Source organism: Malania oleifera, chromosome 11, assembly GCF_029873635.1.
Source record: "Malania oleifera isolate guangnan ecotype guangnan chromosome 11, ASM2987363v1, whole genome shotgun sequence".
NCBI lineage: Eukaryota > Viridiplantae > Streptophyta > Magnoliopsida > Santalales > Ximeniaceae > Malania > Malania oleifera.
In genome coordinates, this window is record NC_080427.1 from 41,198,645 (window position 1) to 41,327,066 (window position 128,422).

General features: G+C 35.9%; 5 protein-coding genes across 6 annotated transcripts; 4 read left to right on the forward strand and 1 right to left on the reverse strand.

The window, feature by feature from the left end:
- The first annotated feature begins 58,476 nt into the window (after nucleotides 1–58,476).
- LOC131168090 (homeobox-leucine zipper protein HOX11) lies at nucleotides 58,477–61,030 on the forward strand. Its single transcript, XM_058127291.1, has 4 exons — nucleotides 58,477–59,053; nucleotides 59,520–59,866; nucleotides 60,158–60,237; nucleotides 60,342–61,030. The coding sequence occupies exons 1-4, from the start codon at nucleotides 58,774–58,776 to the stop codon at nucleotides 60,664–60,666; spliced, it is 1,032 nt and encodes a 343-aa protein (XP_057983274.1). The 5' UTR covers nucleotides 58,477–58,773; the 3' UTR covers nucleotides 60,667–61,030.
- Nucleotides 61,031–71,717: 10,687 nt separating this feature from the next.
- On the forward strand, nucleotides 71,718–89,469 carry LOC131167486 (uncharacterized). Its single transcript, XM_058126289.1, has 3 exons — nucleotides 71,718–71,942; nucleotides 85,794–85,999; nucleotides 89,218–89,469. Exons 1-3 carry the CDS (start codon nucleotides 71,718–71,720, stop codon nucleotides 89,279–89,281), a joined length of 495 nt encoding a protein of 164 aa, XP_057982272.1. The 3' UTR covers nucleotides 89,282–89,469.
- On the forward strand, nucleotides 85,883–89,910 carry LOC131168642 (pentatricopeptide repeat-containing protein At4g39530). 2 transcript variants are annotated; one of them, XM_058128239.1, is made up of 3 exons: nucleotides 85,996–88,747; nucleotides 89,103–89,281; nucleotides 89,623–89,910. In XM_058128239.1, the coding sequence occupies exon 1, from the start codon at nucleotides 86,074–86,076 to the stop codon at nucleotides 88,615–88,617; it is 2,544 nt and encodes an 847-aa protein (XP_057984222.1). In that variant the 5' UTR covers nucleotides 85,996–86,073; the 3' UTR covers nucleotides 88,618–88,747; nucleotides 89,103–89,281; nucleotides 89,623–89,910. The 2 variants fall into 2 exon arrangements, with proteins under 2 accessions (XP_057984221.1, XP_057984222.1); XM_058128238.1 differs by lacking the exon at nucleotides 89,623–89,910 and having other exon boundaries at nucleotides 85,883–88,747; nucleotides 89,103–89,469.
- A 5,828-nt stretch (nucleotides 89,911–95,738) lies between these two features.
- Nucleotides 95,739–109,917, forward strand: LOC131168643 (pentatricopeptide repeat-containing protein At5g66520-like). Its single transcript, XM_058128240.1, has 3 exons — nucleotides 95,739–97,592; nucleotides 100,459–100,642; nucleotides 106,478–109,917. Exon 1 carries the CDS (start codon nucleotides 95,812–95,814, stop codon nucleotides 97,564–97,566), a length of 1,755 nt encoding a protein of 584 aa, XP_057984223.1. The 5' UTR covers nucleotides 95,739–95,811; the 3' UTR covers nucleotides 97,567–97,592; nucleotides 100,459–100,642; nucleotides 106,478–109,917.
- Nucleotides 109,918–112,819: 2,902 nt separating this feature from the next.
- On the reverse strand, nucleotides 112,820–117,061 carry LOC131168049 (protein trichome birefringence-like). The gene is made up of 5 exons (XM_058127221.1): nucleotides 115,870–117,061; nucleotides 115,224–115,416; nucleotides 114,876–115,069; nucleotides 114,604–114,762; nucleotides 112,820–113,647 (listed from the first exon to the last, which is right to left on the reverse strand). The coding sequence occupies exons 1-5, from the start codon at nucleotides 116,874–116,876 to the stop codon at nucleotides 113,302–113,304; spliced, it is 1,899 nt and encodes a 632-aa protein (XP_057983204.1). The 5' UTR covers nucleotides 116,877–117,061; the 3' UTR covers nucleotides 112,820–113,301.
- Nucleotides 117,062–128,422: the final 11,361 nt, after the last annotated feature.

Below are 128,422 nucleotides of genomic sequence, written 5' to 3' on the forward strand. Positions count from 1 at the left end.
ACACTTCTTAAAAACCACATCGACCATCCAATCTCACACCACTCCGTATAGCGGTGTTAACACAAATATCATGATCACGAAGACCATAGACACATAGCAATGGTACCATGCAAGTGCTAACCTAAACCAAGCCAACCAGGTTCTGATACCATATAACATCTATTGAAATTGTGATATATGGATATTTCATATCATTAATTTTCACATCAATCATATTATTTTGCATATATACGTATATCATGAAAATCATCGGCCCGTACGCCGGTATTACACATTTTATTATAGCTCGGCTCGTACGTCGACAAATTATAACACAACCTGTACGCTAGAAAATCACATCATAGCACAGCCCGTACGCTGGAAAATCACATCATAGCACGGCCTGTACGCCAACAAACATATATAAAAATCTCGGCCCGTACGCCGATTTTTCCATTATAAAAATCTGTATCATGATCCCATTCCAGAAAACATTATTTCATAACATTTTATACTCATGCCACACTGAACAGATTTTCCGCATATTTAACATACCATCATTTTAATCGTATTTTCCCAAATATAAATCATATATAAATATATTCATTTCCTTGAAATCAAATTTATAATAATATACATACATTTTTCATAAAATACTAGTTTAGTTTATCCCCTTACCTAACTACTGAGAAAGGCCCCAAAATATTCTAGTCTAACACCCGAAGGATTTCCTGGCCAATATCCTAAAAATGAAAACTCCCAGTATTAAACTTCAGTATTTCCACGTGTATATCATTTCCTATAACTATTGTAAGACTAAATTCGGCTTAAAAAGCCTTACCTCAACTCAGGGATGATTTCTAACTTGCTTTCACCAACAATCCGCTCCGGCAGATTTGGAGAGAACTCTCCCAGGAGCGTCGTGGTGGCTTCGAATTGTCGATTCGGCATAAATTTAGCTCGAAATCGATGAGAGAGAGAGAGAGAGAGAGGAGAGAGTTAGCTTCATTGTGAAGTTAAAAATCCGGATTTTGATATTCATTCATTCGTTGACGAATCCTTTAATAATTTCATCGACGAAATTCAGTCCTCGTCAACGAAATTCAGTCGGTTCAAAACCTCTCTCGGTATTTCCTCGTCGATAAATCCCCTGTATTCGTCGATGAATTCTCTTATACCCTCGTCAACGAAGTCGACTTCCTCCTTCTGATTTATTATTTAAATCCCATTTTATTCGGGTTGTCACATTCTCTCCTCCTTATAAAATTTTGTCCTCGGAATTTACCGTTTGTATAATTCATCATCCCTTATTGGGCAAAATGGTCTACTTATTTTATTACTTACCCTCACTTATGGCGGAGGAATACTGTGGTTACATTCCAAGTCCTGGGAGATTACATATAAACAAAAGAAAAATTCTCCCAAAACTAAAATGCTACTCTAATTAAATCATTACATGTACTTGTAAAAGAAATATTACTTAACTACTTAAGTTCCTTGAAATAGTTGTGGGTACTTCTGCTTCATTTGCTCCTCGGATTCCCAAGAAGCCTCTTTAATTGCATGATTCCTCCACAAAACTTTTACCTGAGGAATCTTCTTATTACGTAGCTCCTATACTTTCCTATCCAGAATCTGTACTGGTACATCCTCGTACACCAATGAATCACTAAGCTTCAATTCATCATAACTGATGATATGAGAAGGATCTGGGACGTATTTCTTCAACATAGCAATATGGCATACGTCATGGATCCTGGATAACATAGGTGGCAAAGCTAGCCTATAGGCTACCGGCCCCACTTTATCTAGAATCTCAAATGGACCGATAAACCTAGGACTAAGTTTACCCTTCTTTCCAAATCGCATAACCCCTTTCAGTGGAGCTATCTTTAAAAATACGTGATTGCCAACATCAAATTCCAGAATCCTGCGGTGATTATCAGCATAACTTTTCTGTCGGCTTTGAGCTGCACTGATTCTGTCTCTGATAAACTGAACCTTATCATGCGTTTGCTATACCAGTTCTGGCCCCACTACTCGCCACTCACCCACTTCATCCCAAAATAAAGGAGAACGACATCTCCTACCGTATAGAGCCTCAAATTGTGTCATGCCAATGCTGGTCTGATAACTGTTATTATATGCAAATTCTACCAATGACGTGAACTGAGTTCAACTACCCCCAAAATCTAATACGCACGCACGGAGCATATCTTTTAATGTCTGTATCGTCCTTTCAGTCTGCCCATCTGACTGCGAATAGAATGTCATGCTAAATGATAACTGAGACCCTAGGGCTTCCTACAAGCTCCTCCAAAAACGTGATGTAAAACGTGGGTCTCGATCTGATACAATCGATACTGGCATCCCATGAGAACGAACTATCTCCTGAATGTAGATCTTTGCTAGACGGTTGAGGGAGTAGCTGATCTTGATAGGTATAAAGTGGGCGGTCTTAGTCAAATGGTCAACAATCACCCAGATGGCATTCTGGCCATGTAATGTCATCGGTAGTCCTGACACGAAGTCCATAGATATATAATCCCACTTCCACTCTGGGATAAATAACGGCTGCAACTGCCCTGCTGGCCTCTGGTGCTCAACCTTTACCTACTAGCACGTCAAACACTGGGCTACATACTCGGCAATCTCTCTCTTCATACCACTCCACCAGTACGATTCTCGCAGATCTCTATACATATTTGTACTACCAGGATGAACTATATACTAAGATCTATAAGCCTCTCTCTAAAATAGTCTTCCTGATCTCTATATCGGCAGGAACACATAATCTGGAATGGAACCGCAAAGCTCCGTCATCTGCAATACTGAATTCCTTCCCTTGACCATTCTGCACTTTATCCATCACCTTTGCTAATTCTTGGTCTTCCTTTTGAGGGGTTTTAATTCTTTCTTGTAGAGTTGGCTGTACTACTAGGCTGAAAATACACACTAGAAGATCACTCTCTACCAACTCTATGCCGAGTCTCTCTAGATTCATCATGATCGGATACTGGATCTCCATAGCCGCCAACACTGGTTCCCTGGATTTCTTGCTCAAAGCATCAACTACCACGTTTGCTTTCCCCGAGTGATAATTGATGGTACAATCAAAATCCTTTATCAGCTCCAACCACCTTCTCTGCCTCATATTCAGTTCCTTCTACGTGAAGAAATACTTTAACCTTTTGTGGTCGGAGAAAATCTCACACTGCTCGCCGTACAAGTAATGCCTCCAAATTTTCAATGCATGTACCACTGCAGCCAATTCAAGATCATGTGTAGGGTAGTTTTTTTCATATTCTTTCAACTGCCTGGATGCATACGCCACTACCCTGCTATGCTGCATCAATACACAGTCAAGTCCCCTAAAGGACGCATCACTGTAAATGACATACCCCTCACCCCTTGATGGGATAACCAATACTAGTGCTGTGACTAATCTTTGCTTCAATTCTTGAAAACTCTACTCACAGCTATCATCCCACTCAAATCTGACATTCTTCCTCGTCGTCGTGTCAAAGGTCTTGACAAGGCTAAGAATCCCTCAACGAAACGGCGATAATAGCCAGCTAGCCCCAAGAAACTCCTGATCTCCTGGACATTTCTCGCTCAAGCCCAATTCACTACCGCCTCAATCTTACTAGAATCCAAAGAAATACCATCTCCAGATACAACATGCCCCAAGAACACGACCTTCTCAAGCCAGAATTCAAATTTACTGAACTTGGCGTACAACTTTTTTTCCCAAAGTGTCTGCAAAACTTACCTCAAGTGCGTCTCATGTTCCTCATAGCTCCTCGAATAGACCAGTACATCATCAATAAACACAACAACAAACTGGTATAGGTATTGGTGAAAGACTCTATTCATCAAGTCCATATATACAGCAGGAGCATTGGTCAAACCAAACGGCATAACAAGAAACTCGTAATGCCCTTACCTGGTCCTAAAAGCCGTCATCGAGACGTATTTTGCTTTCACTTTTACCTAATGGTAGTCGGATTTAAGGTCAATCTTTGAATACACCCGTGTACCCTGGAGCTAGTCAAACAAATCGTCAATACGGGGTAGAGGATACTTGTTCTTGATTGTCACTTTATTAATCTCCCTATAGTCTATACACATCCTCATGGTCCCGTCTTTCTTCTTCACAAATAAAACTGGAGCTCCCCACGGAGATACATTGGGTCGTATGAAGCCTTTATCAAGTAGATCTTGCAACTGATTTTTCAATTCTGCCAACTCTACGGGCGCCATCCAGTATGGTACTTTAGAAATCGGCACTATACTTGGAAGTAGATCAATAAGGAAATCTACCTCACGATCGGGTGGCAAGCTTGGTAACTCATATGGGAAAACATCTGTAAACTCCTTTACTACAGACGTGCTAGCAAGTTTCAATTCATTTTCTGACGTCTCCTTTACAACAGCCACAAACCCCTGACAACCACTCAGCAATAGTCTTCTACCTTGAATAGCTGAAACTAACTAAGGCAGGGATTGCACTCGCGACCCTATAAACTTTAATTCTGTTTCCCCCAGAGATCTAAATATCACTTCTCATGCTCGGCAATCTATGCTGGCAAAATTGGACACTAGACAATTCATGCCAAATATAACATCAAACCCGTGCATGTCTAGCACTATCAGATCAGTAGAAAAAGTCTTTCCTTGAATATCAACTGGACAACCTCGGAGCACCCTACTACCTCACTGCTGAGCCAGTCGGTGTAGATACCAACAATTCAACATCCAATGATTGTGTTTTAGCCCCACATAATTTAACACATCCCGAAGACACAAACGGTGTGTAGCTCCTAAATCAAACAATGCTATAACTTTAAAAGAAAACAAAATAACCATACCTGTCACCACGTCACCTGCCGTCTCAGCCTCACTTGGCGTCAAAGTAAACACCCTGGCTGGAGCCGTATTCTTCTGCTGGCCCCCACATGGCGCTTGATAGCCTCCCCAGTATGGTCTGGGAGCTGGAACTACATCTGGTGGGGTAGGGCAGTCTCGCACCATGTGCCCCGATCTACCGCAGCGATAACACACCACACCACTAGCTCGACACTCTCCCTAGTGCCTCCTACCATAAATCTGACAAATTGGAGGACCCTGCCCTGTCTGCACCTCGCGTTCTCTCGCCTCCTGTCTCCACCCTCTGCCATAGTTTCCTCTCCTCCATTGACCCGGTCTATGACCCTATTGGTAGCCGGTAGATGTAGATCTCTTCCTCTGTCCCTGCTCCTCTGCATCAAGGCGCTCACCAATCTCAGCCAAGGCCGTCCTGTCAACTAACTCAGCAAAGTTCTGGATCCGCAGCACCACCACCTGCTTGAATATACTCTGCCTCAAGTCTCTCTCAAACCGCCTTGCCTTCTTCACCTCATCAGGAACAATATACGGGGAAAAACGAGAGAGCTCGATGAAACGCGCCGCATACTACTATACAGATAACTGTCCCTACTTCAGACCCAGGAACTCTTCTACCTTAACCTCCCTGATAGTAGCTAGAAAATATCTATTGAAGAAAAATTCTTTAAACCGGTCCCATGTCATGGCTATAGGAGTCACCCTCTACTGCTCCAACAGTCTCACTATAGTCCACCACCTCTCGGCCTCTCTTGTCAGTTTATAGGTGGCGAAAAGGACCCTCTATTCCTCAGTACACTGCAACACGGCCAAGACCTTCTCAGTCTCTTGCATCCAGTTCTTGGCGACTGCAGGATCAACTCCACCCGAGAATGTCGGAGGATTCATCTTTGTAAACTTCTCGATAGTGCACCCATGACCTGCAGATGGACCACTCTGCTCCCTCGAGCTCCTAGCGATCTTAGCCATAACCTGCTGAGTCACGCTACGTAATACCACGTTAAAGTCGGTCCCAGCTGCACCTGATGGTCCTGCTCCATCGCTGCCACTCGCATGGGCACTATTTTCTCCTAGATCCATCCTGAAAAATAGCAGTTGCAACTCAGTAATCCTATCCTCATAATTTACCCACCTATCCTTACCACTTATCTCAACATTTTTAACTCATTTCTAATCCCTAGTCCTACATTCTAGGAACACAACCCGACAATAGCTTACTATGGTTTTCCAGAAATCGTCACAGCAGGAAAAACACAAAAACTACCATGGAAGTCTTGCCTCAAAACTGTAGAAGAAAACCTCAATTTTTTTTGCTAAACTCTGGTATCGTTTCCGTTGCATTCTAAAGTCTACAGAACCTAACAACCTTGGCTCTGATACCAAACTGTGACGATCTGTTTAATTTCCACATTTTTTTTTCTAAATAAAATCAATATCGCAAATTCCAGCTTAGTAGATCATAATTCACCTGTACCCATGGATACCAGGGATAAATCAGAATACGACATGGAAGCCTAAGCAGCAGGAAACATATAATTACAATGTTGTAAATATGGAACATCCATCACATTACTACAAATACCAGAGTCACTATATCCACTGTATTTCAGTATATATACATCTCAAAAACAAAATCTAGGGACATTTCCCACAAAATCCAACTGTCCCTACTAAAACTTACCCTTTAAAAGGGCAAACAACAGCTCTAGATCAGTGGGGCTTTTCCCGCTCTCCTATCTGGGGCTTTTGAAAAGTTTATAAAATTTTGGGGTGAGATACCTCTCAGTAAAGGAAATAAACTAATACCAATGTGTGGCAACATGAGTATTCCGTGTTCTACATATACCATACATAACATATTCGGTAACCGTTTTGTCAAATCTGAGAAAACATATATATCATCAAAACATGGCAGAACATACTGCATTTTCATAAATATATTTCATCTCATATAATAATAATAACATAAAAACATTCCTAGTAGGTTAGCTGGTTGTTGTCATGTATTACCCTCACATGACTGGGTTGTGTGGCCCGAAGGCGGGACCTGATAATGATTGGCCAACCACTACCAAGTCAAAAGTACAGTCTGTAAGTCTGATGGGTCTGCCTGACCTGGTCTGTACTCTAGGGGCGATCACACACTTCTTAAAAACCACATCGACCATCCAATCTCACACCACTCCGTACAGCGACGTTAACACAAATATCATGATCATGAAGACCATGGACACATAGCAACAGTACCGTACAAGTGTTAACCTAGACCAAGCCAACCAAGTTCTGATACCATATTACATATATTGAAATTGTGATACATGGATATTTCATATCATCAATTTTCACATCAATCATATCGTTTTGCATATATACGTATATCATGAAAATCACTGGCCCGTACGCCGGTATTACACATTTTATCATAGCTCGGCCTGTACGCCGAAAAATCATAGCACAACCCGTACGCTGGCAAATCACATCATAGCACGGCCCGTACGCCGACAAACATATCATAACACAACCTGTATGCTGGAAAATCACATCATAACACAACCCGTATGCTGGCAAATCACATCATAGCACAATCCATACACTAGCAAATCACATCATAGCACAGTTCGTACGCTGGCAAATCACATCATAGCACGACTCATATGCCGACAAACATATATAAAAATCTCAGCCCGTACGCCGGTTTTCCCATTATAAAAATCCGTATCATAATCCCATTCCAAAAAATAGTATTTCATAACATTTTATACTCATGCCACACTTAACAGATTTTCTGCATATTTAATATACCATCATTTTAACCGTATTTTGCCAAATATAAATCATATATAAATATATTCATTTCCCTGAAATCAAATTCTATAATAATATACATACATTTTTCATAAAATACTTGTAGTGACCCGAAGAATAATATTATTATTTTAATAATAAAGATGGAGGAAAATGGAAACAAGAACAGAAGGAGGCAGTAGACTTCGTCGACGACATCGCATTTTGGAGATAATAATAATAATAATAATTTTAAGGAATTTCCAGGACTCGTCGACGAATACAGGGGTTGGTTGACGAGTGTATAAGGAAATTCGTTGACGAATATAGGATTTCATCGACGAGGGTCTTTAAGACCTCGTCGACGAAGGCAAGATTTCACCGACGAGAAACTACCGAGCAAAGGATGGGCTGCTCTGAATTTCGTTGACAAATACAGGGTTTCGTCGACAAATTTAATGAAGGACTCGTCGACAAATCTGCCCCTATAAATAGTAGAAAACCGGGATTTTTATCATTTTCAGCGTCCCTCTCTCTCTCTCTCTCTCTCTGTCTCTCTCTCACTTCTCTCTTCATTTCTGGGCCTATTCCTTGCTGGATCTAAGATCTGAAGCTACCACGACGCTCCTGGTGAAGTTCTCTATAAGTCTACTGGAGCGGATCGTTGGTGAAACGAAGTTGGATTTCATCCCAAATTCAGGGTAAGACCTTTTAGCCCATTTTTGGTCTTCTGACAGTTATAGGAAATGATGTAGGCAAAGAAATACTGATATTCTGTTCTGGAAAATATTGTTTTCAGGGTGTTATGTAGGAGGCCCTGCGGGTGTTAAACTAGTAAATCATAGGGGCTTTTTAGTAGTCAGGTAAATGAAATATGTTATGTTAGGTAATTTTAAAATATTATACAATTTATTAAGTTTCGAAAATTATGTATTAAAGTATGGTGTGGCTTGAGAATATGAATCTAGTACGGAGATATGTTTTTACGAATTTCAGTACCATGATTTTATAAATTTTAGTACCATGATTATACGAATTTCAGTACCATGATTATACGAATTTCAGTATTATGATTATGCAGTTTCTGTGTTATGATTATACAGTTCTCAGTATTATGATATATGAATTACAGTACAGTTTATGTAATATCATGGTTATTACGATTATTTCAGAATCATGGTAATTTAGATAGTTGTATATAAAAATATATTATATAGTATCAGACCCTGTTGGACTATACAGTTACAGAGCACGGTATCGTTGCTATAGATATTATGTTATGTTATGAGTGCAACCACCTATTTAGATTATACGTGGTAGTAGGTCGATCACCTAGGCCCTTGACGTGGACAGACTCCCCATCAGATATGGGTTGAGGTGGGCAGATCAGACCGATGGAGTATAGTGATTTATTCCTGGTTGGCCAGTCAGGGTAAATCCCACCTACAGGCTGCACAACCCTGTCATGAGGGGTGAAATCATTACACACAGTTATCCATAGGGAAAGTTTTCAGTAACTATTACATATGTACAGATTTACAGAAACAGGGAACATATTTATGTACACTAGAAGTATTTTAAATAGTAATCTACAATACTGTTATGTTAAGCAACATGGAAAGGGTGATGTATTTTATTACTTGTACTGTACTTACGTATCCAGTTATACATGATTATATGAAACAGATTTTCATGATATAGTAGCTTATTTGCCGCACACTAGTAATAGCATATTTCGTCTTACTGAGCGTTGACCCGTCCCAGTGTTGAATCATTTTTCAGGTGATCCAGGTAGGCGAGCAGACCAAGCTCGCAGATAGAGGGGCTTCAGTAGTGTCCTGTCAGTGAAGTGAGTATTGTGGAGGATTTTTGTATATCCCAGTATAGTTGAGGGTATTTTGGGAACAGATATATGTGTATATTTTGGGGAAACATGTTAGTACTTTAGTATTGGTATTGTATATAAATATTTACATATGGTTATGTTTATTTGAATTCTGCTTCTCGTTGTTTAGGTTAATGATAGGGTTTACCCCCCTAGTATGGTATCAGAGTATGTAGAATATCATGGTATAAAAATAAAAATAAAAACTAGTTAATTAAGTAGGTCGTTACAATACTAGCTTAGTTTATCCCCTTACCTGGCTACTGAGAAAGCCCCCAAAATATTCTAGTCTAACACCCGAAGGATTTCTAGGCCAATACCCTGAAAATGAAAACTCCCAGTATTAAACTTCAGTATTTTCACGTGTATATCATTTCCTATAACTATCGCAAGACCAAATTTGGCTTAAAAAGCCTTACCTCAACTCAAGGATGATTTCCAACTTACTTTTACCAACGATCCGCTCCTGCAGATTTGGAGAGAACTTTCTCAAGAGGGTCGTGGTGGCTTCAGATTGTCAATTCAGCGTAAATTTAGCTTGAAATCGACAAAAGAGAGAGAGAGAGAGAACCGAAGGGGAGAGAGAAAGGAGAGAGTCAGCTTCATTGTGAAGTTAAAAATCCAGATTTTGATATTTATAGAGCAAGGAATTCGTCGACGAGCCAAGTCATTCGTCAACGAATCCTTTAATAATTTCGTCGACAAAATTCAGTCCTCATCGACGAAATTCAGTCGGCTCAAAACCTCTCTCTGTATTTCCTCGTCGACGAATCCCCTATATTCGTCAACGAATTCTCTTATACCCTCATCGATGAATCCCCTGTATTCGTCGACAAAGTCGACTTCCTCCTTCTGTTACTATCTCCATTTCCCTTCCTCTTTATTATTTGAATCCTAATTTATTCGGGTTGTCACAGAGAGAGTGTAGGGAGGGAGAGAGAGAGAGAGAGAGAGAGAGAGAAAGAGAGTTTAGGGAAACTTAGTTCCAAAGCAACCCAAAATCTCATTTATAGCACCTTTGACCCGAGTGGATTCGTCGACGAGTTGATGTCCTCGTCGACGAGCCAAATATTTCATTTTTTCTGAACATCTCGGCATTCACTCGTCGATAAGTTTTTGAATTTCGTCGACAAGAAGCCTTCAACCTTCGTCGACGAATTATGGCCTCGTCCACGAAGTATGTGAAATTCTATTTTTACCCCTCTGTACATAATAAGTCCATACATCACGGTTCGGGTTCTTACAACTATTCACTAGTATCCAATCTCCATGATCTACCTATAGTACATCAGTAGAATAAGCCCCTCGACCTGCCAATGTCCTATCCCATATAAATGACAATATGACGAACTCCTCGACCTGCCAACGTCATATCATGATTTATATCTAGGCAATACAACAATCTCCTCATGCCAACGTTATATTGAGATGCATACGAATAACCACACCAGTTAGTTCACACAGACGCATCAATGCATTACCACATAGGTATCCAACAGATCAATACATTCCCACACAGTAATCCAACAGATCAATACATTTCCACACATTAATCAAACAGAACAATTCATTCATCATGTCATAATCATTCTAAACATCTCCACATGCAAACTCAAATACCAATGTAATTCATATTCAATTTATTAGGAAAAATTGTTCCCATGTTACACGAATTTAATATCATATGCAATTATCTCAAATATAAACCTTAAACAAAATCATCATTTTTTAGTACTCAAACTGTTCTTAAAAAAAATAATATAGGTAAATAATAAATTTCATATGCTCGTTAATAACAAGTTCACCTTAATAAAATACTGATATAATTTTATTCCCCCTTACCTAATTTCCTGAATTACGCTTGTAAGGTTCCCAAAATTATACTCGCAGCGCTCGCCTAAACCCTGATTCAATCAAATCAACCCCAATAAAATATTATTTTAACCTTTCCTAATTTACAATAATTAAATAATAATTAATTTCTAAATAACCCATTTATCCTTGTTTTGGGGCTATGTCTACAACGACCCCACGAGAAATCTGCTTCGCTAGACTTATAGAGAATCATCCCTAGATTCTCGTGGTGGTGCCCGATCGTCAATTTGGCTTAAAATTTAAGAAAAATTGAGGTAAGAGTGAGAATTTGTCTTACCCTAGGAGATATGCCCACGTTACTCTTACGAAAAATCCACTTAGGTAGAAATTCGGTGGTGTAGAATGAAATCTAGTGGTATTTTCGGATTTTCAATTGGGCGTGAATCCCCAGCTAGACCTGGAAAAATGGATAAAAATCCGTTAATTCGACCCGCATCCGACCCGTTTTTACCGACTTATGATCAACCGCTTGCTAAATGAGTCGAATATGGTTTTCAATTTTCATATCCGCCTCCTTAGAGGGTCGAGTCGGTTTTATCCAGCAAATATCCGCCAAACCGCTTAAAAATCCATTACTAATTAACCTAACCCAAGAAGTGCCCATAGCCCACTGCCCAACCATGAAAAGCCCAGTGCCCCAACATTGTCCACACGGCCCATTAGGCATTATTTATGCCAGGTCTTCACAGTGGAGTCCCACTCCAAGGCCAGCCCTATTCGATTCAAGCCCTAGCCCTAATGCCCACGGATCCCCCGACCTCCCTCTTCTCTCACTACCACGGCATCACCAGATTCCCAGCCAAGCCTCCCCCCTTTTGCTACAGCTCCAACACTAGCGCCACACTGTTGTGCTCTAGGAGCACCAGTCTCTCCTTCACGCCCCTAACGCCCAGTAGCAGCGGTAGCAGCTCCGGCGTCCCTGCTCTGCCTTGCCCATGTCCGGTTAACCAAAAGTCACACAGTGCCCACCATTCTCCATCTAGTCGTCCATCCTCGTCGTCATCACGGCCAGCAGCAGCAACGACAACACCCACTGCCTCACGACCATCGTCACCTCCTGCGGCTCCGACCCCCATTCACGCCATCACCACCGTCTCGTAGTAGCAGAGCACCTCACTTGTAACATCGACATCCAACACTCAGACACCCGCCATTCGAAAGCTCTCCTCTCTTTGGCGTTATTTCGAGATCCCTGCTCCGGCCGCTTTCCCCATATTCCAATTGTCGTCACCTTCTTCATAAAGGTAAATTTTTTATGTGATTATTAGGATGTATTTTAATTGTTATTATATATTTAGATTTATTATGATTTATTATTATTCTATATTGTTTCTATTATCATTCTGGGTTATTATTCTATATAATATATGCAGTGTCTTGGTTTACTAGTTTCATTATTTTATATTGTTATGTAATATTATAGTCTATGTGTTTTCTTTATTTATTTATTATGTATATATTTTATCATTGGTTATATGGTTGTTATTATCATATGATATTATCTTTGTAGGTTTATTGTATGCTTATTAGCATATTTGTGTGTAGTTCATGGATGTGGCAATATCATTATTATGTTTATTGCGTCATATTTATTAAGAATGTTCTTTTCTTGGTATTATGTGCATAGATTTTTGGGGGTTCTTTTTTGCATATGGTATATTTAAGGGTTTTTATTCATGTTTAAATTTATTGTACATATTAAATAATATTATTATTGTTGGGTTTTATTATTGTAACATTTGTTTTAACATTTAATATCCATGCTAAAAAAGTTAATACACAAACTAATCGCAAGTTATCGTATATAACTTAATATATTATGACACAAAATAAATTATTAATAAAATTATATTTGAGAATGGCAGATTATCCGCCGATCCGCCATGAATTATCCGACCCAAAACCACTTAACCCGCCACTTAAACGAGTCGAATATGGATTATGATTTTTTCACCCGATAATCCGCCTTATCCGTCACGGATTATCCGACCCAATCTGCTTTGCCAGGTCTATCCCCAACGAAATTGTAGAGAGAGGAATGGAGAGTGTGAGGAGTACTGGCGTGAGTTTTTTTTTTCCCCTTCCTTCCTTTTTGCGTAAGAAGTTTTTTTTTTTCTTTTCCACTTCTTGTTTGCTCCAGGAAGCTTAAGAACTAAGTTTTCTTTTTTTTTTTCCCCCTTTTCCTTTACTTTATAACTTATTATATAATAACTTTATCTATATATATATATATATATATATATATATATATATAACTTAATATATATCCTCATTTCAATTTTTTTCCCACACTATTCCTTTTATTTGTTTATTCCTTTAATTAATTTTCTTAATAATAATTAATTAATAATTAACATTTATTTATTTATTTATTCTATTATTTTTTTTCTAGGTTACTACATGCACTTATTAAAGAACAAAAAATATCCCTAAGTTTTAATTTCGGCCACCAACATTTTAATCGGGGAGATTTCACGGTTTGACCGTCGTAGGCACCACTCATGGGATAAGATAAGGGGAATAGATTATGTCAGCCTTTTTCTAGATTTTCAACCGATTAAACTTGAGTATACGATACGTATATGCCGTATATAATTTTTCTGAACCATTCGGGCATAAGAAATGGTAGTTTTTGAATATTATATGTATTTGGGAAAAACCAAGCAAGTAGGTTGGGCGTCTCCACTTTTCAAAAATTGCATGTTTTAAATTAAATAAAATTTCAGAGATAATCGGACCAGATTTTTAGGAAAACATATTTTTCCTAGCCATATTATTTAATTATGATTTAATGTAAAACGTGTGACATGAAATAAATTAATAATGGGTTTTTAAATGGATCTGTTGAACTGTTACGGTATTATACTGCAAGTATGTGTTGCTATGCTGATTTATGGATATATATAGAGATTACTGTGAAATTATGAAACGACAGGTTTGGTATGGATATGTGAATATGACAATTTAATTCCCTTAATTATGAAATGACAGGTTTTATATGAATATGTGAACGTGACAGTTTAATTTTGTTTTATGGTAAGTTAAACTTTGCATCAAATTGGGAAATATGAAGTGACTAACTATAAATTTGTGTAGAAGGCCTGTGTGGCATATAAATCAGAGTAGAAGGCCTATGTGGCATATAAATCGGGTAGAAGGCTTGTGTGACATATAAATCGGGGTAGAAGGCCTGTGTGGCATATGTACCGATGCCGATGGGGAGGTATGTTCAGTACAAAAAATTTGTGTGTATATAGAAGTGCTATAGAAGCAGTGTGAATTAAATTATATGTGATATATTGTAAAACCTACGTTAGTAGACTTATTATGAAATTTTTTATATTATTAGAGATATGTCGTAAAACCTACATTAGTAGATTTATCTGAATTGTATCATATTATTTATACTGATAACATATTTATTTAGGGACAATATAATATAAATGATTGTACAATAAAACTTATCTGTCCCACACTGATAATAATATATTTCATCTTACTGAGAGGTGTCTCATCCCATCGAAATATCAACTTTTCAGGGCCTTCAGGGAGTTGAACCTAGGAGCTCCAGGGCGGGACTTAGACAATCTCGTTGAATGTGAGTGTGGGTAGAATACTGTTTTGTTTATGTTAGATGTTTTTGGACATTTTGGGATGGACACATGTTTATTTTGGGACTTATTGATGCCAAGGTTGGGTTAGCTCATTGGTAGTTATGGTTGTAGAAAAATACTTTACTTCCGTTGTTTATTAAATAAATTATGGACAGCGATATTTTGGACCCTACTGGGTCTTTGATAATTTTACAAATGAGTTTTAAGGGCATGTGGTTGTGAATGATGTGGATATGATATGAGATTTTATGTATTTTATGTATGTGTTTTTGGGGCGCTACATATTTAGTCAATGGTCAATTATGATGGTGGATCCGCTGACCATTACGACCCATTTGAAATTTGGAAAATATTGAAAAAAAAAAAAGAAAGGAAAATAAGAAGAATCGACCTTTTCTTGTTTGGTTATCAAAGAAAGTTAGAAAGAAAATTATATATATATATACCAAATCAATGAACAAAATTTTAATTTTACACATTCTTAATATTTGGGTTTTCTTAAATTTTAATCTTATTAGAATAATTTTTATTTTAAATGGTATTTCATATAGAGGGAAAATATAGTAGAAAATGAATTTCCTTCTTCTTTTTATTTCTTTTATTTTTTTCAAACAAAATCATTGATCCAAACAGACCATAAGTATCCCAAAAAAATATCATCAGTATTAAATATTTATTATACAATGAAATGATATTTTTGCCTATCTCTTTTGTTTTATCACTTGCAAAGTAAAAGTTAAGGGATAAATTGTCATTTAATATATTTAAAAATTAAATATAAAGTATTGGTAATATTTTTAGAGTGTCTATAGCTCTTCATATATAAGTATAATTAGAGTTGCAAATGAGCCGAATTGAACCAAACTTGACTATATTCAAACTTATTTATTAAATTTTTAACTGAAGTTGAGGTCAATATGAGTTCAAACTAAATGAGCTCAAATTGAACTTAAACATAATTGGTCAAACTTGTTCATTTATGCATAAGAATGATCAAAGAACTTGTATAGGAAAAATTATATAGGGGACCTTTCCCTTCACCCGTTCATATATCTGTTTCATAAATTATACACATATTGAAAATGGGTCCCCCTCTTTACATGTCTGATAGTAATAAAGATAAAATCAATTTTCCACATATCTAACACATAAAATGAAATATATATATATATATATATAGGTTCATGGACACGTGAAAACGGAAATTCCCTACATAATTTCCTCTTATATAGAGCTAAGCTGCTAACTTGGTGGATGATATGGGCCCTTTTAATGTTGCCTTACGATCTTTTCCTTAACTAGGCTAGCCTTTCATTCTCGGCATTGGATTTATCATTAATTTTAAATTATCTTATCCAAACCAAATAAGCCTATATGTATACAAATAGCTTATGTTGTTAAGTTAAATAAGCTCACTATGGTGTATCAAATATAATGCCAATCCATGAAATAAGTGCATTAACAAGTTTAATCCAATCTCGTAAAACAAGAGCAATCAAGTCCTTAATCAAATTTACTCACAAGTCAAAGCAAACTCTATTCATATTCAAGTTTGACTCGTTCACTAAATGAACATCAAAATTTAATTTATGAATAATTTATTATAAAATGAAAGAATTTGATCCAACTCTTATAGAATAAAAATGTATGACAATCAAATTATAAAGAAAATTGTGTAGTTTTCTAATTAACCAACGATTGATGGTTTCAATATACCCTTCGACGGTTGGTTCGACGATTTCAGACAGAAAGTTTTCGAAGAAAAAATTGTCGACGATTCTATCGATTGCTGAATTGCCGAGAATCCTTAAAGTTGAAAAATGATTGATATTAATATGTAATAACATGAGATTTTTCATTTATAGTACTTGAAAATTTGTTTGTATTTGATAGTATAGGATTTTCTTGTTTTGATATTTAAATATTTTTAATTTGTAACAAATATATCTTATATAAGTAATATATATATATATATATATATATATATATGACATCTTTATATCAATGAAAATGAAAGGATTATATATTTTCTATACAAGTAATGAGCAACTTAAAGGAAAAAAGTTAAGTCTTCTAAGAACACAATCGAAATCCTCTCATTCACTAAAAATATTTTAACCGAGTATGAGTCCGATGTAATTATTAATCGACTATCTTTTATTAGGTGAGATTCACTCTCTATAGTATTTTCATTAGCTAAGGACAACATTCAGTCCCACAACATACTCACATGCACGCAGATAAAGGAGGGTATGTGTGTGTGTCTTATATATAAAGCAAGCAGAGGCAGGCGTAGCCTGGTGTCTGAGAGAGAGAGAGAGAGAGAGAGAGGGAGCATGTCATCTCATCATTACGAGATTTGACTTCATCCATCCATCCCTCTTAGACATTTATATATATATATATATATATATATATGTAATACTGCATTGTGCTAGTGCCTAGCTATGTCTGAAGTTGGCCGCACCCTACCTCCTTATATATATATATATACAGAGACACCAACTCCAAAGAAGTTGGCCGCACCCTACTCCCTTATATATATATATATATATATATATATATATATACACAGACACCAACTCCAACACGCACAGACACATAGCAGTAAGCAGTGGGGGGAGGTGGGCAGCGGCAGCGACGCCCAGTGGTGACTGGAGATTTGGAATCCGGCCGATTTACACGGTGCCCGACGGGAATCCTATATATATATATATATATATATGTATGTATCTACGTGAAGTCAGCTCAGCAGTACTTTCACTTCTGTCGATGTGAGGGAGTCAGGCGCCTCTGATGGGAATACTCAATCACTCCCTCATCATCTAAACATACACTGCTCTCTACCTAGCTATATTATATTTATATATATATATATATATATGTGTGTGTGTGTGTGTGTGTGTATATACACGTATGTATATATATATATATATATTGTAAAATATTAGTATGTATTTTGAATATGATGGGCTGCTGTATTAGTATTATTGTTAAAAACTACATAAATGAGAAAATAGAAATAAAAATTAAAAGTTAGAAATATAAATTAAAAATTTGAAACAAAAAATATATTTGGTTAATATTTATAAAATTTAAAAAATTAAAATTTAATAAGTTGCAAAATAATATAAATTTAAAAAATATTGTAGTAAAGATAACAAATTTTATAATTATTTTACTTACTTATTATACTTCCAAAATTTACTTTATAATGAAAATTTAATCGGATGTGACAATTAAAATATAGTAAAAATATAATGTAATTAGATTTATTATTATTTTTAAAAAATTATGTATATTTTTTATTTTAATTATACTTAAATTTGCATGATATTTTAATTAAGATGAATGATTTAATCGAAAAGAAATATTTCTGGATATTAAAATTTCTACTAACAGGTTATTAAAACAACTAAAAATTATGAAGTATATTTTTCAATTTTTCACAAATATTAAAAATCAATGAATAAAATAGAAAACTGACAATATAAACAAACGTATTTTTATAATCTATTTTTTCACTATACAAAAACATAAATAAAAATAGAAAATAAAAATGATACCAGATGGACGATTAGGTTTTCACAAATTATAATTCAAGTTTTTCGAGTTTGCCGTAACACTTTTTTAGATCCTATGCATCAAACTTGACTGGTGATTTACATGGAGTTTAAAAAATACCATTATCGAATTTGAAAAATATGTTTGTAAAACTATTAAGTTACCTTATTAACTTTTAGAAAAACAAAAAATAGGAGAGAGAGAGAGAGAGAGAGAGAGAGAGAGAGAGAGAGAGAGAGAGAGAGAGGTAGAAAAGGTCGTGATAGAATTCTCTATGAGTTAGTGGGAACCGTAGATGGTAATGAAGATGTGTCCCTGGAGTCGGGTTGACCGAACGTCTAACTAATGCACGGAAGCCGTGTCTGTATCCGAACTTTATCCTGATCAGCGAGACTTGAGGATGGAGGACGCTAATTCATAAATTTGATATCGCATCAAGGAGTCCGAAGGATTCATTGGTGGTTGGAGTTCCTGTGTAATCAAAAAAAGATTATTAGAGTAATTAATTAATGTAGGCATGAACAATTAGATAAATAAATAATTTTCTTATAATATTAATAAAAAATATTATTGACATTTTAAAAAATATTGTGCATTATTTTATGTTATGAAATGACGAATTCATGGCTTGTTTTTTTATCTTTTAACTTAAAAGGATTTATTTAAATTTACAGCTTACCATCAAATGCATTCACCAAAAACAATAAATGAGGATAACAATAAAGAAATAAATATCAATAAATAAAGACATGCAGTCAGACGTGAAGAGAGAGAGAGCCAGAGGAGAGAGAGAGAGGGGAATTGGAAAAGGACGAATCATGGAAGAAAGCACCACACAATCAACTGACAATAATGAAGGAAATGGGATCATCATGATGAGAGAGAGAAACTGAGGAGAGAGAGAGATGAGAGAGAGACGAGAGAAAGAGATGAGAAAGAAAGACAGAGAGAGAAACGAAGAGAAAGGAAGAGTGAGGAGAGAGAGAGAGAGAGAGAGAGAGAGAGAGGAGGGAGGGAGAAGAAGAAGATACTTTGCTTTTGATTGGGGGGTGGTACAAATGATTGCTGCAATGGACGTTGTCCCCTTCACTCTGGTGCAATCAGCTGTACTCATTATTCCATCGCACGAGCCCCTCACGTGACTCCTCCCATCTTCTGAATTTGTCTCCGCCGTGTCACGTCCCCATCCCCCACCGGCCCCGCCGTGTTTCTGCTACTGTGGTTGTTTCCAACTTTATTTTTGTTAATTCCATTTTCCGCCCCAGCTCTCTCACTTATTTCCAATTTGCACCTATACCCATTAATTAATCAAGTAATTAATTAATTGATTAAGAGCCCTGTGTGGCAGACCACCTTTTCATAAGTTTAATATATGGGCGTCATCATTTAATTCCCTTCTCCAATTAATTAATTAATTAATTAGAGTGCATGTTGTCCAAACAAAGACTTTGGTAATTGGGGCTTGGGACTTAATCTGGAACATTATCCACCAATGCCATGCCATGATGATTTTTTTTTTTTTCAAATGATGACAAAAACTAGGGGTATAAATGAGTTAAGTTTACTTACAAGCCACTCCAACTTTACTCTTTTTTTTTTTTTTAAAGAAGGGCGACACCTCCATTTATTTATTAATAAACCCTCATTTTTGGCGGAGGAATACCGTGGTTGTAAGATAATCAATAGGAGAAATAAAAAACAAAATATTAAAGGCCTCCCAAAAATAACACCAATATTCAGCCAAAAAACAGGATTACAAGTCCAAACAAAACAAAACAAAACAAAGACCTACAAAACAAATCACACGCAACAAAACTAACAAAAGATAAACTACATAAAGTATAAAACTAAAACTAATAGGAAATTAGCTAAACATACCTCATATAAGTCGTACCCATTTTTTCCAGTTTATACAACTCATTGATAACTCTAGGGAGTTGACTACTATTTGTAAACAAACTATTCCTTCTCATAACACCTTGTCGAGTCAAGGCATCTGCCACTTTATTCCATTCTCTATACTAGTGCTTTATCGAAAAATCTACTCCCTCATCCTATAACCGAATAGAGTTTCAAGCTTAATCGACCTTTTTAATTTTATTATTTTGTATATTATATAAGTAATATAATATATATTATGTATATAAGTAATTTATAATCGAGTCGGTTCAAGTTTTAAAAATTTGTAGTCTAGTTGAGTTCGAGTTTAACAATTTTAATATTAATTAAGTTTGAATCAAGTTTCAAACTCAATATTTTTGAGTCGAATTGGGTCAAGTTTGATTATTTTATTGTATCAACTTGGCTCGAATACACCTCTGGGACATGCTCGTTATATTTCTCAATGAATTAGTTGATGAATGCTCCAAAGGTCTTTATCACTAGCTTGAGGTCACCTTTTGTATGTTTCATTTCAATATTTTAGTAGTTTATTTATTAGGAAATTTTGTTAATAGCGAAAGTCTTCCACTAAACTCGTGAAAATTTTCATGTTGGCAAGGGCAATGATAGATGTATCTCTAAAACAGAGCCTCATGTCTTATATTTGGGAAAGATCGAACACACTGTCATTTCTTTAATGTGACCAAATAAGTAATTATTAAGACCACAAGTCATAAGAAATGGTTGAACTCCATTTCTTACACTTATAATTAGTCTAGATCTCTAGAATAACCAACCATAATTGTCGACTACTTTGTCATTATATAGAAGCATATAACCTTTCTAGAAAAGGTGAAATCTAAAATTCATCTTTCTTTCATTTTTTAACCACTGCGACTTAGGCATTAGATGGTTTTTCTAAAGCATCATCTTTTATCACTAGCATTTTCCCTTTCACAAGATAATCCCTTTTGTGGCACTTAACTTGAATTGAAAATAATAATAAAAGGCTGACCACTTTGGATAGATTAGTAGCAGGAGATAAGTCAATGATCCAAACGACAAATTAGGTAATATCAATAGAGAAATCAAAAATTATTGTTACATTTGGAAGCATGAATTTCAAATTTGGAATTTGGATTCGACTGAATTTGAATAAATTTCAATATAATTTAATATCATATCCAATACAAATTCAAATCTAAGGTGTCTCCAAATATAGAGTAAATGTGTTTTGAATGTTAAACCAATCAACAGATTTATTAGAAAGTTACTTTTGATCTGGGTATTAATAGTGCTAATAAATCTAAAGCAAATTTAATCTAAAAAATGACCTGATCTTATGCAATTTATAACTAGTTGAGAATGAGGAATACATTGTTATACAAAGGAAAAATCTCAAATTTAGACTTTATTTCAAAAGCAGTTCATTTAGACATTAGGTTTGATAGCTTGATGACTGCTTGATGATTGAAAGTGTTAATTTTTCCTTCATTGGTGAAGCTTACCCTTTATCAACAACAACAACAATACTAACAATAATTAATAATAAACTTCTTCAAATGAAGTCCGAATTAATATATTAACAACTGTTTTTATTTTGCTAATCATCACTGGTTAAGTTTTTATGAAATATAAATTTTAGTTCACTACATATAAACAATACTAAGCTTAAAATTTAAATCATCCTTCGCCATCTAATATTTTGCTTGTTCACTCATTTATTTTTTTAACCATCCCTTTATCCCTTAAAATTTGTGTTGGGATTATCCCACATCGGTTGTGGAAGGGCCTGATAGTCAGTTATCAAGTGTGAGGGAAAGTCTCATCCCATGAGGTAACTTTTGGGGTTGAGAAAACCACCCAACGCTGATATCAGAGTCATGGTTCAACATTCTTCCCGAGATGGTGGGTATATGGTGCTTCCGGTTTGGAGCTCAATGTATGAGGAAGAGATTGTTGAAGTTATCCTACATCGGTTGTGGAAGAAGCTGGTGATCAGTTATTAAGTGTGAGGGAAAGTCTCACCTCATGAGGTAGCTTTTGAGGTTGAAAAGGTCCTATACCACCGAACACTTTTGACTATATCACACTGTCTACTTCACAAGAATAGATACAAAACAAATCATCGAGATTAGAAAAAGTCAAGTCATCAGTTCAAAACATCACAGGCCACGTAGCAGGAGTGAGTGAAGCATGCAGGACTCACTTGGCTTCTTCAATCTTTTTCTATCATGCAAGACTATATGATCAAATGCATGCTTGTCTAATATAGCATTATTCACAAGATTACACTCTCTAAACAAGAATGGTAAATAAAAGTATAGAACAACTACTTTTAAAAATTTGAAAATTGATCCGTTGATTGAACACTATATAACTTTCATAAAGTAAGTAAAATAACCAATGTAAAAGTGACTTTGACTCATATTCTCAATCTTTTTATATCTTCCTGAAATCAAGTTGCACATCAAGATCTTCATCATAAAAAAAAAAAAGTTAAGGCCAGATTATAAATTGTAATTATGGGCTTTGACATATGGGGATTCTACAAGCGTAATCATTGCATATGTGCATTGCATTTTTCTTAGAACCTTTTTGTTTTTCCTTCTTATGTGATTAGAGAAAACTACAATAGCTAGTTGAAATTTGACATTCACATCATGAGCCATAGTGCATGCATGGAAGAAGATGTCTCTCACTGAATAATATATTGGAGACATGGGTCCAATAGGTTACTTAGTATGTCCCAAGCATAGTGGCTAACTGGCTATACTCAACAATAAAAATTCAAACTCAAAAGGAAAACAACTAAGTGATTTCGTGAACAATTGATTAATTGTAGTATTTTTGTTTTTCTTGGAACGGGTTATAACATTCTTAATATGCGTTTTATAGTATGTCTATGAGCAAGCTAGAGTTTAATTTCCTGTTCACACGAAATCATTCTTGGTTCATATATACATATATATATATATATATATAGAGAGAGAGAGAGAGAGAGAGAGAGAGAGAGAGAGAGAGAGAGATGGCCTCACCTAACTAACTGTTGGAAAATATAAAGTATTCAATCAATGGGTAATCACCCACATTAAAATATTGCCTCTGCGTGTGTAACTTGTATGATTGAATGATTCGATTCATTTTTCATCGACGCAATTTTTTCAACCTACTTTATTTATTAACTTATTTATTTTATGCAAGATCAATTACGATATTGTGATAGGTATTATAATCTCATATTACATTACATTATATTGTTTTATATTGTATTATGAAACTATAATTGTATTATTATATTTATAAAAAAATATAATAATATCTAGGATACACTATTATGATGGTTATAAAATTAACTTATAGCTGATAATATTTACTAAATTCAACTTTTTTTATAGTAAATAATAGGTGTATCGTATGGTTGCTAACTCATCTTGTAAATTAAAGTTACTCTAAATAACATATGATGAGCTTAGGTCGAAGGATGCACGCACATTAAGTAAAAGTTCAAATTATATTAAATTAGGAAGAGGATTAAAAGCTTAATCCTCAAAAATATTATGCTCGATCATGAAAGCTCAACATATATTTAAACTTTTGTTTTTTGTCTGACGCACTCACGCATGTGTGTCTAGCTCGATTGTAATATATAAATAATCATGATATCAATTTCTATTTTCATTATATTGACAATAGAAATTTAATATGATTTATTTTTGGGAGTAAACAAGAAGTTAAGTTGAATACAAACACGTGACGATCATTTTAAATTGCTCACTCTCATTTTTTGCGAGCAAATTACGTGCATACGGTTGTAAAGTTATGTGCAATGGAAAAAGATAATTATCAAAATTTGTAAAAAAATAAAAAATATATATAGTTAAATCATTAAAAATAAAAATTAATGTTATCATTACATTTGTTAGTGTTCAATCAATTCCCTAACCTTGGCTTTACATCATACATTTAATTATATTTTAATGAAAGAAAATATTATTTTAGAGATAATATATTATTTTCATTTATTATTTATGAACCCATTCAATTGTCATTTAGTTATTATATAAATTATTAATTTAATATCATTAACGATTATAAAAATTAATTTACAAATGTCAAAGTATAATTTGTTTAATTTAAATAATATATATTAATTTCTATATAAAATATTATATATATATCTATATATATATATATATATATAAACTATAACTTCAATTTTATGATTATTATATTTTGAATAATATAAACCAAAATTGAAAAAGTTACCTCAAGAAGGCCCACCAATTCTACATTTTTACTAGGGTAAAAATTTATTTAACCCAATTGACTACAAATGCTACTACACATAATAGAGATGCCCATCAAGGGTTGATGAGTAGCCAACCCCTAAACCTATAATTAATTTTTTACCATCCCTTAATCCTTCATAAAGAGCTAGTGATGGTGGGGAGCATTATCATTCCTAGCACCCCATCAATTAACCAATTGAAGGATAGGGTTATTTAAGCATCTAATACACATTAAGTCTCATAATGTAAATTGATTGCAACTACCATTTTTAATGTATGTAATGTCTTTACTCCTTTAGAACTTTGATTAATTAATGAGAGTAATAATTAAAATATGTTAATCTCATGCCCTAGCAATTATAATAATCATGGTGATAACTAGGATCTACAACTTTATATTAAATTGTTAGGTTAATGGGTATATGAAAAAGGTTTAGTTCAATCTCCCCACATGTTTGTCTTTCCTCATTTAGCATATGAAGTTTTGATTAATAAAGAGTCAGTCTTAAGATTTGGACTCTAAAATTTAAAATTGTAAAAACTTTAGTACCCTAAAAATTAAAAAATTCATAATTTAAAATGTAATAATAATTTAATACTGTTTTTTTTTCACATGTGATTGGTCATATGTTAGTATATTAGAATGATGTGATTATCTTAATGCTAGAAGTGCTAAATAAAAAGATAAACTTTAAAGATAAAGGTAATATTAAATTCATTATAGAGCCCCTGAGTTTTAGTTCTTGTAGCTAATTTGGCAGTCAAGTGCTTAAAGTTATTATTACATCTAGAATTAAACTATGACAATTAATATATAAGAAATGTTGCCTTCCATGTAGAAATCATTGATATTGTATCTTGTAAAACTTTTATGTCAATATGCACTAACAATACTTTGTGAGCTCATAAATTTAAAGCCAACTAGAGGTTTACGAGATTCAAACCTATGATAATCTTGACCAGGCCAAAATACTGCAAAGTACTGTTGTTTTTTGTCCCACATTGGTAGAATAGTTTCACATTGGTATAAAAAGTTGTTTTGAATTTTTTGTATTGTTTGTCCCACATTGGAGAGAAGTGTTTTTTGGACTTGAAGTTGAAGCTATATAAAGAGCTCAACTCTTCATTTGTAAAACACACTTCAAAGTTGTACTTTGTTAAGAAGTAGTAGATTGATCGTCAGCGCCTAAGGATGTAGGTAATTCTATACCGAACCTCGTTAATTTCTTGTCTTGTTCTTTTTACTATTTTATGATTAGTTTCTGCATTACTTTAGTTTCTTATATATTCAATAGCAATAGTTGTAGAATTGGTGTTTGACATAAGTGGGGTGCCCCGCACAACAATTGGTATCAGAGTTAGGTTGAATAGTGTTGATACGGAGGTGTTCCTTTGTTAGGATCCTTGATTCCATATTTGATGCATACGAAAGACCTTGTCTAAGCGAGTGTTCAGAAACCATTGCGGCTCATTTGCTCCTTGGAGATCGGCCTAGTCAAAGTGGAATTTCATAAGATAAAATAGAGTAGACACAATTTGTAAGAACCCGAACCATGATATATGGGTTTAAATAACTAAGAGAGGGGCAAATTGGGAATTTCGTAGGATTCGTGGACGAAGCCAGAGTTCATCGACGAAGTCCTTGTATCTCTCATCAACGAAGTTCAGAGGTTTGTTGACGAGGAGAAGCCGAGGAGTCTCGGGAAACCGGTGTTCTCAGGCTCGTCGACGAGGACACCATTTCGTCAACGAGGACGCCCGAGTCAAAGGGCTATAAATATCAATTCTCATTACTTCTCAACTAAGAAAACTACATCCTATCTCTTTCTCTCTTTCTCTCTCTCTAGAACTCTCCCTACTTTTTATCTCTCTAGATTTCTTCGTTGTTCGTCATGAGAATCGTAGATCTGAAGTTACCACGAGTATCGTGGAAGGATTCTTTACAAGTTCTACAGATCGGAATCCCATTTCGGAGATTTTTGGGTTTTGGCGTAAAATCGAGGTAAAACTCGATTTTTAATTCTGATCCGATAGTTTTGTAGGGAACAGTCTTGTGAGTATATTCTGTACTGTTGATTGTAGGTTTTGGAACTCGGTTTTCTATTCAGGGGCCTTAGAGTTCAGGTTTTACTATTTGGGAAAAGGTAAGGAGAATTGTGTTTATATCGGTTATTTTTGAAATCGGACTCGTAGAACTGTGGTTCATGGTCGTGTGTGTGTTTTGGCTACTCATTTCGGGGGATCTAAAGGGGAAAACAATGGGTTTTTCATTATTACAGTTTTGGGAAAAAGGGGGGTGACGGGCTGCATCCCTAGTTTTGTTGAAAACCGAACGTATATGTTGATTTACACTGTGTTATAGGGATGGACGTGCCTTGACTTGTTTAAACTGTATGTGTTTGGAAAAATGTGATTTTAGATTACCAAATGGGTGTGGTTTGTTTGGTTATATGAGCATGCATGTGTGTGTGATATGTTGAAATGCTAGTAGGAAAGCGATTCCGAATTGTTTTAGGTACTGAGAGTGTCTGACTCTATATCCGAGGGCGTATGAAATTCCTGGCCATAGATTGGAAGAGGTCCAGCTCCATATCTGAGGGCGTGAGCCTATTCTAACAGATCAGGCCGAAGGGTGTGGATCCACCAGTTAGCGCCGGTACGATGCCATGGGAGTCGGTGACTAGCCATGTGTCAGTGGCGTCGTGTTATGCGGGTTGGCTACGGATCAACGTCGTATGTCACGAGCGGGCTTCGGGCCAATGGGTGTGACGACACCGGGATTGCTGATCATGTGTATGTGTGCATGTATGCACTGTGTAGAATTAGTACTGGAACTGCATTTAACTGCGTGTATGTTGCATCATGATAATACTGAAATGCCACACTTTGATATAACCTGTGTTCTTCCTTACTGAGAGGTGTCTCACCCCTACTGTACGTACATTTTTACAGGTTCTTCGAGTAACCGGAATAAACATCCTGGTGTAGGGAGCGTAGTGGCCGGTGTACTGTGGTTAGTGCTTGGGTAAGTGCTAGAACTGTGTTTTGATGGGTTGCCATTTTGGGATGTGTTGGGCACCCAGTCGTACATTGTATGATAGAGCCTGTTATGCTTTTGTATAGACTCTGGTATGGTACTGAATATATATATATAACGACCTTTTTCGCTGCGTATATTTTGTTATGATTGGATGTGTATAAGGTGCCTAGGAACCCCACGGGGTCGGACCCTCATCCCTCGTCCTGTATCTTTGGATGTTTTGTATGATACAGGGACTGGTTGGTTTATATTTTCACCCCTAGGTCCCATTTTTGGGTTCAGGGCGTGACAGCTTGGTATCAAAGCTAACCAGGTTGTTAGGTCTTGTAGGCTTGGTTAGGCTTAGCTGTGAGTATGTACCAGAGTATAGGATGTTGGATATGGGTAAAGTTGGTTGACGGTTATTCGGTTGCTAGACCGGGAATTGTCGATGGTATTTCGTGTTTTTCTTGGGATGACGATTCCAGCAAAAGCGGGGCAGATCATCGATGACTTTCATGTTAGTGCGATAGGACAGACCTGGACCTGGCAGGGAGTAGTTAACACAATTAGTGTAGATCATTGTGTTAACTGTATGTGTTGTAGGGATACTGATAGATTCCTATTGTGTTGCAGAATGGAACCCAAGGATAATAACCTGGGAAGTGGTTCCGAGGAGACTACGAGTGATAAGTCTCCTTCTCTGCCTCGAGGTTTGACGAGGCAGGTGTTACGGGAGATCGGGCAGAGTGTAAGGAGACGCGAACGCTCTCCTATTGCTGCAGGGTGTACTATTGAGAGGTTCACACGCATGCATCCTCCGATGTTCTCTAGAGGACCTGACCCAATGATAGTAGAGGGCTGGGTGGAGAAGACTGAGAGGATTTTGGAGGTCTTGCACTACACGGATAGGCAGCGAGTCATTTATGCCACCTTCCAACTATCTAGGGAGGCGGGTCGATGGTGGACTGCAGTGAATCTGCTAAAGAAGCAGAGAGCCGCTCCAGAGGAGATGTCATGGAGCCGTTTCAAGGAGGTGTTCTTCGACAGATACTTCCCGGCTTCTGTTTGTGATGCGAAGGTGGATGAGTTTTCTGCTTTGACTCAGGGGAGTATGACGGTGCAGGGGTATGCGGCTCTATACATAGAGCTGTCCCGATTTGCGCCGTGTTTGATCTCGAGCGAGTATGAGAAGACTTGAAGGTTCGAGAAGGGTTTAAGGAAGGATATCCGCAGACTAGTGGGTATGCTTAAGATCCGCGAGTTCTCGGTGTTGGTGGATAAAGCCACGGTGATTGAGACCGGTTTCCGAGAGGACGAAGTGGATCAGGAATCGAGAAAGAGGACAGTACCTTCTAGTTCTCAGACAGGATCTCGTCAGGGATCGTGGAAGAAGAGGAGCAAGGGCACAGGTTGCTATCAGAATACTGAACGTCAGGATTGTCTAGGGAGCCAGACTAGTGGTCGTTGTACCAGATGCCACAGATGGCACGAAGGTGAGTGCCGGTCATTTGTGGGTAACTGCTATAACTGTGGCCAGTCAGGTCACAAGTTTCATGATTGTCGTGCACCGAAGCGAGATGTGCTTGCATTTAGTGTGAACTGAGGGAGTAACCAGATACCTCAGGAAATCGTTCAGACGAATACAGCTCCGGCCAGAGTATATTGCCTTACTCCAGCGGACGCTGAGCATACAGGGAACGTAGTGACATGTATCTTATTATTGCTTTCAAATAAGGCTTCTATTTTGTTTGATTTAGGTGCAACCCATTCTTTCATATCTGTGAATTTTTTTGGACGGTGTGGGGTTAAGACCCAAGTCATGGACGAGGTGTTATCGGTGGCTACGCCATCTGGGAGTGTATCTTTCTGTGGGAAGATGTTGGTAGATTGTCCAGTAGTAATTCAGGGGAAGCTGCTATTGGTGAATCTTGTTGTATACGACATGTTGGGGTTCGACATCATACTAGGGATGGATTGGCTATTCTCCAGTTTTGCATTGATTGTTTGTCGTAAGAAGGTAATAGTGTTTAAACCTCCTGGGGAGTAGGAGTACGAGTTTGTAGGATCATGTGTGCGTTCGACGCCACAGATTCTATTAGCATTATAGGTAAGGAGGTTACTTTTGGATGGGTGTCAAGAGTACCTAGCTTGTGTGGAGGAACCGCCGCTGGATAAGCTGAGACTCAAGGATATTCGGGTAGTTAGCGAGTTCTCGGATGTGTTTCCAGATGATTTACCCTAGTAAGGCACCGATCTCTAAAACTTCGTACCGAATGGCTCCAGCAGAACTTCGAGAGTTGAAGGAGCAATTACAGGAATTATTGGACAGAGGATTCATTCGACCTAGTGTTTCGCCCTAGTTAGCTCCAGTATTATTTGTGAAGAAGAAGGACGGATCGATGCAGATGTGCATTGATTACCGTGAGATTAACAAGAATCGCTATCCTTTACCTCGTATAGATGATCTCTTTGACCAGTTACAAGGGATGTGGGTCTTTTCGAAGATCGGCTTGCGGTCAGGATATCATCAGGTGAGAGTCAAATCTGAGGATGTAGCGAAGACTGCTTTCTGAACCAGATACGATCACTACGAGTTTTTGGTCATGCCTTTTGGGTTGACGAATGCTTTGGCGGTGTTCATGGATTTGATGAATAGGGTTTTCCATGAGTACCTGTATTGATTTATGGTGGTGTTCATTGATGATATTTTGGTATACTCGAGGAGTTCGGAAGAGCATGTGGAACATCTGAGATTAGTATTACAAATTCTGTGGGAAAAGAAATTGTATGCTAAACTGAAGAAGTGTGAATTCTGGTTAAGTCAGATTGCATTCTTAGGCTATGTGGTGACTGGTGATGGTATATTAGTTGATCCTAGTAAAATTGAAGCTCTGGTTGACTGGGTGAGGCCGAAGAATGTGCAAGAGGTTCGGAGTTTTCTAGGACTGGCGGGTTATTATCGTCGATTTGTGGAGGGGTTCTCTAAACTGTCTGGGCCTCTGACTCGTTTGACTAAGAAGGGGGTGCAGTTTGAGTAGACCAGTGATTGCGAGCAGTGTTTTTAGAAGTTGAAGCACCGGCTGGTTACTGCTTCGGTTCTAACCATTCCTTCGGGGGACGGTGGGTTTGTAATTTATAGCGACGCGTCTCTAAAAGGTTTGATATGTGTGCATATGCAGTAGGGTAAGGTAGTAGCGTATGCTTCTCAGCAACTGAAAGAGTATGAGAAGAATTACCTTACGCGTGATCTGGAGTTGGCTGCTGTTGTATATGCACTGAAGATCTGGCGACACTATTTGTATGGTGTGCAGTGCGAGATCTATATGGATCACAAAAGTCTCAGGTATTTATTCACACAGAAGGAGTTGAATATGAGGCAGATACAGTGGCTTTAGTTGATTAAGGACTACGATTGCACGATTAGTTATCACCCGGGGAAGGCTAATGTGGTAGCTGATGGGTTGAGTCGAAAGTCGGGACCTGCGGCTGTATCTACGGTTATAACTCAATGTCACATTAGACAGGATCTGGAAAGCCTTGGCGTGGAGTTGGTGTTTAGTGATCATCAAGATTTCATGGCTAGCTTGGTGATCCAGCCGACTTTGTTTGAACATTTAAAGGTCGCGTAGGTTAGTGATGCAAAGTTGGCAGAGGTTATGGAAAAGGTACAGTAGGGACTGACTATAGAGTTTAAGATCTCTGAATGAGGTGAACTGAGGTTTGGGAACAGGTTATGTGTTCCGAACAATGATGAGATCAAAAAGACGATTCTAGAGGAAGCGCATCGCTCGTTATTTACGGTACATCCTAGTAGTACGAAGATGTATCGGGACTTGCGCGAGACCTTCTGGTGGTCTGGTATGAAGAGGCAAATTACCTGGTTTGTAGAGCAGTGTTTGACGTGTTAGCAGGTGAAAGTTGAACATCAGAGGCTGGCAGGGTCGTTGCAGCCTTTACCTATTCCGGTGTGGAAATAGGAGCATATTTCTATGAATTTTTTTATCAGATTGCCACCAGCACTTCACAAGCAGAATGTTATTTGGGTAATCATGGATAGATTGACGAAATCTACTCATTTCATACTGATGAAGGTTAGCTATCCTTTGAGTAGGCTAGCAAATATGTATGTGCATGAGATTGTGAGAATACACGGAGTATCGGTGTCCATTGTATCAGATCGAGATCTGAGGTTTACTTCTTGATTCTGGACGAGCATGCAGGAGGTACTGGGGACGAAGCTTACTTTCAGTATAACGTCCCACCCCCAGACGGATGGACAGTCGGAGAGGACGATACAGATCTTGGAAGATACGTTGCAAGCCTATGTGTTAGACTTTGGTGGTAGCTGGATACAATTTATGCCACTAGTGGAGTTCGCTTATAACAACAGCTTCTAGGCTAGTATCGGGATGACACCATTCGAGGCTTTGTATGGTCGGATGTGTAGATCTCCTTTATGTTGGGATAAGGTTGGTGAACGTCAGGTGTTAGGACCTGAGCTTGTGTAGCAAGCGTCTGAGAAGGTGGGTTTGATCCAAGAGAGGATTAAATAACTCAGCTATGATGAGTTGGAAATTGGGGATATTTTAGCATATGAGGAGATACCTGTTCAAGTTCTGAACCGTAAATTTTAGAAGTTTCGTACTAAATAAATACTGTTAGTGAAGGTATTGTGGCAGAACCGCGAGGTTGAGGAAGCTTCTTGGGAACTGGAAAGGGAAATACGCCGGAAGTATCCCCAATTATTTTAAGCACTTGTATGTTATCCTACTTTGGGTTGGGATAGGTGGTTAGTCGTCGGGAGTGTGTATATTGTGAACTCCTGAGAAGGGTGTATATGTAACCACGGTATTCCTCCGCCATAAGTGAGGGTATGTAGGTATATATGTATGAGTATGATGGGGCTGCGCTATAGTAGTCGCTAGTTTCTTATCAGTATTGCGTGTATGTATTCAGTTGTGAATGAGAGATTGCAAATTTCGAGAACAAAATTTTTGTAAGAAGGGGAGGTTGTAAGAACCCGAACCGTGATATATGAGTTTAAATAACTAAGAGAGGGGCAAATTGGGAATTTAGCAAGATTCGTCAACGAAGTCAGAGTTCGTCGACAAAGTCCATGTATCTCTCATCGATGAAGTTCAGAGGCTCGTCGACGAGGAGAAGCCGAGGAGTCTCGAGAAATCGGTGTTTTTAGGCTCGTTGACGAGGTGTCTATATGTCCTCATCGATGAGAACACCATTTCGTCGACTAGGATGCCTGAGTCAAAGGGCTATAAATATCAATTCTCATTACTTCTCAACTAAGAAAATTAAATCATATCTCTCTCTCTCTCTCTCTAGAACTCTCCCTACTCTCTATCTCTCTATATTTCTTCATCATTCGTCGCGAGAATCGTAGATCTGAAGTTACCATGAGGATCGTGGAAGGATTCTCTACAAGTTCTACGGATCGGAATCCCGTTTCGAAGATTTTTGGGTTTTGGCATAAAATCGAGGCAAGGCTCGGTTTTTAATTTTGATCCGGTAGTTTTGTAAGGAACAGTCTTGTGAGTATATTCTGTACTGTTGATTGTAGGTTTTGAAACTCGATTTGTTGTTCAAGGGCCTTAGAGTTCAGGTTTTGCTATTTTGGAAAAGGTAAAGGGAATTGTGTTTATATCAATTTTTTTTGAAATCGAACTCAGTAAAATTGTGGTTCACGGTCCTCTGTGTGTTTTGGCTACTCATTTGGGGTGATCTAAAGGGGAAAACCATGGGTTTTTCATGATTACAGTTTCGGGAAAAAGGGGGGCGACGGGCTACATCCCTGGTTTTGTTGAAAACCGAACGTATATGTTGATTTATACTGTGTTATAAGGATGGTTGTGCCTTGACTTGTTTAAACTATATGTGTTTGGAAAACTATGATTTTAGATTACCAAATGGGTGTGATTTGTTTGGTTATATGAGCATGCATGTGTGTGTGATATGTTGAAATGCTAGTAGGAACACAATTCCGAATTGTTCCAGGTACTGAGAGTGTCCGACTCTATATCCGAGGGCGTATGAAATCGCTGGCCATAGATTGGCAGAGGTCCGGCTCTATATCCGAGGGCGTGAGCCTATTCCGGCAAATGAGGCTGAAGGGTGTGGATCCACCAGTTAGCGCCAGTATAATGCCATGGGATTCCGAGACTAGCCATGTGTCAGTGGCGCCATGTTACACGGGTTGGCTACTGGCCAACATCGTATGTCGCGGGCTGGCTTTGGGCCAATGGGTGTGATGACACTGGGATCGCTGATCATGTGTATGTGTGCGTGTATGCACTGTGTAGAATTAGTACTGGAACTGCATTTAACTATGTGTATGTTGCATCATGATAACACTCAAATGCCACACACCGATATAACTTGTGTTCTTCCTTACTGAGAGGTGTCTCACTCCTACTCTACGTACATTTTTACAGGTCTTTCGAGTAACTAGAACTAGCGTCCTGGTGTAAGGAGTGTAGTAGCTAGTGTACTGCGGTTAGCGCTTGGGTAAGTGTTAGGACTGTGTTTTGATGGGTTGCCATTTTTGGATGTGTTGGGCACCTAGTTGTACATTGTATGATAGAGCCTGTTCTGCTCTTGTATAGACTCTGGTATGGTACTGCATATATTTTGTTATGATTGGATGTGTATAGGGTGCTTGGGAACCCTACGGGGTCGGACCCTCATTCCTATTCCTGTATCTTTGGATGTTTTAAATGATACAGGGACTGGTTGGTTTATATTTTCACCCCTAGGTCCCATTTTCGGGTTCGGGGCGTGACACAGTTGGTACGTACTATTCATCTTAGGCCTTTTTGTTTTGTTGGTTGCTATTGAATATATAGAAGATGGCAGAAACTAGTGCTGCAGTAGAAGAAACTCTGTCCACATGAACTCCAGCCCCTTCGGCTTCGACATCATCATCGAAGAAGATAGCTAATGCTCGGTTTGAGGTGGAGAAATTTGATGGTACCTGTAACGACCTGAGTAATAATGGTATTTAAATAATAAAGAGAGAGGGGAATGGAATCAGTAACAGAAGGAGGTAGCCGACTTCGTTGAAAAACGCGACACTGCATTTTTGAGAAAATGATAATTTTGAGGAATTTACCAGAGCCTTGTCGACGAATACAAGGGATTTGTCAACGAGGGTACAACAAGACCTCATCGACGAGCGCTAGCTTCGTCGACGAGAAAATACCGAGAGAAGAATTTGGGCTACTCTGAATTTCGTCGATGAAGGGTATGGTTCGTCGACGGAATTACTTAAGGACTCATCAACGAGATGACGTGACTCGTCGACGAGATGACGTGACTCGTCGAAGAGATGACATGGCTCGTCGACGAAGCCCGTAGTATAAATAGCCCTAAATCATTTTAATCACAGAAAATCAGCCGCAAACCCTCTCCTCTCTCTCTCCTACGGTCTCTCCCTCCTCTCTCTTTGATTCTGGCCCCGTCAGTCGCCGGATCGATGAACTGAGGCCACCACGACGTTCCTGGCGTAGTTCTCTTCAAGTTTGCCGGAGTGGATTGTTGGTGAAACGAAGTTGGATTTCATCCCAAGTCCAGGGTAAGGTCTTTCATTCAGAATTGGCTTTCTAGCAGTTGTAGAAAATGTTATAGATGTAGAACTAATAATGTTTTGTTTTAGGATTTATGGTTTTCAATGTGTTGAGTGGAGAACCCTGCGGGTGTTGGACCCATTATAGTAGGGGATTTTTAGTAGGAAACAGGTAAGGGAAATATGTTATACTAAGTTATTCGAGTATGATTTCAGTATAAAATTATATATATTCTACCAGAGTATTATTCACAGCAAAGATTTATGCAATTTATCAAGTATGATTAATATGTTTTAAAATTATCATGTGGATTGAGAATATAAATATAGTATAAAAACATGCTTTACAGTATTTCTCATAGATGTGTTTTACAGAATATACAAACAGTGAATGTATTTTACAGCAATTACAGAAATACCATGATTATACAGTTTTACAGTACCATGATATGTAAATTTACAGTTAATTACAGAAACACAGTTGATATAGATATAGTTTTCCATAGCGTCATGGTTTATACAGTTATTACAGAATCATGATAAAATAGATAGTTGTATATAGAAATGTATTATATAGTATCAGACCCTGTTAGAACATACAGTTTACAGAGTACGGTATCGTAGCTACATACAGTTTATAGAGTACAACCACCTATTTAGATAATACATGGTATAAAGGTTGATCACATAAAGCCTACGAGTGGATAGGCTCCCCATCAGATATGGGTTGAGGAGGGCTGATCAGACTATGGAGTATAGTGATTTATTCCTGGTTGGCCAGCCAAGGTAAATCCTGCTTACGGGTCGCACAACCCTGTCATGAGGGGTTAAATCATGACACATAATTATCCACAGGGAAGTTTACAGTTATTATTATGTTTATACAGTTTTACAACAACAGAAAATATATACATATATCAACAGTATTTTGAATAGAAACCTAAAGTACAGAAATATTAAGCAACAGGTCAAAGATGAAGATTATATTGCTAGTATTGTGCTTTACAGATTTAGTGATACATGACTATATAGTAATAGATTTTCACAGTATTGTAACTCATTTGTCACACACTAACAATAGCATATTTCGTCCTACTGAGCTTTGGCTATCCCAGTGTTGAATTATTTTTCAAGTGAGCCAGTTGGGCGAGCGGACCAGGCTCACAGATAGAGGGGTCACAATACTGTCCTGTTAGAGAGAGTGAGTATATTTTTGGGAGTATCTTTGTATAGCCCTCACCAGCTGAGAATATTTGGGGAACAGTCATATATGCATATTTTGGGAAACCTGTTAGCACTCTGGTATTGTATATAATTATATATGGATATGTTTATTTGATTTCCTCTTCTCGCTGCTTAGGTTGATGATTAAGTTCAATCCAGTGGGGTATCAGAGCATGCTAAATGTTATAGTATATATATAAATAAAAAAAACCCATTTAAATAGCAGGTCGTTACAGTACCAATAATTTTGGTATGTGGCAATGTGAGGTGATGGACATCTTGTATCAACAAGAACTAAATATTGCTTTGGATGATAAACCAGTAGATATGGGTGACAGAGATTAGGAAAAAATCAATCGTCAAGCATGTGGTACGATTCGTCTGTATCTCGCTAAAAATCAGAAATATTGTGTATAAGGGAGACATTTGCAAAAAAAAATTGTGGAAAACATAGAAAGATACATTTATGACCAAAAGTCTGGAAAATCGACTCTATTTGAAAAATAAATTGTTTCGCTTTCAGTATCAACCAGGTATTTCGATTAATAACCTCATAAATGCTTTCAGTAAAATTTTGGCCGATTTTTTAAATTTAGAGGAAAAGGTGAAAATGAGGATAAAGTCATATTGTTACTGAATTATCTTCCTGATGAGTATGAACATTTAACCATCACTTTATTGTATGGGAAAGATAAAGTTGCTTATGATGTTGTTTGTACTGCATTGATTAGTACTGAATGTAGAAAGAATGATCAGATGGTCCATAAGGAAACAGCAGAAGTACTAACAATAAGGGGACGTTCTAAAGTCGTATGCCTGGAAGGAGGAGTAAATCTCATGGGAGGAGTAAATATCATGGGAGACTTGCTAAAGATGAATGCGCCTTTTGTCGTGAGAGAGGGCATTGGAAGAAAGATTGCCCTAAATTACAGCAGAAGAATAAGGGCAAAGCACATTCTAATGCCGATATAGCCAATGATGATGGAAGTGAGTCAGATTTTTCTCTTGTTGGAATACCTTCGTCACATTATTTTGGTGAGTGGATTTTGGATTCTAGTTGTTCCTATCACATGTGTCCTAATAAGGAATGATTTTTTAATTTTGAAGAATTAAATGGTGGGGTTGTTTTTATAGGAAATGATAATACTTTTAAAACAACTAGAATAGGATTAATACAGTTGAAATGTCAAGATGGAACTATTAAGACCTTGAGTGATGTTAGGTATGTTCCAAGCTTGAAGAAGAATCTGATTTCATTGGGTGCCTTAGAATCTAAAGGGTTCACTATCACTTTGAAAGATGGAACCTTGAAGATTAAATCAGGTACGCTGGTGGTGATGAAAGGAATAAAGAAAAATAACTTGTAAGGTAGTACAATTATTGGCTCAGCAGCTGTTGTTTCTGAGAGAAATGTAGGTTCAGATACAACCAGGTTATGGCATATGCGATTAGCACATGTAAGAGAAAAATCTTTGCAACAATTAGCTAAGCGAGATTTGTTAAAGGGTGCAAAGGTGTGCAAACTTGAATTTTGTGAGCATTACATTTTGGGAAAACAAACTAGAGTGAAATTTGGCACTTCAATCCACCAAACTAAAGGTATTTTAGACTACATCCATAAAAATGTATGGGGGCCCACAAAAAGGGCTTCGTTAGGTGGTATGCATTATTTTTTCACTTTTGTTGATGATTTTTCCAGAAGAGTTTGGGTGTATTCTATGAAACATAAAAATGAAGTGTGTGATATTTTCCTTAAGTGGAAAAAATTACTTAAAACTCAAACTGGCAGAAATATTAAACGGCTCGGATCAGATAATGGTGGTGAATACACGAGTGACCCATTTATGAAGGTATGTCAGGATGAAGGTATTGCTCAACACTTCATAGTTCGAGATACACCACAGCAAAATGGGGTGGCAGAGTGCATAAATCAGACTTTACTGGAGAAAGTTCAATGTATGTTGTCTAATGTTGGGGCTGAGGTTGTTAGATATGTATGTCATCTCATCAATCGTCTACCATCATCTGCAATAGGGGGAAAAACACCCTATGAGGTATAGTCTGGAAAGCCTGCTAGTAATTATGATTCTTTACATGTATTTGGTACTATGGCTTATTATCATATTAAAGAATCTAAGTTGGATCTAAGAGCCAAGAAAGCAATATTCTTGGGGATGAGTGCAGGAATCAAAGGATACCATCTTTGGTGTCTAGAGATGAAAAAAATGATTTTAAGTAGGCATGTGACTTTTGATGAACTTGCAATGATGAAGAAAACAATACGCAAAGAGTCATGAGTTAAAAAGAATACCAGTGGTACTCAATAACAGGTGGAGGTTGAGACAATTTTGGGAAACCTAGTGAGAAATGAGACTACACAAGGTAACTCTCCAGTTACGGTGGGGAATAGTGTACAAGAAGAGAAGATTTCAATTCGATAATCTTCACAGCAACAAGAATCAATTGTTTTTCAAAGGCCAAGACGAGAAATTTGAAAACCTGCCCGGTATACTGATATGGTGGCCTATGCACTTCCAGTTGTGGATGATAATGTTCCTTACACTTTCAAAGAAGTAATGAGGAACTCTGAATCAAACAAGTGGAAAAGAGTGATGGATGAAGAAATGCAGTCTCTTCATCAAAATCAGACTTGGGAGCTAGCCCAGCTATCCAAGGGTAAGAAAGCAATTGGTGACAAATGGGTTTATGTAAAGAAAGAAAGATTTCCAGATACAAATATTGTTCGCTTCAAAGTTAGATTAGTAGCTAAGGGCTACGCACAGAAAGAAGGCATTGATTATAATGAGGTATTTTGTAACGATCTCAAAATTCTTATCATTTTTTTTTTATATTATGTATACAGTAAACATTCCTACGCAGCGGAAACCTATATCATGAAACCATTTATACATAAACTGTACAATACCAGATTCTAAAATATACAGACCATACAAAAATGCCACTCAAGTATCATCTATCCCAAAAACATACACAATTTTGCCAAAAACTCACCTTATAACCAGGGTGACCAAACTCTCTCTCTATCCGCGAGCCTGATCTGCTCGCCTATCTGGCTCACCTGAAAAATGTTAGAATAAAGGGGTGAGTCGACGCTCAGTAAGTGGAAATATGCTATTACTAGTGTGTGGCAACTAAGTTAAGGATACTTTTAAAATAATAACTGAACTGCAATGTAATAAATCATCTGTAAAACATATCTTTCTTTCACAATTTAAAACATATTGTATCATCTTTTTTTCTACTTTTCATACTGGTAATATCATACTATACTGTAAAATTATAATTATATATTTATAACTGTGCTTTTATCCCTGGGACTCTGTACGTCATGATTTAACCCCTCATGACAGGGTTGTGAGGCCCGTAGGCGGGACTCTATCTGGTCGGCCCTCCAGATAGGTCATCATACTCTACACTACCTCAGCCCAGCCAAACTGCATCCTCTCCTAAGCTCGGGACTGGCTACTACCTCGTCAAACCGGCCCCCTCAACCCAATGTACTAAGGAGCTGCATACTCTCCGAGCACGGCTGACGGTACTCACATACTATCTGAGATATGTGGTTACACTCTATCTGTATCTAGCAACGGTATCATGCTCTATAATCTGTATCTATCTGTGTAACTTTCCTCAGGGATATGATACTATATACATATATACATATATATACTCTTTTACTATTTTCATCGTGTTCCCAAAATTACCATAACTCTATCTTTTTGTACTGTAAACACTGTATCTGTAGCATCTTGATGCTACCTCTGTATATCTATCTGTGTATTCTGTATATATACTCTGTCTGTGTTCTGTATGGTATGGTAATACGAAAAACATGGCATGTTATGACACTGTATATATGTATATACCGTTCTGTAATAAACTGTAATATAAAATACTAATTTGAGCATCTGTATACATGTATTTGGATATATGTATATAACCGTTTCATGAACTATTCATATAAAACTGTATATGCATGTACATTTCTCCGCGAATATAAATCTATCTCTGTATAATCTCATATGCTGGAAAACCATATCAAATGTATATTCTATTTATATCTTTGTATTTAGTATAATATGATGTTTCATAACAACTGTATAAATTCATTCTTCACATGAAAAGTCTACTTAAGCCACACAAACATTTATACTCATTTCCTATAAAAACTGTATAATAGAATGACATAAAAATATGCTTATGAAATCTCTATTAACTCTATTAAAACTCTTAGCATAACATATTTCCCTTGCCTCAACTTTGAAAAGCCCCTATAAAAATCTAGCTTTATACCCGCAGGATTCCTAGATCAACCTCTTGAAAACACAATATCCTAAAACAAAATATTATTATTTTTCTGCCTACGTCATTTCTTATAACTACCATAAGGCAAAAAACTCAATAAAATACCTTACCCAGAATTTGGGATGAAATCCAACTTCATTTTCTTGACAATCCGCTCCGGCAAACTTGTAGGGAATTCCTTTAGGAGCGTCGTGGTAGCTTCGGATCGTCGATCCGGCGACTGGTGGGGCCGAAAACGAAGAGAGAAGGGAGAGAAAGTCATAGGGAGAGAGAGAGAGAAGAGAGAGAGATTTTGTAAAAATGAAATTTTTCCCCGGATTCCGTATATATAAATAGGGGATTTCGTCGACGAGACCCTGTGTTCGTCGACGAGTCCTTCACAAATTTCGTCGACGAGACCCTGTATTCGTCGACGAAATTCAGGCTACCTCAGAACCCCTCTCGGTATTTTCTCGTCGACGAAGCCCTATGTTTGTCGACAAAATTCTGAAGGCCTTCGTCAACGAGACCTTGTGTTCGTCAACGAAGTTTGGCAATTTTTTTGAGATTATTTTTATTTAATATTATCTCCAAAATGCAATGTCATCGACGAAGTCTACGGCCTCCTTCTGTTTCTGTATCTATTTTCCTCTCTTTTTAATATTTGAATATGGATATTTTCTGAGTTGTTACATATTTTTTCCAGTTGTTAAACATTCTTCCATTCAAATTTTGTTGGCTTTGGTACCACAATTTGATCTTGAACTAGTTCAGCTCGATGTAAAAATTGCATTTTTACATGGTGATTTGGAAGAGGAAATCTATATGACTCAGTTAGATGAATTTCAGGTTGTTGGAAAAGAAAATTAGGTATGTAAACTGGGTAAATCGTTGTATGGTTTAAAAACAGTCTCCAAGACAGTGGTACAAATGATTTCATCAGTTTATGATGGGTCAGAAGTACATCAGAAATAAACATGATCATTGTGTTTATTTTTGCAGACTACAAAATGGATCTTTTATATATTTACTCTTGTATGTTGATGATATGTTGATCGCTTCAAAGAATAGGGAAGAAATCAACAAGTTAAAAAGTTAGTTAAATCAAGAGTTTGAGATGAAAGATCTTGGTGAAGAAAAGAAAATACTTGGCAAGGAGATTCGCAGAGACAAAATGAGAGGAAGAGTTAGTTTGTCTTAGAAACAATATTTTAAGAAGGTAGTACAGAGTTTTGGCATGTCTGAGCAGTCAAAACCAGTAAGCACTCCTCTTGCTCCTCATTTCAAACTTAGTATTGCTTTATCTCCTAAATCAAATGAAGAATATAAGTATATGTCACAGGTTCCTTATACAAGTACTGTTGGTAGTCTGATGTATGAAATGGTATATGCATGATCTGGGTAAAGGACATTGGCAAGCTGTGAAATGGATTTTGAGATATATTATGAAAATGATTGATGTTGGTATAGTATTTGAGAAAAATAATACTATTGATCAACATGTTGTTGGACATGTGGATTCTGATTTTGCAGGTGATTTGGATAAACGTCGATTAACTACTGGATATGTTTTTACATTTGCTAATGGTCCAGTGAGTTGGAGGTCTACCTTACAGTCTACCATTGCCTTGTCTACAACAAAAGCAGAATACATGGCAGCTTTAGAGGTTGTTAAGGAAGCTAATTGGTTGCAGGGTTTACTTGAAAATTTGGGAGTTGTTCAAAAGCACATTGTTGTGTTCTATGATAGTCAGAGTGCTATTCATTTGGCAAAGAACCAAGTCTATATGCACGAACGAAGCACATTGACTTTCGGTTTCATTTTATGCGGGATATTATTGATGGAGGTAAGATACTTCTTTAGACGATTGCTACAACTGAAAATCCCACAGATATGTTGACCAAGATTGTGACAACAATCAAGTTCAAACAATATTTGGACTTGATCAATATCCTGCAAGTCTGAATATTTTTGGAGGACACCACCTCTTCTATGAATTTCCTTTTGGTATTAGAATGGAAATATCATCACATGTAGAAGTTAATTAAGTTTTTTATTTTATTTTTTTATTTTTTATTTTTTTTAAAATTTTCTTTTATGGATGAACGCAAAGTATAAGCACCTAGTTAGGTCTACAAAGTAAGTTTGTTCCTTCATCATCATAACAAAACAGACTATATAGTGTGCCATAAATTGGAAAGTATTTGAAGGGGAGAGGTTTGATGATAGTCAAGGACCTCATGAATATAGAAATTCTAACGGTAAAGTTGAAGACTTGCTCTAAGCATTATCATAGAGCAAACATGCATCTTCAAGATGACAACTACAAACCTTCTCATGGATCCTAGTAAATGCAAGGTGAAGGAATTTAGAATGTGAAAATATCAAATGAACCTAGGGATGTCTATGGTATATAGACATTGGTTTTAACTATAGAGCACCCCTAGCTCCAAACTAGTAAGAGTTTTCATATATCAACTATAGTCTCAGGTCAACTCACTAAGCTTAAGAGAGGCTTGGGATAAGTGGAAAAGGTCTTTGACTCTCTTTAAGGACCTCTTTGATAGAAATGATGTTTCCTTTTGGCTATTCAAATATGGAAGGAACCCCAAACAAACGCTTCTAAATCTCTTTATAACGATCTAAAGAGACCATGACCAAAAGAGTGGAAGAAAAGAAAAGGAGAGTAAAAAAGAGCATGGGGAGCCACATACCTATGTATAGGATAGAGGAGGAAGAAGTGAAGCCCTTTTTAAACAAAATGAATGAAGCAAGTGTAGACCAAAAAAGGGGCTAGTAAGGAACCTATAAAAAACTCGATAGAGGGGAAAAAACCCCTATTGGGAAAGAATCACACTAAAAAAAATGTAACAAGAGATGTAGAGGTCATCGCATCACAAAAATAATGGAATGAGACACTAACCAAAATATGAGGAAGGTAGATCTTGAGATTTTGTGGTACAAAAGGTATAATGAAAAAAGTAATTGGTGCAAAAGTGGTTTGTTGAATGATTTTTCTTACCATTATATCCTTTTTATCCGCAACCTAGATAAATGGCCAAGAAATAAATAGATTATCGCACTTAAGCTACGAGCCAACGACTGTCATGTGTTAGCCATTCTTTCATCCCTGCTATTAGAGGTAGCAAAATACTTCAAAGGGTCTACGAGCCAACGACTGTCATGTGTTAGCCATTCTTTCATCCCTGCTATTAGAGGTAGCAAAATACTTCAAAGGGTCTAACAAATGCATGTAAAAAAATTTTAATTATTTAGATTTCCCACTTACTATTTAAGGCATGCTTTAAGTTTAAGAAAAGGACTCCAAGAAAGGGAGAACATTAATTCAAAATAGTCTCCAACCCAAAGATTTGAAGATGTTAAATGACTCTTTTTTTTTTGAAAAAAAAAAAAAAGGAAGAAGAGTGGCACCTCCATTTATTTATTGATAAACCCTCACTTTTGGCGGAAGAATACCGTGGTTACAAGACAATCAATGGGAGAAACAAAAGACAAAACATTAAAGGCCTCTCAAAAAACAACACCAACATCCAGCCAAAAAACAGGGTTACAAGTCAAAGCAAAACAAAACAAAATAAGGACTTACAAAACAAATCTCACGCAAAAAAACAACCAAAAGATAAACAACATAAAGCATAAACCAAAACCAACAGGAAATCAGCTAAACATGCCTCATATAAGTCATACCTATCTTCTCCAATTTATACAACTCATTGATAATTCTAGGGAGTTGACTACTATTTGTAAACAAATTATTCTTTCCCATAGCACCTTGTCAAGCCAAGGCATCTGCCACTTTGTTCCCTTCTCTATACCAATGCTTTATTGAAAAATATATTCTCTCCAATAAACCAACAAGCTACTCCCAAAAATCCGACAAATACCACAAGGAACACCTACTAGATCTTATCCAATTTACTACAATATTCTAATCACATTCAATATCAATACTAGTATGACCCAAATGTTTGCAAATCTTTATTCCCTCCAACACAGCTCTCAATTATGCTTCATTATTTGAACAAGAACCAAAATATTTTGAAAAACCAAAAACAAAAGAATCTATATGGTCTCTAAGGATGCCACCACCACCCACCGGCCCTGGGTTCCTTAAGCTGCTCCCATCCAAATTTAGTTTCAACCTCCCTTGTCTCGGTTTTAGCCATCTCACACATTGCACAATTTTAATTCTTTTATTCACAATTTGCACTTCCAGATTCTACAATATCCGAAAATCAGCATCCTTTAACTGAGTCATATCTATCATGTTCCTACTCAAAACTCTCACCCAATACTTAATGGACAGCCACACATATGTACTACTCTCCAATTTTCCCTCCATTCTAACTACACATCTCCTTCTCCATAGCCTCCAAACTACTAAACAAGGAATCAAACCCATCAATGAACCCAATTGAGAAAATTTGGAAGCCCTATTAAACCACATTTGGACTCTTTTTTGCCAACTTTGTTGCCTAAGGAAAGGAACACCTACCTCCACCGAAACTGTTGACCCCATGGGTCTTACCCTATTTTGATTATGACAAATACTCAGGTATTTAATGGTTGCCAAGTTTGTGTGTAGGTTCTCATTGACAAGTTTATATAATGGCATGCGACAACCTGAAGAGAAGTGAAGACCTCGACACATTTATTACTTGTTGTAATGTTATTGGGTCTGTAATAGTAACTAGGTATATCGGTCTATAATAAGCTCTGCATGTCATGCATGTAGGTATTTGTAAGCTCTCAAAAACACCGTAGTTTGACCACAGGTACCGAATGACTTTAGGGTTCGGTCGACTGACGCCAAGTTTTTGGACGTACTTGAAAAGACCCTAGGTTCCTACACATTGTGCACAAAATCTCCATAATCACTTACATTATCAGGGGAAAGATTTGAAATAAAACTGGACAAAATAGGGTAAGTATATGAGAGGTTGGGCGATCAAACCTCAGGAGTTTAAAACTCCTCGGGCGCCCAAACTGTTGGGAAGTCGGCAGTTTGACCAGGCTTTAGGTGATCGAACATAAAATGACCTTATCGCCTTCGGGCGACCGAACCTCTGTCAGGGTGCTTTTCACTAACTCGGGCTGCCAAAATTTTCAGTTCAAAAAGGGCTCGGGCGATCGAACTTGTTAGTACGGTTAACCGAACTTTGTTTTGGGCACCCGAACCACGCGGCAAATGTTTCTGACTTTTGTTCAGGAAACCGAACTTAGACCGGGGTGACCGAACTATTTGAAAATGCTTTTTTAACTGAGTCTATTCGGGCACCCAAACCTCAGATCGAGCACCTGAACTTCTCGGGTTAAATTAATTTTTACAGGGGTTAAAATTAAGTAAACTAGGTTAATTTTTCCAATTGGTTTTAAAATAGATTTAATAATACCCATTAAGTCCCCAATGGTTATAATTTTTCCTTTCTCTATATATAGGGGCTCATTTGCAAAATTAAGGAGAGATTAGCCAAAAATAATTAGCAAAAATCATCTCTATCTCAAAATCCCATTTTGCTCAAAATACTCTCAAATATTTATTCCTTTGATATATCTTGATATTGTGAGAGTTTATTGAGTGGTCTTGTGTTTATTAGATAGTGCTAATACTCCCATTTGATTGATTTATTGTTATACTTTTCTTGGGGAGTTTTAGCTTAGGTTTGTCCCACAAATTTTGATATTATAAATCTTGTGCTGGGATAAATTAAGTAAGCTTAGGATATTTGCATTATTATTGCAAGTGTCCAATAGCTTGTATTTTTGTTGTACAAATATTTCTCAAACAAGCAAGACATTTTCAAACTAGTATTGTGCATATTCCATTGAGGAAAACTCTTTTGAACTAGTTTGATTATCTGATTCATATCTTTGGAATACTGATTTGCTATTGATTTTTGCTTTGCTTAAATTCCAAGGTATTGCTTGTTTAGAAAACTCTTGAGCATATTAACGATCATATCTTGTTGAGTATAACTTACACAAAAATACACATCACTGAGCTTACATCTACCTACATTGTTGATGTGTATGTGATTGATTAAGTACACGCATGTACTGGGGTGCATATCTGCTTTACATGAAAGCACAATCACTGTACCATCTGATTGAGTGAATATTGTTGTATTTCCAGGCATGGCATGAGGAGGTTTGACCTAGCCCAGAAGGATCAGGTTGGGGTCAGCCCTGTGAATTTGACCTAAGACTTTCTCCACCCGGTAGGGAGAGTTTGTAAAGGTTGAGGTCAACCCTATGCTAATTGACCTAGTTGTATTAGGTGCCTCTCCACCCGTTAAGTGAGCCATTAGTGGAATCCTCAGGCTTGCGAGCTAGAGGCGGGAACGTAGACACAATTGGCCGAACCCCGATAACATATCGTGTGTCTATTTATATTTTCGCACTTTATATTTACCGCACGTGTATGTTATTGTGTGAATGATGCGCATGATTTAAACTCTGCATATTATACTTATCTGTGCATTTAGGTAGATAGACCTAGGTTGTGAATGTATTGTTGATAAAACCAGCTAACCTAGGAGAAAAAGTTTTATTACCCAATTCACCCCCCTCTTGGGAATACACCAAAGCTAACAGAAACCTTCCTCCAAACCTCAGTAGTAAGGTCTCCCTTATTTAACATATGCTTCATATCTTCTAGCTGCCTCATCTCACAACAATTACACGCCGAAGCAAGAGAAACCCCCACCCTTCTCACCTTTTCATCAACGCTTAAGTACTCAAAAGCGGTCTTCCACATGCAGATAGCAGTTTTTTTTGGTAACCATTTATTCCAAACCCACTTTGCCCAATCAAACTTTGGAGCTCTAACTCTGATAACATCTCATGCGAACTTTGTATATAGCAACTATCCTTTTCCGGGAGCCATAACAGTATGTCCGAAGAGTTTCTAAGATTTCCCATCTTTTCCATCACTTCTTCCGCTTTATTATACCCCAAAATCCTCTGCAAATTCTCTACATCCCACGCATTATTGATAACCAATTCTTTTAACCTGATATGTGAATGTGCACCATCTGGACAATCGGCAAACAAAGGTCTCGAATTTAGAAACTTATCATACCACAATTTTACATCTCCTTCTCTAACCTTCCACTTAGATTTACTTAACAATTCAGGCATACCCTACAAAACTTTCCTCCAAAAGGAAGAATCCGATCCATGAGGTTTGCAAAGAGCAATATGTCCTCCTTTCACATATTTAGTTTTAAAAAATCTAGCACATAAAGAATTTTGTGTTAACAAATGCCAACCAAAGTTCATGAACAAAGACCGCTGCACTTCCGAAATGTCCCTTACTCCTATACCCCCTTCCTCCATAGGAACACACAATTTCTTCAAGGCCCTCCATTTCATTTTTTCTTTTCCATCCTTAAATCCCCAGAAAAAAGAAGCAAACATACCTTGTATCTTTTTTATCACTAGTTTTGGGACATTTAGAACAGCTAACGGATGCGATGACATACTCAAAAGCACATGTCTCAACAAAACTAACCGACTTCTTTGAGACAACAGTCTACTTTTCCAACCCTCAACTCTCTTACTGATTTTTTGAATTAAAGGGTCAAAATGACAGCCCTTCAACTTACCATCCACTATTGGCACACCCAAATACATAAAAGGAAATTTACCTTCAATAAAACCAGTCTCTTGAAGAATTTCTCCCTTCCTCTGAACACCCAACTTCTTTAAGAAAAAAATAGTTGATTTATCTTTATTCACCCTTTGGCCAATCCAGTTTTCATACTCCGTAATCACCTCCATTATCTGTCTAACAAATTTTTTACCAGCATTAGCAAATATAACAACATCATCTATATACATTAAATGCGATATAATAGGTGCACCACAAAAATGTGCAAACAGTAAAATTCGCTTCTCAGACAACTTTTTTTGAATTAATTTATAAAGAACTTCCATGATGATGAAAATATACGGCGACAACGGATCCCCTTGCCTCAAGCCCCTTTTTTGACTTGAAGAAACCTCTATAAGTGTCATACATCATGATAGAAAACCATGGAGTAGAAATACAATTCTGAATCAACTTACAAAATCAATCTGGAAAACCAAGAGCATGGAAAATCTGATCTACCACCTGCCACTCCACTCGATCATATGCTTTGCTCATATCAAGCTTTAGCATTATATTACCTCCTCTCACTCGCCTATGTAATAATTTTATCATCTCTTGAGTAAGCGTTATATTTTCAAAAATACTCCTCCCTTTCACAAAAGCACCTTGTTCTAAAGATATTAAATCTCCCATCACCAATGAAAGCTTACCAACAAGGATTTTGGAGAAAATTTTATAGATTACGTTACAAAGGCTTATCGGCCAAAATTTATCAAAAGACTGAGGACTTTGACTTTAGGAATAAGCACTATGTAAGAGGAACAAAAATACCAAGGCAACATATCATCTCTGAAGAATTCTCTTACTGCATCAATCACATCATTTTTAATAATCTTCCAATAGGTAATATAGAAAGAAAACCCAAACTCATCCGGTCCCGGGCTACTATTCACAAAAATAGAAGAAATAACTTCATAAACCTCCTCCTCGGTCGGTTCTTCCCTCAACTGACCTATAGACTCCTTAGAAACCACCGAATGGATAATACCGTCCAAATTTGACCTTTGCACTGAACTATTTTTCCTCAAGAATTGCTCAAAATAATTCACAGCCTCATCATGGACCATCTGCACATTTTCCAACATCGAACCATCAGGAAACACTATTGAATTTATACAAGAGTTACGCCTTTTTTGCGTAATCACAACATGAAAAAACTTTGAATTTGATCACCAACAATCAACCATTTCATCTTTGCTTGCTATGCCAACCTAGCCTCTTCCCTTCTATACCATACCTCCAATTCAGCCTTAGAAACCAGGAACTCTTTTTCAACTAATTTCGAGTATTCTGTTTGTAGTAAATTCTCATATTTTTCTACCCTTACCTCCAACTCTTGAATAAACCACCAACATGACCGAAAGTCTGTTTATTCCACACCCTAAGTTTTTGTTTTAGCCTTTTCAATTTACCCGCCAATTTACACAATCCTGAATCCGCCACAATGTGTTCTCTCCAAGATGATTCAACCATTTCCAAAAAATCCCCATGCCATGTCCACATGTTTTGAAACCTAAAAGGCGCTGGCCCATACCTCTCCATACTCGCACACAACTGTAAAATGATAGGAGAATGATCTGAAGTATTTCTTTTCAACAAAGATGTTTTAGCTTCACCATATTTTATAGAAAAAACATTATTAATCAGCACTCTGTCCAGTTTCGCCAAACTTCTCATCAAACCTTGTTGGCCGTTACACCATGAAAATTGATTTCCTTCAAATTTGAGGTCCAATAATCCATAACTATTAATACAACCATTGAATTCAGCCATAAACGAACCAAAGCGAGGTCTACCTCCCACCATTTCCTCATCTGACCGAATTACATTAAAATCCCCCATAACAACCCAAGCCACATCAAAACTCGACAGCCCCTGAAGTTGTTCCCATAAATCTCTTCTCTCAATATGATAACATTTAGCATCTACAAAAGTAAGAAGCAAAGAGTCTCTATCCTCTATTAACAAAACTGTCACACATTGATTTGAGGCACCCACCCAATCCACTTAAACATCATCTTTCCAGAACAGCCAATTCTTCCCACTTTCCTCTACAATAGAGCAAAAGTTAGTAAATTGCAAATACACCGCCCACCTTCTTATCTTTTCTATATCTTGAAAAGGTTCCAAAACTGCCAGAATCAAAACTTTCTGATCTTTCACAATTTGTTTCAATCTTCTCTTCGACGTGCCCAGCCCTTTTATATTCCAAAACATAATTTTGTCAATCATAAGTTCAACTTTTGAGGCACTGCCTTAGCCCTCGTAGACTTTCTCACTTGACCATCATCTTTATTTCTTCCTTCCGATTCACCCACTATCACATTACCTGGATCAGAGTAATATTCCTTTTAAGTATCAATGCAAACCTCCATATCTCCCTTAGATAACACATCATAATTATCCCTACCCACTACACCCTCCACATCCCCCTCTCTCTCATCCACCTCCTCCACCAAAATCACCTCCCCGTCCTTGTCCTTTTCAACTTTTTCCCTCCCCCCTTCATAAATAACCCCGATTTCCTGGGCAGACCTAGAACAACCTCCCAATTCTACCTACACCCCTACCACCCCTGACTTTTGGTCTTGACAATGATCGACTTTCTCTCCACTATTCTTCTCTACCAAATTAACTTCATCCACTTTTTGAGTACCCACATTATTAACCTCATTCACAATTTCTTTATTTTTCTCAATCACATTCGATGAACCACTCACGTTTCCATCTTTCTTCTCCTCCACGCTTTTACCCTGAATCTTCAAAACAGGACCTTTGTAATGACCTCAATTTTCTTAACATAAAATGTAACATAATAAATGGAAAATTCAACCTAAACCCGTGGGTAACGAGGACACCTGTCAATCACAGCAGAAACCTAAGTAGCAGTAAACATAAAATCTCAAACATTCAACCATAAGACATAATACCAGAAGTATAATACCAGAGTTATCTACATTCCTAAAATACTGTATCTATTTACGTTCTTCCAAAATATTTCAAAATACATCTAGGATCCCATAATCAAAACAATTCTGATCCTAGTACATTGCTTACCCTCTTAACGGGGTAACTTAGTAAACTCAACGGCGGTCACGACCCGCCGGTCACTCAGGGTCTCCTGAAAAATATATTAAGTTCAAGGGTGAGACACTTCTCAGTAAGGGAAAATAAACTAAATACAATTGTGTGGCAACATGAACATTTAAGGCAATTGTATAAATACATACATTTCATATTTTCGTAAACGTTCATCATATCATAATGAATAATCACATGCTTTCATATTTTCTAATAAGTCATATCGTACATAAAACATCTGTTATAACTGATAATACTGAAAACATACCTAAGATGAATAGTTAGCTAATGTCATGTATTACCCCCTATGATAGGTTGTGCAGTCTGAAGGCGAGACCCGACAATGGCTGGCCGACCATTGCCGAGTCAAATATGTCTGTAAGTACGATGGGCCCGCCACACCCTAGTCCGGACTTCCAGGTGGACTTCTACAACTCTACACTGAAAGCCACACCGACTATCCATCCCCCACCCCCCTTGTGGGGTGGTTAGCACAAGTCTAAACATAGATATCTGATCTATATAGTTACGGTATCGAGCTCCTGAACTGAACTAAACTAACATCCAGATTCTGATAACATATAATACATAATTGTATAGCATCTTTCATAATTGCATAAATATGGCCTTGCGCCAAATATTTCATATATCACGGCCTTGCGCCGAAAATTTCATAAATTATGGCCTTGCGTCGAACATTTCATAAATTACGGCCTTGCGCCGAACATATCATAAATTACGGCCTTGCGCCGAACATATCATACATATCATTCTGAAAATAAATCATTTATCATGCATTTCAACATTGTAATGTACTGTACTCTTTCATGATTTTTCGAAACATATTCCATTCGTATATTTGTAATATCATGATATTCTTCCATATAAAATAATATTCATGCCACACATTTGCTGTATAAAAATCATACATTGAATTCTAAAATCACAGTTGCTGGCATCTCATACATATATATACATTTCAACATAGTAATAGTATTTTCTCAAACGTACATTTCCTTCGCATTATACAGATATAATGTATGTTTTTCCTGAAAATAACTTTTCTCATAAATAACAATAATTTGCAAGAAAGTAACTACTTTAGTTTATTCCCTTACCTGGCTACTAAGAAAGTCCCCTAAAATATCTTGGTCTAACTCCCGTAGGATTTCCTGATCAATACCCTGAAATTGAAAACTTTCAGTATTAAATTTCAGTATTTCCACGTGTATATCATTTCCTATAACTACCGCAAGATCAAATTTGGCTTATAAAGTCTTACCTCAACTCAGGGGTGATTTCCAACTTGCTCTCACCAATGATCCGCTCCAGCAGATTTGGAGAGAACTTCCCTAGGAGCGTCGTGGTGACTTCGAAATGTTGAACCGACGTAAATCTAGCCCAAAATCGATGAGAGAGAGAGAGAGAGGGGACCGAAGAGGAGAGAGAGAGAGAGAGAGAGGAGAGAGTTTGCTTAATTATGAAGTAAAATTCAAATTTTTCCATATTTATAGAACTAGATTCGTCGATGAGCCACGTCATTCGTCGACGAATCCTTCATTAATTTTGTCGACGAAATTCAGTCCTCGTCGATGAAATTCAGTCTTCATCGACAAATTCTCTTAAACCCTCGTCAACAAATACCCTGTCTTCATCGACAAAGTCGACCTCCTCCTTTTGTTACTATTTCCATTTCCCTTTCTCTTTATTATTTAAATACTATTATTATTCGAGTCGTCACAACCTTCCTCTTCAACTATCATATTCTCTTTTCTACCCACTTCTTTCCAAACCATCTCATCTCCCTCCTTCCTCATACCTACCTTCCTTTTATCCTTAGGCTTAGCTCCAAACCGGCATACTACTTCAATGTGACCTTGCCTACAACATTTATTACAATAGAAACCCCTATTCTCATATATTACCCTTTGCCAATTCTGTTTTTGTCCTACAACCAACGAAAAACCCTCCATAGAATCCTTCTGCAAGTCCACTTCAACACATAATCTCGCACCAATGGCTCTTGTTCTATATAATGTGGCATTATCCGTCCCTAAGAATCTACCAAATCTAGTGGCCAAACTCTGTAAACAGTCCATTCTATATATATGTAAAGGCAGACCTAGTAAGAAAATCACTAAGGTGCGATCGATGGCTCCTTGTTCACATCAAAATTCACAGATCAACTAAAAAGCCGAAATTGGCACCCTGCCACCCATCTTCCTTCTCGTGCCCATGCATGAATGTAATCCTTTTCATTTACCAAATGCAACAAAATATGATAGTTGTCCATAAAACTTACAATTGGGACTTCAGAGAGACCTCAGGATTGGATAATATGTCTCTGAAAGACATCGATAGACGACCTTGTAGAAAGAAATTTAAGTACCAACGCAAACTTCAGATCCTCAGCAACATTTTCCATCTCCATATTCGAAAAAACAAAACCTAATTCCCCATTAATTAGTTTCGGTTTCCTCAACCGGATTTTGAATTTTGAAGATGGGATTGACCTCTTCAAGGCTTCCGCAAACAATTTGTCCCCAGCGAAATCTTCCCCCTTTTCGATCTTATCATCCCCCGAACCACTCCTCACAACCCGTAAACTAGCATTGACACCTCCCTTCAACCCTTCGGTAACAACTACCATAGACGGTGCGGTCATGTCTATCAGCTACCTTTTTTCCATATTGAACACCAAAAAACAAAATAAAAATAATCAATAAATAACCAAACGTGCGGTAGACCTACGTCTTCCGTCACCATATGTCGTCGACGCAAGTTCGCCGTCACCACTTCGTCTTTGTCGCCGTCTCAGATTCCCGTAGCCCAACTCGCTACCAAGATCGGAGACGAAGCCGCTGCTGCTCTCCGACAAGAGTCGCTGCCACTGCAACACTTGAGTTCCGACCTCATGTGCGGCAGAGAGATGCTGAGGCAGATGAGTTATTTAAAGGGGCAAAGATGGTGGCGCTGGCGAAAACAGATGCAACTAATATTTTCCCAACCAACAGATTGTGACGGCGACAAGGGGTGCAAGAGAAGCTGGAGAAGGACACCCACACGCTGTCTGGGGCGACGGAACATCAGGGCGCACCTCGCCGAAGTCCTCAAAGTCGTCATCGTCGTCCCTCGTCGCGACGGTGGTTAGGTTTCACAGACAAACTTTCAAGCATGAAATAAACGTGTGTTTTCAAAGTCACCAGTAGATCACGACGGTGACTAGGGTCGCGTGCAACGGAGAACAAGGCGCACCACGCCGAACTCCTCAATGCCATCGTCGTCGTCATCCCTCATCGCAACGGCGGTTAGGATTAGTGTACTCTCTCATTTATATTGGTAATAGATGTTAAATGACTTGAACTGCACAACATTGTAGAACCCAAAAACCTTTTTACTCTCATAGTCTAAGCTTAGAAGCATCATGCGAAGGAGTGGATAGTAGTTCTGTGCTTTGGGGTATTTCGCCAAAACAATAATGGTGGCTCACAAGGTCTAATCGGGAAATGAAGCTTATCACCTAGTGAAGGAAGCAATATTAAAGTGGTGGTTAAGCCATTTCATCTTTATTTAAGAACAACTTAACTCCTAAATTCAACCATTATTTAAAAAAGTTTTTTCTCCCTCAAACATCTACTAATTTAAGTAAAAAAAAAATTAATTTTTAATAAAAAAAATCCCACTTTCATTCGGTCATCTCTTTCTTGTGTTTATATGAACATTAATTTAGGAGTAAAAGAACGATCTTCTATTAAAATTTCAAAAATTCCACAAACATCTTCAAAAAATTTGTATCTTTTTGTCAAATCTTAATAAAATTTTACATTTTTTTTATCAAATCACAAAAAAAAAAAAAGTAAATATTTTCACTCTGATTTTAAACCGCTCAATATATCATTAAAATTATGACAAAAGACATTGACCTTCCATGATATTTGACAAAAAGATAATCACCTCCTTTAAGGTTTCAAAAATTTTGAAAACTTCTATTGAGATTTATAAAAAAGACATAAACCTCTCATTACATTTTACAAAAAAATATAAATGATAAGTCTTTTAAAGAGAGATCTGTATCTTTTTTGGTAAACCTTATGAGAGGTCAGCGATATTTTTAAAACTTTAAGAATAATTTTTACCTCTTTATCAAATCTCAAATCTCAAGAGAAATTAGCATTTTTATCTTAAAATTAAAATATATGTTAACAATGATAGTATGTGACACACAACTAACAATAATTGTATTCAACCTACATTAGATTGAATCAAGAGAGAGAGAGAGAGAGAGAGATACCCACAGGATGTGGTTCAGGTGGTAGTGCGGGCTGTGGGAGTGCCTCTCACGAAGTCAGGTATTCAAACCCTTCTAGACTCATTTTCGCTCCTGAACTCCTGAATTTATCTTTCCTTTAAAGTTGTAGGATCAACTTCAAGGAGTGCAGAATTAGTCAAGTAGATCGTAACACGAACATATGGATACCCGGTGTATAATCTAAAGAGAGAGAGAGAGAGAGAGAGAGAGAGAGAGAGAGAGAGAGAGATTGATTCAATAATGACGGCTCCACTTAGGTATTGATAGTCACCCCAAGACTACAAGTCCTTCCTACCCAAACAACAAAATAAGAGAGAGAGAGAGAAAGAGAGAGGAAGGGAGCTGACCTTTTCTTCTTTTCTTTTCTTTACTTTTCCCATGGAGAGGAGACTTACAGATTAACAGTTTACATTTTCATCCCATGGGCAGGGGAGGGTACCCCACACAATAATGGACACATCCTCTTCTGAAACCTATCATTAAAAGCTCTGCATGACTTCAATAATTGCAATGATCCCAAAAGCATGACATATCTCTCCCCGTCACATCCTCCGGATGTCTTCTTTTAATCACTCCCCCCTCTCATAAAGCACTCCCACGCGCATGACACCCCCCCGCATGTATCATTAATACTACTATTTCCCCTTCTAATTAATAATCAAAATTCAACAATACACTACTATAAAAAAGCCTGACGATGTGCTTTGACGAAGGGTGCATTCGAATCGGGTCATCAAATTTGTATAGAAAAATATTCAAACTCGAATTAATTAAAAAATGTTAAGTTCGAAATTCGATTCTAATGTCATTAATTTTAGAATTGTTAAACTCACCTTGACTCAATTATAAGTTCACAAAAGTTGAGTTGGACTCGACTAAGTTTTATTAAGCTTTAAATTGTACTTATATAGTGTAAGATTGCCCACTTGGTTATTAACTAAAACCAATAAGCAGTAGAAATGTTGGTCGTTTTTCTTATCTCTTTAATCATATTATTCATTTTAATAAAATATATTTTGATTTTTTTAAATAATTAGTTTTGTTTTTAACAAATACTAGTTTAGGTATTAAACATGATAACTATCGTAATTAGTTCAATCTAATACTATTAAATTCATTTAAGCATCACAAAATTTAGTTATAAAAATAAATTTATTTAAAAATAAGCCAAATACCATTAATTGGTAATTATGAAAGAAAAATACAACATAAATGGTGAGAAGTATCTTTGATTTTTCAAAATAAAAAAAAGAAGAGGAAAGGAAAGGGGCTGGGAGGGAGACCCATGCTGTGATAGGGTCTCTCATTGGATACCCAGGTTTGATTTCTGATGGTAGAGTTTTGGGGCATTGTTGAATAATGTGTGAAGAACAAAAAGAGATGGAAGAAAGAAAGAAAGAAAGACCAGTTGCCTCCTCCCCCCTTCCACCCTTTAATAATTGCAAAGCAAACTTTTATGGGAATAGTAAACTATTGGTCCCTTTGTCTGCCCATGTCAAAACACAAGGGGCTGAATGCAGCTCTGCAATTATGGTCAAATCCTCATGCACACATACCATTCATCCTTCTCTCTCTCTCTCTCTCTCTCTCTCTCTCTCTCTGTTCATGCTTCACGCCTGCTGGTTCCAGAAGAAATTAAAGTTTTCCCATCTGTCCAATCCCTGTCCACCACGTACCATCACTTCATCATCTTCCCCCTAAGTATTCATTTTTATTAATTTTATTTATACATTGTTTTTTAATCACTCCATGATGATGATGATGATGATCAAAGCCATTATACAAATATAAGTGTGTATACGTACGTTGATCTTGATTATATATCTACCCATTTGGTTGGTGAGTCAGCGGTCCAAGGCCACCCATCTGATCAGAGTCATTTCCATTGAATTACGTCAGCGATGGATATAATTAATAGAGCTTGGAAATTAACAGGGGGTGATGGGACGACGGACTCTGTTTATCATTTTGAACACAAAGCAACAAAGACAATAGTGATTTCGCGTCAATTAATGGTGGTACAAATCATGCGTCGACAGGGGGCCAGAGATCCGCATGATCTTATCCCAACCGTCGGATCAGTGTTCCATCATGATCATCATCGCCACCTTCGCCTGCCCTAGCTTAGGTCCGTCTGTAAAAGTCCAAGGTCATAATTAGTCCATTAATGTCGTATTAGAATTTGTTGTCAAGCAAATCATTTGTGTCCCCTGTTCCAAATTCATTATAACCCTGATATATATATTTAACTAAGAAGAAAAAGTATAATAATAATAATAATGATAATTATAATAATGGAATTGGAATTCTCAGTCGCGGCATTCTGTTTTGGAATCAGCTCCCATTTTTGTCAACAAATGTCAACATTATTAATTGAGAAAGAAAAAACAATTCCAATTTACAGAAGAAAAGGAAAAGTCATGTTCAAAGCCCATGATTTGTTTTTCTTTGGTAGAACATGAGAAGTCAAGTGGTTCTGCTGCTGTTGCCATGTACATGAGATAGACTATTTTATTAATCTAATCAAATCAAATTAAACTAAATCAAGTCCTCTGTGTGTGTCTCTCTCTCTCTCTCTCTCTCTCTCTCCTCTCGTGTATGAACCGTTGTATAATATATAGATTCACGTGTGTTTGTCAACATGGATATGTCGGTCAATCTTTAGTAGCACAAGGCAAAAGAAATAAAAAGGGCCCTTCTTTTGTGCTTGTTGTGTGTTCAAAAGATTGGATATAGTTTCTTTTTAAGAGGTCCTCTGCTTCTTCTTCAACCAGACCATTCTCTTCCATTTCAGTTTCTCTCTCTTAGTGTTCTTTGATCATATGGAGCTAGCTTTGAGCCTGGGAGACGCATCAAAGCCCTTCTCTTTCCTTGAGAAGCCCCAGAACATGGCGGACAAGGATTTAGGGTTTTGCATGGGTTTAGGGCCTGGGGCTAACGAAAGAAGAAGGCAAAATGAGAACTTTGAAGGGGAAAGAGATGAAGATGAGAGAAGGGTTTCATCAGATCCGCCCGTTCAGCTCGATCTTCTTCCCTTTTCTCCTGTTCCCCGTAACCCACCTCCCTCGCAGCTTTCATTTCCATGGCTGCCTGATCATAACTGTAAGTCTCCACATACTGCTACCTCATCCTTCTCTAATTTCTCCACATATTCGTTGATTTTCAAACTATCTGGAGTTTTTCCGAACGGGGTTTTGATGGGTTTGGCTCATCTTTCGCATATTGTTGAGTTTTTGGGGTTTAAAAACTCGGTTCTGATGGGTTTTAAGCGTTTTAGGGAATTTTGAGAGCTGGGTTTTGATGGGTTTTCACTTTTCGGCGTGTTTTAGGGATTTTTGTGGACTGGGTGTTGATGGGTTTGCTTAGTTATTGCATGTTGTTTTGAGTTTGGTGTTCTAAGAACTGGGTTTTAATGGGTTTTCAAGCGTTTTTGGGATTTTTAAGAACTGGGTTTTGATGGGATTTCGCTTCTCAGTGTGTTTAGGGGATTTTTACGAACTGGGTGCTGAAGAGTTTGCTTATTTAGGCGATTTTGTTCTGAATTTGGGGTTCCTAATCTCTCTTACAGTGGCACCTGAGGCGGGTTCGTCTGACGGGCCAGCGAGAGGGGTCGATGTGAACCGGCCGCCAGCTGCAGGAGATGAGGCGGACGACGGCGGGACGGCGCTGTCTTCTCCGAATAGCACGGTCTCGTCGTTCCAGATGGACTTCTCGTCGATCTACAGAAGCGGAAGCGGCAGAAGAAGCAAACGAGATTTGGAAGCCGCGGGGATTAACGAAATTGACGCGGAGAGAGCATCTTCCCGAGCCAGCGACGACGACGAGAATGGCCTCACTCGGAAGAAACTCAGACTGTCCAAAGAACAGTCAGCTTTTCTCGAAGAAAGCTTCAAAGAACACCATACCCTCAACCCGGTAAGTACAATCCATGAAAAAAAAAATCAAAAACAAAAGAAGAATCCCATTTGGTCGTTTTCCAATTCTTCCCGGAAAATAGAAAGATGGAAAATCCGAAGTCATCTCTGTTCTTCGCCACCAATAAATTAAAAGTAGTTGTTAGGTGAAGCATAGATTTTCAAATTTAAGTGAATTTAAATAAAATTCTATATAATTTTATTTTATTCAAATTTACGCAAATTCAAATCTAGTCTAAGATGATTTCTCAAAAATCTGAACCTCTCTCTCTCTCTCTCCCCCTCTGTGCAGAAGCAGAAGCTTGCTCTGGCAAAACAGCTGAATCTGCGTCCTCGCCAAGTAGAAGTGTGGTTTCAGAACAGGAGAGCAAGGTATTTTTTTTACGCATTCAATCATTTTTTCTGTTGTTTTGACACTTTCAGATTGATTTTCTTGAAGAAATTCAAAAAGGGTAATCGCCATTTTTGAACTGCAGGACGAAGTTGAAGCAGACGGAGGTGGACTGCGAGTACCTGAAGAGGTGCTGCGAGACGCTGACAGAAGAGAACAGAAGGCTACAGAAGGAGCTCCAGGAGCTGAGAGCTCTGAAGACTTCTCAGCCCTTCTACATGCAGCTTCCCGCCACCACTCTTACTATGTGCCCCTCCTGCGAGCGCGTCGCCACCACCACCGCCGCCCCCTCCACCTCCGCCGGCGCCGCCAACTCAACCCCTCTGCCCGTTTCCAAGCCCAGATTTTACCCTTTCTCCCACTCACAAAACCACGCGCAGCAGGTCCACGCCCACCCGGCTGCCTCATAAAAACAACTTCATCTTCTTCTTCTTCTTCTTCTTCTTCTTCTTCTTCTTCTGTGTATATATTTTGGGTTTGATAGCATTCCGCCATTTCCCCACCTGCAATTTTTTTATTTAAATTATGATTCTGATACTTAAATCCTTGATGGGTTTTTGGAGAAGGGCGAGATTAAGATTAAGGAGTGTTAATATTGACCAGAAACTAGGAGAGATTTTTTTTTTTTTTTTTGAATTTGTTTTTCGACAGATCGAGCAGCTTTATGTTTGCTTAGTTGCTACCCTCTTCCATAGTTGATCTGATTTTGTACTAAAACTTCATTTACAAGTTGTTTTGTCAGTGTTTAATATTAAATTTTTATATATCTTTATGGATGTTGGTTCTAAGACAATGATAATTGCCAAATCAATTTATCACAGGGTAAAATGCAACAATCACTTTATTATTTGGATCATGCATGATTCATGAACCATAAGACGATAGAATAGCTCACAAATTAATTTTAGTTTACTTTATTTTATTCTATAATACAATAGAAGCTCATGTAATTAATTTTATCATTTGTTCCGTATAGATAAATAGAACAGAATAAAATGAAATAGACTTCTATAATTTTACACATTTATCATATAAATTTTTATTTTGTTTCACTTTCAATTTATTATATTTTTTAAGTATAAATTGTGGATAGAGTGATGATAAAAATATTTTTATTTTTGTATTTTTTGTATGTGCTTGCCATTACAGAGTACTATCAACCACCCTCAGGTATAACTACTAATTTTTTTATTATTTGTGGGCTCGAAATGCTAGTAAAACATATATATCTCTCTAAAACCATAAATATTGCAACCCGCCATCGTGCATTTGTCATTACTGAAATTAAAAAGTATATGGCGAAAGATGTGAAAATATCAAAACATTGATTCCAAATACATACATAATTCCATATCATGATATTACATCCCAAAAAGAGCAAAAACTATTGTCTAATGTCTTACGAACACTGACAATTACTATTAATTATCTAATCCCAATCTCATAATTCACATATTCATACGACATACTTACCCCCATGACGGGTTGTACGGCCCGAAGATTGGATTTAGCATATGGTCGGCTGACCATAGTTGAGTCAGAAAAGGTAGTAAGTATGATTGTGCCTACCCTTCACTCGAAATTGCATCGAGAAAGGTCACCCAAAACTACTTCGGATGGGGCCTCCGGAACTATCTCGGAGTAGTATTGTACCTAGGTCTCCAATCGACTATCCCGCATCACACTTCCATCCCTATGTGATTGCACTCACTACCAACTCATAGCTACGGTATCGTGCTCATAATATAACATCTCATATCTATAGAGTTCTTAAATCATATATGACAATTTACACAATAAAAATTGTATAAAACATAAGCTATTCATGCTCCTGTAAAATATTTATCATATTCTGTCTTGGTATAAAACTGACATATCAAATCTCGGTATCTAGCCGTCATATCAAATCTCGACTTATAGTCGTCACATCACATCTCGGCTTATAGCCATCATATCACATACTATGTAATATTAGTTAAAACATTTTGTTCATATATGTCATTTAAAAACTGTTCTCATGCCACACAATTTTTATCTGATAAATCATAAATAAAATAAACTGATTGAGAAATACACAAGTTGCTGAAAACAGTGGTATGAGCATCTATAGGGTTTTATTTAACTCAAACTACATATTTTATTAAAAATAGGAGATGTTCAAACCATTTACGTTAGTTTTCCCCAAAAACATACAAAAGTCAAAACAATTATTTCCATATACCCGATTCGTTCAGAAAATCATATATACTATTTTTGTAAACATAAATTGCAATTTAATTGGTCCATATTTCAAAAATAGCTAACATAATATAATCTCATTTATTGTTCCTGAAGAAAATGTCTAAAACCTTCGAAACCACAAAAACCCTAACTACACGAATCTACCAAATATCGACGGCCTACGTGCTGGGAGGAGGGAAAGAGAGTCGAAAAGCACTTGCTGAGAGTTATCGAGGCTAGAGAGAGAGAGAGAGAGAGAGAGAGAGAGTCAAAACCCTAATTTTTAGAGAGAGAGAGAGAGAGAGCAAAAGAGAGTTATGAAGAAATAAACATAACTTAGCCCTTAAGTAAGCAGGCCCACAGGAAAACTGTCAACGGTTTTTCTAGGCTTGACAAAACCATCGACAGTTTAGCGCCTAAACAACTCTCGGTAGTTTACCTGTAGGAAAACCATCGACGGTTTTTCTGATCCTCACAAAACCGGCAACAGTTTGGTCTTGGCCAAAGCCTTTTTCCCTCTTTTCTATTCCTTTGTAATAACCCCAAAAATGGTTATATAAGATTAGTGGGATGATTTCAAAAAAATAATTTTAAATTAATTAAATTAAATTAAATTAAATTTTTTTAAAAAAAGAAAAAATAATTTATTTTTATTTTTATTAATTAAATATATTATTATTAATTAAATATTATATTATTATTATTATTATTATTATTATTATTATTATTATTATTATTATTATATGATATATATCACCTCCTGAAGCAGAAGCTTAACGAGGATTTCAAAATTCATCCAGAAGGCAACGGCCCCCCTGAATCTCTCTTGTTTCCCCTCCGTCTCTCTCTCCCACTCTCTTCAATTTCTTGACTAATATTCATCCAATCGAAAATCAGAAAATACCGCTGGACTCCATTCCCCGCCACCGTCATTTCTACTAGAGCGGATTTATCGTAGAAGCGGCGTAAACATATCTCCTTGGGTAAGCTAAATTTTCACTTTTACCTCAATTTCTTGTATATTTTAAGTCTAATTGATGATCAGACACCACAACGAGAATCTAAGGATAATTCTCTATAAGTCTAACGAAGCGGATTTCTCATAGGGTCGTCGTAGGCATAACTCCCAAAATTAGAATAAGGGGGTTATTAAGGGGCTAATTATTATTTAATTAATGTATATTTAGAAATGTTAGAATATTGGGCATTATAAGGTTGAATTTGAGTTATTGAATTTAGGATTCGGATAAGCGTCGTGGGTGTAATTTTGGGACACTACAAGCATAGTTGAGAAAACCAGGTAAGAGTGTTAAATATTAGTTTAAATGTTAATTTGGAGTGTAAAAAGCCTAGGGAAGATTATATGAGTATTATTTTGGGAAATAAGTTATTTAATATGCGAAAAATACAAATTGCAGGATTTAAGTTTTCGGCGCCAGGGGTATAGGATCTGGGTTTTAACGAGACTCTCAGTAAGTTAGGTAAGGGAAATAAATTATAGCAGTTTTTTTTAGAATTGTTGGTTGGAAATTTATGTGAAAATGAATTACAGTATTTTACCTGAAATTATTATGATATAAATATCATATGAGAAATTGTGTGGCTTACGATGTATGCTGAAAATTATACTTGATGATGAGTATTTTCTGAGAAAATGATGAAATGAGAACTATTGATGTGTTTACTGGAAAAGATGAAAATGATATATAAACACGTGTATAGACATGATTTTTTATGAAAATGGGAAAGTATGAATATTGATTTGAGTATGTTGAGAAGTATTGAAAAATGTGAAATAAGTTATATGTTAGCATGAGAATGAAATGAATGTGAAGTGAGATATATGTGTATTATTATGAAATGAATTTTAAAATGTGAACTCTAAGATATATATATTCGAAAATGAATATAAGAATGAGAATATTGTAATGTAAATTCTACAATATGAATACTGAATTGTGAGAATTGAAATATGAGCATTGGAATGAGTATATTGAAATGTGATTTTGGTAAAATATATGCTGAATTGACAATGAGAAAATGAGAATATTGCAACGTGAATAATGCAATATGGGAATTGAAATACAATGATTGAGATGAGAATACTGATGATAAATGCTGGGAAATGTGAACATTGCAAAGTGCGAAAGCTGCAATGGGATCATTGATATGTGATTGATGAAATGTTAGTACGGCATAATGATTGCGATTATGTGGTCATGATAACCCTGATGGATAGTTATGGAAACCCTAATGATGAGTTGTGATATTGAGCACGATACCGTTGCTAGTGGTGTTAGTGCAACCACACAGACTCATATAGCGTATTGTAGTGACCCAGAGAGATTATAATATTTAAATAATAAAAAGGGAGAAAAGGAAATTAAAAAGGGGCACAGCAAAGCGTTCGTCGACTACGCTACATGTTGGGCTCGTCAATGAGGGTGCTCTTCGCCGACGAGAAAATACCGAGAGGAGGTTTTGGGTGTGACGACCTACTTAATTTCCACACACACACATATATATAATCAATATCACAATTCTCAGCTCAACAGATCATAATACACCTGGATCCGTGGGTACCAGGGATAAATCAGAACACAACACAGAAGCCTAAGTAGCAGGAAACATACAACCGCATTATAATAATACTAAAACATCCATCATATTACCATAACTACCAAAGTCATTATAACCACTGTATTTCCATATATATACAACCCAAAAATGAGATGTAGGGACATTTCCCCAAAATCTAACTGTCCCTACAAAACTTACCCTTCAAAAAGGGTAGATATCTGCTCTAGATCAGCGGGGCTTTTCCCGCTCTCCTATCTGGGGCTCCTGAAAATTTTTTAAAATTCAAGGGTGAGACACCTCTCAGTAAGGGAAATAAACTAATACCAGTGTGTGGCAACATGAGTAATTCATGTTCTACATATACCATACATAATCTACACAGTATGTAACGTTCCTCAATTTCTTAATATAAAATGTCACATAATAGATCAAATGGTCAACCCGAACCCATGGGTAGCAGGGATACCTGTCAAACATAGTGGAAAACCTATCGCAGTAAACATAAAATCTCAAACATCCAATCATAAAACATAATACCAGAGCTTTATATAACATCAAAATACTATTATTATATACAACCTCCAAAAGTCAAAATAACACTAGGATCAAATAACAAAAACTCCCGATCCTAGTTCAATGCTTACCCTTTTAGTAGGGAAGCTCCAATCACTTAATGGCGGTTTTGGCTCGCCGGTCTCACTGGATTTCCTGAAAATCATTTAATGTTCAGCGGTGAGACACTTCTCAGTAAGAGAAAATAAACTAAATACAGCTGTGTGGCAACATGAATATTTAATGCATTTATACGTATACAGTACATTTCATAATTCTATAAACATCATTATATCGTACTGGGTAAACATATATTTTCACATCTGTTAATAAATCATAACATACATAAAATCATCTGTTATAACTATAGTACTGAAAACAAACCCAGAATGAATAGCTAGTTGGTGTCATGTATTACCCTCCATGACGGGTTGTGCAGCCTGAAGGCGGGACCCGACAATGGCTGGCCGACCACTGCCGAATCAAATATGTATGTAAGTACGATGGGCCCTCCACACCCTGGTCCGGACTGCCAAGTGGACGTCCACACTCTATTGAAAGCCACATTGACTATTCATCTCTCATCCCCTCGTGGGATGGTTAGCACTAATTTGACGTAGATATATGATCTACAATATAGCTACGGTACCGAACCCCTGAACTGAACTAAACTAACATCCTGGTGGTGATAACATATAATACATGATCATATATATAACATCATTACGGCCTCGTGCTGAAAATATAGTAATTACGGTCTCGTGCCGAAATCATGCATAAATACGGTCTCGCACCAATATCATAAATACAGCCTCGTGTCGATAACATAAATACGGCCTTGTGCCGATAATATAAATACGACCTCGTGCCGATAACATAAATACGGCCTCGTGCCGATAATATAAATACATGGCCTCGTGCCAAAATCGTTTCAGGTATATGTATATATATATATATATATATTCTAAAAATAAATCATTTATCATATATTCGTCCAATTCATCACAATATAACTCATTTTTTCATAATACCTGAAATCATGCTTTGTTCGTAAAATCTTTCATATCATAATACATTTCACATAAAATAATATTCATGCCACACATATGCTGTTAAAAGTCATACTTCATATTTTAAAATCGTGATTTTCCTGCATCTCGTACATACATATATATTTTATTCATCATAGCAGTATTTTCTCAATCGCACATTTCATTCATAATAAACAATATCATATTCTTTTCTGAAAATAAATTTACTCATAATTAATAATAATTTGCATGAAAAATAACTGCTTTAGTTTATTCCCTTACCTGGCTACTGAGAAATTCGTTAGAACCCAAAATTTCACGCTCTTGGCGCCCGAAATTTAACTCTTGCAATTTACATTTTCCCCAGATTAATTAATCTATTTCTCCAAAAAATACTCATCTAGCCTTCCCTAGGCTCCATATACCTCAAATTAATATTTCAACTATTATTTAACATCCCCATTTAATTTTCCAAATTTTGCCTGCGGGTCCCAAAATTATACTCGCGGCGCTCACCCGGGCCCTAAATTCCAGAAATCCTAGTTCAGTCCCAGATGCTTAATATTTTAGTATTTCTAAATTAATGCTAATTACTTAAAAATAAGCCCCTTAATAACCCCCGTATCCCAAATTTGGGGTTTCGGTCCGACACCCCCCACGAGAATTTCGTCCCACTAGACTTGTAGAGAATCATCCCTAGATTCTCGTGGTGGTGTCCGTTCGTCAATTGGGCTTATATTTTGCAATAAATTAAAGAAAAATAGGAAAATGACTTACCCCAAGGAATACACTTACGCCGCTTCTACCACCGATCCGCTCCGGTAGAAATGACGGCAGCGGCGAATGGAATCCAATGGTATTTTCGGATTTTCGATTAGGCGAAAATCCGTCACGAAATCGAGGAGAGAGGGAAAGAGAACGTGAGGAGAGAGAGAGAGAGAGAGAGAGAGAGAGAGAGAGAGAGTTCAGAGTGTTGCAGAGAATAATAAAATAAATGAAAATAAAGAAAGAAGAAGGAGAAGAATATGGTGGGGGCTGCCAATTTCCAAAAGTTACGCTTCAGGTAATTTTTTAATAATAATAATAATAACAATAATAATAATAATAATAATAATAATAATAATAATAATATATTTAATTAATAATAATATATTTTTTTAATAAAAATAAAAATTAATTTTAATTAATTTTTTTATTTTTTATTTTTCTTTTAAATCTGATTAATTAATTAATTATTTTTTTTTGGGAAATTAATTCACTAATCTTTTATATCTCTTTTTGGGGTTTTTACATGATAACTGTTACGTCAAATCTGGGAAAAGATATATATATCAAATCACGGCAGAATATACTGCATTTTCATAAACAAATTTCATCTCATATAATAATAATAATAATAACATAAAACTTTCTTGGTAGGTTAGCTGGTTGTTGTCATGTATTACCCCCACGTGACTGGGTTGTGTGGCCCGTATGCGGGACCTGACAATGGTTGGCCGACCATTGCCAAGTCAACAGTACAGTCTGTAAGTTCAATGGGTCTGCCTGACCTGGTCCGTACACCAGGGGCGATCACACATTTCTTAAAACCACATCGACCATCCAATCTCACACCACTCCGTACAGCGGCGTTAACACAAATATCATGATCACAAGGACCATGGACACATAGCAACGGTACCGTGCAAGTGCTAGCCTAGACCAAGCCAACCAAATTCTGATATCATATAACATATACTAAAAATGTGATACATGAATATTTCATATCATTAATTTTCACATCGATCATATCATTTTGCATATATACGTATATCATGAAAATCATCGGCCCGTACGCCGGCAAACATATCATAGCACAGCCCGTACGCCGGTAAATTATATATATAAAAATCCAGACCCGTATGCCAGTTTCCCCTTATAAAAATTCGTATCATAATCCCATTTCAGAAAACAGAATTTCACAACATTTTATACTCATGCCACATTGAACAGGTTTTTCACGTATTCAACATATCATCATTTAAACAGTATTCTCCCAAATATAAATCATATATATATAAACATATTTACTTTCCAGAAATCAAATACTATATATATACATACGTTTTCTCAAAATGAACTAACTTAGTTTATCCCCTTACCTGGCTACTAAGAAAGCCCCCAAAATAATCTAGTCTAACTGCTGTAGGATTTTCTAACCAATACCCTGAAAATGAAAACCCCCAGTATTAAACTTCAGTATTTTCATGCGTACATCATTTCCTATAACTATCACAAGACCAAATTTGGCTTAAAAAGTTTTACCTCAACTCTGGGATGATTCCCAACTTGCTTTCGCCAACGATCCGCTTCGGCAGATTTGGAGAGAACTTCCCCAGGAGCATTGTGATGGCTTTGGATTGTTGATCAGTGTAAATTTAGCCCGAAATCGACGAAAGAAAGAGAGAAAATCGAAGGGGAGAGAGAGAGAGAGAGAGAGGGAAAACTTAGCTTAATTGTGAAAATAAACTCGGATTTTTCATATTTATAGAATAGGGGACTTCGTCGACGAACCACGTCATTCGTTGACGAATCCTTCAATGATTTCGTCGATTAAATTAAGTCCTCGTCGACGAAATTCAGTCGGCTCAAAACGCCTCTCAGTATTTCTTCGTCGACGAATCTCCTGTGTTCGTCGACGAATCTCCTGTGTTCGTCGACGAATCCTCTTATGCCTTCGTCGACGAATCCCCTGTGTTTGTCGACGAGGCCCTGATAACTTTCCCTCGGTTTTTCCTTCCAAAATGCAATGCCTCCTTTTGTTTTAGTTTCATTCCCCTTTCTTTTATTGTTTAAATACCATTTTAAATTCGGGTCATTACATTGGGTGATTCTGAATTTCATCGACGAGGAGAGAGTTCGTCGACGAGTTGTCTCCATGACCTCGTCAACGAGGTGACGTGACTCGTCGACGAAGGCTAGTGTATAAGTATGCTAAAATCAGATTTTTTAGCAGAAATTACGCAAGAAACTTCTTCTCTCTCTAGATTTTCATCTCTCCGTCCTTCTCTCTAAGATCTCGGGACGGATTCTCACCGATTTGACAATCTGAAGCAACCACGACACTCCTGGGGAAGTTCTCTGCATATCTGCTAGAGTAGATCGTTGGTGGGGCTAGTTCAAAATCCATCCCAAACTCAGGGTAAGGCTTTCTACTCAATATTTGACTTCTTGGTAGTTGTAAAAAGTGTAGTACGTGTAGAAATACTGAAGTTTAGTTCTGAGAAATATCATTTTCAGGGTGTTGAACGGGCAATCCTACGAGTGCAAGACTGTTTATTTTAAGGGCTTCTCAAGAATCAAGTAAAGAAATAAACTAAGTTAGATATTTTATGAAAAATAAGTATGATATTATAGCATTTGATTTCAGGGAAATATATATATGTATTTATATAATTATATATTATGTTGGGAAATACTGCTAAAATTGATGAGAAATTTTGAATTTATGAAAAAATCCATTTTGTGTGGCATGAGTAGAATTTATGATAAAATATTGTTTTATGAGAATATGATAATGCAATGGATATGATTTTCCGGCGTACGGGCCGTGCTATGGATATGATTTGCCGGCGTACGGACCATACTATGGATATGATTTGCTGGCGTATGGGCCATGCTATGGATATGATTTGCCAGCGTACGAACCGAGTTATGGTAAAATATGAAATGCTGACGTACAGGTCGATGATTTTTACAATGTATATATATATATATGTCAAATGATGTGATGATATTGATTTGACAATTAATAGTATGAAATATCCATGTATCACAGTTTCATTATACACTATGTGTTATCTGAACCTAGTTGGCTTGGTCTAGGCTAGCACTTGCACGATACCGCTGCTATATGTTCATGATCATCATGATATTGTGTTAAAGCTGCTGCACGGAGTAGCGTGAGGACGGATAGTCGATGTGGTTTTAAGAAGTGTGAGCGCCCCTGGTGTACAGACCAGGTCTGGCAGACCCATTAGACTTACAGACTGTACTATTGACTTAGTAGTAGTCGGCCAACCATTGTCAGGTCCTCCCTTCGGGCCACACAACCTAGTCATGTGGGAATAATACATGACCACAATCAGCTAACCTACTAGGGTTGTTTTCGTATTATCATTATATGAGATGAATTATGCTATGAAAATGTTGTATGTTCTGCTATACTATGTTTATACATGTTTTTCCCAGAAATTATACATATAGTTTTACTGGTTATGTTTATGTACATGATTATATGAATATCACATAAATGCTTATGTTGCCACACACTAGTATTAGTTTATTTTTCTTACTGAGAGGTGTCTCACCCCTAAATTTCATAAACATTTCAGGAGCCCCAGATAGGAGAGCGGATAAAGCTCCGCTGTGATAATTATGGTTGATCTACCCTCTCTAAAGGGTATGTATTTTGTGATAGGGTCTGATGGATTTTTGTGGGAAGTGACCCTAGGACTCTTTTGGGTGGTTTACATATGTAATTACAGCGGATATAGTAACTATGGTATTGTAATGGATGGTTTTGTGTTTATGATATTATGATTTTATGTTTCTTACTGCTTAGGCTTCCGTTTTGTGTTTCTGTTATATCCCTGGTACCCATGGGTTTAGGTTGATTATGATTTGCTGGATTTATCATACCGATTTGTATTATTTAAGGAAAAAAAATGTATGAAAATTAAGCAGGTCGTTACAGTTTGATATCAGAGCCTAGGTTAGTAGGTTCTGTAGACTCAAGAGTGTAGCGGAAACGATACCAGAGTATAGGAAAGTAATTTAAGGTTTTGTTCTACAGTCTAGAGGCAGGACTTCCATGGTGGTTTCTGTGTTTTTCCTAGGGTGAAGATTTCAAGAAAACCATAGTAAACTATTGTCAGATTATGTTCCTAGAATGTAAGACTGAGGTTAGAAATAAACTGAGAGTGTTGAGATAAAAGGCTAGGTTAAAAGGGTAAATTAGAAGGATAGGATTTCTAAGTTGTGTTTGTTGTTTTTCAGGATGGATCCAGGAGGAGGTAGTGCCCATGTGAGTGGCAGTGATGGGGGCAAGGCCCTCAGGTGCAGGTGGGACGGACTTTGACGCAGTATTAGGTAGCGTGGCTCAGCCGGTTATGACTGAGATCGCTAGGAGCTCTAGGGAACAGGGTGGTCCGTCGATTGGCCATGGATGCACTTTTGAGAAGTTTACTAAGATGAATCCTTCGACATTCTTAGGAGGAGTCAATCCTGCAGCCGCTGAGAACTGGATGCAGGAGATCGAGAAAGTATTGACCATGTTGTAGTGTACTAAAGAACAGAGGGTCCTCTTTGCCACCTATAAATTGACAAAAGAGGCTGAGAGGTGGTGGGCTGCTGTGAGGCCTTTGGAGTAGGAGAGGACTATGCCGATGGCCATGATTTGGGATCAGTTTAAGGAATTGTTTTTCGATAGATATTTCCCAGCTACTGTCAAGGAGGTTAAAGTGGAAGAGTTCCTAAGTCTGAAGCAGGGATAGTTTTCAGTCCAGCAGTATGCGGCGCGATTTATAGAGCTTTCTCACTTTGCTCCGTATATCGTGTTGGATGAGGTGAAGAAAGCGAGGCAGTTTGAAAGAGGCTTGAGGCAGAGTATATTCAAGCAAGTGGTAGTGCTACGGATCCAGGATTTTGTTGAGTTAGTTGATAGAGCAGCCTTAGCAGAGGTTGGTGAGCATTTGGATGTAGAGGAGTAGGGACGGAGGAAAAGATCTGCATCTTCAGGCTACCAGCAAGGTCCTAGATAGAATTAGTGGAGGAGAGGAAACCATGGCAGAGGACGGAGGTAGGAGACTGGAGGACGTGTGGTTCAGGTAGTACAGGGTCCTCTTGTCTGTTAGACTTGTGGTAAAAGGCACTGGGGAGAGTGTCGAGCATGTGGAGTGGTCTGCTATCGCTGCGGTAGACCGGGGTATATGGTGCGAGACTGTCTTACACCACCAGATGCAGCTCCTGCTCCTAGACCGTACCGGAGAGGTTACCAAGCGTCACGTGGGTGCCAGTAGAAGAATATGGCTCCAGCCAAAGTGTTCGCTCTGATGCTAGGTGATGTCGAGACAGCCGATGACGTGGCGACAGGTATGGTTAGTAATCTTTCTTTTAAAGTTATTGTATTGTTTGATTAAGGAGCCATGCATTTGTTTGTATCTACGGGGTGTGTTAAAATGTGCGGGGCAGAAACACAATTATTGAATACTAAATTATTAGTGTCTACACCGACTGGGTCAGTAGTGAGGTGTAGTAGGGTACTCTGGGATTGCCCAGTTGTTATTCAAGGGAAAATTCTGTTTGTTGGTCTGGTAGTGCTAGACATGCATGGATTTGATGTTATCTTTGGTATGGATTGACTAGCAACTAATTTTGCCAACATAGATTGTCATGCACGAGAGGTGATATTCAGACCTCCAAGAAAAGCAGAATTCAAGTTCGTAGAGTCACGAGTGCAATCCTCGCCGTAGTTAGTTTCAGTTATTCAAGCCAAGAGACTACTGTTGAATGGTTGTCAGGGGTTTGTGCCAATTGTGAAGGAGATATCAGATAATGAATTGAAACTCACTAGCGCGTTGGTGGTAAAGGAGTTTATAGGTGTTTTTCCAGATGAATTACCAGGCTTACCTCCTGATCGCGAGGTAGATTTTCCTATTGATCTACTTCCAGGTATAATGTCGATTTCTAAAGTACCTTACCGAATGGCGCCAGCGGAGTTGGCAGAATTGAAGAATCATCGACAAGATTTGCTTGATAAGGGTTTTATATGACCTAGTGTATCTCCATGGGGAGCTCCTGTTCTATTTGTGAAAAAGAAAGACGGGTCTATGAGGATGCGTATAAATTATAGGGAGATTAATAAAGTGACAATTAAGAATAAATATCCTATACCCCGTATAGATGACTTGTTTGATCAACTCTAGGGCTGATGATTTTATGATGTATATAAATATGCAAAATGATGTGATGATGTTGATTTGACAATGAATAGTATGAAATAATCAAGTATCATAGTTTCATTATATGTTATATGTTATCAAAACTTGGTTGGCTTGGTTTAGGCTAGCACTTGCACGGTACCGATGCTATGTGTTCGTGATCATTACGATATTATGTTAACGCTGCTATACGGAATAGCGTGAGGATAGATAGTCGATGTGGTTTTAAGAAGTGTGAGCGCCCCTGGTGTACGGATTAGGTCTGGCAGACCCATCGGACTTACAAACTATACTATTGACTTGGCAATGGTCAGCCAACCATTGTCAGGTCCCACATTCGGGCCACACAACCTAGTCATGTGGGGGTAATACATGACAACAACCAGCTAACCTACCAGGATTGTTTTATTATTATTATTATTATATGAGATGAATTATGCTATGAAAATGCTGTATGTTCTTCTATGCTAGGTTTATACATGTTTTTCCGAGAAATGATACATACAGTTTTACTGGTTATGTTTATGTACATGATTATATGGATATCACATAAATGCTCATGTTGCCACACACTAGTATTAGTTTATTTCCCTTACTGAGAGGTGTCTCACCCCTAAATTTTATAAACATTTCAGGAGCTCCAGATAGGAGAGCGGATAAAACTCTGCTGTGATAATTACGGCTGATCTGCCCTTTCTAAAGGGTATGTATTTTGTGATAGGGTTTGATGAATTTTTTTGGGAAGTGACCCTAGGACTCTTTTGGGTGGTTTACATATGTAATTATAGCGGATATAGTAACTATGGTATTGTAATGGATGGTTTTGCGTTTATGATATTATGATTTTATGTTTTCTGCTCCTTAGGCTTCCGTTTTGTGTTTCTGTTATATCCCTGGTACCCACGGGTTTAGGTTAATTATGATTTGCTAGATTTATCATACCGATTTGTATTATTTAAGGAAAAAAATGTATGAAAATTAAGCAGGTTGTTACAGTTTGATATCAAAGCCTAAGTTGGTAGGTTCTGCAGACTCTAGAGTGTAGCGAAAATGATACCAGAGTATAGGAAAGTAATTTAAGGTTTTGTTCTATAGTCTAGAGGCAGAACTTTCGTGGTGGTTTCTGTGTTTTTCCTAGGGTGACGATTTTAGGAAAACCATAGTAAACTATTGTCGAGTTATATTCCTAGAATATAAAACTGAGGTTAGAAATAAACTGAGAGTGTTGAGATAAGAGGCTAGGTTAAGCGGGTAAATTATAAGGATAGGATTTCTAAAATGTGTTTGTTGTTTTTCAGGATGGATCCAGGAGGAGGTAGTGCCCATGAGTGGCAGTGATGGGGTAGGGCCCTTAGGTGCAGGTGGGACGGACTCTGACGCAGTATTACGTAGTGTGACTCATCAGGTTATGGCTTAGATCGCTAGGAGCTCTAGGGAACAGGGTGGTCCGTCGATTGGCCATGGATGCACTATCAAGAAGTTTACTAAGATGAATCCTCCGACATTCTCAGGAGGAGTCGATCCTGCAGCCGCTGAGAACTGGATGCAGGAGACCGGGAAAGTATTGACCATGTTGTAGTGTACTGAAGAACAGAGGGTCCTCTTTGCCACCTATAAACTAACAAAAGAGGCTGAAAGGTGGTAGGCTGCTGTGAAGCCTTTGGAGCATGAGAGGACTACGCTGTTAGCCATGATTTGGGATTAGTTTAAGGAATTATTTTTCGATAGATATTTCCCAGCTACTGTCAGGGAGGCTAAAGTGGAAGAGTTCCTGAGTCTAAAGGAGGGATAATTATCAATCCAGTAGTATACGACGCGATTTATAAAGCTTTCTCACTTCGCTATGTATATCGTGTCGGATGAGGTGAAGAAAGTGATGCAATTTGAAAGAGGCTTGAGGCGGAGTATATTCAAGCAAGTGGTAGTGCTACGGATCCAGGATTTTACTGAGTTAATTGACAGAGCAACCTTAGCAGAGGTTGGTGAGCGTTTGGATGTAGATGAGTAGGGACAGAGGAAAGAGATCCGCATCTTCAGGCTACCAGCAGGGTCCTAGACAGAATCAGTGGAGGAGAGGAAACCATGGCAGAGGATGGAGGTAGGAGACCAGAGGATGTGTGGTTCAGGTAGTACAGGGTCCTCCTGTCTGTTAGACTTGTGGGAAAAGGCACTGGGGAGAGTGTCGAGCATATGGAGTGGTCTGCTATCGCTGCAGTAGACCGGGGCATATGGTGCGAGACTGTCTTACACCACCAGATGCAGCTCCTACTCCTAGACCATACTGGAGAGGTTACCAGGCACCACGTGGGGGCCAGCAGAGGAATATGGCTCCAGCCAGAGTGTTCGCTCTGACGCCGGGTGATGCTGAGACAGTCAGTGACGTGGCGACAGGTATGGTTAGTATGCTTTCTTTTAAAGTTATTGTATTGTTTGATTCATGAGCCATGCATTCGTTTGTATGTGCGGGGTGTGTTAAAATGTACGGGGCAGAAACACAGTTATTGAATACTAAATTATTAGTGTCTACACCGACTGGGTCAGTAGTGAGGTGTAGTAGGGTACTCCGGGATTGCCCAATTGTTATTCAAGGGGAAATTATGTTCGCTGATCTGGTAGTGCTAGACATACATGGATTTGACGTCATCTTTGGTATGGATTGACTAGCAACTAATTTTGCCAGCATAGATTGTCATGCACGAGAGGTGATATTTAGACCTCCAAGAAAAGCAAAATTCATGTTCGTAGGGTCACGAGTGCAATCTTTGCCCTAGTTAGTTTCAGCTATTCAGGCCAAGAGACTACTGCTGAATGGTTGTCAGGGGTTTGTGCCAATTGTGAAGAAGATATCAGAGAATGAATTGAAACTCACTAGCGCGTTGGTGGTAAAGGAGTTTATAGGTGTTTTTCCAGATGAATTACTAGGCTTGCCACCTGATCACGAGGTAGATTTTCCTATTGATCTACTTCCAGGTATAATGTCGATTTCTAAAGTACTTTGCCGAATGGCACCAGCAGAGTTGGTAGAATTGAAGAATCATCTACAAGATTTGCTTGATAAGGGTTTTATACGACCTAGTGTATCTCCATGGAGAGCTCCTGTTCTATTTGTGAAGAAGAAAGATAGGTCTATGAGAATGTGTATAGATTATAAAGAGATTAATAAAGTGACAATTAAGAATAAATATCCTATACCCCATATAGATGATTTGTTTGATCAGCTCCAGGGCTGATGATTTTATGATGTATATAAATATGCAAAATGATGTGATGGTGTTGATTTGACAATGAATAGTATGAAATAATCAAGTATCATAGTTTCATTATATGTTATATGTTATCAGAACCTGGTTGGCTTGGTTTAGGCTAGCACTTGCACGGTACCGATGCTATATGTTCGTGATCATTACGATATTGTGTTAACGCTATTGTACGAAATAGCGTGAGGATGGATAGTTGATGTGATTTTAAGAAGTGTGAGCGCCACTGGTGTACGGACCAGGTCTGGTAGACCCAGCGGTACCATGCAAGTATTAGCCTAGACCAAGTCAACCAGGTTTTGATAACATATAGCATATAATCAAACTGTGATATATAGATATTTCATACTATTAATTGTCAAATCAATATCGTCACATCATTTTGTATATATACATCATGAAAATCATCGGCCCATATGCATGAAAATCATATCTATAACCCAGCTCATACGCCAACAAATCATATCCATAGCTCGGCCCGTACGCCGGCAAATATATCCATAGCTCGACCCATATGCTGGCAAAGCGTAGAAAATTATCGACCCGTACGCCAGTTTTTCATTCTTAAAAAATAATTCCATAACATTATCATATTCCCAAAAAAAACAGTAATTCATCATATATTCTACTCATGTCACACAAAATAGGTTTTTCATATATTCATAATATCTCACCAATTTTAGCAATATTTTCCAACATAATACATATTTATATACATACATTTTCTGAAATCAAATGCTATAAAATTATACTTAATTTTTTCAAAAAATATCTAACTTAGTTTATCCCCTTACCTAAATCTTGAAAAGCCCCTAAGAGAAACAATCCCGCACCTGCAGGGTTCCCCAATCAACACCTTGAAAATGATATTTCTCATAACTAAACTTCAATATTTCTACACGTACTATGCTTTCTACAACTGTCAAGAAATAAAATATTGAGTAGAAAGTCTTACCTTGAATTTGGGATGGATTTCGAACTAGCCCAGCCAACAATCTACTCCGGTAGATATGTAGAGAACTTCTCCAGGAGTGTCGTGGTGGCTTCGGATCGTCGAACCGACAAGAATCCGGCCCGAGATCTTAGAGAGAAGGAAAGAGGGACAAAAATCTAGAGAGATAAGGAGTTTCTCGCATAATTTCTGTTGAAAAATCCGGTTTTAGCATACTTATACATTGACCTTCATCGACGAGCCACGTCACCTCGTCGACGAGGTCAAGAAGACAGTTCGTTGACGAACTCTCTCCTCGTCGACGAAATTCAATCCTCTCTCAGTATTTTCTCGTTGACGAACCACACCTTCGTCAACAAGCCCAATATGTAACGTTGTCGACGAACGCGAATTTCCTTTTTTCTGTTCCTTTTATTATTTAAATATTATAAATTCTCTGGGTCACTACATTTAAATAAAAAAATCAAGAGCCTAGAGTCCATTAAGACTGAGAAGCTTGACTTAAGATAAAAAAACAAAAAAAAAAACAAAACAAATTTCATTAGGAGCTCCCTTATGGAATGGAATTTTGACCTGACCTTTAATCGAGAGGGGATAAGAGTAAAAGAACTTGTGAATACTGAATATTCTATTGAAAACAAATCCTAATGATTCCCACCTGTTGACCCTATGGGTCATACCTAATTTTGATAATGACAAATACTTTTTGTATTTGATGGCTTTTAAGTTTGTGTGTAGGATCATACTAACTGGATTATATTGATGACATGTGACAACTTGAAGAAAATTGAAGACTGTCGGCATATTTGTTTATTGTAATTTATATTTTTGGGTCTGTAATAGTAAATAGGAAATTGTATGTAATAATTAATGCATTACATGCATGATATGGATAAAAAGCTCAGTGATGACCATAGACTGACCATAGGAAGTCACAGAACCTTAGGGATCACTCTTCGGTCGACTAATGCAGGATTTTTTTGGTGTCCTCAAAAAGACCTAGAATGACCTTAGGACCCATATGCATGCATAAACAAATGTGCTTATATGAATAGGGTCAATGTATAAAGGGATTAGAACCAAAATGCATGTTCGGTCGATCGAACCAGAATGTATAAGAACATTCGGTCAACCGAATCAGTTAAAGGTCAATGGTTTGACCACAGTACGGTCGACCAAACCTTGCCAAGGTCATACAGCTTGGTCAACCAAACTCCCACTGGGTCAACGGTTTGACTCCTCGGTCGACCGACTAAAAATGTGAACCAACTACTTGATCGACCGAACCCCCACATGGGAATTGCCAACCGTCCGGTCGACCGTACAAATTGACCCAATCGATCGAACCGCGCAAAATTGGAAAATCGCCCTTGAACCATGCAATTCCGATCAACCATCCTTTCAATTTAAATTTCTCCTGGTCGACCAAACGCAGCCACTTGGTCAACCGAACCTTAAGTTCGGTCGATCGGTGCTCTCGGGTTGAATAATTTTTTATCGAGGTTAAAAGTCTTTAAACGGGGTTATCTTTGCTAAATTGTTTTAAAACAATTCTAATAATTCCCTACATGTCCTGAACGATTATAATTTTGGGGAATTCTATATATACCCTGTAACGTCCCTCAATTTCTTAACATAAAACATCACATAATAAATAAAATGGTCAACTCGAACCCGTGGGTAGCGGGGACACCTGTCAAACACAGCGGAAAACCTAGCAGCAGTAAACATAAAATTTCAAACATCCAATCATAAAACATAATACCAGAGCATTCTATACATCAATATACTGTTTGTATGTACAATCTTCAAAAAGTCAAAATAACACTAAGACTATACAACAAAAATCTCCTGGTCCTAGTTCAACGCTTACCATTCTAGTAGGGAAGCTCCAATCGCTCAATGGCGACTCTGGCCCGCCGGTCTCACTGGATTTCCTGAAAATCATTTAATGTTTGGGGGTGAGACACTTTTCAGTAAGGGAAAATAAACTAAATAAAGCTGTGTGACAACGTGAATATTTAAGGTACATATACGTATACATATGCAGTACATTTCATAATTCTGTAAACATCCATCATATCGTACTGGATAAACATATATTTTCACATCTGTTAATAAATCATAACATACATAAATCATCTGTTATAACTGTAGTACTGAAAACAAACCTAGAATGAATAGCTAACTGGTGTCATGTATTACCCCCCATGACGGGTTGTGCAGCCCAAAGACGAGATTCGACAATGGCTGGCCGACCACTGCCAAATCAAATCTGTCTGTAAGTACGATGAACCCGCCACACTCTGGTCCGGACTGCCAGGTGGACGTCCACACTCTACTGAAAGCCACATCGACTATCCATCTCCCATCCCCTTGTGGGATGGTTAGCACTAATCTAACGTAGATATCTAATCTACACATATAGCTACGATACCAAGCCCCTGAACTGAACTAAACTAACATCCTAGTGGTGATAACATATAATACATGATCATATATATAACATCATTACGGCCTCGTGCCGAAAATATAGTAATTACAGCCTCATGCCGAAAACATAAATACATGGCCTTGCGCCAATAACATAAATACGGCCTCGTGTCGATAACATAAATACGTGGCCTCACGCCAATAACATAAATACGGCCTCGTGCCGATAACATAAATATATGGCCTCGCGCCAATAACATAAATACGGCTTTATGCCGATAACATAAATATATGGCCTCGCGCCAAAAGTGTTTCAGGTATATATATTCTGAAAATACATCATTTATCATATAATCATCAAAACCATCACAACATAATTCATCTTTTCATAATACCTGAAAACATGTTTCGTTCGTAAAATTTTTCAAATCATAATACATTCAACGTAAAACAATATTCATGCCACATATGTGCTGTAAAAAAAAAAAACCATACTTCATATTATAAAATCGTGAATTCCTTACATCTCATTTATACATATACATTTTAATCATCATAGCAGTATTTTCCCAATCGTACATTTCATTCGTAATACACAATATAACATATGCTTTTCTGAAAATAAATTTACTTATAATCAATAATAATTTGTATGAAAATTAATACTTTACTTATACCCTTACCTGACTACTGAGAAATTCGTTAGGACCCAAAATTTCACGCCCTTGGCGGCCGAAATTTAACTCCTGCAATTTACATTTTCCTCATATTAATTAATCTATTTCTCCAAGATAATACTCATTTAGCCTTCTCTAAGCTCCATATACCTTAAATTAATATTTAAACTATTATTTAACATCCCCACTTAATTTTTTAAAATTTGCCTGCGGGTCCTAAAATTACACCCGCAGCGCTCACCCGGACCCTAAATTTCAGAAATCCTACTTCAATTCCAGATGCTTAATATTTTAGCATTTCAAAATTAATGCTAATTAATTAAAATTAAGCCCCTTAATAACCGCCGCACCCCAAATTTGGGGTTTTGGCCCGACACCCCCATGAGAATTTCGTCCCACTAGACTTGTAGAGAATCATCCCTAGATTCTCATGGTGATGTTCGTTCGTCAATTGGGCTTATATTTTGCAAGAAATTAAAGAAAAATGAGAAAATGACTTACCCTAGGGAATACGCCTACACCGCTCCTACCACCGATCCGCTCCGGTAGAAATGACGGCAGCGGCGAATGGAGTCCAGTGGTATTTTTGGATTTTCGATCGGGCGAAAATCCGTTATGAAATCAAGGAGAGAGGGAGAGAGAACGTGAGGAAAGAGGAAAAGCTACGTTGCAAGAAATAAAGAAAAGAAAAGAAAAGTAAAGAAGAAGAAGAAGAAGAATGAATGAATGAATTTTTTTATAAAAAGATCTCCTGAAGCTTTCCTGAAGCTTCTTCAAGCTTCAGGAGATAATAATAATAATAATAATAATAATGTTGGGAGTCCCAGCTCGGAGTATATAGTCTAGAGGGGGGTGAATAGACTCTTTTTGTGAAATACGTATTTTTCTACAAAATAAAAACTCTTGGCAAGATATAAGAAATTATATTGTAATATAAATATAAATCATGCACAAGATATAAAATAAAGAGTGTAAGGGAGAGAAAGAACAACACCGGTATTTTTACGTGGTTCGGCACCAAGCCTACGTCCACGCCTTAGCACCAGGCCAAGGATTCCACAATCCACTAAAGATATTCCTTCACCGGCGGAGAAGCCTTACAACTCGAAAACAAATCCCTACACTTGGGAACAAACCCCTCCCGCGCTCACCAAAAGCCTTCGCTTCGGTTCACAAAGAACCTTACAAGAGATTGGAAATACAATTTAATGCTCCTTAAATGAGCCAATATGAAACACAATCAAATCCTTACTCTATTCTCTCAAGGAATGAATCTTACAAGATAAGTGAGCAAGAGAGGATTGAGCACTTGTCAAGAATAAGTAAAATGCAAAGTGCAAAGTGCTTAGATTTTGGATAAAATAATATTTTTCACAAATATGATCAATAATGCTTAAAACTATGTTAATACAAGTCTAAAAGTTTGTATTTATAGCCCAAGAACCTTAGGAGCCGTTAACTAGCCGTTGGGGGGAAGAAAAAATATTTTATTTTGCAAACTAGCCGTTTTCCGCCCGTTGGAGCGCCTCTGCCTAGAATTCGTCGACAAAATCTGAATTTCGTTGACGAGGTCCCTGAATCAGAAAAAGTAACCAAAATGAAATTTGTGGAATTTTGTCTTAACTTTCCAAGAACACCAAGATCATCCAATTTGGACTTTTTTAGAAAAAGTTATGCCCAAAATACCGTAAGGTGTTCAAGACTCAAGACTGCACTACAGCAGTGACGATTACTTTATTTTTTCTTGTCAAAAAGTGTTTTAATGACTCAAATCATTCTTGGACAAAATTATATGAAATATATTAAGTCTAATGAAGATTAAAACTTGTCCAAATGAGTTTCCTTTTGAATATAAGATACTTTAATTAATAAAACACGTTTGAAAACTCCTTTTGTAAATATACTCGACTTTCTTTGAACCTTTAGGACATTAAACTTATTTTAATATAATCGGGACTAAGTATAAAAATGTTCTTAAAATTAGGATGTTAAAAACTTGTCCCTTTGAAAACATATTTGAGTTTTAGGATTCATTTGACAAACTCTTATTTTAACTTAGAAAGCCATGAAAGGTGAGTTTGTGTTTATGTCTTTAGTGCAATCCTATAAACTCATGTGTCCTAATATGCTTATGCAATGGCTCAACTCTTACTCAGAAAATCATGCAAGACACACACCGCGAGAGTTATAATACGTACTCACTCACACAACCCTTATTACAATTAATTTATACACAATAAAAATTTCGGGATGTGCTTTGGTGCTTCTAAGTCAGTGCCCTTTCGATCTTTTCTATTTGATATCTACTAAGTCCAATCTTTGCTTCTGATTTGGTACGTCTGTGTATCTGAAACTATGTACCTATACTAGATAAGATCTACAAGGATGAAAAATACTAGAAAAACAATTAGGTTAATATCATCAAAACATATAAGTCAAGATAATGTAGCTGACAGTGCTAACATTCTCCCCATTTTTTATGATGTCTAACCTATTAAGAATCTACTTAATCTTTACATTTGTGTTTGTTGTTACTAAGGCTTATTGCGCAAAGATAATCCTACTTAGAACCACTAATGGGTTGTTATCATCAAAACAAGACAATTAAGTTTACGTAGCCTCTAAGGCTAACAAATAATAATAATAATAATAATAATAATAATAATAATATATTTAATTAATATTAATAATGATATATTTTATTAATAAAATAAAAATAAATTTTTTTTAATTTTTTTCTTTTTCTTTTAAATCAAATTAATTATTTATTTATTTATTTTTTATTTTTTATTTTTGAGAAATTAATCCACTAATCTTTTATATATCTTTTTTGGAGTTTTTACATACCCCCTCATTTGCAAAAATTAGAAACGAATTAACAATCTTAGTTAGCAAAAAATTTTTGAAATTCAAAAAATCTTATTTCCATTTTTAAGCCTCCTACACACATTTTTATTCGATTTTATTACTTAAATATCTTTGTAAGTGTGCTTGAGTGTTCATCTCAAAGGCTTAAGCTCTCTCTCTCTCATTATTGATTGATTGATGTTATTTTATTACAGAGCAAAGCTTCAAGTTTCCTTAGGAGACTTTGTTAATAAGTCTTCCTTAGAAATACTTCGTTGATTCTTTGAGTTTTACATTGTCATTGCAATACTCAAGGAGTTCATATTGGATTTTGATTGCTAAAAATATTTTATACATCATTTTCAAAAATATCTCTTGTACTTATCTTTAAGAAATTTATTTTGAAATATTTACTTGAGTGCTAAAGATTTTTGTTGTTATATATTTTGATTGATATTATCATTTTAATACAAAGATCAAATAAGACTTTACAAATCATTTTTGAATATTTTTTGTAATTTATTTTTGAGAAAAACATCTGATGAGATATTTGAAACATACTTGTGATCTTTGTTGCTACACTGTGACTGAGAATATTATTTTGACACAAAGATCTTATCACTTACACTCTCACATACTAATTGCATTATTTGCATAAAACTTTGAAAGTAGATACTAAGACTATACTAAACTTATCTTATCATATCATTTGGTAGTATATTGATTACATTGGTACATAATTTGCTTAGTTGATAAGCATATTTGTTGTACGTAAATTTTATTGAGAAATCTGTTGTATTTCAGGCGTGGCCTGAGGGGGCAGTAATCCAGCCTGGAAGGATTGTGTAGGTTGAGGTCAGCCCTGTGTTAATTTGACCTTATTGTAAAGGTTGAAGTCAGTCCTATGCTAATTGACATGGTTGCTTAGGTGCCGCTCCACCCGTTAAGTGAGCTTATAGTAGTAATCCTTGTACTTATTAGTCAAGGCGGAGACGTAAGCAGTTTGCCGAACCTCGATAATATTTCTGGTGTCGTCTCTTTTACTGCCTTATTGTGCATGCTTGATTAAATTTTTATTGCAATTTAAATACTATTGTATATTTACATTGATTTATTTTACATGCATTAAATTGACCTTAAGCTTATATAATACTGCTCTTAATGGATTGACCTAGGAGATAAAATTTTTGAAATACCAATTCACCTCCCCCCCTTTTGGGATTGTACCAAGCTAACACCACCCATATTCCTGCACCATACAAACATGTTACATGAAATGCACCAAAACCAAAGCAAGCTACCCCCGAGAGAAATAAATAAATTCCAAAGATCTTAGGCAATCCAAAGATGGTTTTCCTGTAATCATTTTACATAATTGTTATGCTTTCAAAATTACTTCACAACAAAAATTTTATTGGGCATAAAAATTTTAAAATAGAAAAAAAATTGCTATTGATTTTATTATTATTTTTAAAAATTTATCTATATTTTTATTTTAATTATGTCTAAATTCATATAATTATTTTATTTTATTTTTAATCTTAAACTATATATAATGAATGGTTTAGTCCAAAAAAACAATTTCTCATTATTAAAAATGTTCACAAGTTATCAAAACAACTAAAAAATCATAAAATCTAATTTTTTCAGTTTTTTCGTAAATAGTTTAAAATTGATAATAGAAACATAAAATTGGTAACATAAACAAACACGTTTTTATAATATATTTTTTTATTGTGTAGAAATAGAAATAGAAAATAAAAAACATCAAACCCTAAACATATTGCGTTCGAATAATAAGATAAATGACTATTTAGATTTTTTTAACATACAAAATGGCAACACTTTAGTTATTAATTTTATTTATTAAAAAAATTCTACAAACACCGCTCTCCAATATAAAATAAGCTACATATTAATTTCTTTAATTTTTTTTTTTAAAATTACACCTAATTTATATTCAAAATACGAATTACAAACTCAAAAAAAAAAAAAGTGGCGGTTGTAGTTTGTTGCCAAAATCAATCAAAACGACGTCGCTAGCTTCAACTCAGCCGAACGAGCTTCCGGATGTCTGGGTCCGCCGCCGCCGCGGACTGTTCTTCTTCTCTCCAATCCTTCGCGTTCTTTCCACACTCCGGCGGACGGAATGGCGTCTTTCCTCTTCCTCACAAGACCTGGTGTTATTTCTCTGCGGCAGCACAGATCACGAAGGTTCGTTTGACGCTTCTTTTTCTCTCAAAACTGTTACCAATTTGTGGGTATTTGATTTTGTGCTGGAATATGGAATGAGAAACTACTACCGCTACCCAGTTAGGATTCGTTTAAAATGTTGTCATAGAAGTACTGAGAAACAAGAATTCTGCTTCTCAACTAAGGTGTCTTCCTTTCAACCTGTAAACCAATCCCCTCAAGTCTGTAAACTTCGAAACACAAAACGCGAATTGGCAAATATTTTGCAATTACCCATTTCTGGAAAACCCGTTTCGTACTGTAAAAGAGTTCATGGCCAGATTATTGTTTGGGGCTTTCACTCTGATGTTTTCCTTGCCAACATTCTCCTTAACATGTATTCGAAATCGGGTAGCATATACAATGCACGGTTACTGTTTGATAAAATGCCTCACAGGAACTTAATTAGTTGGTCTTCTATGGTTTCCATTTACACTCGGCTCGGTTACAATGAAGAAGCATTAGTGATCTTTTCAGAATTTTGTTTAAGTTTTGATGAGAAACCAAATGAGTTCATCTTAGCTAGTGTAATCCGTGCGTGCACGCAATTGGGTGTTGTTGATCAGGGTGCACAAGTGCATAGTTTTGTAATTAAGATTGGTTTTTATCAAGATGTCTATGTGGGCACCTCACTGGTTGACTTTTATTCAAAGAACGGCAATATAGAAGATGCGAGATTATTGTTTAATAATTTGTCTGGAAAAACTGCTGTCACTTGGACTACTATTATAACGGGGTATGTGAAAAGTGGAAGAGCTGAAGTTTCCCTGCAGCTATTCAGTCAAATGAGAGAAACTGAAGTAGTGCCTGACAAATATGTACTCTCCAGTGTTTTGAGTGCTTGTTCAATGCTTGAGTTTCTCGAAGGCGGCAAACAGATCCATGCTTATGTGTTGAGGAGAGAAAGAGAAATGGATGATTCGGTGGTTAATGTACTTATAGATTTCTATGCAAAGTGTGGTAAAGTGCAAACTGGACGGAAACTATTTGATCAAATGATAATTAGGAATGTTATATCGTGGACTACAATGATCGCTGGATATATGCAGAATTCACTCAACTGGGAGGCTTTAAAGCTTTTTGTTGAAATGACCAAATTGGGCTGGAAGCCAGATGGGTTTGCTTGCACAAGCACTCTTACTTCTTGTGGCTCACTCGAGGCTCTAGAACAGGGAAAACAGGTGCATTGTTATGCTATCAAAGCCAACCTTGAGTCTGACGAGTTTGTGAAAAATGGTTTAGTTGATATGTATGCAAAATGCAATTCCTTAGTTGATGCAAGAACTGCTTTCGATATCATGGTTGATCGCAATGTGGTTTCTTACAACGCAATGATTGAAGGATACTCTAGATTGAGAGAACTGTATGAAGCATTGGATCTTTTCCGTGAAATGAGGCTTATGCTGTCCCCCCCGAGCCTTTTGACATTTGTTAGCCTTCTTGGTGTATCAGCTTCACTATTTTCCTTGGAATTGAGCCAGCAAATACATAGTATTATCCTAAAATTGGGTATATCTTTGGACATATTTGCTGGCAGCGCCTTAATAGATGTTTATTCCAAGTGTTCTTTTGTTAAGGATGCAAGACTTGTATTTGAGGAGATGAATGAGAAGGATATTGTTGTGTGGAATGCCATGTTGTTTGGGTACACCCAACAATTGGAAAATGAGGAGGCTCTCAAACTCTTCTTAGAATTACAGCTGTCAAGCCAGAAATCCAATGAATTCACTTTTGTTGCTTTAGTCACTGCAGCCAGTAACCTAGCAAGCCTGCCACATGGTCAGCAGTTTCATAGTCAGCTTATCAAGACTGGATTAGACTTCGACCCATTTGTTGCAAACGCTCTTGTGGATATGTATGCTAAGTGTGGAAGTATTGAAGAGGCTCGCAGAACATTTAATTATGCAGTTTGGAGAGATGTTGTGTGTTGGAATTCCATGATCTCAACATATGCACAGCATGGAGAAGCTGAAGAAGCTCTCATGATGTTTGAACGAATGATCAAAGAGGGAATAAAACCGAACTATGTCACTTTTATAGGTGTGCTTTCATCATGTAGCCATGCAGGGCTTGTAGAGGTTGGGTTCCATCACTTTGACTCAATGCACAGGTTTGGAATTGAACCAGGTACAGAACATTATGCTTGCATGGTTTCTCTCTTGGGCCGAGCTAGTAAACTGTATGAAGCAAAGGAATTTATTGAGAAAATGCCAATCAAACCTGCAGCAATAATATGGAGGAGCTTGCTCAGTGCATGTAGAATTGCTGGTAATGTTGAATTGGGTCAATATGCAGCAGAGATGGCAATTTCAATTGATCCAGTGGACAGTGGATCATATATTCTACTTTCAAATATTTTTGCATCCAAAGGAATGTGGATTGATGTGAAGAAGGTGAGGGAGAGAATGGAACTTAATGGGGTGGTGAAAGAACCTGGGCGTAGTTGGATTGAAGTGAATAATGAGATTCATGTTTTTATTGCAAGAGACAAAGCTCATTCCAAGGTCAATATGATTTGTTCGGTTTTGGATGTTTTGATTCGGCATATCAGAGTGGCTGGTTATGTGCCAGACACCACTACACTAATGATGAATGATTGAGAAACAACACCAATTAGAGAAAAAAAGGCCAAGTTTTTTTAGCTCTTGGCTTATAGTTCAATGAGAATCTGAATCCAATTTCTTGTCTTAGTGGTTGGGGACTTGAGAATTTGCATCCTAATGATATCAGGTTTGCAACTAATTTGGAGATTGGAAACTGTAATATTTCGTATTCTACTTGTGAACTTGTTTATTAGATATCTATGGTCTGATTAGTTGCAATAGAAGCTTGGGGATTATTTAATTTTTTAAATTTTTGTGTGTGTATTTATTACTAGTTGCAGTTTGCATAGCAAGAACCCCGTGAGTTGATTGTGTTTGTTAACAAGTGCATATATTTGGTTTAGTTCATATGATTCTATATATAATTTTGGAATCTAGGAAATATAAACAGAAGATACAAGATTTATTTTTTCTTTTGTTCTACAAGTAACCAAACAGCCCATAACGGAAATTTATATATTTTTTTCTTTTTGGTGGTGCAGGAAACAAAGATCAATTTGAGGCTTAGTATATGTCATTATGAGCTTGATTTGTTTGAAGACGGAATATTTATTTTTCAGGGCGGTTTAGTTGAAATCAATTCATTGGGGTTTTCAGGTTATTCAGAAATGGAGGCTATGGTTGCAGTCATCATAAAGAGTCTGCGATCAGAAATATCTAGGTGAATACAGTACCTTTAACCCATTGGTTGCTTCTTGTTTGATGTGTATGGTAGAATACATTGATTTTATCTAAGAAAATTTGTTAGTTTGTTCTTGTCAAAACATGCTTTCCTGCTCTGTTTAGGTGAGTAAAGATTATAAAATCCAATTTATGGGCAATCATCTAAAGCTTTAAAAGAAATGCCTCCAGACAAAATGGGTTAATGTCTTGGTTACCAAGTATATTTTAAAATTATAGCCCATGGTTTACGTTTTACGTTTCCCATGGAATTGTGACCAAATGACAAATTGACAGAAGCTTTTTCACGTGATACTGTTCTATTTCTGAGGAATTTTGCAGATTGTCCGGTTCAATGCTGCTCAAAACTCTCTTTGGCGAGGTGTTCCAAAAATTTCCTAGAACTTATGTCATTTAAGTTTACCACCTCCTAGGGCAGTGCCAATCCTCAAAGAATGGAATTGCATATGAACATATATACGTGCGTGCGTGCGTGCGTGCGTGCGTGTGTGTGTGTGAGAGAGAGAGAGAGAGAGAGATTGTAATGGACTCATGAGATGGTAATTATTTTTGGTTAGTCAGAACATATATTAATTAAGCAATGATAGAAAATTGATGGGTTGTGGTTAATAGCATTCTTAATCTATATTAATTAAGAAATGATAGAAAATTGATGGGTTGTTGTTAATAGCATTCTTAATCTTGAATTGCTAGTAGAGAATTCAAAGTTGCATTTTGCATATGGACTAGATATATTTCCCTTTTCCTCTCCACCTCCATTTTGTTAGTGACTGTAAGCATTTTCTTTAATTTTTTGAAAGTTTATTTCAAGTAGCTCTCTCTCTCTCTCTCTCTCTCTCTCTCTCTCTCTCTCTCTCTCTCTCTCTCTCTCTCATCAAACAATTAAAAAATTATTACTTTTATAGCTTCAAATTTGTAACTTTGATATGACCAATCAAAAGTCCTAACTGGATTAATTATTCTACTTTGGCTTCAATTGAATTCTCAAAAATAGGACAAGAGTCCTTAACTACATAATAACTTGATCCTGTAATGAGTATGTAGGCAGTTCATGGGTTCTTAGTTCATGAATGCGGTTTATACAAAGTAAAAGGTGATGCCCTGGGGCAAGGTTGGAGATTTTGAGCCTAATTTCTCATCTTTTCTTAACCTTAAAACCTAGCCTGTGTTTCGTCCTATATCTTTAAAGACCATGTCAAGGTTCTAAAACATTGGTAATGATACTCATAAGATAATTCATTATGCAACAAAGATCAAAGGAGGGATGATGTGCTTCAACAAATTCGCTTGCATTGCAAGCATTGATACTGGTGTCCATCTCTTTAGTGATTTTAAGATTGCAGCCTTTGTTCAACACCAACTCTTGGTGAAAACTAAAAATAGAGTTGAAGGGAAGCTAAGAAATGAAAATAATAATAAAAAAATATATGAAGAAGAGCTCTGAGTAAATTTGATGGAGGATTTGGAATGTTGGTCAAGGTAAAGCCATTGCTTGGCAAAGAAATGAGCAATTAGCATGGATGATACAAGTGAGATAATATTTGATTGTGTTTGAAATATTTTATTGTCATTTTGTTTACATTTAACACTTATATCGCAATGAAAATCATGAATTCATTCCAAAAGAAGATAAAAGCCTTAGTGTTCCCAAAAGTTGTTAACAGGGGTTTCGTTGGAAAAGTATGAGCTTTCCTCTCCATGGTTTAATGTTGAGATGAGATATATTCAAAGGTTGAGTTTCATAGAGAATTGACTAAGCCTTCCTCAAGTGGAAATTTGTGCATCTTCATGCATTGCATGCATGACATTAACGGTGAGAAGAAGAAGAAGAAGAAGCATTTCATGTGCGTTCTGTGTAAAGTTTTATCATTGCATGAGTAGAGTTAGGATGTAATGCATCATATTGCTCATATCATGCAATTTTCTTTTATAAATTTTGTGAGTAGTGTTCAGTTCATCAGTATGGTTTGCAGCCTACTTTGGAGGCATGTGGCTTGGTTCCAAAATGCGAGTAGTTTTCCTTATAAATTATGTTGATTTGTCTATCTTGGGTATAGGGGTCAATTCTCCTTAATCCTCCATAGTTTTCCTTTCTATAGGCTGGTATGGTCTATACTCTACTTCAAAGGTATGTAATTTAGTTCTCAAATCCGGGTAGTTTTCCTCACAAATTGTGTTGGTTTGTCTATTTTAGGTACAAAAGTCGATTCTCCCAATTCTCGATAGTTTTCCTTTTCGTAGACCGGTATGGTCTACACCCTACTTCGGAGGCAGATCACCGCTGATGGTTGACACGTGATAGACCTATACACCTCCTAGCTTATCTCTTTCCCCTGAACTGGGTCAACGTGATTTGACTCGAGGCAACTCGGGTCTAAACTATTGACTTGATCAAATCGGTTGAACCAGCTTGACCTTGTTCAGACTCCCTAAACCGCCCCATTAATTTTAATTAATAATAATTTTAAATTTTCATTTTTAATTCAAAAAATTAAGAAAATTATAGAAAAATTAGAAAAAAAGACCACAAAAAACAAAGAAAAATTCTATGAGTAAAATAAAGAAAAATTCTATGAGTTATTTTTAACTTAGAGAACCAAAGAATAAAAGAAATCAAAAATCACAAAAAAAAAAAAATTGAGGAAAATCCTTTAAATCTTAAAATTTGCAAAAAAAAAAAAAAAAAAAAAAACAACAAAAATTGAGAAAAATTTTAGAAAAATTTTGGGAAAATTATAGGACCACTTTTTTCTCAATTTTGGTAATTTTTCGGTGGTTATTCTTGTGTGGTTTGTTTATTATGTGCCATGCTTGTCAATTGAATGCACATTTTGTATTTTCTTCTATGCGTGCATGTGCCTGCATGCATGCGTGTGTGCACCCTATGAAGAACATTTAATAAACTGACGTTCTTTGATTCCCTATTATCTCCTGATGGGCTGAGATTCTAACAAATCACTTTGGATTTTTCAATAGTGGCTCTCTTAGAATTTTGAATTATGGTGTACACCTTGCATGTAATTTTTGTGTGAATTGTCATATTAATTGTATGTTTTTAAGTTTATTTTATTTTCCTTGCCGATTTTGGTGTGCTATTGAAATCTATAATGAATTTTCCTTCAGTCTCAAAGGTTATGGCTTAGCATGCCTTTGAGGATTGGAGGCAGGAGGTCTTTGTCTATTGCAAGTCCTCTTGAAAATAAAGGTCAAGTAATAAGAATTTTAAAAATAAAGGAGAATTTTACGTAAATAATCCTCGAAAGGATAATCGAGAGTTATGTTCTTAGCACACTTTTGGGGATCCTAAGGTGAGGATAGCCTCTATCTTATACAAGATTATCCAATATTTAAAGGTAAAGTAAATGAATAAATAGAAGAATTGAAGTCTTAATCAATAAGTTTTGAAGGTAATCTTTCACTAATCAAGTACCGTCCACTAGATGGGTGTGAAGGGATGCTAATATCTTCTCTTTATATAATCCTACTCTTTAATCCAAACCTGGTGAAACATACCATTGACTGTTGATTTCCTCGGACCTAGTGGTATGTTAAATAGACCGCACCTAGAATAAATAGGTTAATGAAGGCTCCCTTGGTTTTTTTTAGTAACACATTTCTTAATCTCATGTATTACACTTGGCATCATATAATATCGAATTCACCACTCAGGCGAGGCAATTCGGAGATTCGATCCCATTCCATTTACTAGGTGTTGGCCCTCCGAGATGTTGCAACACTCCCTTGATTCTATTGGCGCAAACATTTCAATAATTAAATTTGAATTTATGTGAATTTAAATCAATAATAAAATTATATTAAATTAGATTTAAATTCGTACCCCACTTAAATTCGAACTTTAAGTTATTCCTAATAAAGAGTATTTATACAAATTAGTTTGCAAGACAATCAATAAGGTAATGCACTCCTAAGTTAATTGGTTGGCCGTAAGTTACACCATGACTTTAGTGAATAAATTATGGAGTCGGCCATTGGTTCAAACACAAACTTGTGTGGACGTGAAGTAAAAAAATAAATAGGAGAAAAGCAAAAGCCCACAAACAAACAATGTCCAAACAATGCCTTGCGGTGGTGGCGGTGATGTTCTCGTTCCTCATCCCCTACGGCCTACATGGAGGCATGTAGAAAGCAGCTTTTGGGAAGCAATTGCTCTGTAGAAAGCAGCTTTTGGGAAAGCAATTTTTGGGAGCTGCAATCTGATACAATGCAGCCAAACAAATCCTTAGTTTTTGAAATAAGCAGCTCTTGGTCACGTGCAATATGCAGGTGTAGGAAGGGTGCGTTTTGGGCTTTTAAGGGTGCGTTTGGATGCGGCAGAGTGGGAGATTACAACCAAAGGCATTGCATCATATTGTCCAAAGGCAGAAAAGGTCAATTGTCTTACCACTTAATCCTGCCCTAACCTTTCCCACTAATACCGAGTGCGATGGTTTTGTCGGGTCGATAATCAAATCACCACTTTAATTTTACTAAGCATTATGAAAATATCGTCACATCCTTTTCAATTATATTTGAATCAAGAATTTTGTTGAAGGGAAGAAAGAGAACAGAAATTAAAACGAAAGGGTATTTGTGTTTTTGTTATATTTTCTTTCGAGCTATATCAGATAGTATAAACATGATAATTATTCTAGTACGATAAAAAATTTTAAACAACATTTCTTAATTATGTATAGACTTAGTTTTTTTTTGTTCGTTGATTTGTAATATATTTTTGCTTTTTCTTATGCTTCTCAATAATTGAAGACAAAGAACGGCAAACTTTCGGTCTAAAAAAGTGGAAAATGAACATTTCAGGGCCTTTCGGTTTTTGAATAGAAAGCTAGAAAATGAACTTTCTGAATACTTAATCATATTTTACTTTCCAAATGAACCTCTTACCTTTTCAAAATCTCCTTTAATGTAATACTTTTACAAACCCTTGCTATCTTTCACAACTCTCCTTTTGGATCATACAAATATATTATTAGCTCTTTAGAAATTAAATCTTTCCCTTGAATTACTTTTGACATCAACCATGCTTGGGTATGTATATTTTTGTACCATTAAAGATCAAGTGAGGTTATAATTTTTAGAGTAATAATTTCAACACGTTAACTTGAATTCCTGCAAACTCGAACGAAACCCATTACATTTTTGTGTTGCATTTGTTTGGGGCCTCGGACTTTAGACATTTCAAACATCTAATTTGAATTTGTATGATTTTGAATACAATATAATACAAAATTAGATTAAATATTTTATTAATTTCATACCCATTTAAACCCATTAAACTTTAAGTTACGTTCCCATGGCCAGTAAGAATATTTATACAAGTAAGTTGTAATACATTCAATAGGATGATGAACTCCTAAATTAATACATTGACCATAACTTAGACACTAACATTATTGAAAGGAATAGCTTTTTGTTATATATTCTTAATTATTTTATTCAACATGTAATAAGAAAGAAATAGACGTTCCTGTAATAAAATTTGAGAATAGTTATTCCTAACATATTCTTTATTATGAACTCATAAAATGTTTCATATTAGTATATTACTATTCGTTTTAATTTCAGTGGGCAAGGTCAAATTTTTTTGAAAATTTGAAGTATGTGCAGATAAAAAATTTCAATGTTCAGAAAAAAGTTAAGAATTAGAAAGTATATTGTACAAAACCACGGAGCAGATGAACTTAAGAAATGGGATTGCAGCTCAATAAGGATTCAGGCAAAGCTACACACATGTAAAAATGCAACAGAAACTCAAGAACAAGACAGAGTACTCACCATCAATTTTACCCCAAACCAGATTGTGGATAAACTGGTTTAGCCATCATGGGGTCTTGCTTTTGGCAGTTCTCTCCCACTTTGTTGGAGTATCATTTACAGCCTACCATATCAAAAAGACACAGTATAATAATTACATAAGTGGCTAGAAACCTTCATTTGAATGCCAGAAAAAAAAAAAAATCACTAACCCTAATTTACTACAGATTTTACAGCCTGCCACCATTTTTTATGGGTAAATTTTATGATAGAGATATTAGCATTAGTCTTAAATGGACCACTGAATGGGGACTAGGAAATTTTATTTGTGAGTTTGTTTCTTATTGAAAAAATAGAGTGGAAGATAAGTGTTTATAGACATTATTAGGTTCAAGACCGAATAAGTTTAAACTTTTGAGTCAAGTTGATGCTCATCCATTTCAATTCAGTTGAACCACCTTTTGGTTTTGGAGCAAAAGGTTTCAACTTTCAAGATCACTTAACTCTATTGTGTCCTGATAAAATGATAATGAAAAAATGAATATAGCCAAAATAGTGCATAAGTGCTTAAATAAAAGAATCAAAACCAGGCTTATTTCAAATGCGAGATTTATTATAGAATTGTGAAGTAAAAATTATTATTTCAAAAGCATTCCGTGTTGTTAACATGTTATCATAGAACTGTTTCTTCTGAGTGCATGTGCGTGCATCTAGAGCGCTTATGCAAACAGCGCAGGCAAAATGAGCGCCGCCCAGGCGGCCATCAAGCCGACGGTCGCCTTGGTGGTGGCCATCAAGCAGAGCACCTCCATCCGAGAACTCAAGACAATCCAAGCCCACATAGTACGAGCTGGTCTCGCCCACGACACCTTCTTAACCGGCAAGTTGATGGAGTCGGCCGCCCTCACCCAGAAGGGACACATTGCCTACGCCCATGGCATCTTCTCCCAGACGCACCATCCTAACGTCTTGATGTGGAACACCCTCATCAGAGGCTACTCTCTGAGCGACTCCCCCATCAAGGCCGTCTCCCTTTACAGAGACATGCACCTCGGCGGCATTTCACCGAACAGCTTCAGCTTCCGCTTCGTTCTCAAAGCTTGTTGCAAGTTGCTGAGGCTTTGCGAAGGGGAACAGCTCTACGCGCAAATCCTGAAACTGGGCTTTGAGTCTGAACCTGATGTGGTCAATGTGTTGCTGAAACTGCTCGCGGTTTGCGGTCGAATTGAAGATGCTAGCAAGATGTTCGACGAAATGCCTCAGAGAAATAAAGGTTCGTGGAGTGCGATAGTGTCTGGATACGCGCAGAATGATTGCTCGTCGGAGGCTTTGTCGTTGTTCAGGCAAATGCTAGAGGAGGGAGTGGAGGTTGATGGGTTCACGTTGGCAAGTGTGGTTGGGGTTTGTGGTGATATCAGTGCTCTAGATTTGGGCAAATGGCTGCATTCTTACATTGATAGAGAGGGGATTGAGCTTGACGTCGTTTTGGGTACTTCTCTAGTTGTTATGTACTCAAAATGTGGGAGTTTGGATGATGCGCTTAAGGTTTTTGAGGGAATGAGGGAGAGAGATGTGACGGCATGGTCTGCTATGATTGGAGGCTATGCTATTCATGGATATGGTAAGAAAGCTTTGCAAGTGTTTGATGCCATGAAGAGAGCCAAGGTAAAACCCAATTGTGTCACTTTTACTAGTGTATTGTGTGCGTGTAGTCATGCAGGGTTGATTGAGGAGGGCTCTCGATATTTCGATGCCATGGCATTGGAGTATGGGATCTCTCCCCAGATGGAGCATTATGGGTGCATGGTTGATCTATATTGTCGTGCAGGGCTCGTGTCCAGAGCGCATGAGTTTGTGCAAAAAATGCCCATTGAGCCTAATGCAGCTCTATGGCGAACGCTGCTTACTGCATGCAAGACTTATGGATACAAAGAGCTAGGTGAGCAGATTAGTGAGGAGATCCTCGAGCTAGAGCCACATAGTGGTCGGAACTACGTGCTTGTGTCCAATGTGTATGCTTCTCTAGGTAGGTGGTCAAGTGTGAGCAAGGTTAGGAGGCTAATGAAAGACAAGAAAGCAAAGAAAGAGCATGGTTGTAGCTCAATAGAGGTGGATTTTGTTGTGCATCAATTCGTTATGGGAGACGAAACACATCCCGAAATAAAAGAGATTTATGACATGCTTGATGGAATGGCAAAGAAGTTGAAGAAGGAAGGGTACGTAGCAACAACCATTGATGTTTTGCATGATATAGATGAAGAGGAAAAGGAGCAGGCACTGAGTCTGCACAGTGAGAGACTGGCTCTTGCTTATGGGTTGCTTCGCTTGCCCGAGGACTCACCCATTCGAGTAGTGAAAAACCTCCGCGTATGTATAGATTGTCATTCAGTCATAAAACTGATCTCTGCAGCTTACAAGAGAGAAATCACTGTAAGAGATCGAGTTCGGTTTCATCATTTTAGAGAAGGGAAATGTTCATGCAATGACTATTGGTGATCATACATTTACTGATTGACTTATGTGTAAGTTTTATGTATACTGCAAGTAAGCAATTCTTTTTTTATTGGTTATCTTCCTTCAAAATATGGAAAGTTGTTTCCCTGTATGCACATATTACTCTATTAGTGCTGGGATTAACAGTAACAATAGATTTGGACATGTATGAGTTAACCCTATCATAGCATCAGCACATATAGCATCTGTTGCAGCATAAATATACTACCTTAGTAGTTTATTTCAAGTTTTATCTCATGAATGTGTGCTTAGTTCATGAAAATTAAGTAACCAAATTGAACTTCTCAGTGCATGAGAAATATTTCAATATTAATGACATCATTAAGTCAGAAATTGCAAAGTGACATCCATGTGTGTTCCCAGGGCTGGCTCCACATTTAGGCAAGTGAGATGCTTGCCATTTTTGGGGCCCCCAAATTTCTTTTTTAATATAATAATGTTAATATTATTTATAGAATTCTGTTTGGTGAAATTAATTTTAAATAAAAATAAAATATTAAGGGCTCCTAATTAAATCATTCGCCTAGGGCCCCATATTGTGAAGAGCCGCTCCTATGTGTTCCAGTACACCACATGTAAATTTCATCCAGTAACTGGCAGAATTAAATTCAATTTGCACTTGCATAAGAAAACTGAACTCATCAAGTGAAAGATCATGAGCTCAGCCCATACTCCAAAGACCAGTATAACAAGCACTAGAACAGAGAACAATTGAACCATTCAATAGTTTCTAGATAATAATGTGATTAATGTCTTTAGGGACGTGGGTAAGCTGTTGCTGCCGTTGTTGAATAAACACATTACTATAACATGGCTGTTGCTATTAGGGTTGAACATGTCAAAGGGGAGGAGGCCACAAATGGGACATTTTTACCTGCAGCTTTCTGGACATAGAGCTTATGTGGGCCCCGCACCCAAAACCAAAAGCAGCAAATGCAGAATGCCTCATAAACCAAATAAAGGTTTAATTTGATGCTCCTTACTGAAATATCAAATGGCTGCATGGTGATCATGGTTTGCCCTGATAATTTGATGTAGGACAAGTATTAATATCATGGAGAGGGAATTGAGAGAGGAAAAAGAAGAAGAAGCAGGAGGAGGAGGAAGACAGAACCAGAACTAGAGTTGGGGAAGGGAGAAGAAGAAGGAAGAAGGAAGAAGGAAGAATGCAGGAAGCTGCGCAAGAGAGAGAGAGACAGAGAGGGAAACTGCAGTAGTCTGAATTCAAAGCTAACTGTACATCAACTCACATGTCCAGCACTTAAGTCACTACTACAACTAACAAAGTTACAAATATGACCCAACTAAACACATAATTACAAAAGACTAAAGGAAGTCATTAAAAAAAAATACTAAGAGGTCCTCCGTACACACAGTTTCCTGAACCTTCTTAAACCCACGCCTAAAATATGTGTGCCAAATGGGTGGCCTAGGAGATGTAGAAGGTCCGCCATCATCGTGGTCAAGTGATTCCTCCTCGTATTGTGTAACATCAGTTCTGTAGTCATATCTGCCTCTTGAAGTTCTTGACCTTTTAAAGTGTTGTTCTATGCTAGTGTGTGTTGCCTAATTCGGCATTGTTGCTATGTTGTTCATTACTTCATTCTGAGCATCGATTTGCACCAATTGTAGTGTATTCGGGTGGTTCTGATGGTATTTATGCGGAGTTTTGGCTGATACTACTACTTTACAGGCCACAATGAAAATTGGGGATTGTTTCCTTCATTTTGCAGTGAAACTCTTGCTGACAAATAAATAAAAGAAAAATAAAATAAGCTCACCTTCCCCCAGGTTGAACAAAATAACTAGCCCATACCAAAGTTTTTCCATGCCTCAACTAGGCCCATATTTGGAGATGCTTTGTCGTGCGTAAACATCCTATACTTCTGTATGCCTAGACTATGCCAACACAATCCTTCATTCAAATTTTGTTGTTCAGCACAGTTGAATTAACTAATCACGATGCCCTAAATTTTCAAATTGCTTATGGAATGTATTTGGAAGGTATGTTCTGTTGCAGGGCAAAAATTAAATCAACAGCATTTGGTTGTGCTTTGGTTGAACTACCATAGTATACATAATGATTTAAATTTTGCATGCTAGCCTAAATGTGTGCATCCTGTCTGTATTCAATGCCCAGACTTAATATCTGTTCTGAAATATTGAAGCAAACATCATTTCATTTGCTACCTCCAGACTATTATTTGGTTTATATTGATCCACCTGAAGCGCATACATGTTTTCTAGGTTCTATTAAAATGGGGGCTTTATAAAAAGCAAGTGATGGAGATCTTTCTATTGCCATCTTTTGAGGAAGTAGTTTCCTTTTTGTTTGAACTTCATGATGTGCGCAGATGGCTTTGTTCCAGAGAGTAAGCTTTCAAGAGAGCGTGAAAATGATGAACTTACGCTTAAGAAAATTTAAATTGTGTGTGTTTGTGTGTAAATTCTGAGTGTTGGTCATGAATTTTATATATGAAAAATGGACTTGTTTTGGTTCTGAATTTTGTGGTTATTGACTGAGATTTATATAATGCAAGCCATTTTAAGAACATTCAAAAACTTGATGATTTAATGATGTTATCTCATACAATTCATTATTTGAATGATTGGATAAATAAAAATAGACCTTTCACAAGGGGAAGGTTCAGCTCAACACCCTGAAATCTTGAAGCTTGAACTATGAAATAGAGTTAAGATTCTAAGTATAAAACTCTAAGTTGTTTGTTTCTTATTTTCTGTCCTTTTTATTGTGTTGGTAGCTTCCTTGCACTTTTGCACATAATTATTTTTCATCCTTATTTAATTTGAAGATTTTAAAATCATCTCACCTTGTGTGGGACATGTGTTTCTCATTATAGTTCTTCTCTCCAGGTTTCGCCGAATGGTGTTGTTATCGTGGGCAATGATGATGCTTAGTGTCACGGACTGGCAATTTGAACCCAATTAACGGGCCGTGCGGCACTCGTCAAGGCTCTCCCTCGACAGAGTCAGCCAAAAACTACACATTCAATCCGGCTGTCATGAACACTCGAGAGGTTTTCGAAAGCCATCATAGGTATGAAATATTAGTTCAAACAATAATGAATTCATGAAGACAAGCGACCTTCATACTCAATGACATGTGGAACTAGTTATTATATTAAATCAACAAGACAACCACATAAGTCATCATTTGAATAATTCAACATCCAGTATAAAAATCTTTGGCAAGGGCAAGTGAAGACATCTCTCCTCCCCATTTAACCGAGGTCACACTATCAACCCCTAACATTCTCCCCCACTCACTCTATCAACAACCTCGTAGATGTATTTGTAAGAAGACTTCACCCTCTTGTTGTTGGTGACCTTCGTCATTGACTACATGTCTACTAGGTTATGCTCTACAAATTTAGTATCTACTCTATATGACTCATCCACGGTATAAGAGAAATACAACCACTAACTTGTAAATAACTGAAAAGAGATACAACTCAACCCACTGTGTGAAGTAAACTACTACAACTGATTGGTAAAGAACTGAAAAAGGTATCTGACTCATCCACTGTGCAAGGTAACAACGACAATTGACTGGTAAAGGACTAAAAAGGATACGACTCCTTGATTGTGTGAGATAACTTTTACAACTGGCAATTAAGGATCTAAAAAAGGATACGACTCATCAACTATGTGAGGTAACTATGACAACTGACAGGTAAAGGATCGAAAAGGCATATGACTCATCCATTCCAGTTGGTTGTCTTTTGGGTTTTGAAATCTACCGAATCTCACATCATACCATTGTTCAAGTCATCAGAGGCTTCCAAATCTCTATATTAGCTTGGTCAGAGTGTGCAACGTTCACCCTGCCTACTTTCCTAAGTACTTGGCGTGAACTATAATCCTTCCTTGCCATACGAACAAAAGCATGCATCAATCACCTTGCCAACCCTTTAGCATATGGTGTGACACCCTACCTACTTTCCTGGGCGCTTGGCGTGAACCATGACTTTTTCTCTACCATGTTGACTTACTAGAGCGTGCAACGTTCACCCGACCAACCCATTTAGCCCTTGGCACGACACCTTGCCTACTTTTCTAGGTGCTTGGCAAGAACCATTACCATCTCTCTGTTGTCCTACTGGAAGTCCTCTGCTCACTTACCCATCAAATTGTCATGGATTCTTTTCCCATCCTCTATACGTGCAACATAAGTAGTGATCTTAATTCACTCCCGCAGGGAGGCCTCATGCTCTATTGGCACAATCCCTTGGGTTTGTGAATTGCATCCAACCTCGATGTCTTTCAGCCTATTCAAGGCTTCCGACAGCTCAGAACTCTCTGACGGACCTCAAGCTCTATTGGTTTGTTTCCCCTAGGGAGGCCTCAAGTTCTATTGGTCTGCTTCCCATAGGGAGGCCTCATGCTCTATTGGCACTACCCCTTGGGATTATGTATGTCATCGCGCCCTCAATGAGTTTCCGACTGTCCAATCCTCCTTCGAATACTGCAAGCCCCGTTTGTCTTTCTCCTTCATGAGATAGGAGATGGCATCATGCCCTCTATGTATTTTAACCTATTCTCGAGGCTTCAACTACTACATACTAGGGATTCTTATACTTGGAGTGACTTACTCAAGTTCCACAATTCAATTTTCAAAATCAATTTTCTCTTTGGCGGCCTCAACTCAATTGGCACGCCTTTCTTTTGAGTCGTCCCTTGCCTTACATGCTTCCACATTGTTCTGCTTTATAAAATGTTTATATTCTCATTTTGCAACTCATAGTGCTCACGCCCACTGGGCTCACGCAAACCATGCTCTGATACCAATTGTCACGGACTGGCAATTTGAACCCAATTAACGGGCTGTGCAGCACTCGTCAAGGCTCCCCCTTGACAGAGTCAACCAAAAACTACACATTCAATACGGCTGCCATGAACACTTGAGAGGTTTTCGAAAGCCATCATACGTATGAAATATCAGTTCCAACAATAATGAATTCATGAAGACAAACGACTTTCATACTCAATGACATGCGGAACTAGTTGTTATATTTAATCAACAAGACAACCACACTAGCCATCATCCGAATAATTCAACATCCAGTATAAAATTCCTTGGCGAGGGCAAGTGAAGACATCTCTCCTCCTCGTTTAACCAAGGTCACACTGTCATCCCCTAACACTTAGCTTATATACAAAAGTTTCAGACACTATTTAAGGAGACAATCTATACATAGATACTGCTGTCAGTTGTTGGAGTTCTAATCTACTCTTAAGGGCCACTGTCTTGTGCATTTATTTTTTGAGTACATATCTGCACACCTCTCTCCTTAATCAGTTATACAAATGTTAAATGGAGATCGATCAAGATGCAAAGAAATGAAAAGTTACAGTAAGCAATTCATGGATTTTGCAGTGACTTTTATTGATCCAGCTGTCACAGTTCCTTTCTATAAATAAAGGAGAAAATTAAAAGTAAAAAATAAGATCATAAAAGTATGTGGCTATAGCTTCATTAAAGTCTAAACCATGGTTTTAAATAAAGGCCACGACTGTTACGTAATGGTTTTTTGGGTTACCAATACCGTTACACACCGCAAAATCGGTGGGAAGAAAAATCACGGCTGTAGGGCTGTTACGGATTGCGACCGTTAACATAAAGGCCGCTACGGCCGTTATGTAACCGCTACAGGACTGTTACAACAAAAAGTTTATTTTATTTTTTACTTTTTCTTCTCACTTTTTCCCTCTCATTCATAAATCATTCTCAATATACCATACAACGAGAGGGGGAAAAGATTATAATGAAAAATGACAATGATACAAAATTTACTATTTCTTTAAATACTCACAAGAGATGCATTAAGTAACAATATAAAAAATACTAACTTAGGAAAATATTTTATTTTGACAATATTAGTAATGTCATATTTATGTTCTATATTTTTCAACTTCAACCTTCTTTCTTTTCTAGCTATTTTATATTTGTGTTATTCGTATGTCTTATGTGTCTAATAGATTAATGGAGTGTATAATGTATTTTATTTTATTAATTAATTTAGCATACATAAGAATTTATCACAGATAAGAACAATGACAAGTATAAATACGTACACGCATAATTTTTCTATCGATGGTGGTTTAAAACAAATGTAAACTTGTTGCTCTTTTAAAAAAACTTAGTTACTTGAACTAAATGATCCAAAATACAGTAAAATTCTTTCTATGAAGTGCTAAAAGCTTAAAACATGAAAGTACGCTAATATGCACAAGGTTGTGGGTACTTCAAAAAAATTCACAGCCATTACACTCACTTCCCGTTATGTAACATCCGCTACTCCCGCTTCTCGTTACACCTGCTATTGTTACATTACACTACCTGCTACCGCGATTTAAAACCATGGTCCAAACTGCTAAATGAAGTAGTTTGATCCAATCTCTCTTAGACATTAAGAAGAACGTCTGGAACAAATGATCCAAACGAGACATACATTCGGCAAAGAGTGTTTTGTGCTTCTAATGGCCATTTTTGTGACTGGAAATATGGAGCAAAATTGAAGATTGCTGCATTGAAAAATTCAACATACAAGCATCAATTAAAGATAATCAATCACATACTAAAACATGCTGGAATTTAATTATTACATGTTTAACAACAAATTAATCCCTTGCAAGGAATTGTTTTCATATATGGAAAAATGCTGTTTTATGATAAAACTTACCTGGAAAAGTTTTGTTTTATGATAAAATTTCTCTTATCTTTTTTCTTATGTGATTTGTTAATTTTTTTAGTCCTATCCAACCACTACTCCACTATAAGTCTAACATAGTTTTATCCCTCCCCTCTTCTGGAGAAAGAAAAAGAGGGAGGGGAAAAATCCAGCACCCACTTGCACATGTCATTATAGCCCCTGGTTTTCTTCACTTCAATCCTGCCAAATGCCAATTTGCAAATCCTGACCTCTGATAGTGCACCTTTCCAGCTGCTTGTTGGACTCTTTAGGGCATTGTAGAAGCAATGTGTCACAGTTTCACATCGAATGTGTGTTAGGGAGATTTTGAGCTTATTATATACATGGTTTGAGTTCTAACTATGTGAGGCACCTTTTTTAGAACAAACCCGTGAGGCCAGTTGGTCAAAGCAGACAATACCTCACTGGAATTGAACTCAAGACCATTACACAATGCTTTTGCGTTCTTGATGCCATTAAACATTTCAATTATTTATTCCTATTCAGTTTCTGGTTAGCATGTGTTTATGATTGTATTTTGCGGGATACATCCACGTTTTTCTGTTCTCACTTCTGAATAAGTATTTCTGTGTATTATGACTATCTTTTAAAGTATATTTGTTTACTTTATTCCAACTATGGGGAAATGAAAAAAAACTTGTTGATTATTCTTTTTAGTGCATTTGAACAATATATATGTTTTTAAATTCCAATGATGGGAAGAACAAAACATAACTGTTATTCTTCTTGTTCTGTTGAAAACCTCATTAAAATGTCTATGAAGAGGAAATAATATTGGAGATGAATCTATATATATTGAGTGAATAGTAGTAAAATCTGAAGAAGAGGTAGCAGGCTCAAGTCTCCTGTACAAGTTGGATATGGAAATTTTTTGAAAATACCCATTTTCTTCATTTAATTTAGAACCTGAGTCTTTTGCATTGATTTTTTTTTTTTGTTTTTTTTTTCCATTTAGCAATGGATTTTAGATTTTTGGTTTTGATTCATTTATTTAAGCACTTATGCACCATTTTCGGCTATTGATTTTTTCATTTTATCTTTCATTTCATTTTATCATAACACAATGGACTTAAGTGATCTTGAAAGTTGAAACCCTAGAATTTGCTCCAAAACCAAAAGACATCCAACTGAATGGAGATGCTGATTCACAGGCCAACAGCAGGTGTAACTGAATATCATGTTTGGTAAATGGTGCCTTTGAAGAAGTAGAAAGTGAAGAATCCTGAGGGAGGACACCTTGAGAAGGTATATCAGCAGGCAGCAGTGGAGGGATCTGATTCATCTGAAGAAGTTGAGAAGAAACAATACTTGTGAATCTAGATCTAAAGAGTTGCAGGTCTGCCATAGAAATATTCCATTATTCTTTTCTTTTCCTTGAGGTAACAAATTGTTAGGATTTGGGGAGTCCTTATGAACCATCTTGATACACATGGATGAGCACCAACTTGACCCAAAAGTTTAAGCTATTGAGTTGTGGACCCCAACCATATATATAAGCACTCATGTTCCACTCAATCTTTTTAATAGGAGACAAAGTCACAAATAGAATTCTCATCACATAAAAATTTAAGCCTATTGAGTCTTGGGCCAACCATATATATAAGCACTCATCTTCCACTCTATCTTTTTAATAGGAGACAAACTCACAAATGGAATTCTCGTCACAGATGCGCTAAGTTAACATAATATTTTACTTTTGAAAACTAAACATTTGTCTTGATTGATGGACTTACTGCATACAACACATCAAATAAAATTTCATGCTTATTGAACTTCAATTTACAACATTATATGCGCACAATTTTACATTTTGTTTCCATGCCATCCAATATGCAACCGTCCCCTGTGACCGACAGAATGCTCTCCTAGCATCTCTACCAGCCCTGAGGCCCTAAAGGGCGGGAATTTTCATTAAAAGCGTTGTGGTTAGCAAAACATTAATCCCTAATCCCCATTCAGTGGTCAATTTAAGACTAATGCTAAAGTTCACTCTCATAAAACTTACCCATCAACAATGGTAGCAGGTTGTAAAATCTGTAGTAAATTAGGGTTAGGGATTCCCTCAAAATCTCATTTCTTGGATTTTTTTTTTTTTGCATTCAAATGAAGGTTTCTAGCAACTTATGTAATTATTATACTGTCTCTTTTTGATATGGTAGGTTGTAAATGATACTCCAACAAAGTGGGAGAGAACTGCCAAAAGCAAAACCCCAGGATGGCTAAACCAGTTTATCTACAATCTGGTTTGGGGAAAATTGATGGTGAGTGCTCTGTTTGTTCTTGAGTTTCTGTTGCATTTTTACATTTGTGTAGCTTTGCCTGAATCCTTATTGAGCTGCAATCCCATTTCTTAAGTTCATCTGCTCCGTGGTTTTGCAAAATATACTTTCTTATTCTTAACTTTTTTCTGAACATTGAAATTTTTTATCTGCACATATTTTTTAGTGTATAACAATTTACTTCAAATTTTCAAAAAGCTTTGACCTTGCCTGCTGAAATTTATATATTTGAGACAAGATCTTTTTTTTTTTTTTTAAGGTTACATTAGATTTGCAAAATATCTATTCTCAGGATTAGATTAGTTTTAGTAGATTATTCACAATTAGTTATATAAAAAATTAAAACAAATAACAATGTAAAACATTTTATGAGTACATAATAAGGAATAATTATTTTCAAATTTTATTAGAGTTGTCTATTTTTTTTATCACATGTTGAATGAAATGATTAGAAATATAAAAAGAAAAATTATTCCTTTGATTCTTAAAATTTAAAATATATTGCATCTTATTCCAATGAATAGCTATTGCTTCAAGCCAAATGAGCCGTTAGTAGCTTTTCTTTTTCTTCGTATTTCTATGGGGATGTATTCCAGTTTATTTTTTAAGAAAAAAAGTTATCCTCTAATGGTCCATTTGAAACTTGAAAAATATTTGGAAAAAAAAAAATAAAAAATAAGAAGGATTTCATTTTTTTATATTTGGTTTTCAAAGAAAGCGAGAAAAAAAATGAAAAATATATGAAGTCAATGAACAGAATTTCAATTTTACACATTCGTAAGCATAATCTTTGATTTAAACTGACACTAAATCTTGAAATTTAACTATACACATTTGATACTTCAAATTATATTTGTGAATGTTATTTACCTTAAATCTTATGAATTTATTCGTATTATTTTTAGTTATAGCTCTACTTATGCATTAATTTTAAGGTGCATTTGTTTCGTGGACGTAATGGCTGGTGTCGTTTATTATTATTTAGTCTAATTTTGTCACCTTTAACATGCAAAAAAAATAGACACATCTTCAAGATTATTGAATAAATTTAAAATATCATTTTAGATATTTGTGCACCATTGAATCAAACAATTTACCTAGTAAATAACATGTTTGTTCATGTAGCCTTAAGTATTTATATTTTACAAACTAACATTTTAAATATTATAAAAAAAAATCATTTGATAAATAAAATACTTTTTTTAAAAAAAAATTTGTGTCATAGAATATTTATGTGTTGCGAATCTTGCGATGATAAAGAAAGTTGTGGTGCGATCTAGAAGTCCAAAATGCCATTAAGACAAAGAAATTGGTATAAAATATGGTAAAATTATAGAAATAGAGAAAATCTTGAAAAATATGTAAGAAAAAATGCAAAAAAAGACTATCGGTGAAGTTAAACATAGAGTTTATGATACTTTATATACTAAACTAGATACAAAGAAAGGAGAAAAATACATTTATAGACTTGCTAGAATTAGAGAAAGAAAATGTAAAAATTTAGGTAATGCAAAATGTACAGAGGACGAAAATGATAATGTCTTAATTAAAGAAAAAAGACATAAAGAAGAAGTGGTGGAGATACTTTGATAAGTTTTTTAATGAAAACCAAAATGAAATATTGAACTTGGAAGTGACATCTGAAGATAAGATTAAAAATAGGAGATTTATTCGTAAAATTAGAGTTAAGATGGCATTAAAAGAGATGAAAAGTGAGAAATCTATAGGATTAGATAATATACCAATTAAATTTTGAAAATGTTTAGGGGATAAAGGAATTATTTGGTTAACGAATTTATTCTATAATATTATAAAAATTAAGAAAATGGTAGAAGAATGGAAGAAAAGTACGCTAGTATCTTTGTATAAAAACAAAGGCAATATTCAAAACTATCATAAAATTAAGATTATGAATCATACGATAAAATCATAGGAAAGGGTAGTTGAACATATAATAAGATTAAAAGCTAAGATTTCAGAAAATCAATTTGATTTTATGCCTGGGTGATCAATAATAGAAGTTATTTATCTTTTAACAAGTTTAATGAAAAAGTTTAGGTAAAAGGACTTACATATGGTTTTTATTGTCTTAGAGAAAGCTTATGATAGAGTATTTTGGGAAGTATTTTAGTGGATATTAGAAAAGAAGGGAGTCTGCAGTAAATATACGGAGGTCAATAAGGATATGTATAATAGAGTAGTGACTAACATTACAAACTTACGACTGTAGGAGGAGATTTTAGAGAATTTCCAATCACAATAGGTGTACATCAAGGTAGGGGTGAGCATAATTCAGGGAAATCCGAATTAACCGACCAATTTCGATCGGTTCGGTTTGGTTAAAAAACAAGGTCGATCGGTTCTGTTATGGTTTTACCAAAGTTCGGTTAAGAGGAATGTTAATTTGGTTAATCGAATTAACTGATTTAATAATTAATTAAAATTTAAATATAAATTAGTATATGTTAAATTAGTATATGTTAATTCGGGATAGACTAATGTCGTTATCAAAATGAATATTAGGTAGATGAACACAGGCCAGTCGAATTTATTTCTCACATATTTCAGCCAATAGTTAATCCCAGGATAAAACAAACACTGGTCTCCATCCTTCGCCATTGAACCATCATCACCTTCAACAGATTATCATCCCCACTGCACTGAATTACCATCCAGCCACAATCTTCCCCTTTCATTTGAATTGTCCTCACCACACCAGCCATGCCTGCATCTTCCATAGCCACCACGTTAGAAGCTCCAACTATCTCTCTTGTTGGGTGTCCCTCCTTGTGGGGCCCTTGGTTTGAAAGCTGCACTACTCTTTAATGTTTGTTGGATTCCTGTAAAAGCCAAAAAGTGGAGCTGTTCTTGAGCATCCAGCCCAAGCCTCACGCGTAGTTATTACAGCCTCTTCATCTTCCTTTTTTCGCCGGCCTAAGTTTTTTTTTGGTGCAGCACAACAGTGTGGCCTCTATTCTGTTTTCTACTCACACACGATACATTACTAGCTCCCAACGCCTGCAGCCAGCACCTGCAGCACGCCCACACACCAGCGCCGGTATTCTTTGTGTGACTTCGGCAGCATATTATTAACAGCATATTGAGATATTTTGGTTGTGCTATTTTGGTTGATTCTTTTGGGAGTTTTGTTCAGAATATTTGGTGAGAGATTTCCATCTTACTAGATTTGTTTATACACTTTTGTATATTTGTAAGACTTATATCTTTTGTATCCACTTTGTACAATATATTTGATGATAGTAGATTTGGACTGCCATGCCCCGTGAACGTACCTCAATATTTGAGGGAATCACGTTAAATTTCTTGTGTCTTATTTTTTATTTATTATTTGCATTACCCCATTGATTTACTTGTAGGAATTTATTCTTATATATTATATTTTTCCCAACATCTCTGTCTCTCTCTCTTTAGTCTCGGCTTTCCTTTAAAAATAGTCAAAAGGAAAATTTTTTGACACACTACAAAACTCGCGACAAGCTAGTGTATTTTCTCTGAAATAAAATAATATGGAGAGGCTCAATCCTTATAGTGCAAACAGTTTAGTTGGCAGAAGATTATGCATATGATAACAATTTGTTTTGGATTGAACCATTTTTATTATCTTATAGGTTGGAGTGAATCAAATGAAGTTTAATAGTTACTTCCGACACACATGAGATGAAGTTTCCGCCCCTTTCGTGAAATTTACATACTAAGACAATATTAATGCATTGGATAATTTGAATGCATGTAAATTAATTAATTATATTTTGTTTTTAATAATTAATTTCAAATTATTTTGGTTAAATTTGGTTAACTGAATTACTTGAAAAGGTAATTCAGTCGGGTTTGGTTTGATGAGGTCCCTTTGTTCGGCCGATTCGGTTAACAATACTCATTAACCGAACTGACCATTTGTTCACCCATACATCAAGGTTCTACTTTGAGTCTTTATATTTTTATTTTAGTAATTGATGAAATTACTAGAAATATTCAAAATGACATCTCGTGGTGTATGTTGTTTGCAGATGATGTCATATTGATTGATGATACTAGAAGCGGGGTGGAGTCCAAGCTAGAACTTTGGAGAGCTACATTAGAGTCTAAAGGGTTTAAAATAAGTAAGAATAAGACAAAATATAGAGAAGATTAAACTCGATAATTAAGAGATAAATAGCACTGAAGGATTTAGATATCTTGGATCTATTATGCAAGGTAAAGGGGAAATTGATGTAGTACATAGAATTAAGATAGGTTAGGTAAAGTGGAGGGGTGTGTCAGGTGTGTTGTGTAATTGTATTATATCCTTAAAATGAAAATGAAGGTTTTATAAGACGGCTATAAGGTCATATATACTTTATGGTTTAGAATGATGGGCGACTAAGAAACAACATGTATGAAAAATTAAAGTTGCTGAGATGCGTTTGTTAAGATGAATGAGTGGTTTAACATTAAAGGTAAAGTAAGAAATGAATATATACATAATAATTTAGTTATAGCACCTAAATTATTATCAATGGAAGCTATATTTGCCTTAGTCATCTTATGTGTTCATTTATAGATACAAAACTTATCCAAATTGCTTCACTTTTTTTTTTGGCTATTCTCAACTCAATTACTTTGTCACAATAATAAGGTTGTATTTGGCCTCCCAATCTTTTGGATAGGCTCTTTTTTTAGTTGTTTGTTTTTTGGTTTGAGGCATGTGATGACGTGGTTTTGGAACTTTTAAAAATTGATTTGTATTTTCTTTTTCTCGATTTATGCGGATCGATTTTTGTCAATTTGAATAATCTTTTTTTTTTTTTTTTTTTTCACTTTTCCCCCTATAAGGTATGATAAGGTAATGCTATACTTTTTTCCAACCATCATTTTGTTCCCCTTTTTAAAATGCATTCTACAAAAGTATAAATAATCTAATTACTTAGGTTAAACTATCTAACCATATTTCAGTCGAGTTTCATCGAATGTGAATATGGGGTACATTCCCACATGTATTTCCAAAAAAAAGTAATTATTTTTATTCAATGTTTTTAAACTTGTGATTGCATATTTAAACCAAACAATCCCACAATGACTCTTTTAAAATGTTAAAGGTCCATTGAACCTATACTAAACAACCAGAAATAATTCAAATCACATCTCATTTTCATTTCTCCTCTCCGAATATCAAAAGATTTAAATCACATACATAAAAGTGAGTTTAAAATTTTCTTTAAGAGAGGGGGGAATGTATAATTTTAGTGATTTATTTTCGAGGCGTGGAAACAGCCTCTTGTAAAAATATAGGGTAAGGTTGCGTATTATAGATCCATTGTGATCAACTCCTTTCCTGGATCTCATATACATAGGAGTTTTGTGCACCAGACTGCTCTTTTGAAAGGGAGCTTGAGTGCAACGATAAGGTTGTTGTCGTGTGATCTGGAGGTCACAAGTTCGAAGCGCGGTAAGATAAGACTACGTATTATAGACCCATTGTAGTCCACCCTTTTCTCGAATCTCGTATATACAGGAGCTTTGTGCACTGGAGTGTTTTTTTTTATTTCCATTTTCTTGGCAAAAAGGTAACAAGGGATGACCCACATAGTAACCCTCCCCAAGTATGACCATTAGGGCTCTAAATTATCATAAAAATCCAATTTAAGCCATAACTACTCAGTCAGAAGATCGTTCTTCCTGAATATGACCATAAGGGATCCGATTTAAGGCGTAATTACTCAGCCAGATGGCCAAATCCATCGTCGAAGCCCACGAGACGGGCATGTGATTTTAGTGAGTGGGCAAGAATATTGTTGAAAATGGATAGGAAAGAAAGGCAATAAACAAGGAGAAGAAAGTGGGTGTTGTGATTTGTGTGTGGGGATGGAGACAAGGGGAGTCTAGTCAAAATCTCCCATGTGCACAAACCATGAAAAAGGAGGAAAGGAGCCCAAAGTGTGACATCAAAATTGATACACATCCATCAATCCAAATTGCAAAAGCAAATTCGCGGTCGGTCATGTTCAAAGTTGTTTGTTCCTTTTCCTACCAAAGAAAATTTGACACACCTGCAAGCAATTGACATCAAGCCCCCCAAGGGCTTCTTATAATGTGAAATATATATTTTTTTTTTAATTATATTTTCAAATAATTAAAGAACATCATCTTATTCTTATAATTTTAGAATTTATAAATGAAAATAAAATTATTTTCCACGGCCAAATAATTAAGATGATCCACCTCTTCTCAGAAAATCAAATCATAGATGATCCTCTACCATGAAACAAATAATTACAACTCCGTTTACTTTATTTTTACTATAAATAAACAAAGAAAATAAATTTAGGATTTACAATATTTAAGCCTCTTGTGGCGCAAAAAAGGATACATGTAGTGGAACAAACTGAGGTTCCCAGCTGTAAAATTGACCTGTAAAATCTTCCTTTCCTCATCTCCGACCCTGTTTGGAATTTCCTCCTTCCCAAACATACGAACAAAAATATATTTAGTACTTTACCTCTCTCTCTCTCTCTCTCTCTCTCTCTCCAAAGATACCCACTTGGGTCTTTTAGGTTTTATCTCTAAATATTTTTACAGAACACTTATGGGATCTTCCCCAAGTTGTTTCTGTTTGTTTTTATAATCCCAAAAAGAAAAAGAAAAGATCTTTAGCCCAACCAACTGTCATTTCATTTCAACCCTTCATCACTAGACAGTAGGTTTACCTATGGTCTCTTCGGCTGCTGCTTAAGTTTGATCAGGAGCTCGGCATAGAGGAGCTCATTCCATGCGTCGGGGACGCCTGGGAGGCACCAATGGCTGCAGTCTTGGAAACTCAGAGGGGATCGCCGTTCCTCTTCTGATAGGTTTTGCTTTCGGTATATCGATGGATGACCATCTTTCCGGTAATCAGTCATTCTGGTGATGTTCAAGTAAGTGACATGGGTTTTCATCCCCTTCAAAACCGATTCGAGGGCTCTCATCTTCGGGGGGTACTCGGTTAGGTATGTCTCGTTCCTGATTGGTTGTGTTTCGCTGTCACATTGCCCGCCAGAGTTCCATTGCCCGCCACTGTATGTAGGAAGATTGAATTAAGAACCAATTACCGAATTACTAATCCCATTTCAAAGCTTCAATGGAGACGATGAATCTCAGTCCATATGCATTGAAGAGGAAACATATATGCAAGACTCATGTGGTGCAGTGCTTCTTCTTAACAAAAAACTTTAGGGCCATTTGGATCAAGAATTTTGGTTGGGAAAAGGAATGAAAAGAAAAATAAGAAAAAAAGCTCATTTTCCTCCATTTTCTTTCTATACCAAACACATTTAAAAATGAAAATTTGTTTTAAGGTTTAAAAATAAGAAAATTTAAAAGTTAATGATGTGAAAAATCAAATTTTTATTCACTGATTTTGTATTTTTTTTTATTTTCATTCTCACTTTTCTTAACCAAACATGAATAAATAAATTTCTCTGCATTTTCCTTTCGTTATGCCCAGTTTCGAACAAGGTTTTTGTTTGACAAAAGGAAAGGAAAATAGAAGGAAATATATTTTTCACAGTATTTTCTCTCTACATCAAATAATACTAAAAATAGAAATATACTCTAAAACAAATACGAATTAATAAAAATTAAATGTTAGTTATGCGTAAAATCAAATTTTTATTCATTGTTTTGCTATATATTTTATTTTCCTTCTCACTTTCATGACAATCAAACAAGAAAAAATAAATTCCTTTACACTTTCTTTTCCTTTCCCTCCTCATATTTTCCAAGTTCCAAATAGATCCTTGGTGTTTTCCGAGTTCCACACATGGAGCCTTATGGCATGTTTGGCTTACAAAAAGGAATGGAATTAAAATTTGAATACGAGACATGGTGAAATCAAGTAAAAAATTTGATTCCATTCCTTCCAATTCCATTGAATTTCTACGTACCAAACATGTAATTTTTCCAAGCTTGAAACAGGGCCTTAATGGTGATGAACTGAAAGGGAAAGAAAAGGGTTTTTAGGCTCCAGTTACCTGAAATGTGAAGCTGAATAACCCCGGAAGAAAACTAAACTCTTCGCTGGGTTAACATTGGCATCAATCCATCTCCCCCATGTTGTTAGAGCTCTTCGAAACGCCTCAACAACATTCAACTCATCATAAACATGGCTACCTTCTTGGTAATAATCCTTCCTGCAACATTTCATCTGCACTTCAGTTTCTAGTAATGGGTTGACACTAACAACTTCAATTCAATTCGTGGGATTAAAATCATAGTGGTTTTGAGAAAAAGGAATGATGCATACCCTCTTGAGGTTTTTTCATGAGTCCACCAGTGCCCAGTGTTGAAGATCATGATGTCTGCACCTTTGTACTTATCCGAAGTCTCCCCGACCATATCGAGCCGAAGCGTTTCCTTCTTCAATCCATTTTTGTCGGGCACTTCCCATTCTTGAACCAAGAAAGGAGTTGCAAAGAACTCCACAGTGCAGTTATAATCCTAAAGAAATATTAAATCAGCTAAATGTAGCAAACTAACATGAAAACCAGTAAATGCAATTCAGAAGAACAAACAAAGAAATTAAAACCCTGATTGGAAAATGAAAACCAGCAAATGCAATTCAGAAGAACAGATGAAGAACTTAAAACCCTACTTGGAAAACGAAAGAATAAGAAGCTTCGTTCCGGAAATATTGACTCCCTGAGGCTTCAAAAACTTTGCTTTTGTCTTTTGCAGAATTTCTGAGAATGCAAACCAGAGACTCCCACATGTTCCGATTGAGAGAATCGCCGACAAAAACCAGTCTCCTTCCTCTTAACATTTCCAGCATATGACTTCCATTCAACCTGAACACAACAATTCTTTAGAAATCTAGGGGAAATTTATAAAATTTGATGAAGTCAAAATTTCATGATTAAATTAATGGATCAGTTTTGACTGCAATGGGCAAACAGGTATGTAATGATAATCACAAGGGGAAAAAAAAGGTCGTGGATTATTAAATACTAAATTTGGTAAAATCTACACCCAGAAACTCAAATTGATGGATCAATTTAAAATAGCATAAGCTCCAAACTAGTTCACTGAAATTCAACATAGATGACCATGAGCTCATTAAAACCATACTCAGCAGAACAGAGACCCATACTAAAATCAGTGGATCCAGTTTAAATATTCACTGCAAATCAATCTCGGTAAAACAGATCTCACAGAACTAACACGATAGATCGACTTCATTCAAAGTGTATTGGGTGTTTTAAAGAACCCAAAGTTCAAAATTTTTTTTAAAAAAATCTAACCTTGGGAGATTGCAGCCTCTGGGTTTCCATTTGAGTTTCTGATGATCTTTATCAGGCCTGCCATTGAGAAAACAATTGAACTGTTCGTCGATCAGAGAACAAGACCCAGGCTTGTAAAGTGGGTAAGAATCATCTCTCACCCATTCCCCATCAAAAAAATCACAGTTCATCAAAGACTCCAACAATTTGTTCTTCCCCTGTTCCGCCGACACACCCAAACCCGAACTAGACCCAGACCCAGACCCATTGCCCTGTTTCTTCAACGCCGTGAAATTCGAAGCCGCACCCTTCTCCGCCTTCCCAGAATACGAATTCACCGGCGAATTTGGCGGCTTAGTCGCCTGCGCCGGGGTATTCGGGGCCGCCACCGTACGCTGATTACTGTTCTTCGGAACTGTTTTCGGAGCCAAAACTGTACTTTGATTAGTTTTCTTCGGAACTGTTTTCAGGGCCGCAACAACACTCTGATTAGTCTTCTTTGGGATTTTTCTCGGGGCCGCAACAGTACTCTGATTAATCTTATTCGGAACTCCTTTATGGGGCGAAATCGGAGTCCGATTGGGCTTCAAAGCTCCGGCATTGGTCTGAGTTTTCGCGCCGGATTGTTGTTCTTTCGTTTTCTGGCCAGATCTGGGCGCATCTGTACGACCAGGAGAAGCAGTAAAGTTGAGAGCTTTCTGGGAAGAAGCTGCGTTTGAACGCGCGGGAGAAGAGCGGAAGTAACTGTTGCCCTGCGGCGGTGAATTGGGGAAGAAATAAGAGAAGATTGAAGAGAAGTGAGATCCGTTAGAGCGAGCAGGAATAACAGTGGCAGAGAAGACGTTGGAGAACCGGGGGGAAGCAGAGGAGGTCGAAGAAGGGTTGAAGACGATGAAGCCGGTGAAGAGGACGAAAACGAACATGAACACATAAGCGAAGGCCATGGTTCTTCGAGTTCTGAACAGGAAAGAGAAAGCCTTCAGGTCTGAAAGCAAAGTTCCCGGTGGATGCTTCGTCGCCTCCGCCATGGAGGGTCCCCTCCTTCCTCCTCCCTCACCGGAAACTGCCGCAGTTTTTTAGAGAGAGAGAGAGAGAGAGAGAGAGAGAGAGATCGAAAAGTACAGAACAGAGCAGAGAGAAAAAACGAGAGAGAGAGAGAGAGAGACCTCGAGTGGATGAAGTAGACCGTATGTCAAATGGGACGGAGGACACCGGTTTTAAATTTTTTTAAAATTAAAAATAGCAGTAGTGTGGTCGTGGAATGTCTAAAATGACCCTGGGCATAAACGATAATAGCAAGTGACTGCCACTGTACCGCCACGTGTGTGGCTACCTGATGGCCGCGGTAACTGTTTATTGGGTTGATCAAATCATCTAATGATCAAATCATGCTTTGATATTAACAAAATATTTTTATTTTAATTACCTTCATTTTTAAATGCGTTTAAAATATATTTTAAACTATTTCAAATTAATTTAAATTTTATCACTATAATTATATTAAAAATGTGATAATTTAACAAGTATTATACGAGCTAAAATATTTTTTTATAAATTGCAATGACCAAACGGATTTTAATTTTTAATTCCTAGAATTCATGGAATAACTATTTATTAAATTATTTATTTATATAATAGCTATTAAGTTATTAAAATTTAAATACTTTTATTAAATTACCTGCATTCCTAAATTTATAATTAAATAAATGTTATCATTAAATCAGTCACTACGAATACATTAATAAAAAATTAAAAAAAATTAAAGGGTATATTTTTATTAAAATTATCTTAATATCACCTCTAACAATTTTTTAAAAGTCAAATAATTATAATAAACAAAATAATATCATCATAACTTCCATCACCTACCTGCTTTTTCTTTTTGGTACACGTCCGTATTTCCTTTATTTATTTCTTCTTTATTCATAATCTCATTTATTGGGTTGATATTGACTTGTCAAGAGAAGTATAAAAAATTATAATAAAAAAGCCTAATAATGCATTTGGTGGTGCAAGGAGTAAAATATTTTGAACATATAAAAATAGAGTACGTTCAATTTTTTTTTGTGATTATCGAATGGGTTTTAATTTTTATCGTATTATGATCGGGTATCTTGTAATTATACAAAATATTTTTTATGGGACAAATCGTATTGACCCAATAGATCAAAGTAGACAATATCTCATTGAAGTTGAACTGATACAATTGTGCAAAATCTTTCTTATCCTACTAGTTTCAGTTAGCAATCTAATATCAATTTTTGAATTAGTGTTAATATTATTATATCAAGTTTTTAAATATGTTTTATTGTTATTTTTATTTATTATTTTTATGTGCATAATTAGAGCTTACAAAGTGGATCGAGCCAAATACTTCGTGGCGTATCAAACAAATTATCGGGTAATTGTATTATGATTTGTATTTGATTCAATTAAGTCACGAATTTATGTCGGTTCAAATCAGATGATTTATGGTGGATTTTGAGCAACTCGTCATTCCTATCTCTAATATAATTTTTTAAATTTGAAATTATAATTTAATAATTGTTAAATGTTTAATAATCAATTGTAAAATTATAATTTTTAAAATTTTTTAGATCATGAATTTAGGGATTTTTGTTCTGATCATGAAAAAATTAAATATTTGAGCTTAAATTTGAATATGAGCATGCAGCAAACCCAACAAATCAAAGTAGATAATATCTTATCGGAGTTTAGCTAACACTTACACAAAACTTCCCTTGCCCCTGACCTCAATCAACAATCAAATGTCATATTTTGAGTTAAGTTGAATATTATTATATGAAAATATTTTCAATATTTTTAAATTTATTTTATTATTTTCTTTACTTTTTATTTATTATTTGTGTGTACATAACTAGAGGTGTGCAATTAATCGGTTTGACCAATTCGGTCAATTAAACGAATTAATTGAATTTTTTCGGTTAACCCCGCCCCATAACCGAACCAGTAGAATTGAGCTCTTTAACCGAACTGTACCTGACTGAACCAAATTTTTGGATAATTCTATTAATTGAATTTAGCCGAATAAAATTTTAAAAAAATTATAGAAAAAAAAAATTAATGTTTAATTTGTATGTCGAAATGGGAATGACCGAATGGGAAGGAAATCTGAAAATGGTCGAATGGAACATTGAAAGTTTGTAACCCTAACCTAAAAACATATAATTTAATAATTTAGATTTAATTATTAATTAATTAAAATTTGAGTAATTCGATTAACTAAATTACATTTTCCTTATAATCAAATCAAAAAAAATACTCGAATCTACTCCATTTTGAAACCGAATTGAACAAAATTACAAATTAACCAAACTGAATCGATCGAATTCGATCGATTAGTTCGATTAAAACCAAATTATGTTCACCCCTATACATAGTCATAGGTTCTACTCACAACAATAATGGTTTTACCTAATATTTTTTTTATAAAAATAAATAAATAAATTGGGGTATGCATGCGCAATGCGCATGCCATGGGAGTTAATGATGTGTACATAAGTATTAATTATATCTAGGCGTTCATGCTTACCTTGAATTTAGTCAACTTTATTTTTTAAAAAAATAGATTCTTTTTATTTTTTTACTATTGTTTAATTGCAAAAGGTAAGATTAGAAAAATATTTTTTAATGCTTTAGTTATCTTTACTTTAAATGATTTGTGTTGAAAAGTTGTGTACACATGGAGTCTTAAAAAAGAAGAAATAAAAACTTCATTCAATGAAAGAAAAATTAATTACTTTCATTACTTCATTTAATTAGTTAATTAATTAAATATTTAATTAATGACCGTGCATAATGAATCCCAACCGAGCTATTGCCTTACTTATTGCAACAAGCTACTAATCTCTCAATACTAGGGTGTGTGCAATTGGTCAATTCGGCCAATTAATTGAATTTTTTCGATAAGCTTTCCATTATAACCGAATCAATCAAATTACACTCCTTAACCGAATCATACCCTACCAAACCAAATTTTCAGTTAATTCGGTTAACCGGATTTAATCGAATCAAATTATAATTAATTATAAAAATATGATTATATAATTTGTATGCTTTCAAAATTCAACTTAATAATTTATATTTAATTATTAATTAATCACATGATTCTATTAAATCAGTTAACCAAAATTCACTTTCTCCATAACCAAATTGAAAACCAAAAATCAAATTTACCAAATTATAAAATCAAACCGAACCGAACCAACTTAAAAATTAACCAAATTGAACCAATAGAATTTAGTCCATTAATTTAATTAAAATCGAATTATGCTCACCTCTACCCAACACCACCTATAGCATTATTTTAAAAAAAAATATTTTAACAATTGCACAATTTATTTTTAAAATAATAAAAATAAAAATACGGGGGAGGCACAAATGAAAGCAGTGGCAAATTTCGTAATAAAAAGCAATTATATGGGGTATTGTGGAGTACTTTTCTCTCGAACATTCTTCGGAGCACTATGCGGCTTTCCACTTCTCACTTCTCACTTCTCACCTGCTTTTATGGGACGTTTCTAACTTTGACTTTTATTGACTTTTCCGTGGGACCGTATGAAATACCTATGTACGTCGTATTTACTATTTAATATTTATTATTTCCAAAAGTTCGAAAGCCGAACTTTTTTTTCCAGCTAATGGGCGGTGATGATATGAGGACGAGCTGACACCTGTAGTTACTACCGTCACAAATGGACGGTGCTGATCTCGAGGGCGCTGACACCTGTGTGGTCTCGGATCTCTGACGAGTCGGTCGTGTAATGGGCCCCACAATACAGCCAAATCGACCCACGACCGTTGCGGGTGGACCCTCCATGACCGCAAAGTTTTATGGGTCACTGCCGTGGTTTTAAAAAATAAAAATAGTAAAAATATTTTCTAATGTTTTGAAAAATATAATTTATATTTTTTGAGGTTAAAGCATGATCCGTGATTCGCCTCCCCGGATTTTCATATACGAGAGATCCAAATCATTTTAAAAATTAGGATAAAGAAACAATAGAATTTTTCTATTTTAAAGTTTGACAAATGTACAGCGAAATATTTTTTTTAATTATTTTTAATTTTAAAAAATTATTAATTACAAGAAAATTTTGGTAAAAAAATTTATTAACAATTTTCAATTCTTTATTTTTTTTTAATTTATTGATTGTAAAAAAGGCAATTAATTTTTAAAAAATCATAAATTTTTATGTCACTTGAAATTGGGGCATTTAAATTTTATTTGACCACTTAATGATCAATTAACATACTAAAAGTCAAGCGTCTATAGAGGATTGTGATATCTAAAATATTAGAGCGGTACGTATTTTTGGTAAAATTATAACAGGCTCGTAAATTTTTTAAAACTATAAAAAAATATGAAATTTTTTTTTAAGTTTTAAAAAAGGATTAGGGTTTGTTCAGTTATGAAAAATATTTTAGGTTTGAATTTATTCTTAAAAATACAAAGAAATAAAGAGTTTGTGTAAAAAAGAATTTTTATTTTTAGATTTTTAGATTTTGAAGTTATTATGAAAAAAACAACTTACTTTAAATTTTTTTGAAATTTTATAAGATAATATTTGAGATCATGGATTTTGAGATTTATAGTTTGGAGAAACTTTTGATTTGAATTTGTATTGAATTTGAATAAGATGTAACAAAAAATTATTTTAAAACTGGTTTAGATTCACCCAAATTCAAATCTAAAGTTCAAAATTCATGCTCCCAAACACACCATTAGAATTGAATTTCAATGAATTTAGAAGAAATTCTATACATAACTAGCACAAAAAGTTAAAAGATCTTAATTCTATGCTCTTGTATACAAAGTAATAAAATTAATTTTTTTTTCAAATTTTTAATATAAATTTGAAAATAAGATGGTATATTTTGTAATTATTTTTAGAAAATGAAGAAAAAATAAAACTATGTTGGCAAATTTTTTAAAAATAATATTATACTTTAGAAAAATAAAAGACAGCCCGATGCATAAAAATTATTCCTATCAGCTGGTTCTTGTTTAGATTCATAATTAGTATATTTTTTGTGCAAGTTTGTATATTTATATTTTTAAAATATAAAAATATAAGATTATATTTAAAAGTATATATTTTAGGATTCAAATTTGAGCTTGAGTAAATTTTATATTATATTTTATTTAAATTCAAACAAACCCAATTCATACTTCAAATTTCAAGTTTCAACATAAAATAATACTTTATTTGAATCAAAGATTTATTTTTTGAAAAAATACAAAAAAAATTAATTATTCATTATATTTTTTTCTAAGTTAAATTTAAACTTTATAATTTTCAAACTTTAAAATTCATATACCAAAACGTAAGATTTAGGGATGTAACAAAATCAATCGAAATTAAACTGGCCACACCAAACCGAATTGGATTGAAATTAGTTGATTTTGTAGGTGAATTAGTGCAACTTAATTTAGAGAAAATGAGAACTATGACTGATGACTTTAAGTTCAATCTCTAGTTTAAGTGTTTAAAAAATCGACATAACTAAATTTAATCAAACCATATATATTAAAATATTTTATACTTAATTATTTATTAAAAAATTCGGATATTAATTTGTTATGAATTAGATTCATTAATTCAAGTATGAAATATTGAAAGTTTGAATTTTGAAGAATATTTCATTATTTCTAATAAATTTTAAATGTAGATTGCAAATAACAATATCATGGTTATCACTTTTTTGATAGAATTTTTTAGTTTTCAAAATATTTTTACAAAAAATTAATTCAAAAATTTATTATTTAAAAACATATTTAGTTGTTGTTTGAATAATATTTCATTTGAATTAAATTGACATAATTTTAAAAAGATTGATTTTAAATTTTAATAAGTATAATTAAGACTCAACAAAAAGTCATTGAAAGACCCAAATCAACTAGCAAAATCAAATCAAATCAAGAATAGTTGGTTCGGCTGCATTAAGTTTTTAAGCAATTTTGGTTTGGTTTAATTTATAGAACTCCCAAGCCAAAAGAATCGGTTTAGTTATTAAATTTGTCTAAACGTCGATTGAACCGAACACCCAATAAGGTTAGTTAAATAACTTAATTTTTTTTTATACCCCCACAACATGGTACGGTGAAAAGGCATCAGCAAGTAAGAAGGTACATCGGAGGTTCAATTATAGGTAGATACACTCATAAAACCAACGGTAGCTGTGGATAGTGAGAGTTTATTTTGTGAGCCAACGGGGACTATGGATGGTGAGAGTTCGCTCTGTGAACTAACAAGGACCTTTGTAATAAAGATGTGTCTCGGGAGTCGGGTTGGCCGAACGTCCAACTTATGCATAGAAGTCGTGTCCGCATCTGAACTTTTCCCTGATCAGCGAGACCTAGAGGCGGAGAATACTGATCTGTAGGTTTGGTGCCGCACTAAGGAGTTTGAAGGGCTTGTTGGTGACTGGAGTTTCTATGTAAATAAAAAAAAAAACTTAAATTTTAATTTTAACTATGGTTGAGGGTTAATTGTAAATATTGGAATCTTCTTGACTTAATTAAAACTTAATCAGTTAAATTAGTACGCGTCCGTACTATTTTGGCGGCACACTGGTGGAGCTGTGCGTACGCGTCAAAGCCACGGATGATTGCGTGTACTCAATCGGCGCTTAGCATCCAACCGGTTCTGTCCGGTGACCCACCGCCACCCTTCCATCCCCCACTCAATTAGAATAAGGCGAAATGTCTATTTTACCCCAAGCCACCCTTTCTGTTTTACTTAAATAATTTTTCCAATTCTTGTATACTTCAATTATTTTCACACAATTTGTTAAATCATTTTTTTAAAAAAAAAGGCATATAGAAAATTTTTGTAGCAAAAAATAAATTTATTAAAATCAAAAATAGAAATAAAAAAATTATTAATTTATTTACAACACTTACAAATGTACACATTCGGTCAAGTGGTTCTACATGAAAAAAAAAAAAGTAGCAAGAAGAATAAAATGGGTTAGTTCGATTGATTGCTCTGAAAATAAGTAATTCTATTTATTTATTTATAAGAATTTATGGGTATGCATTATTGCAACCTCCTTAATTCAATGAAAAAGATATATAACAACCAAAATTTTATATTTGAAAAAAAACTAAACCATCCATTTTTTCTACCTCTAATATTATTTTTATTTTTTATTTGTATTTTAATCTAGTAATAAATGTATAATTTTAAAAGATCAAGTATATATATATATATATATATATATATTTAATAGTAAGGATACTTAATCGTAAAACTTTCAAAAGACGTCCCCTTCTTCCTTCATAAATTTAGAGAAATCCTCTCTAAGGGGATTTGTGCTTAGAACAATTCCATACGAACTATCGGGCCAAATCCTAATTTGGTCAAATAGAAAAATGGGTTGTTTGGATTGATTTCTCTGAAAATAAGTGAATTTATTTATTTATAAGAATTTATTGGTATGTATTATTGGTTAGCCCTCCTAATTTAATTGAAGAAAGCAACAATAAAAAAAAAAGATATACAACGCCCAAAATTTTATATTTGAAAAAAAAAAATAGGGGAAAGAAAAAGGGCAAGGAAGAAAGAGTGTTGTCCATTGGGATCAACTAAAAAAAACATAAAAATTAAACCATCCATTTTTTCCACCTCTAATATTTTTTTTAATCTTTTATTTTTAGTATAATCTAATAATAAATATATAATTTAAAAAACTTTACAGATCAAGTAGATATTGTTTTCAGAGGGATAAGGACGGTTATGGCATTTCATAAAATTTCCGAAAGTCCCTCCTCTTCCTTCATAAATTTGGGAGAAATCCTCTCTAACGAGACTTGAACTCGAAACTTTATAATAAGAAATTCATTAGTATACGAACTATCAGGCCAAACCTAACTTCGGTCAAATCGATATTTTGCGCACCGTAATAATGAACAAGTATTTTGTAAATTTTAGTCTGAAATTGAATTCAGAAATGAGGGCAACCAAAGCAAGAAGACAGCCACATGCATTAAATAGAGCAGTAGCAGTTCAACAAACTTGAAATTAAATGCCACTGGGTTTGCCCTAAGCTGTGATTGACTTGCAAAGCACCATTTGAGTTTTATTATCTTTCTTTATTTTGTTTTGTCTTGGATGGAAAGTTCAAAGTTCAAACAGCCAGTAATGAGAGCTTTGATGAATTGAAAATTGAAAGGAGACCTGTCTGAAAGTGAAGGATTTGGAATTTTTGAGGTCTAAATTTCAAGCACCCAACCACACTTCATAATTTGATTAATGACTTTTAAGCCTAAACGGGTCGGGAGATTTGATAAAAAGATGAAAACCTCTAGTCAAGTTTAAAAATTGTAAGTCATGGTAAAGGTAAAAGCCATCAGTCTCGTCCGAGGTTTGATAAAAAGAAAAGAATCTCTCTTTAAGTTTTTGAAAATCTCAAGAATCTCCTTTTAGATTTCAAGAATTTCATGCTACTCTTTTGAAATTTATCAAAAACACAAGTCTTTTGAGGAAGGTTTATGTCTTTTTTATAAAATTCAGAAGAGACCTGTGACATTTTTGAAATCTCAGAGGAGGTTAATAAAATTTTTGAAATTTTAGGAAAAATTCCTATTTTTTTATCAAACTTCAAGATTGGTCAATGTTTTTTACTCTTATGGTAAAAAGATATAAGTTTCTTTTAAAATTTCAAAAATCTCAGAAATGTTAAAAAAAAAAATATGTTTATCTCCTTTCTACTGGATTTAATGGTAAATTTACTAAACCAATAAAATAGATATAAGTTTTTTTTTAAATCAAATGTTTTGAAAAATTTGAAATATGTGAAAATTTTAAAATCTTAGCAGAGAGTTTGTACTAGGGATGAACATAATTTGGTTAAAATCAAATTAATTGAGTAAACTCAGTAGGTACGGTTTGGTTTTCATTTTCGTTAAATTTTATTTTTCAATTTTCTGTCCAATTTTTAAGTTTAATATATTTGGTTAACTGAATTAACCGAATAGTATAAATTAATAATAAATAATTTTATATATTAAAATATTTTACACATTATATATATACTAAAATTATATATATGTATATATATATATATATATAAATTTTATATATGTTATATGTATTATTTAAATTATACATAATAAAATATTAAGCCGGTTAAAATTGGTCAACTGATTTAACCGAAACTTAGTTTGATCATTTTTGAGTTCGGTTATTATGAAATTTCAGTTTGATTTGATTATTCGTGACTTGGGTTAGGTTGGATTAGTGTCAAGTTTCCAACAAAATCAACTAGGTTGATATGAGAAAAGAACTAAAACCGTAGTTGAATGATATTAGATATGGTTTGGATTGGTTTAGATGGATTGGTTGAGTTGGTGGTTCAGTTTTATATTTTTTAAGAATCTATTTTTTTAAAATGATGGTGTCCGAGACTCTTTAGACACTCGATTAATCTACCGGGATGATGAGTTCGCCCCTCTATACTTGTTCACTTAAATATCAAGATATTTTCTCAAATAAAAAGTCGTAACTCTCAAGACTCGAACCCTGAGCTTAACCAAGACTCGAGACTTGGATTTATATTTGAGTGGATTTATACAAAATGCAATATAAAATTATGAGTTTCTTTCAGATTTATACAAATTCAAATTTAAAATCTATATTATGCTTCCAAATATTAATTTGCAAAACATATATAAGTAAATTAAGTATATGCAACATTTAGCCTTCTCTCCTATTATCTCTATTGTTTCTTTTACTGTTTTTTTGCCACTATTCCGATCGATCTAGTGATTTACACTCTCAATCAATAACCGACATGTCTAATTTGTATAAAATTATAATTTAGCTCAAAATACTTTCAAAATTATTCTTTGTTCGTGGTTAGAATTTATAATCGAGTTGGGTATGTAGTTCAATGATCGAACATCGATAATTTCATGAAAATTTTACGTATTATGCTTAGTACCAAACTTATTTGGTTAAAAAAATAAAAATGTGTGGGAGCCATTTGTGAGTAGGTAGAGATGACATGAAGCAAAGTAGGTAAGGATCATGCAGATAATGTGTTTGATTTTGAATCTTCTTCTTCTCCTTATTATTATTATTATTATTATTATTATTATTATTATTATCGCAGCTACTAATTTCCTTTCTTTTTTTAATGCTCCATGTATGAGTGTTTCTCTATGTACTTAAATATTTTTTTAGATAAGATGAAATATTCAATTTCTTTAAAAAAATTAAAAATTTTACTTTCATACCGATAAGTTTAGGAACTCATTAAAATTTGAAAAGTATTGAGAAGATAAAATGGTATGATGGGATTAGTTAAGATGACTTGATGGTATTATTTTTATTAATTTTTTTTTAATTTATATCATTGATATTGTGCATTAAAATATTAAAATAAAATGAAACATGCATTATCTAACACATTATGCAATTGTGCATGATCTATAGTAAGTGACAGACTTACATAGAGCTTAACAGTGGCAATAGGAGTGGCAAAATGAGTTAGCAGGTTAGGTTTGGATGGGTCGTAAATGGATAGAGGTTAAATAGATTTAGGTTTGGGTTGATCCATTTACTAATGGATGACTAACATATAAACTTAAACCTACCCATTTAATAAGCAGGTCATAAACATGTATGTAGAAACCCAAACCCAGAAAATAGGGAAATTAAATAAGAAAAGAAGAAGGAAAAATTTTAAAGGTGGAATAGTAGGCTTCGTCGACGAAGGCCCTTCTGTGGTTCGTCGCTAAAATTCAGAGCATCGTCGACGAAGAGATCCCGAACGACCAAAAATATTAGGCTTAGGGTTCATCGACGAAGGCCCTTCTTTTGTCAGCGAACGGCCTTCTGTAGTTCGTCGATGAAGGTGTCATTTCGTCAACAAATTTGACCAAGTCAAAGGGACTATATATAGGATTTTTGTTTGCTTTTTCATTAAGAAATGGAAATATCTCTCCCTCTCTCTAAAACCACGAACCAGACTCTCTCTCCTCAATGTTCTTGCCGATTGTCATCAGACTCAACGATCGGAAGTTACCACTAAGGTCTAGGAGCAGTTCTCTACATATCTAGCGAAGTGGATTATTAAGCTGGGCATATCAGGCCCCACTCCCAAAAGCTAGGATTTCGGCCTTTTGGGGCGTTTTTCAGGAAAACGGGTAAGGGGATTATATTATGTCAACTATGTTTATGAGTTCTAACCAAATGGAATGTTAAAATGGTTTTTATATATACAGTTACGACTTTTCTACGATTTCCGAGCCTAGGGTTTGGTTAACCGACTTTATTTCTGAAACCAATCGTGTAAATTTAAATATGATATTCTTAAAGTATAGTACTGAACTTTCTGAACGTTTTCACTGGTTGAAAAATTGTCATTTCAAACCATAGGTTTGTTTTAAAACCAACCAAAGACGGTAGGGTTGATTATCTCTATTTTTCCCTTATTTAGCTATATATCTATATTTAGTAAAATATCAACCTAGAGATATTCACACCCCTGTTTTAGCAGCAGTATTTGCTTTTTCAAATAGATGATTTGTTTATGAGTTACCAGA

Bases quoted from the DNA above. Each gene is read 5' to 3' on its own strand.
- LOC131168642 (XM_058128238.1), top strand. From the start codon at position 86,074: ATGAGAAACTACTACCGCTACCCAGTTAGGATTCGTTTAAAATGTTGT.
- LOC131168049 (XM_058127221.1), bottom strand. From the start codon at position 116,876: ATGGCGGAGGCGACGAAGCATCCACCGGGAACTTTGCTTTCAGACCTG. The intron at 115,417-115,869 runs GTTAGATTTTTT...TGTTGTGTTCAG, and splicing joins AGAGGCTGCAATCTCCCAAG to GTTGAATGGAAGTCATATGC. The intron at 113,648-114,603 runs GTAACTGGAGCC...TCCTACATACAG, and splicing joins TATTCAGCTTCACATTTCAG to TGGCGGGCAATGGAACTCTG.
- LOC131167486 (XM_058126289.1), top strand. From the start codon at position 71,718: ATGGGGGCAAGGCCCTCAGGTGCAGGTGGGACGGACTTTGACGCAGTA. The intron at 71,943-85,793 runs GTATTGACCATG...TGGCGGTTGTAG, and splicing joins GGATGCAGGAGATCGAGAAA to TTTGTTGCCAAAATCAATCA. The intron at 86,000-89,217 runs GTTCGTTTGACG...TGGGGTTTTCAG, and splicing joins CGGCAGCACAGATCACGAAG to GTTATTCAGAAATGGAGGCT.
- LOC131168090 (XM_058127291.1), top strand. From the start codon at position 58,774: ATGGAGCTAGCTTTGAGCCTGGGAGACGCATCAAAGCCCTTCTCTTTC. The intron at 59,867-60,157 runs GTAAGTACAATC...CCCTCTGTGCAG, and splicing joins AACACCATACCCTCAACCCG to AAGCAGAAGCTTGCTCTGGC. The intron at 60,238-60,341 runs GTATTTTTTTTA...TTTGAACTGCAG, and splicing joins TTTCAGAACAGGAGAGCAAG to GACGAAGTTGAAGCAGACGG.
- LOC131168643 (XM_058128240.1), top strand. From the start codon at position 95,812: ATGAGCGCCGCCCAGGCGGCCATCAAGCCGACGGTCGCCTTGGTGGTG.